Source organism: Watersipora subatra, chromosome 2 (genome assembly GCF_963576615.1).
Source record: "Watersipora subatra chromosome 2, tzWatSuba1.1, whole genome shotgun sequence".
Lineage (NCBI taxonomy): Eukaryota > Metazoa > Bryozoa > Gymnolaemata > Cheilostomatida > Watersiporidae > Watersipora > Watersipora subatra.
In genome coordinates this window covers 504,851-647,776 of record NC_088709.1, presented here as the reverse complement: position 1 = coordinate 647,776, position 142,926 = coordinate 504,851, and the positions used below count along the sequence as shown (strand labels likewise).

At 37.5% G+C, this 142,926-nt stretch overlaps 5 protein-coding genes across 6 annotated transcripts; 2 read left to right on the top strand and 3 right to left on the bottom strand.

Annotated features, from left to right (window-relative positions):
• Positions 1–2,634: 2,634 nt before the first annotated feature.
• Positions 2,635–26,012, bottom strand: LOC137387373 (RAB6A-GEF complex partner protein 2-like). Of its 2 annotated transcripts, none has more exons than XM_068073780.1 (10): positions 25,927–26,012; positions 18,211–18,323; positions 17,789–17,948; positions 17,010–17,155; positions 14,768–14,851; positions 13,604–13,756; positions 9,448–9,606; positions 5,221–5,348; positions 3,661–3,835; positions 2,635–3,473 (listed from the first exon to the last, which is right to left on the bottom strand). In XM_068073780.1, the coding sequence occupies exons 3-10, from the start codon at positions 17,905–17,907 to the stop codon at positions 3,247–3,249; spliced, it is 1,191 nt and encodes a 396-aa protein (XP_067929881.1). In that variant the 5' UTR covers positions 17,908–17,948; positions 18,211–18,323; positions 25,927–26,012; the 3' UTR covers positions 2,635–3,246. The 2 variants fall into 2 exon arrangements, with proteins under 2 accessions (XP_067929881.1, XP_067929882.1); XM_068073781.1 differs by lacking the exon at positions 25,927–26,012 and adding an exon at positions 21,949–21,987.
• An 8,973-nt stretch (positions 26,013–34,985) lies between these two features.
• LOC137386808 (transmembrane protein 177-like) lies at positions 34,986–44,603 on the top strand. The gene is made up of 3 exons (XM_068072956.1): positions 34,986–34,991; positions 42,175–42,362; positions 43,533–44,603. The coding sequence occupies exons 2-3, from the start codon at positions 42,177–42,179 to the stop codon at positions 44,346–44,348; spliced, it is 1,002 nt and encodes a 333-aa protein (XP_067929057.1). The 5' UTR covers positions 34,986–34,991; positions 42,175–42,176; the 3' UTR covers positions 44,349–44,603.
• Positions 44,604–44,629: 26 nt separating this feature from the next.
• Positions 44,630–97,356, bottom strand: LOC137386807 (leishmanolysin-like peptidase). Its single transcript, XM_068072955.1, has 14 exons — positions 97,240–97,356; positions 80,710–80,850; positions 80,497–80,579; positions 69,546–69,672; positions 68,079–68,234; positions 65,248–65,459; positions 63,188–63,308; positions 62,071–62,178; positions 59,626–59,702; positions 58,873–58,983; positions 53,816–54,014; positions 47,907–48,107; positions 47,554–47,709; positions 44,630–45,207 (listed from the first exon to the last, which is right to left on the bottom strand). The coding sequence occupies exons 1-14, from the start codon at positions 97,342–97,344 to the stop codon at positions 45,052–45,054; spliced, it is 1,953 nt and encodes a 650-aa protein (XP_067929056.1). The 5' UTR covers positions 97,345–97,356; the 3' UTR covers positions 44,630–45,051.
• Positions 97,357–103,756: 6,400 nt separating this feature from the next.
• Positions 103,757–104,710, top strand: LOC137387131 (uncharacterized). The gene has a single exon (XM_068073445.1). It carries the CDS (start codon positions 103,757–103,759, stop codon positions 104,708–104,710), a length of 954 nt encoding a protein of 317 aa, XP_067929546.1.
• A 5,540-nt stretch (positions 104,711–110,250) lies between these two features.
• Positions 110,251–116,109, bottom strand: LOC137387130 (uncharacterized). Its single transcript, XM_068073444.1, has 2 exons — positions 113,989–116,109; positions 110,251–113,874 (listed from the first exon to the last, which is right to left on the bottom strand). The coding sequence occupies exons 1-2, from the start codon at positions 116,107–116,109 to the stop codon at positions 110,251–110,253; spliced, it is 5,745 nt and encodes a 1,914-aa protein (XP_067929545.1).
• Positions 116,110–142,926: the final 26,817 nt, after the last annotated feature.

Genomic DNA, 142,926 nt, shown 5'->3' with positions numbered 1-142,926 from the left:
CACTTGAATGGTTTATCACTTCATTTTAAACCCTCATAACTATCAGGTGATGAAACTAACAATCAAATAACAGATATGAGAACCTAACTGAATAAAACCCGAAGAGCCTTTCAAGCTGTTCCTTGCACAGAAAAGATGTTGTATTATAGCAGTGGTCTTACATAGACGATAGTTAAATGTGTATGGGATACATATAGCTAGGATGTCTACGCTCACACTTTAATACAAGTAACAAGATATCTAATTGTCAACCAAGCTAAGACTTGGCAATAACCCTACCAGAGAAGGGTTATTGTCAGTCAGTGGGAGATCTGGTGTGTTTTACAGTCATACTTACCAAGGATGATGTCACTCCTCTTACCCGGCTGTATTACACACTATTTACAACAAATAACGGCAGTGGAAAGGAAATTATTAAGCGGATGAAGTGAGCTTCCAACAAGCCCAGCTACCAGCTTACTAATAAATGCTTTCTTCAGCCTAGTTGCTGTACAGCCCTGGAACTGCGCTTGCTAGCTTTGTGGCATAATCAGCAAACTTGTGAAGGCCACTGTACCCACCCCGTGTCAAAGGCTACGTGGAAAGAAACTAGTCTACTAATCTCAAGCAACTGTTATGTCACCGAATGCAAGAAGGGCCACCTTTGTGTCTCTATATCTCATGGCACTATCAGAGTGCAGGTCACTTTGCCCGTCTTGTGATAATTTTCTTTTGTTTGCTAGGAATGAAAGCATTCTAGCAAATTGCAGACAAAGGCAAGCAGTTCGCAAAGTGGATGCAGAGCTTCTAGCAGCCATTGCCAGCTCATATCTTGGAAGGGATTCAGCGGTGAGGGAAAGAAAAGTAACAGCAATGAGGACACAGACTGCTAGTGAGATCCCACCTCGGAGACTAACTTCTCTCCCATAATAAACCGCAATGAACACTTTCCTCCTTATCAGTCTGCCCTTCCCACTGACAAGAGGTAGTTGCCTCCAGCACTTGCAGAAACAGCAGTTCTCTCGACAAGCTTCCTCATTTCTGGCGATGTCAGCGCTCTGATGCTCTACGGATATTTTACGATGCATACATATTGGCAGGCAGCGATGTCGGTGACCCCCTTTATATTGTGCTAGGAAACCATTGCTACCAGCTCCTTTTATGAATTTTATAATGACTCAAGCTTTACAAACGGGTTAACCAGGAGCAAATGGAAGATAAATTTCAAAGCAATTGTCAAAATTCATTCATATCACGGCAGACAAAATGAGTGTAATGGAAATTGCTATGACTATATGAGAATACAGCCTTTATGCTTTGCAATTAAAATAACTGCAGACAGTTGCATAATGAAGTGCATGTTTGTCTTTTGCTAGGAGAAAACTTGGTAAGGCAGTTAGTTTGTGCTCAGAACTATGAAGAAAGTTTGGCATATGCATGTATCCCACAGGTGAGTAGGTTTGCACTACATTTTTATTCCTAACTAAAAGCGACAACCACCATGGTGCATGGACAGGTTACTGTGAAAACGCCTTTACCATAAATACTCCATGAAATAAAGTCGGTATTTTGTACCGAGGCACTGAAGGAAGGACTGGCGATATCCTTAAATGTAACAGCTTTATATAATTTCTAATGACCAGATATCAACAGGCCTGCAAAGATCCTTTATTGTATGATCCATGATTTAATAGTCGTTACAATTTTTATAGACATCCTTGCAGGATCATGGTAGTGATTGTGATGCACTGCAACTTGATGCATGTGAAAAGAAGTTTATGATTGTCACTCAAAGTTGAGGGCCGAATCAGACTCATTTCAACTGTCACTTGTGCAGTTGCTGCAGAGCAGTCACAGCTCCAGCTACAGATAGCTGTATATACGTAATGTACTTAATGAGACAAGAAGCAGATGATGTTGCTTCCGTATTGTCTCTTAAGACGAATAGGCCAGTACTTGCGAGCAATGTCACATATCGGACTGACACTTAGGGGCAGGTGTTTTCTTCTGAGAGCATACTTGAAAGAATTGTCATGTGGCAAATGGATAGTCGAATCCAAAGCTCGATATTGCAGCGCTTGACCTAACTCACCATTAAGTTATATTGTGATGCGAGTTAAAACGACAGACTCGCCACCAGAATGCAATAGACTTTTCATTAATTGGTGTATAAAATAAACTCACACACTCAGGAATAAGTCTAACAAAGTGAACGTTATCTACAGTTGGTAGCTCATTCTACATGAAACCCTCTTCTTGACTAACAAAATAAACTTATGAAAGTATTCAGAGCTCTCAAAGGTGCAACGCATATCAGCTATGGACGATACACACAATCTTCAGCTATGAAAGATGCAATATTACCAGCGGGACTTGGAAACTGATGTGGCGATTCTACTCATTTTGTCCTGTTGTCGAATGCAATTGCAGGCCATATCAAAGACCGTAAGGAATGCGTAAAATCTGCTCAAAGGCAAATCAATGAATGAGACGAACAGAAGCTGACGGAGCAAACATCCAGCGAAACATTTCTGTCACCACGGTCTCTAGCGACTAGCCTCTGATCATATAATTTCAAATTGGAATTGCTCGACCGATGAACACATCAGTGGGCAGCTTACAAGGTATTTCAATGACATCATTTGTTTAAGACGCAGAGAGAATTTTATTATGTTATGGAAAACTGTCGGTAGAACAGAACATTCGGTTCCCAGCTAATATGGTAAAGACAGATAATAGCTGTGTCAATCAGAGTACAAAGATAGACTTTAACTAGAAACATTAAGTAGAAAATTGAAATAGTTGGAATTACTTGATAATATCTAGAGTCTACTATAGCAAGATTACTATAGCAAGACTGCTATAGCAAGATTACTATAGCAATATTACTATAGCAATATTACTATAGCAAGACTGCTATAGCAAGATTACTATAGCAAGATTACTATAGCAAACTTACTATAGCAAAACTACTATAGCAACACTACTATAGTAAGACTACTACCACACGACAACTAAAAACCCTATAGATCAACTCTGTAGGGCAGTTCAAGGCATTTCATGATGTATAACGAGTGCTGCCCATTGATCTGTCCTCAGTAGTACATACTGGCACATGTAAGCCACCTGTCTCAGTTAGTCACCCCATAGTTCAGCGACTCAACGCATTGATAATCTTCCTATAGCTGCCTTTGATTGCCGGGGCTGATGTATACCTAGTTATGTAACAAGAACATAATAATAGGCAAATAGACTAATGGTGAGAAGCTAGTCTAAGGTTATAGTTTCCTCACTGCGGAGGGACTGCAGAAGCCCGCACTGTAAAGGATTGTTAGATAGAACGGTGATAGGCAAGTCCCAGTGAATAGTTTCTGTTTCTAAGTTGGTAACCCCGTGCCAGTGTGTGCCCTGCGTGTCTTGAGGAGGCGGACACTGTGGCTCGATAGGAGTGGTCAGTGTAATAAACTCTATGTGTAACTTCCAAGTCAGTGACACTGCAAAAAATGTCAATGCATATCCTGAACCATTAGGCGATTAAAACGATGGACAAGGACAACTCCTGTAAGAAGCGAGAACACTTTTGAACAAACGTTTATTAATGGTGAAAAAAAGAATGACAACAGTTACCAATGAACAAGACAGACAAGATGCACGTAGGTAAAACCACAGTCTACGACTTACCGTGGTCAGACTTGAAAGAAGGTGTGATATGCAGTGGGATTGGCAGCGCTACGTTAGCCTTAGACATATGCAAACAGATCTCGAGGTGATTTGCATGGCTGATCACGATAGAGCCCTTTTCCCTTTCTGTCTGTTCATTAGCCATCTCTTCTACACTCTGCAGAGTGACTGTGACCTGCAGCCGATGAACCACAAAAGATACATAGTAAAGCTTTCTTATCAATAATTATCTGAGAACAGATAAACTTTAAATAAAGAGAAAAATTATTTGGAGCAATCGAATTGTGGCTTAAGAGAAACTAACGGTACCTGGAGACAGTGAATAGTGACCTGAGAGACACAAACAGTACTTAGAGATATTGAATAGTGACCTGAGAGAAACTAACAGCACCTGGAGATATTGAATGGTGACCTGAGAGAGACTAACAGTACCTGGAAACATTGAATAGTGACCTGAGAGAGGAACAGTACCTGGAGACAATGAATAGTGATCTGAGAGAGGAACAGTACCTGGAGACAATGAATAGTGATCTGAGAGACAAACAGTACCTGGAGATATTGAATAGTGACCTGAGAAACACAAACAGTGCCTGGAGACATTGAATAGTGACCTGAGAGACACAAACAGTGCCTGGAGACATTGAATAATGACCTGAGAGAGACTAACAGTACCTGGAGACATTGAATAGCAACCTGAGAGACAAACAGTACCTAGAGACATTGAATAATGACCTGAGAGAAACTAACAGTACCTGGATACATTGAATAGTGAGCTGAGAGAGACTAAAAATACCTGGAGACATTGAATAGCAACCTGAGAGACAAACAGTACCTGGAAACATTGAATAATGACCTGAGAGAGACTAACAGTACCTGGAGACATTGAATAGAGACCTGAGAGACAAACAGTACCTGGAGACATTGAATAGTGACCTGAGAGAAACTAACAGTACCTGGAGACATTGAATAATGACCTGAGAGAGACTAACAGTACCTGGAGACATTGAATAGTGACCTGAGAGACTAACAGTACCTGGAGACATTGAATAGTGCACTGAGAGACACAAACAGTACCTGGAGACATTGAATAATGACCTGAGAGAGACTGACAGTACCTGGAGACATTGAATAGCAACCTGAGAGACAAACAGTACCTGAAGACATTGAATAGTGACCTGAGAGAAACTAGCAGTACCAGGAGACATTGAATAGTGACCTGAGAGAAACTAACAGTACCTGAAAACATTGAATAGTGATCTGAGAGAGACTGACAGTACTTAGAGACATTGAATAGTGACCTGAAAGACACAAACAGTACCTGGAGACATTGAATAGTGAACTGAGAGACAAACAGTACCTGGAGACATTGATTAGTGACCTGAGAGAAACTAACAGTACCTGGAGACATTGAATAATGACCTGAGAGAGACTAACAGTACCTGGAGACATTGAATAGCAACCTGAGAGACAAACAGTACCTAGAGACATTGAATAATGACCTGAGAGAAACTAACAGTACCTGGAGACATTGAATAGTGAGCTGAGAGAGACTAAAAGTACCTGGAGACATTGAATAGTGGCCTCAGAAAAGTCAAATGTACAGTAGAGGTCATCTCCAATCTTGTAAGAGTTCTTATTCATGATGATCTTGGCGACCTTACCATGAAGATTAGAGATGTTGTAGCAGTCTGAAAGCAGGCAAGAGGTTTCAGATATGATTGTTTTATGTAACCACGTGTTACAAGTGCGCTCGCATGATGTCATGTTTGCCTACAGTTCCTGTATACTGGGTTTATTTAGAAAAGCTTGCGACAAGTAGTGATGGAAATGATAGTGATGGAGATCAATTTAATAGACATCAATAAAAGCTTCGCGTCTATGAATCACAACTTATATTAATAAAAGCCTTACGACTATGAATCACAACTTATATTAATAAAAGCCTTACTTTTATGAATTATAACTTATATATTCTCTGATTTCATCCATAGCTTCTTAACTTATTGTTTTTACAGCCTGCTCACAGTTGTCTGCCTGAGAGCCTGCTCACAGTTGTCTACCTGAGGCCATCTCAATGGAGCTTAGCTTTTGCTTCATGCTCTATTGTTAAAGCTCATGCTCCCTGAGCTTTCGGTCCTACATACACGGCATTGCTAGCGCAGTGGAAACGATGTACAATTAAAAATGAAAACCTCTGCATGAATTATAGGCATGGTAAACAACAATATAAAAGGTGCATAAAACAATATAGTGCACCCTCAGGATACGATTACCCTGATACTTCACCTTATGAAATGGAAAATGATGATTTTCTCATCTCACCGTACAAATCTTATTTCACCACATGAGTTGAAACTTTCCAGTCAGTGTGCTAATTATTTCTGTCAAAATAGCATAGAAATGCAATGCTGTTCGCCGAACATATTTTTACAACACCTGAAAAACACACTATGACCGATTTTTCTCTGTTCAGCCTTTTTCATGTATAAAACGGTAATATTCTTCTTTAAAACTAGTAGCAAAGTTGGAGTTGCGATTCCCTCGAACAGTGGTCAGACCATGGAGTTATCTCCCCCTAAAGTGATAACAGTGCCTTCAACAACACGAGCGTTTCCGGTGCCTACAAAGAGCGTTTACGCCATGCCCTTTTTGTGCTAGTCATTCGTAGTGATTGACTCGATCAATAACATCAGCCATGAGAATGGTTAAACAATGATCATGAATTTTCACCGTTAATATAGTAGTAATTATTGCTCATATTAAAGAAATGATGATTATAGTTTATTAATCTAATGTATGCTTATTATTTAAAGCAATTCCATACCTACATGACTTGCAAAGGCACTGAATAGATAGTGTTAAGTAAGTGTGTTAATGCAATCAGTTACTCATACATGTAGATAAGATAGATATCATACTGGGATTGTATTACATTGGTGTGATGAGAAGCTAATCGACTGCAATCAACTGAAAGTATTGACATTGTATGGTGATAGATTGATTCATTGACACCACAGTCCACAAACAGCCCTTGCATGTAATATTAGATTTCAAAACATATCAATCAAATACATAGACTAGCTTGAAGCAAAGATGTCCACTAGTTAGCGGACATCCTTGCTTGATGTAAGCAAGCAAAAGATTTGAAAGCTAGAGTGGCAAATGTTGTCATATATTAAATAAAAATAAATTATACTTAATTATACTAAATTATAATTGTATAAAAATAAAATAGACTTTTTTATTACCTTATTTATTAAATACCTTTTTATTGTAATCATAGCTAAACAGATTATATTTAGCCATTACTTGCTAATTATTTCACATTTACATTTAGACACAATTGCAGTTTCATTATTCTTCCTAATTCATTTCAACAAAAAACTTCTTTCATGATATGAAATTTAAAAGTGGTAATTGTTTGAAAAAACTTGAAAACCTTTACAGTTGTTTTTATTTTATCTCTTCTCTTCATTTACTTCAACTACACGAAATACTTCTCATAATATGTAGTTTGAAAGTTAGAGTGGCAAATGTTGTTATATGTTAAATAAATTATACTTAATTATAGTAAATTATATTCATATAAAAATAAAATAGACTTTTTTATTACCTTATTTATTAAATAATTTTTCATTGTAATCATAGCTAAAAAGATTATATTTAGCCATTACCTGCTAATTATTTTACATTTAAACACATTCACAGTTTTATTTTTCTTTCTAATTTATTTCAACAAAACACTTCTTTCATGATATGAAATTTAAAAGTTGTAGGTGTTTGAAAAAGCTTGAAAACATTTACAGCTGTTTTCTTTTTCGTCTTAATTAATTTGAACTGCTTAAAAATATTTTCTCATGACATGAAGTTTAAAAGTTAGAATGGTAAGTTTTATATAAAATATATTTTCTGTCGAAAGACTTTTTTATTACTTGGGCAACCCCGGGTAGTACAGCTCATTGTTGATGGCAGTCGATTAGCTTTCCATCACACTAATGTAATACAACACCAGTATGACTATCTTATCTATGAGTAACTGATTGCATTAACTCACTTACTTAACACTATCTATTCAGTGCCTTTGCAAGTCATGTAGGTATGGAATTGCTTTAAATAATAGGCATATATTAGATAAATAAACTATAATCAACATTTCTTTAATATGAGCATTACTATTTGTGCGAGTCAATCACTACGATTGACTAGCACAAAAAAGGGGCATGGCCTAAATGCTCCTTGTTGGCACCGGAAACGCTCGCGTTGTTATAACTCTAAGGGGAGATAACTCTATGGGTCAGACTACTTCCCTCAACTTGCTAACAAAAATTTATTTCATAACAAAACTAGCATCGTTCGAGCTTTCTTGCCAAATCAGGTGACAAAAGGTTTTAAAAGGCTCAGCTAAAAGTTATAGTGAAAGCGAAAATCGAAACTGATAAGTCATAAAGTTTTTAATGATAAAAAGTTGAAATTCAGTAGATTAGTTGAAAATACACACTAAAGCTTAGCTTTAAGTGTGTGTTTCGTAAGCTAAACTTATTTAAGGTGAATTCAAAGTTTATGTTATACCTATGTCTGTCTCGAAGGCAAGAACTCTCTGTGGTACATTATAATGTTACATTTTATTGCAGATCATAACCACTCAATACCATAACGCTACTGTAGATAACTATAGTTACTAAAACTAACATACTATTTTGTTACTAATTTTTAATATGTATCAAAATAGTATGTAAAATAGTAGTAAATTTTTATGAAATCTTGATGATTTTTACCAGGAGATGTTTGCATTATATAATTACTATGGTTTCTATAAGCCTACATGCGACTTTTTCACGATATGATGCTAACCCTGGAATGGGTCAAAATCGTATTCTGAGGGTGCACTGTAAATACACACGCACACATACATGAACACGCCCGCACATGACACACACAATGACATTAATGTCGATTTGCCCGATAAAGAGTACAAAATATAGGCGAAATTAGCATCGCTTCGCCTGTAAAAGGGTTAAATTTATTTTCCCAAAATTATAACCAGCTAGTCGAAAAATATAGCAAACAGCCTTTATTTTTACGTCACCTTTAATTAAACGCAAACATAGGAAAAGGGTTGAAAATATAGCACCATGGCGTTAAAACAGAGGTTTTACTATATTTGCATATACATAAAGCAGATGATTTTGGACCAAATTTTCTCGCGATAGCTATAATGTTGTTTTACGCTTGGCCCACATCAGACTGTGACTGATAATTTTGGTAAGATGGCACGATGTAGGGGCAATGCCTATGGAATTTTCGAGCAGATAACTCTGCGCATGCTTGCGTGCAGATTTCAATTCATTCCTCTTGTTTATAGTTGCTAGTTCTGGTTGGAATATTATGTAATATTTTTCTAATTGGACCCATAGCACACGCCCAACACTACAACAACAAAACAAAACGCCTCATTGCGTCACGCTCTTTAAGCGTGTTGGCTGAAGCGTGAGTATTTCAACCAATGGACATTAAAGATTGACGGGTATGATAAGTCTTATGTACACAATCATTACGTTGCTCTAATGGCCTAATGGTTTAGCACGCCTGTCTGCAGGCCTGTATTATCCTAATTAAAATCCTGTTGGAAGCATATTTTTCCTTTTTAATACTAATTGCTATAACAGGACACGCGAACAGATAAACAACACACACTGTATATAATTATATAGGTGTATATCTACTTATTTCAATTCTAAAGCAATATCAAAATTGTGGTACAACTCATAATACTGCTAAAGCTCTCACTGTGGCGTCTCTTCCCACTCTGCTCAGACAGCAGCTGGAGTGCCAAGTCTCTTACTGTGTGCTCGGGTTTGGTCTCCTTCCCTTTCTCACACAACTGAAATGGGTTACTCGGGGCTAACTCCTCATCCTTGTTTATGTAGGTACTCATCTCCTTAAGACCTGAATGTACAACCCTTGGGATGAACCATACTCACTCTCACTACTATATACTACGGTACACTGATATATGGTACACTATTATATGGTACACTATTATATGGTACACTGATATATGGCACACTGATATATGGTACACTATTATATGGTACACTATTATATGGTACACTATTACATGGTACACTATTATATGGTATACTATTATATGGTACACTATTATATGGTACACTATTATATGGTACACTATTATATGGTACACTATTATATGGTACACTATTATATGGTACACTATTATATGGTACACTATTATATGGTATACTACTATATGGTACACTATTATATGGTACACTATTATATGGTACACTATTATATGGTACACTATTATATGGTACACTGATATATGGTACACTATTATATGGTACACTATTATATGGTACACTATTATATGGTACACTATTATATGGTACACTATTATATGGTACACTATTATATGGTACACTATTATATGGTACACTATTATATGGTACACTATTATATGGTACACTATTATATGGTACACTATTATATGGTACACTATTATATGGTACACTATTATATGGTACACTATTATATGGTACACTATTATATGGTACACTATTATATGGTACACTATTATATGGTACACTATTATATGGTACACTATTATATGGTACACTATTATATGGTATACTATTATATGGTATACTATTATATGGTACACTATTATATGGTACACTATTATATGGTACACTATTATATGGTACACTATTATATGGTACACTATTATATGGTACACTATTATATGGTACACTATTATATGGTACACTATTATATGGTACACTATTATATGGTACACTGATATATGGCACACTGATATATGGCACACTGATATATGGTACACTATTATATGGTACACTATTATATGGTACACTATTATATGGTACACTATTATATGGTACACTGATATATGGTACACTATTATATGGTATACTATTATATGGTACACTATTATATGGTACACTATTATATGGTACACTATTATATGGTACACTATTATATGGTACACTATTATATGGTATACTATTATATGGTATACTATTATATGGTACACTATTATATGGTACACTATTATATGGTACACTGATATATGGTAAACTATTATATGGTACACTATTATATGGTATACTATTATATGGTACACTATTATATGGTACACTATTATATGGTACACTGATATATGGTACACTATTATATGGTACACTATTATATGGTACACTGATATATGGTACACTATTATATGGTACACTATTATATGGTACACTATTACATGGTACACTATTATATGGTATACTACTCTAAAGGAAACTATTAGTACTGGGCACGGGTAATAAAACTCGTTGGACTCGCGGATTTATCTTCTCTCGAGTCTCGGATAATAGAGGTTTTGAGCATTTCGATCTTGCAGGTTCAGGTTTTGGCTTGCGAGTTCGGGTTTTGTTACACAGATCCGTCGAGTAGAGTGGACAAAAGCTCGGACTATTGCGCCCTGCGCTTTAAACACTGTTTAATATAACCCGCCTGTTAACCCTTTAAACAGTGTTTGATAACCTGCCTGTTAACCCTTTAAACAGTGTTTGATAACCTGCCTGTTAACCCTGTAAACAGTGTTTGATAACCTGCCTGTTAACCCTTTAAACAGTGTTTGATAACCTGCCTGTTAACCCTTTAAACAGTGTTTGATAACCTGCCTGTTAACCCTTTAAACAGTGTTTGATAACCTGCCTGTTAACCATGTAAACAGTGTTTGATAACCTGCCTGTTGACCCTTTAAACAGTGTTTGATAACCTGCCTGTTAACCCTTTAAACAGTGTTTGATAACCTGCCTGTTAACCCTTTAAACAGTGTTTGATAACCTGCCTGTTAACCCTTTAAACAGTGTTTGATAACCTGCCTGTTAACCCTTTAAACAGTGTTTGATAACCTGCCTGTTAACCCTTTAAACAGTGTTTGATAACCTGCCTGTTAACCCTTTAAACAGTGTTTGATAACCTGCCTGTTAACCCTGTAAACAGTGTTTGATAACCTGCCTGTTAACCCTTTAAACAGTGTTTGATAACCTGCCTGTTAACCCTTTAAACAGTGTTTGATAACCTGCCTGTTAACCCTTTAAACAGTGTTTGATAACCTGCCTGTTAACCATGTAAACAGTGTTTGATAACCTGCCTGTTGACCCTTTAAACAGTGTTTGATAACCTGCCTGTTAACCCTTTAAACAGTGTTTGATAACCTGCCTGTTAACCCTGTAAACAGTGTTTGATAACCTGCCTGTTAACCCTTTAAACAGTGTTTGATAACCTGCCTGTTAACCCTTTAAACAGTGTCTGATAACCTGCCTGTTAACCCTTTAAACAGTGTTTGATAACCTGACTGTTAACCCTTTAAACAGTGTTTGATAACCTGCCTGTTAACCCTTTAAACAGTGTTTGATAACCTGCCTGTTAACCCTTTAAACAGTGTTTGATAACCTGCCTGTTAACCCTTCAAACAGTATTTGATAACCTGCCTGTTAACCCTTTAAATAGTGTTTGATAACCTGCCTGTTAACCCTTTAAACAGTGTTTGAGAACATGCCTGTTAACCCTTTAAACAGTGTTTGAGAACCTGCCTGTTAACCCTTTAAACAGTGTTTGATAACCTGCCTGTTAACCCTTTAAACAGTGTTTGATAACCTGCCTGTTAACCCTTTAAACAGTATTTGATAACCTGCCTGTTAACCCTTTAAACAGTGTTTGATAACCTGCCTGTTAACCCTTTAAACAGTGTTTGATAACCTGCCTGTTAACCCTTTAAACAGTATTTGATAACCTGCCTGTTAACCCTTTAAACAGTGTTTGATAACCTGCCTGTTAACCCTTTAAACAGTGTTTGATAACCTGCCTGTTAACCCTTTAAACAGTGTTTGATAACCTGCCTGTTAACCCTTTAAACAGTGTTTGATAACCTGCCTGTTAACTCTTTAAACAGTGTTTGATAACCTGCCTGTTAACCCTTTAAATCCTGGCCTTTTTTGTCGATGCGTGTCATTAACTCTCGGCATTCTGTCCAACGGTCCGGAGTTTTTAAACTTTTATTATATATATTTGAACGTGCTTATAATACAATGATATTTGGTAAGACGATAGTAAAAAAGTCGGGCAGCCCACAGCAAATGTAATCAAACAGGAAAAACAGTACTTTACCGTTATTTGGGCTAAAACTATCAAAGTTTGTGCAGTTTTGAAAAACTTGCAAAACATTTACAATAGCATCATATCCATTGAGCACATGTTTTGACTCAAAATATACTAGAAACTTGTAATTAGTATTATAAAGTTCTTTATTTGCATCACAATCATTCATGACCTGCCAACAAACGAGTCGTGTCAATTTTTTACGATAACGTTCAAATAAAATTTGTTATTAAAATGAAGGAAGTAGGTAAAGATATTTGAAAACTGTTACATATGGAAGTGAAATTTCTGGTCTAATAGCTTGTGCAAAAATTAATTTGATTGGTCTACGCCGTTACTTAGAAACGGCTTTTGTAATCAAAGCCATGTGAATGCTGGAATTCCGGCCGATAGAGATTCTGACACATCCTACACAATGCCTGAAAACCGACAGTTGGGGTTCAAACTTCCAAGGATTAAGGCTTCCAAGGATTAAGGCTTCCAAGGATTAAGGCTTCCAAGGATTAAGGCTTCCAAGGATTAAGGCTGTGAGCACGAAGATTGGTCGTTACAAAACAGTAAAAAAACAACAAATAAATTGAATAAAATTATAATTGGATTGTAAAATTTAAAACATGTCTGAATGTTTAGAAATTCTAGACATAAACCGTATCAACCTACCCGGTACTCAAACAACCCGTAGGCCAAGAAGTACTCGTGCCAAGCGCCAGAAACTATCATACAAGAGAGAAATAGATGCCATCTCACCTACCATCAACTGTTAATACACGGAAAGACAGACGTATCTCAGATATGGCCGAGTCTGGTCTCTGTGTACCGATAGTCAACTTGTAGGAATACTTAACAAAAGTGCCTCTGAAGCTCGGAGGAACACCATCCATGGGTATCCTTTCTTTATAGTCATCTAGAACATAGCCTTAGTTCATCTAGAACATAGCCTTAGCTCATCTAGAACATAGCCTTAGCATAGATGGTTCAAACCACAAAATGAAATACCAAATGCAAACCATTAGTTGCATCTATACAGTAAGGAGCTGCTTGTCAAAACCTCATGTTCGAGTACGGTCAAACACTCAAAGATGGAAATTGTAGCAGTAGACCAGAGGCTAAGCACTCGTGCCTAGTTAATAATGAGCTGAACAGGCAATAACTAATAGGAACAAGGAAAGTACTAGGTAAGAAGGCAGAGTGGGTCAACAAGTGTCAAGATACTAGCAGACGTACTACCTGTTGAGAGTTAAGTACTGCTAAGAGAAAGTACTAGGTAAGAAGGCAGAGTGGGTCAACAAGTGTCAAGATACTAGCAGACGTACTACCTGTTAAGAGTTAAGCACTGCTAAGAGAAAGTACTAGGTAAGAAGGCAGAGTGGATCAACAAGTGTCAAGATACTAGCAGACGTACTACCTGTTAAGAGTTAAGTACTGCTAAGAGAAAGTACTAGGTAAGAAGGCAGAGTGGGTCAACAAGTGGTAAGATACTAGCAGACGTACTACCTGTTAAGAGTTAAGTACTGCTAAGAGAAAGTACTAGGTAAGAAGGCAGAGTGGGTCAACAAGTGTCAAGATACTAGCAGACGTACTACCTGTTAAGAGTTAAGTACTGCTAAGAGAAAGTACTAGGTAAGAAGGCCGACTGGGTCAACAAGTGTCAAGATACTAGCAGACGTACTACCTGTTAAAAGTTAAGTACTGCTAAGAGAAAGTACTAGGTAAGAAGGCAGAGTGGGTCAACAAGTGTCAAGATACTAGCAGACGTACTACCTGTTAAAAGTTAAGTACTGCTAAGAGAAAGTACTAGGTAAGAAGGTAAGAAGGCAGAGTGGGTCAACAAGTGTCAATATACTAGCAGACGTACTACCTGTTAAGAGTTAAGCATGTTGAAGCGGAAGTTAGATAAGATGATCTACACACTTACATACAGTCTTCTCTCCTGGAGCAAGTTTGATGTTACAGAAAAGAATACGAGGCTGTGATATCATGACAGTCACTCCTCTTTCACCTGCAAAGTAAACATGGCGAATGTGATAGTAATATACAGCTAGAGTGAAGAGCTGAGATGACAACCGTGTACAGGTGACAAGATCTAAAGTGACAAGTATGGATGACGGATGACATACGGATGACATAGCTGGATGGCTGCAGACATAAGCTAAGTAAAACTCAGCCAAAGTGATGCTATACTAAACATATGAAGTACACAGTCGAAAACCTTTCACAGTTCTCGAAATAATGTCTGCTATAACTTGGAATGCTTTCTGAAACCTAAAGAGTAGTCTTCCCTCAAGAAGACTTGATAGAGGAAGCAGAGTAAATACTTCTGCGGAGATATACTGACCAACTGGTGATGTGAACAGAAAAACGCGTAGCAACAGAGAGAGGGTGGTGAGAATGAGACTAGCGAACGTGATTAGCAACTGACTGATACATAGAATTATAGATGGAGTATTAGAGGACACATAGAATTATAGATGGAGTATTAGAAGATATATAGACTTATAGATGGAGTATTAGAGGACACATAGAATTATAGATGGAGTATTAGAAGACATATAGACTTATAGATGGAGTATTAGAAGACACATAGAATTATAGATGGAGTAATAGAAGACATATAGAATTATAGATGGAGTATTAGAGGACACATAGAATTATAGATGGAGTATTAGAGGACACATAGAATTATAGATGGAATATTAGAGGACACATAGAATTATAGATGGAGTATTAGAAGACATAGAATTATACATGGAGTATTAGAGGACATATAGAATTATAGATGGAGTATTAGAAGACACATATAATTATAGATAGAGTATTGGAGGGCACATAGAATTATAGATCGAGTATGAGAAGACATATAGAACTATAGATGGAGTATGAGAAGACATATAGAACTATAGATGGAGTATGAGCAGACATATAGAGCTGTAGATGGAGTATGAGAAGACAAATACATCAACACCTGATATCCAGTGTTCATGAATGCTGCTAGACCCCCGGTAGTCCAAACACAATGATATATTATTAGATGATATGTGTCATGATCACAGAAACCATGGTTAAGTCGGAATTATAAGATTTAGAGTTATCTGCATTAACAGAAGGAGAAAATTCTCACAATTATTTTGCAAAAAATTTTTTGATTCTAGCTTAATTACAACAGATTTTATGGTCAATAAACTGAATGCATGTTTACCATCAGTGCGAAAACCTAGTTCCGAGAAAACTGGTGTTAAAGTCTGAGAAACGAAAACCGATGCACAGTTTTGTTTGCATTTCAAAACGTCATAGCAACTAATATTAAGAGGTTGTGATATTTATCTAGATTTCTGTATTTGTATCAAAAAAATTATGCTGAATTTAAAAATCTAAACAGATTTTGGCTGGTTGTCATAGAAATGGCTGTATATCTATAAGAAAATGTATTACCTAATTTTGCAGATATTAAAAACGGCTTGGCAGTGCTGCGATATTGAGCACAACCGTAGTATGATCAACAAAATGTTAAAAAATAATAATAGCAGTAACATATTGCACATCATTGGTCACTTCATACTTTGATCTTGCAAATTCGAATAATTTTTCTTATAATCAAATCTTATAAAATCGAATAATTATTCTTATAATTAAATATTGTAAAAATCTTATATGAATGGTTAAGAATATATCATGGTCATTCCCTTTACTTACACTGCTTTTGGCATCAGTTGGAATACCAAAGTACTCATTATAAGTGTCCAAAATGTCAGAATTATCCCTCAAATCGGCAAAAAAGAAACGATTACGTTTTTCGGACGCCATTTATCAGTACTTCCTGTTTAGCATAGCAACGGTTTTAAGGAGTTTTTCCGAGGTTTTAAGACATTTATTATCTAAACTGACTTCAGATTCAGAAAGATCACTCTTTGATTAGTCAAGAAGCATGTGTTATCAAAATCCTTACCAAAATTATAAATTCAGTTAGTGGAACTTTAAAGTCGAATAACTCAACTTCGTGATTTGCGACTTAACCATGGTTTCTGTGACCGCGACCCATATTGTTTACTTTGAAGATTAGGCTAGGCAACACCACAGCTATCCTGCTAAAACCATTTATTCCCTAACAACTTATAGACGGTGGGTCATTTAGTATACAATATTATGAGGAAGGAGTCTACCTCTGGTTGGGTTGAAGTATGTGGAATCAGGGCTATGCTGATCTACCGTAGAGCCATCAACCCCTGGCCCACCATCAAGGTTGGGGGCACTCAAAGTACACTGACAATGTATCTGGGCAGTACACCATGCAAGAGTCTCAATGTCACTAAAACAAGCAAAGGGAATCTACTAGCCCCAGCGTGAACAGCAGCTCTGTAAACCTCAGATATCATCAATGTTTGAGGCCTCATTCAAGACATATCTATCTACGCAGAGAAAATGCTAGACTTGTGACACATATGAAAAGACTCAATGAAGGCAGAATTGCTATACATTTCTTCTCTTACTGGTCAAACATATCTATATTTTGTAACTACTGATACCTCTATAGAGTATATCTATACCTAGTAACTCATGAGACCTCTATGGGTTATATCGATACCTAGTAACAACTGGTACCTCTATGGAGTATATCTATACCTAGTAACTACTGCAACCTCTATGGAGTATATCTAGACCTAGTAACGACTGAGACCTCTATGGAGTATATCTAGACCTAGTAACTCATGAGACCTCTATGGAGTATATTAATAACTAGTAACTACTGATACCTCTATGGATCATATTAATACCTAGTAACTACTGATGCCTCTATGGAGTATATCTATACCTAGTAACTACTAATACCTCTATGAATCATATTAATACCTAGTAACTACTGATACCTCTATGAATCATATTAATACCTAGTAACTACTGACACCTCTGTGGATCATAAAGATAAGAACTTTATAACAACCTGCTTAGCCTGAGAACTCCATCAGGTTTTGGAGGATTAGAGAAGGTCAGCTGGCACTCCACCTCTTCTCCAGCAAAGTAAGCTGAGCCGTGGAGAAGACGAGCCTGCACTATAATCATGGTCTTTTCCACAGCCCTTTAGTACGCTAGAGCACACGTGCCTTTAAAAGAGTGAAACAGAAACTATCACACGCCAATGTTTACACGAAAGAGCAGCCATCAGCCCACTGACATCCATAAGGCAGTGTCATTTGGTCACTTTAGCGAGTGAAAAACATTACTGCTATGTGGGTCTATCAAACTCTACATATGTTTGAGAAACGGTGATGTCTGAGCATAAGCCTTCTACAAATCCATAACTTCTAGAAGAGAGTAGATAACTTCAGACTTGTTCACGGTATTTTAAACTTCAGTGTCTCATACCTGCTAATTTATGCTGAATCATACTTTGAAGATCAATAGAGATGCGTTGGTGTTGGCTTGTTGTCTTTACTTCTAGCTTGCTCTAAACTATTATATATTTTGTAGAATGTAATCTGCAAAAAATATGACAGGTTTGAGGCTACTACATGCCATTCATGCGTGATATTATTATTAATAAAGTATTTTAAAAAGGGCTAAAACCCTTAAAGAATGTTTGGATCAAGAACTATGACGATTATTTAAGACAGACAGTCTACTCGCTGTATGACTATAAAGTTACAGGATAGCTTCGTCAGCTGTACTATCATATACCTTCAACAATTACCTATGGTAATGACTTCTATATTGGCTGCCACTCTGGCTCGCTAATCTTGATGAACAGTACAGCCAAACCCCAACGTACGAGAAAATTGAGATTTGAATAGAATTTCAAGCAAGTTTTCCCTTGAGATACGAGTAACCTTGGAGATATAAGCATACAAGCCAGTTCTCAATGGTCAATAGATAGAGAAGTATGCGAGAGGCCGCTTCTGAAGAAAGTGTTGCTTAGTCTTTCTCCTCGAATCAGTTTAAAAAAGTTTTTAAAAGACTGGCTAAAAGTTTTAGTGACACGAGGCCAAAACAGTGTCAATTTGGAAACAGATAAAGAAAAATTAACAAGACAAAATTAAAGCAAGTTTAGTAAAAACAAAAGCTTACTAAACAAACACTAAACAGACACTAAACAGACACTAAACAGACACTTGCTCCAAGTGGGTGTTTAGTAAGCTGAACTCTTGTGAGTTCATTTCAAAGTTTCTCTTGTGTCAGTTTCTAGCGTAACAAAAGTTTAGTGCATGCTGTTTAAACGCGATGCGTCACGTCTCTCTCGGACAGCTGTTAGCCTTTACGTCTGTCTCAAACCTACAGTAGTGTACATAGTAATGTTACATTTTATTGCAGGTTATAACAATTCAATAGGTATTTGTTACCTTTTAAGCGTAGGTACTGAATTACAGCAATTAAAAACACGTTTTTTCATCGCAATACTCTGTTTCATGTGTTTTTTCATAGTCTAGTACCGGATTAATTTGTATTAAGTTATTTTATTTAAGAAACAATGCTTAGAGACACGAGTAAACCGGCATGTAAGCTTAGTCTTAGAACGAATTGAGCTAATTTGTCGAGGTATATATTGTTTGATAAGGCCGATTGTGTATAAGTTCCTTTCATTTATACAGTATTGAATCTCGGCTGAGTCTATAAAATTATTTCATCATAAACCAATACTGGTCACACTAATCAAGGTAACTAATTGATCATTGTACACAGCATATGCTCTTGTTGGTTAGAAGTGTTTTGTTTTTATATTACTGATTTATTTATATACTAGAAATTCCCGTCATACAGCCCACAACCAACGTGATATTGGAAAAAAAAGGGTACTGATGGTTGAGAAATGCAATATTAGCAGTCAAATGGCACTGCAGTGCAATAGGATAACTGCAATGGGAGCTGCAATGGTAACTGTAGTGTACTGGGTGTTATTATGTACAACAAACAGCAATAGTGAAAGAAAAGGATTATATGTTTATATCCCTCCCATGCAATAAGAGAAATGCAATATTAGAAGTAAAATGCACTGATATTATTAGAATAACCAATACCATTAATATAGTAATACAGTAATAATAGAAAACCAATGCACAATTTTGTTTACATTTCAAAATGTCATAGCTAACAATATCAAGAAGTTGTTATATTTATCTAGATTTTTAGAAAATCTATTTAACAAAATTATTTAGAAAAAATAACAGTAACATATTGCCCATCATCGATGTTGTTAGTGTGACTATAACACTTCAATAGTCATCCAAACTTATAATTAAATATTGTAATAATCTCATAAGAATCGTTAGAAAAAAATATCATCATCATTTTCTTTACTTTCACTGTTTTGGACATCAGTTGGAATACCAAAGTACTCATTATACGTATCCAAAATGTCAGTTGCTCTGAGACCGGCAAAAAAGAAACAATTACTTTTTAGTACTTCTACGTTAGTTACAGAAACCTTCGGCAATTGGACAAACCGTAGACTGGTGAAATGTGCACATTTTCCTCGTGAAATGCGCACGACTTAATGGTTCTACTTTCTGTTGCACGGCCTTATCAGTGTTTCGTTGGCCAGCCTCAATTTCGATTAAAAAAGGCTTGTCAAAGTTTCAATAGCGATTTTAGGCCAAATTAATCTGTCTATTTATGTATAATCCGATCAGATGGGTAAGGTTTAGGATATTGTCTACAAATTTCAAAGACTTAGTAACATATTTAAATACGTTTATATGTGTTTTATATAGTTATTATACTTGAATGATTCCATTGAAAATGGTTAAATTTGTTGATGCGATTTCGATACAAGGGTTTGCGACGGCCGTTGATGAATAATTTTCGTGAGTTGTGTGCACATATGTATTTATCATAAAGCTCCCAAACAATCGCTTCACTCGTGTTTGGTCGTGGGATAAACTCTATGACCATTACTCAAGTTGTTCAATTTGTGCTAATTTATATTTTAGTTATAGTTTTTGATATGTGCATATCGCTGGCAAAAGGTTCTTCAAAGTTACTGTGATATTTCGGTATAGCCAGTTACACAAACTAGTAACACATCAAGCAAGGTCTCATTGCCCACGTCAACTAGACATTAGCGCATGCAAGAGACAATCTTTAGTAGACCAGAACAGCTGTTAGATCTAAATATTAAGTATAGTCTATAACAACTTTGGCTGTGCACAATGTTATTATTATTGTGATTATTATTGTTAAAGTTTTTCTTCACAGTCGTGTGGTGGTAGGTGACTGGTTTTAGTCCGTGTTGAGTCCGGATCTTAACAAAAGGCCAAAGGATCCAACAGCTTCCTTGATTTCCCTAAGAGAGGACCTTCCTCAGAATGTGAGCTGTTCCTAATAATAATGTTATTATTATTGTTGTAAAAGTTTTTCTTCACAGCCGTGTGGTGGTAGGTGACTGGTTGTAGTCCATGTTGAGTCCGGGTCTTAACAAAAGGCCAAAGGATCCAACATCTTCCTCAACTCCACTAAGAGAGGACCTTCCTCAAATGTGAGCTGTTCCTAAGATGGCCGTCTTCTGTATAGTCTCAAAAGACATGTTCACTCCCACCTCCGCCAAGTATTATTATTATTATTATGTTTGTAAAAGTTTTTCTTCACAGTCGTGTGGTGGTAGGTGACTGGTTGTTGTCCATGTTGAGTCCGGGTCTTAACAAAAGGAAAAAAGGATCCAACATCTTCCTCAACTCCACTAAGAGAGGACCTTCCTCAAAATGTGAGCTGTTCCTAAGATGGCCGTCTTCTGTATAGTCTAAAAAAACATATTCACTCCCACCTCCGCCAAGTAGGTATGCTATATGCCTCATTGATATTGTTCCGAGTGCACCAATTACTATTGGTATCACGCCGGTCTTCACCTTCTACAGTCTGTTTATCTCGAACCCAAGCTCTTTGTATTTACCAATCTTCTCATCTTCCTTCTGTACTACCCTTGTGTCTCCAGGTATTGCTATGTCTATGACCTGACACTGTTTATGTTATTATTATGTTAATATGTATTATTATGTTATTATTAGCAATGTTATTATTAGCAACATTATTATTATTAGTAATGTTACTATTACTATTGTTATTATTCAAACCAATCTGTTAGTGTGATGGTGTAGTGCGGCATAGTTAAATTACCATCTATCTTCGAATCGAATAAGTGAACTGGCAGGTTGTAGCGAAACTTTATTGTATTATAATCTTGACTTGATAATCTGGCACTTAGTAATCTGTTAATATGTTCATCTCACGCACTTCGTAATCCCGCACACACGAGATTCTAAGAATGCAGCTCTCATTTAAATCATTTATAAAAACCATTGGAATCCCAGAATCGTATTGCTACAACAAAGATTAATTAAATACGAAAAAATTTATGTTTATGGTTGCAAGAGACAATGAGACTGAATGACTCACGAGAATGTCAAGGGCAAACCAGAACCAACATGTCAGATAACAGATTCGATGATAACCGTATGAAGAGGAAAATATTGTTGACTTCTTCAGCTGGCTCCATAAACATCATGCCACGTAATTATTGTTCCACTGTCCAAAAATATCTTTATTCCATCAATTAGATGGTGACAGTCTAACCAAATGTTTCGGACGTATCAGTGGTGTGGTGAAAACCAACCGGATCTCGTAATTGAATCTAAGTTTTGTATAAAGTAAATGAATGTCGTAAGATAGAAAATAGAGTATTAGATTGCATTTGACCTCGATCTTACATTAGAAAGGGTGTCATTTAACAATGCATATGCAAAGTTACATAAACCAAAGGTCTGTTTAGCAACAGCAATCATCCTTTAGCTGACTTGTTTCAAAGCGAACCCATATCTCATAACATTCAAAGGAATTAAATGTGATTCTGTATGAGATTACTTCAACACTATATGATAATAATGTTGCCTTCAATTTTTTGGATCAGGAAATACTTGTTGGATGGCTGTTCATATCTTATTATTTGCAATGACAATGCAGCCTTAGTGCAATGCCTTCAATAGTTTATAAATTAGAAACATTTTGACTATTTGGAAGGCTATATTTTAGGGTCCTCAAAATTTTTAGCTTGGCATCTAAACATTCAATAGTTTATATTTCTACCATTAAACGACATGCTGATATGATGCCAATTTTATTTGGGGGGGGGGAGGAGGTTTGATTATATTTTGTAAGCGCTAATCATGGCACTTCAGCATTCCGTAAGGTATCATCAGGATTAAGGTACGTATAGTGGTTTTCCACTAGGTTCAGTAGAATGCGAGTAAGATGGTTTTGATGCACTGATTTGTAATTAAGTTTATTAACCATCAAACCGTGAAATCTACAAAGTATCAAAGGAGACAATAGCTTAAAATTAAAAGGAAATACATCAAATCACAAATACACATAATAATAATACACAAATTCCCATAATGCGTAAGAAATTATTATAATAACAATGTATTAAAAAGGCAAGGAAATAATATTAATAAAAACATACCTTTTGCCATCCGCCAGCTCGCAGTAATGTTACTCTTAGAAAAATGTGATAAAATGATTGCAATTCAGAATTTAGTAATGTTGCTCGCTGTAAAAGTCAGCTGTGAATTGATGGCTATTGCTGGGTGGTGAATTGCTAAACACTAAGAAAAACACTGCTAAATACCACAGAACTGGTCAACCCAATTTGAACAGATCTCCCCATCCAATCACAAACCAGGCAATGCTGCCCAAGCAGAGACAGTGTTCATTGCCTAAACTTGCCCAAACCAAAACTTGCCTAAGCGTTGGCGACAAGCCAATTTATTATTGGAGTAAGAATTGGGTTCACTGAGTACACAAATGAAAACCATTGGGCAATAAGTCGTTGTTGAAAGTGCGCAACATGCACGTAACGTGCATGCGGATACGTGCATGTAACCTTTTACAGTACGCCAGGGTCAAGTTCTGGGGCCGCTTTTGTTCCTTATTTACATAAATGAAATGCCAGATGTAGTGCAAAACTCGAGGCTGAAGATTTTTGCTGATGACTCGTTGTCGTTTCTGTTGAGAGCCTTGAGGAGAGTGTTGCCATGCAACAAGACCTAAACAATTTAGTTCAATGGGTTGATGATTGGCAAATGCATTTCAAATGTGAAACTATGACGATTGATAGATCAAACTGCCTGAAACAATATTATAACTACCATATGCAGAGCACCCGTCAAAGTTGACTTACAAAGAAATTCACATTACAGTTATTTGATATCAAAAGATTCTCCAAGTCTTACTCTGTTGTGTTGTAGGTGCAAAATATGTGGGAATGTGATTACAAGCTCTTAAAAGCTCAAAAACGAAAAGCCGCCGTAGATTGGAATCCATTTATTTCTCTGACATAACCATGACAGTTTGGTTATTGTCGTGTCACGTGATGTTCTCACGTGAATTGAAAGGCCAATCATAAGCTCAATATAAACTTATCGTAGCACTAGTTTATGACAAACACTTTGGGCTTTACCAAAGACCCCGTATCAAATATAGATGCTCGCTACATTACAGTTTTGTTTCGGCTTGAACTAATCGTCAAGTCGTAATCTGATCATGTGACCAAATACTTCAAAAATAATTTTTGCAGAACTTTCGATTATCACAGGTGACCAACAGGCTCGTCATGATTGTCAGACAATGATATGTACTCATTCGAGCTAAGGTTAAAAAATTAAATGAATTTTCACTGCAAGTTATAAGATATCACTGCTAAAAGTGACAGCATTACAATGACGATAAAATAGACGCGTAAGAACAATAGACATGGTTTTATTGAATGTGTGAAGTATATTTGTGAAAATATTTTGACGAATAAGGTTGCATGAAAGTGTAAACAGAAACCATCTACCACAACTACGTCACATTTGAGCCGTTTTGGAAAGAGAATCCCAACTACGGCGATCTCGTGTGGCTGCGATTAACTGTTCGTTTTGAGCTTTTAAGAGCTTGTAATCACATTTTCACATATTTGGCACCTACAACACAACAGAGTAAGACATGGTGAATCTTTTGATACCAAATAACTGTAATGTGAATTTTGTTGCAAGTCAACCTATAACAATCCTCTTTTTAAAATACCTGGGTGTCCCAATCGATAATAGACTGTCATTTGATGAACATATTGAAAATGTAGCACGCACAACTAAAGGAATTTTGCATATGCTAATGGGATTATTGAAAAGATCTATGCCTTTGACTATAAAAGTGAGTTTTACTATTGGTAGGCATGTTTTGGAATACTCAATTACTGTTTGGTCCCCTTACCTCATGAAAAATATCAAAAAACTAGAAAGTATTAAAAGAAAAGCTTCTCGTTGTACGTATTATCTCTCAAAGAACTCGGAAACCACTGAAACCATGTCCTAGCGTTGCTGGCCTATTCTACAAGATTGTGTGGAGGACTGCTAATGTCAACTTTTAGGATAAAATAACTAATGGAAGGATGAAAATTGTGGACGGATCGTTAACTACAAAATTAAAAACATCACATAATACACAAATTGATGCTACAAAAGAGCATGTGACAACATATGTTCAAATCACTTTTTTATTGAATACCAAATACCATTAGGTAATTTAAACCCATGTGATCGTTGTCTATGTTTTCTTTTGTAAAGCTTTCGTAAACTTTTTTATTTCGTGCACATCACTATAATGAATTTTAGATGCATATGTGCTTATTTAGTATAGATCTAGAAACATTGTAGTCATTTCTATCAAAAAAGTATTCAGTTAATTCATTGTAATGTGATATTATCTTGAGACATAACCTGTGGTCATCCTTGTTCACAAAGTCTGTCTTCAAAATTGTAAGCAAGGCTTCTGTTCAGTTAATGATGAAAAAATTTAAGTTTAATAACGAATGCTAAACAAGTGTAAACCAAGCATACATTTGGCAAGCACACATAGCTAACTACGTTGGTGTTCCATCTATGCTTTGGTAATCGGGTGGGTAATGAGCTATATTATTAATATAGCTTATTATTTCGTCACTTGAGACGAAACTACCGAGTCTGAAAAATTACCAAGTATAATCAATTGGCAATAAATAACCTCCAAAAATTGCGTCTAACACTACACGTTCAATTTTATGATAAATGTATGTACCATTGAATCCTTTGAGAAACAAAAAATGTTTAAGACACTTCGTATACCATCAGAGTTGAAGTACGTAGACAAACAAGTAATTTTACTGGATACGCCAAAATAGTAGAATTTCGATCATTTGTCGACGGGAGTCCAATGAAACAGCTATATGGGAGCACGCGCAATATTTTTACATACCGGTAAACTGTTTCTGTTTACAGTTTACGATTATGAGAGTTTGGACAAAGACGTTATAGCTAGTTAGCCAAGCGGCGAAAATACCACACCTCCAAATAATAACATATTACTGAGACACTAACTTTTACCCTCCAAGAGCCCATTTCAAAAAGTAGCAAGGGTTACTGAACCACAACAACTCCACTTCTCTATTTTTCACTTTGTTGGTGCCTCCCTATACATATATTGAGTTTTCCTTTCCTTGATGTTTAGAAAGATAACCCTAAATTGTTTATCAAATATGTAATTGGTAAACTCCGTTTTTTGAATATTAATTATTATTTTAACTATTAATAGAATTTAGACTTTTTGCTAGTTTTGAGTGATATAAAAGTCCTCCACTCAATGTTTTAGCAATGGTTGTGAGCTTCAAAAAGTGTAAAAAGGAATTCAGCTCAATGCAAGTAAATTGTCTAAACCTATGCCGCCACCGAAAGTGAAACTGTATGCAAAAACATTGTTTACACGATTGTCTAAACTCTTCTATGTTCCACTCAGCATACACCGTTCACCAGTTGAAAGGTGGAGCAGTCTTACAATAGTTCAGAAGAGATGCTCATTCGGACACACCTTATTTGCAGGGGAAGCACAAAGACGAAGCAATTAGCATCACTGCACTAGTGGTGCATGCTTCATACCTTGGAATCGAGCTACACACTGCTTCCAAAGTTTTAATGTTGTGCATTGAATTTTACCTGATTTCCAAATTCACCTGTGTTTATTCAAATGAAAGCTGGGTTTTAGTTACAGCTGAGTATTAATTTTATGGAAAGTGCTTATTGTATATAGAATAATAGATAAAACCATGATCTTTGAAACAATATCTACCGCTACAATGTGGGTGATGCAATCATCTTTAATATTCTATGGGCTGATTCTGCAATAATGATCTGCAAACTGCACCTGTCAGCACAGTACACTGATAATAAACTTTATTGGAGGAAGTATTCAGATAAAAAATATAACAATAACACCTACACACTTGAGACAACCGCAGATTATGGTAAATTTCAGCAACATACAATGCAGAGGTGAACAATGCCTCAGAATAACTGCAGCAGGATGGAAAGAAACACTAAGATTAGAATCGAGTTAAGATGCATCATCCCGGACTATGCTCCAGTCCTACAACATACCATTGTTACAATGTTAATAAACCAGCTCAAAATTGTGGGAAAAGCAGTCTCATTCTATCAGGTAATGGGAGAGCGGTAACTTACTCAGCGAGGGGTTTCCCTTCTGCCCATTTGACGACCTTAACAGTGGAGGCATCCTTTCGAGCGGCATCCGATGTCTGGAATTCAGCCTTCAAGCTTCTCCGTACAGCTGAGGCACAAATCTGGCTGTAGCGGATATAGCTGCAAGAGTTACATGAGAGATAAGACAAAGGCAAATGAAAACAATACAGAGCGAGGACAAAACTCTGACCAGGTTTGGCAATACAAAATTTCCTTTTAATTATGCCGGCAGCTAGGAATAATGGTGACTTGTCAATAATTCACTGGAAAATCTTTTTCTGTAGGAAACTTAGGCCCTCGATAAAGATTTGCTACAGTGAGATTACAAATAACTACATTTATGAATTGATACTTTAGAATACTTAGGTTGTAACTAAAGTTGTTCGTGACAGTTATGGTTTAAAATAGAATACTTAGCCACTGAACATATTTTCTGCACCTAATTGTTAACACTGACTTTCATCTAATGATTGGACATGCATACTGTGAGCTCTGAACGCCATGTTACATGTGCAAAGACATTTCACTACAATTGACCAATTGGAAAAATACACATTGAGAGAAATTTAGTAGCTATCAGGTGTGTTGAAGAAATGCTCACACATGAACCATGGCAAATAAGCTTCGAAAAAACTGCAAAGTCACTACTAGTACGTAATGCGCTACTAGTATGTAATGCACAACTAGTATGTAATGCACTACTGGTATGTAATGCACTACTGGTATGTAATGCACAACTAAAATGTAATGCACTACTGGTATGTAATGCACTACTAGTATGTAATGTACTATACTCAGGCTATAAAGCAATAAAATTTAGCATCTGTAAATATTTTTGTGAATTGTCAAAATAAAAACATTTTTTATTAAATCAAATTTCACTTAAGACTTCCAATCAGAAAAGTTTTGGCTATTTTCAATAGTGGAGTAATTATTACTACAAGCTATTGATGCCAGACAAATCTAAAGTGATAAAAAATGACAATATTGAATGATATTTTCATTGAGCTACCTTAAGGAGGGTTGAGAGCTAAACTAAATATTTTACTCCAATCTCACTAAACTGCGTCTTAACAATAATTGAAAGTTTATATTCCATTTTCATATCCCACTGGGTGCCAAGAGATCTTCTCATTATGAAGAAGCAATTCCAAAAGATATCATAGGATATCAAGTCCCTGCTCTAATCTTACGATAACATAGCAAAGAGCTTACACAAACACTACATGCTAATTCCACCAACATCTGTAAAACTGCATACAGTTGTATCGATATTTAAAAATAGCTAAAACTTGCACAGCACTCTGCATCAATCTTAGAATAGCCATTGACATAGACATACCAATAGACATACCAATAGACATACAAACACTAAACTGTACAAACCGACAGTTAATTAATAAATAATTGATGACTAAGTTATTTTCAAATAATGACACAGTTGATATGGTTAAACATTCAAAAATCAGTCATTACGCTGATGATGCCTTGCTTCTCCATGATATTAAATCAAAACAGGACTGCATATAATTTCAGGATGCCCTTAATAGACTTAATGATTGACTTGCAACAAAATTCACATTACAGTTATTTGATATCAAAAGATTCCCCATGTCTTACTCTGTTGTGTTGTATGTGCCAAATATGAGGGAATGTGATTACAAGCTCTTGAAAGCTAAAAAACGAACAGTTAATCGCAGCCACACGAGACTGCCGTAGTTTGGATTCTCTTTCCAAAATGGCTCAAATGTGGCGTAGCTGTGTTAAATGGTTTCTGTTTACACTTTCATGCAACCTTACTCGTCGAAATATTTCACAAATATACTTCACACATTCAATAAAACCATGTCTATTGTTCCTCCGCGTCTGTTTCATCGTCATTTTAATGCTGTCACTTTTAACTGTGATATCTTATAACTTACCGTAAAAATCTGTTAAATTTTTTAGCCTTAGCTTGAAGGAGTACATATCATTGTCTGATAATCATGACGAGCCTGTTGGTCATTTGTGATAATTGAAGTGCTGCAGAAATTATTTGCGAAGTATTGGGTCACATGATCAGATTACAACTTGCCGATTAGACCAAACCGAAACAAAACTGTAAAGTAGCGAGCATCTATATTTGATACGGGGTCTTCGGTAAAACCCGAAGTGTTTGTCATAAACTAGTGCTACAATAAGTTTTATATTGAGCTTGTTATTGCCCTTTCAATTCACGGGAGAACATCATGTGACAAGACGATAACCAAATTTCATGGCTACGTCAGAGAAATAAAGAGATTCCAATCTACAGCGGCTTTTCGTTTTTGAGTTTTCAAGAGCTTGTAATCACATTTCCACATACAGTCAAACATGGATAACTCGAACTTCACGGGACCGAGCAAAAGCGTTCGAATTATCAGAGCGTTCAAGTTATCAGAGCACTGTCACAAGTCCATGTATTTACTTATTTATTTATTTGTAGATACATGTACATATACAAACTATAATATAAATCAAAAGCACAAATGGCTTGTTTCAAATTAAATGCTTCTAATGTAAAGTTTAAAACGCTTTTATTAAAAGGTATAGATTTTTTTATCACTTGAGATTGGTTTGTTGTTTGAGGTGATGTTATTGCCAGGACGTTTTTTTAGATTGGCATTGCAAAACTTGATCGTTGTTGAAATGCTCAAAAGAAAAGACATCTTTTTCTTTTGAGCGTTTTACCCACGATCAATTTTGCTGATTTTTCTTGAAGTTTATGCAAAGATTACCTTACTTTACCTGGGATTCGTTAAGAGCAACACTCCGAGGCAGTTCAATTAGAAATTTTACGAGGTTTTACGGTACATTGTACGTTCAATAAGTATCCATTCAAAGAGCGTGAGTGATAGAGTGATATACAATGAACCGTAAAACCTCGTAAAACTTCTAATTGAACTGCCTCAGAGTGTTGCTCTTAACGAATACCACTTTCCTTGCTTCCGAAGGGCGATCGCTAAGCGGATGTTTGGTATAAATCAAATTTCACCAAACCTTTAGAAAAGTCGTTGACAAAAATATTTTGCCGATGGTGGTAATAACGACGCTTATGAATTACGAAAAGTTGAGGTTTACCTCTATGGCTTGGAATAAAGTGATTTTCTAAAGCGATAACAACGGTCTCGGTAGCCGTTGGGCAAAAAACAGTTCGAGTTAATAGTGTTGAGTTCGAGTTATCTATCGCAATTTATCATTACGTGGGAACTGACCAAAGAAACCGTTCGAATTAACCATGTGTTCGAGCTATCTGTGGGCGAGTTATCCATGTTTGACTGTATGTGGCACCTACAACACAACAGAGTAAGACATGGTGAATCTTTTGCTACCAAATAACTGTAATGTGAATTTTGTTGCAAGTCAACCTTTAACACATTGGCAGATAAATGGAAGATGCAATTCAATTTTGTAAAATCACATCTTATAGTGGTTGAACAAAATATGCTTGAAAATTACAAGCTGTGCAGTCAACCTTTGAGCTATTGTATGTTGAAACTATAAAATATTTAGGTGTGAATATTAGTAGGATATTACCTAAAATGTGCATATTGAGACTTTGCGTAAAAAGCATCTAGGATTCTTGGATTGATAAAACATGTAGTATTTCCAGCTCCCCCAATGTAAGTACAGTGCACCCTCAGGATACGATTACCCTGATATACGATTTTTTTTCACCTTACGAAGTTGAACATGATGAGATTTTCAGCTCATCATACGATTTTTATTTCACCATACGAATATAAATACGAGTTCAAATTTGGCAGTCGGTGTGCTTATAATGTACATCGAAATAACAAAGACGCCAAAATGCAGTTCACCGAAAACATTTTTACGTTTAGAAGAAACACGATGACCGACTTCTCTCAGGTCAGCAATTCACATGGGAAATTTTATGAAAAGTACATATGCAAATATTCATTTTTAGCGTTATACCCATATTTACTATAAACCTTTAGTCAGCATACATATATAACTACAAGTATTTATATTTACTTTGTTAGCTTTGTAATTTGAGACTGATACAAACGTTACAAGACAAAGGAAAAATGATTTCCATGACAACAAAGTTAGAGGCCATAAAGAAATAGGAAGAAGGTGATCGTATTGTTAATATTGCCAAAGAATATAGTCGACACCAATTACCAATTGCAATTATTGTTACTAAAAACAAGAAATCTGTTAGAACAAACACGAGGAGCTTACGACTGACAACTCGAAGGAGTTGGAGGACATGCATGAAATCAGCATTCAAGAGAAGCAACCATTTAGAAGTGACGAGAAGCAACCATTTAGAAGTGACGAGAAGCAACCATTTAGAAGTGGCGAGGAAGTAGAAGGGACAGAAAAACCTACATCGGCAGAAAAATTTTAAATGTTTAGTTTACTGATACTTAAAAACAATACTGTACAATGTATGTATAATGTATATCATTAATTTATCTTCTTTGTTTGACGTGTTTTTCATGTTTTATTCATTTCATGTTTTACTTTATTTCCTGTTTTATTTCATTTTGATTTCATGTTATATTTTCTTGTTTAATCATGTCTTTGCAGGCGGGCCTGTTTTCTACTACGTAAATATAAATCATCGTATGTATGTAACTCATATATAACTAGCTACTCAAAATAGTTGACACATTCACATCACTTTCTAGAACTTGCTAAAGACCTGCCTCTAGGGTACAAATACGTAAAAACTTCTGTATGTATGGTTATATTGATTCTTGTGCACATTTCATACAAGACAAACTATTGGACAACCTTATCTGGATCCTCTTTGTAAGTGTTAGCTAGCAAGCAATTGTTTGCATTGTACTAGCATTTACACTGCACCCCAACAAGCACCATTCTCAATAAGTGATCAACTTCTACATTGCACCAAGTTACCTTGTTTTCTTAGAGCGCTCATTGCACCAATAGGAAAGCTACATGTCTTCCTGGCTATTTCTGTTTTTCATGACCAAAAGGTGTTGAGCTTTTTCTTTTAAAACCAGTTGAAAAAATTGGACAGGATTAGACAACTTCTTTTAGCCTGCTAAATAAATTCCATTTCATTACAGTATTAAACTTATTTTCAAGTGTACAGTAACATAATTAGCATTGATACATCTTTGCCGCCTCTTTGCTCTACTCTCTACATGTACCAGCTCAAGTCACGTTACTCCAAAGGTATGTACGTACTGCATAGTAAATTAAATTTATTTTTCTTTTTGATGGCCATTAAATGGTCAAGTGTGTGAGAGACCGCTTTCGATAACTGCATCGCACGGCCTTTCTTGTAGAATTAGGTTTTAACCAGACACGCTATAAATTACAGTGAAAGTGAAGACAGAAACTGATGAAGAATAAAATTTTTGAGATAAAAAGTTGAAATTCAGTAAAATAGTTAAAAAAACATACAAAAACTCAGTTTTATGTGTGAGTTTAGGAAATTAAACTTATTTGAAGTGAATTCAAAGTTAATGTTATATATACGTCCTTAAGGTAACAACTTTGTATCGTACCTACTGCATTTGATACACACATGTTGCATTTTATTGCAGATCATAACCGTTAAAATACACTGAATACAATACAGTTATTATATATAACTATAGTTACTAAAGTTAACATACTAATTTGTTACTAATTTTCAATGTGTACTCATTTTTATAAAACCTTGACGATTTTTATCAGGGGATGTTTGCACTGTATAATTATAATGGTCTCTATACCCCTACATACGAATTTTCACTATGTGATGCCAACCTTGGAACGGATCAACATAGTATCCCGAGGGTGCACTGTACGTAGCATACCCCTACATACGTACACCATTACTGTAATATGCTATGAAAGCTTGGGATCTATCCAGGGTGAATCACATAAATATGCTTGAAAGAATTCAGCCACAGGCTATCAGGTTGAGTGAAAATACAAAGGGGAGAGATTTCTCATTAACGGTTGCAAGAGAAGGGTTAAATCTAGATTTGCTAAAAACAGGAGAATTAGTGCCTGTAGAAACATGATTCTCAAAATTCTTAAACAGTATAATAAGTTCCAAATTCTAAATAATTCATATGACAAAGTTATCGAGGCCGTTACTAATATACAAACAAGATCTGGTACAAAAAGCCATTACATGTAACACTGAACATTACCTGTTCATTTTCTTACCACGCACCACGAAAAAGCTTAAAATAAATTATTACTATCCTATGAACTATTGCTTACTGTTTTTTCATGATGTTTATGTTCCTACTAGACTGAACTAAGGTGGAACATGTTTTATTGTAAAAAAAATGTTTCCCCTATTCGGAGGCAGTGAGGCACAGAAGACATTTTAGAAGAAAGGAAATTAAGGACCATCAAGGAGATCCTACCCTTTCTTATCAGAAGAAGTTTCAAGAACAAACGAAGGAGAAACCATTCACTTTCGTTATAATTAACTGCATAAAATCTAAGGAAATTATGTGGCAGGATCCAGAAGGTTACTACTGAGAGCTTTTGTCAGAGTGCCTACATTTCTCTTCGATACTGTACCTTTTTAGGTCGGGTCATCTTTTCTCAAATGAAAAAAACTATGCATGCTTAGGGAATACATTTCGACCGTATCAGACAAATATTTACAAACTGTTAACGATGCTGTGAAAGTCGCAGTGAAATTGATTGCTTATAAGCAGCTGTGTCGACCTGTTCTTGAATACGCAGCCGAGGTCTGGGACCCTCATACAGCCACGCATTCCGACATGCTGGAACGCATACAAAATAAAGCTGTGAGGTTCATTAAAAATATTAAAGGCAGAGAGGTGTCCGTCTCAGAAGAAAAATTCATGTGTGGCTTAAAACAGTCCAAAAGTCCTTAAAACACAGAAGACAGCAACAGAGATTGTCTTTGTACATTAATATTGTATCAAACAAAGATACGTTTCCATCCATCCATCCATGACACACTGAACGAAATGAACGCATCTACTCACTACATGACCACACGTTCTAACAATCTAAACGCCCTCTCCTGTGACTCTGGTCAGTTTTTGCAGGGATTCATCCTCAGGACATCTCGGGAGATCCGCACTGGGGAGATTGTAGCGGACTAACAAAAAAAAGACCTAGCGATCGGAGGCTCCCTTTCTTGCTTCTCATGAGGCTCTAGGGACTAAACATCATCCAGATCCAGAGATGCTCTCCCTCTGTCCACTGATAGGGTATGCTACTGAACTGATGAAATTGTACAGCATTACAATAAAATATCACTTCGCAACTTAGTACATTAAAATAATCTCTTACTTCACTCCAACTTGTCTCCAGAATGAACTCATGATTTATGATAAAGCTTGGATACGGTCGAAGTTATGAGTGTAAGTGAGCTTCGTATTTCACGATCGTCTTCGCCGGTGACTAGCGCACAGGCGTTACAGCAGGTTAAAACACAATGTTACCTACATATATATTTTTGTAAGTTGAACTTTATACATCTCGGACTTGCGGCTTACTTACTTAGCCTGTATTCTCAACAGTTTAATAAAATCACTGACTACAACGACTCTTAAAATAGTTCTATTTTTGTCTACTCCAATTAGTACGTTTCTTGCCGTTCTCGATTCTCCGGTACGAATTCTGTCAATGCAGCATTTTATCGTCTGTGATTTACTTACCAAAGTTGGGGCAGTTGGTCTTAATAAATTAGATCAATGAATAATCGTAATGCTATTTGTTTTGGTCTAGTTATATCGAGAGCTTATAAATCCCATATTCGGGTAAAAAGGCCATTTTTAAAATAAATATTTATACAGTTATAGTAAGCTGCGCAAATTATGCAGTTCTAGGTAAAAAGCTATGAGAGTAAGATCATGTGTTTGCACTCACTACTAACGAAGTGCCATCTGCAACCAATCTAGTCTCATGATCAAGAATGTTTTTTGCAGTTGATCAAATCTGTCAATAAAGCAAGCATGACTGTCATCCTACAAAAGCCTCAAGGTCAGGCAGCCATTTGGGTATTTTGCGTCTCAACACCAAGAGATCCATTTCTAAAAACACTTTCTCCTCATTAATGCTCTGCCTACCTTTAATCGCTGCTATGAATAAGACTTAGCCTTTCTCTGGAAACAATCCAGCCACTCTATATGGTGTACCAAATGGGGCTCCTAGACCTCACTCATGTATTTCAGTAGTAGTTTACACAGAGTGAGGTATACAACCCTGACCCCTTACCCTCATCAGAGGATTAAACCGAACGTTTGTCATCCTTCCCAATCTCTTACTAGCCTTACATGTTATTGTATCTATATGTATACCCCAACTAAAATCATCTGAAATGAAAACTTGCAAGTATTTGAAATCATTTGGCATTGTTAGTTGTTTGCCAAATAGGTGATATGTGATACTTAGACTGCCACTGATCTTTCTGGCAAGGCGGGCAAATTGGCACTTATTAGTATTTAAATTCATTTTTCAATTAGTGACTCACTGATCTAGCAGATATGTCTTGAAATTTTACAAAATTTGCAGGGGTATTGACAAGGCAAAAAAGCAAGCGTTCACCGCGAAGACCTTAATTGAGAACGGTTTGAAGTTTTCTGTAGTGTCATTATTATAAACTAAAAACAAGGAGGAACTGAGCAGTTTACAGGCTTGACACTATGGTAAATGGAATTTTCATGTAGTACGAAGTTTTTTAGTGAGTACGAAGCAAAACTTCACATAAATTCTCTACATTATCTGGAATTTTAGGAGTGTCTACTGCGTAACTACATTTCTGTGAGTTAAAAAATTTCAAGACTGGTAGAAATTTTTATTTAAAATAAAGTTTTTATACAATATACTGTTTACTACATGCTTGCCTTACACTAATAAGTAAGTTGATGTGTTTTTGAGGTATTGTCACTTGTTAATTTCTTGGTAAATAATGATACAGTGCACCCTCGAGATACGATGTTAATTCGTTCCAGAGTTGGCATCGTATGGTGAAAAATTCGTATATCGGGGTATAAAGACCATTGTAATTATACAATGCAAACACCCCCTGGTAAAATCGTCAATTTTGTTTATAAAAATGTGTACATATTGATAATTAGCAGCAAAATAGTATGTTAACTTTAGTAATTATAGTTACCTACAGTAACTGTATTGTATTTAGTGTATTTTAATGGTTATGATCTGCAATAAAACGCAAAATTATGTGTGTACCAAATGTAGTAGGCCTACGTACGGTAAGTTCTTGCCTTCAAAAGGTACACATAACATAAACTTTGAATTCACTTCAAGTAAGTTTAGCTTGCTAAGCCTACGCTTAAAACTAAGTTTTAGTATGTATTTTGAACTATTGTACTGAATTTCAACTTTTTATTACGAAATTTTATCCTCCAGCAGTTCCTATCTTCACTTTCACTATAAACTTTAGCCTATCTGGTTGAAATCTTTTTCGACCTAAATCAATAAGGCCGAGCGATGCAGTTATAGAAAGCAGCCTCTCGCACACTTGACCATTTAATGGCTACCGAAAAGAAAAATAAAATTATATTTTCTATACTGGACGTACATACCTTTGGAGTAACGTAGCTGGTACATGGAGCAGGTAAAGCAGAGAGGAGGCAAAAACGTATCAATGCTAATTATGGTGCTGTACACTTGAAAATAAATTTAAAACGTAATGAATTGGAATTTTTAGCACACTAAAAGAAGGTGTCCATTCCTGTCCAATTTTTCTACGAAAAAATTGATGGTGCAATGCAGAAAATTGCTAGCTAGCGCTTGTAAAAGGATCCAGAGAATGTGGTACAGTAGTTTGTCTTGTATGCAATGTGCACAAGAATCAATGTAACCATACATACAAAGTTTTTACGTATTTATACCCTATGGGGGGACAGGGCTTTAGCAAGTTTCAGAAAGTAATGTGGATGCGTCAACTATCTTGAGTAGCTAGTTATATGAGTTACATACATACGATGAATTGTATTCACGTAGAAAATAACAAGCCCATATACAAAGACATGGTTAAACAAGAAAATAAAACATAAAATCAAAAGGAAACAAATAAAATGAATAAAATATGAAAAACATGCCACACGAGAGATAAATAATATATATTATACATGCATTGTTTTAATGTACCAGTCCACATCAGTAAATTAAACACTTGAAACATTTCTGCGAATGTGGGATTTCTTGTATCTTCTACATCCTCGCCTTTACAAAATGGTTGCTCCTTTTGAATGCTGATCGCGTGCATGACCTAGCTCATTCAAATCTTCAGTCGTAAGCTCTTTCTTGTACTTGCTTTAATGGAGTTCTTGTTTTAATAATAATTGCAAATGCTGATTGTTTGCTATCATATTCCTTGACAATGTTAATACTACGGGTCCCTTCTTCTTATTTACGACATCCAACTTTGTTGACATAGAAATCATTTTTCCTTTGTTTTGTAACGTTTGTATCGGTCTCAGATTCCATAGATAACGAATTAAATGTAGATAGTTGTAGTTATATACGTATGCTGACTTGAAAGTTTATAGTAAAAGCTATAATAACGCTGCAAATATTTGCTCTCGCTTGTGTATTTTGCACGAAATTTTCCATGCGGACATGAGAGAAGTCGATCATCGTGTCTCTTCTAAACGTTCTAAGAACGTTTTCGGCAAACTATATTTCGGTGTCTTTTTTATTTCGACGCGTGTTATGAGCACACCGGCGGCCAAATTTTTCCTCGGGCGAAACTTTTTTCAAATTCGTATGGTGAAATAAAATTTGTTTAGCGAGGTGAAGATATCACAATATTTGACTTCGTAAGGTGAAAAAATCGTATATCAGGGTAATCGTATCTCGAGGGTGCACTGTATATATATTTGTATAGTACTGCATATAGTATTAGCGAATGTATAGTTAACAAACATTAAATAATTTAAAACACTAAATAATTTAGTTTTTAGCACTTTGAATATAAATATTATATTGTTTTTGAAATATGTATATTTTACTTTTATCATATCTAACAAGGATTTCATACTTATTTTCAATTTATGTACTACGTTATAATCATTATTTATTAAGTTGTAATTTATTATGTACAATTACGGTAAAACCTTTAATTGAATGAACCTATAATGACGGTCATTTAGAGACTTTGTTCAAATAGAGGCTGGCGATGTGCTTCTCAAGATACGATGTTGATTCGTTCCAGGGTTGGCATCGCATATTGAAAAAATCATATGTAGGGGTATAAAAACCGTTGTAATTATGCAATGTTAACTTTGCCTAGTAAAAATCGTCAAAATTTTATAAAAATGTTGTACATATTGAAAATTAGTAACAAAATAGTATGTTAACTTGAGTAACTATAGTTACCTACAGTAACTGTATTGTATTTAATGTATTTTGTGGTTACGATCTGCAATAAAATGCAAAATTATGTGTGTACCAAATGCAGTACATACGATAGGGAGTTTTTACCTTCAAGACGTACACATGTATAGCATAAACTTTGAATTCCCTTCGAATAGGTTTAGCTTACTAAAGACACACACTTAAAGCTAAGTTTTAATATGTATTTTTAATTATTTCCCTGAATTCAACTTTTTATCACTAAAATTTTATCACTTACCAGTTTTTGTTTTCGCTTTCACTATAACTTTTGGCATGTCTGGTTGAAAACCTTTTCCACCAAATTCGACAAAAGAGGCCAAACGATGCAGTTTTCGAAAGCGGCCTCTCGCACATTTGACCATTTAATGGCCATCGAAAAGAAAAAAGAAATTTTATTTACTATACAGTATGTACATACCTGGTACAGGTACGTATATACAGTTGGTACATGTAGCGAGTAGAGCAGAGAGGAGGCAAAGATGTATCAATGCTAATTATGTTTCTGTACACTTAAAAATACATTTAATACGAAATGAAATGGAATATTTTAGCAACCAAAGAGAAGTTGTCTAATCCTGTCCAAAATTAATTGCATTGCCGAATTGTCTGCATCGCCTAATGCAGACGTCTTGTCTTGTTTGTTCCTGTATGAAATGTGCACAAGAATCAATGTAACCATATATACAGTTGTTTGTACGTATTTGTACCCTAAAGGGCAGGGTTTTAGCAAGTTGTTGAAGGTAATGTGGATGCATCAACTATCTTGAGTAGCTAGTTATATATGAGTTACATACATGCAATGATTTGTATTTACATAGTGGAAAACAGGCCTGCCTGCAAAAACATGATTAAACAAGAAATAAAATGAAACATGAAATGAAATAAAATATGATTAAACATGAAATAAAGTAGAACATGAAATGAATAGAACATAAAAAACATGACACACTAGGAGGATAGATAATGATATTCATTATACATGCATTGTACACACATGCATGTATATACCGGGTATGTACCAGTCTACACCAGTAAATTAATCACTTAAAATTAAAACTTCTTTTAATTTTTTTTAATCTAATAGCACTTCTTCAGGTGCGCTTTCATCTCTAGCGTTTTGTTAGATTCACTGTTATCATCTGTGCTTTTCGACACTTCTCTTGAAAAAAATCTATCCAATGAAGTCTGTTTCTGACGACTCCTCAAAATCTCTCTAAATTAGCTAATGCACCTTTCATTAACCGTCCATAACACGGCCTGTGATAACCTTTTCTGGATGTTTATTTTTAATGAACCTAGTAAGGTTTTCATACTAACTTTTAGCTTCTTTGATTTCTGCTGATGTAGATTTTTAATAATAGTTGCAATTGTTGATTGGTTGCGACCATATTCCTTGGCAATTTTAACAATATGGGCGCCTTCTTCGAGTATTTATTTATGATCTCTAACTTTGTTGTCATATAAATCATTCCTTCTTCCTGTAACGTTTGTATCGGTCTCAGATTCCATGGCTAACAAATTAAATATAGATACTTGTATTTATATACGTAAACTGAATAAAAGTTTATAGTAAATGTGAGTGTAACGCTAAAAATGAATATTTGCTCTCGCTTACTTACTTTTTACAAAATTTCCCACATGGAATGCTGACCTAAAGAAAATCGGTCATCGTGTCTCTTACAAACGTTGTGAAAATATTTTCGGCGAACAGCGGTGTCTTTGTTATTTTGCCCACCGACTGCCAAATTTAAACTCGAGGGAAAATTTTTTTAAGATTGTATAGTAAAATAGAATTCGTACGAAATTTGTACGGTGAGGTGAAAAAATCGTCATGTTAACCTTCGTGAAGTGAAAAAGTCGTATATCCGGGTAATCGTATCCTTAGTATGCACTATATTATATAATTTATAAATTTAATGTAATAATATTAATAATAGCTATATTATTAAGTAATATAAATATTACAATACTGCTTTGAAATATCACCTCCTAGACTCAGATTACAACTGCTACTAGTAAATATTTATTGTTCATATTCTATAAAATATTTATTATTAGTGTTTCAAATGTTAGTTATCAAGTCGCAAGCAGAGTTACTAATTTTTAGATAAGAAGACAAGGTTTAAAATATCGATAGATTCATTGACTGCAACTGTTTATTAGTGCAATATTATTTGAATTAGATCTCTTTTCTTTTAATAAGGAATAAGATGTTAATTTCTATACATCAAATAGCAATAACTTTGTTTAGGAGTTGTCTCCTTTGTATCTAAGTCTTAGTGATTAGGATCAAGTATACAAAGCACCAAAACAGTCTACTATAGTGCTGCAAGTCATTAAACATACAGTGTCACATCAGGCTGTGTGTCACATCATGCTGTGTGTCACATCATGCTGTGTGTCACAACATGCTGTGTGTCACATCATGCTGTGTGTCGCATCATGCTGTGTGTCACATCATGCTGTGTGTCACATCATGCTGTGCTACCAAGTCCATTAGTGTCTTATGGCTATTATGTTGTCCTTTTGTTGCATTCGTTTGCATTCCAATGAGATGTCACAAAATTGTCAATATATCATTCGCCAATAAGCCAATTTAAAAATCTTTTAAAATCTTGGTTAACTAAAATGTTATAATATGACATGCTAAAATTTGAGAGAATTTAAAAAACTTTAAAAAGTTCACTAAATTTTTCGCAAGATTTTCGTAGTAAAAACCCAGTAGTAGACTTTAAAAACTAAATAGAAGACCTATATTACTTAGCGATTTTGCTTGCGAACATTTGATTGTAAGCTGGTACTTGCCTGGATGATAGCTTCAATATTTACACAGCAAACATAGAGTATCCTAGTTAAAAACACAAAAGCAATGGCGAGAAGCTGTCGCCTCTAATCCTCTTTGCCCATTGACCAATGTCGACAAGAGTGAAGTTCAGTTATTAATTTTTTATCTCAATTATGAAACTGGCATACTGTCAATAGTAACTGTAAACGAGATATCGATTACAAAGTAGCAGGTTTTAGCATCAGAACCAGAAACTAGGTTTGTGGGTTATTTGATACCTCGCAGAAAACATAACAAATGCGCTCTAAAACTCAAGCCCGAAACATTTAGTCTCTTTTAGATGCTCCGACTGGGCAGAACACCAATGAGAGACCTTCTGTAATCATTTTACAGCCTTATCCATGAGAGACCTGCTGCAGTATTACTAGGCAGCTATACAATAACGATTTGACCACGGCTTGCTGAATGACCTTAGTATAGCCTATCATAGACTTATCTGTAACCTTTAATGACCACAATGACATGAGGCCAACTGATGCTATAGAAGACCCATTTTAGAACATTGTTTGATATGCTCACAACTTGTAGCCTTTGGAGGTACTATTCGGGTACTTCAGTTTAATACTGTTTTTTCTCCCATTTTAGGGATGGCAGGTTCAACTCTTAACAAAGGCTGGCAAATAGCCGGAGGAGCTATTGTATGCATTTCAGGAGCTTATCAGATATTTCCAGCCCTCCTTCCACAGTTCACTCGTCGTTGGCGCCAAAAAATCAACCCTGAAACCTTTTTGCCAGAAGAAGTAGATGAACACACCCTCAGTCTGATTGAAGATGTATGTGTTATTTAGCTCTCAAAAGTGTAATAATATGGGCCAGTTGGCTAGTGCAGTTTGGTTCTGGTAGGATTGTCTCACATCGCTTTTAAGAAACAAGGTATCGGGCACTGTAATCATACACAAAGTACCTGCATTTGCATATATCAGGAAGCTAATACTATTTCAGAATAGGAATCAGCCAATTGGAGAAAAAAATTGTTGAAATACAGTAGTGAAGCTTTAGTTTTGTACGAAATGGTCTGATACAACAAACTACACATCAGATTGTCATGTGATCTCAAAATAAAGTTGTAGCTATGCAAATTGCATGTAGACCTGTTGTATTAGTATTGTATTATATATGTATCCTAATGTTATAAATAACAACAAGATATAGTGGTATATAACAACTTGATACGATTATAACAACATGGTATGAAGTTATGCATAATAATGTAATATTATGTTATATGTACCAACATGATATGATGTCATAGGACTGTCTAACAAGCTCTCCGTCTCTAATCATCAGCTATAAGTGCATCCTGATTGTTTTGCTAAAAATAATTTTAGGATTTATGTTCCTAGTGAAACCTGGTTTACTAACCTAAGTGTACACATGTTAGAAAATAATTGCTGTCAAGTACTTTCAAGGTAAATACTATCAACTAGTAGTATAAAAGGAAGTGTAGTTAGCGAGTGATGGGGAGGAAGTGATCATCAAAGATGGCGGGGTGAGCTCTTGAGAGTTTGTCAGCGTGTTGTGGAGAGTGGAATTCTGTGAACAGGCGGTGGCAAAAGGAATGGTATTACTATGTGTTGGAGAGAGAAGTATTGTTAACAACAGGTAGGGAGAGGAGTGTCGGGTTGGTAGCTGAGTATGAAGGAATTTAACTTGGTGTTATGAAATTCATGATACTACATAAGGGCGTTTAGTTGGCTAAATTCCTGTACCCCGTGGAGTAAAAGGGATTTTGTTTGACCTATCTGTAGATTACCTCCTGTTTGATTAGGCATACATGCGTGTGCCTCACTAAACCTGTACTAATGTGTTCCATGAAAATGATCTTCTTTCATCATTGTGGTTATTATCTCTTATATAACCTTTTTGTCACAGATGGCTGTTTATCTCTCCGGCTAGCTCTTGATGAGTATTTGTCTTGCACCAATGCTAGCTGCTTTTGGCAGGTGCTCACAAAGCTGAACATGCCGGCTAGCAAGGAGGAGTCACTAGACGTGTATGTCACTAGCTCTGACTCTCCGGAGTACAGCGGGGGTTTCAGTCAGAGGTCTTCCTGCCTCATGGGTCTCCCTTTCTATTTTGGCTGGCATGATGAAAGTGACTTTGAGAAGGGAAAGTCAAGACTCGCGATAAGAAACTTCCCATGGGACAGTGCGGAATCGGAAACTGTTAAATCTTCAATTTTGCTGAGTGACGACGAAAAAAGGTTTGTGATAGCGAGACAGTTGGGCTACCTTGACACTCAGCATGTCTGGACCAAGTTTGGCCTGAGAACTTTGTGTCTAGTCGGAGGTTTTCTGGTTGGGCACTACAGTAGTCATAAGCTCGGTTTTCTGGAAGGGAGCATCGGCAGAGGGCGAGCTGTTAGTGGCCCGCGTCCAGCAGTCTTTGCTAGTGTACTATACAGTTTTAGCTTACTATATGCTTTTGGTATATCTGTGTTACTAACAGATGCCTACAATGGCATTGTTGATACATCGGCAGACAGGTATGCAGCGACAATCAGTCCGGAATATTGTCATGCCGGCTGCAGCTATTACGACAAAATTCTATCCACTAACATCGCACTTAGAAATCTTCTTCCTGAGGGACCTAAACATTTCACAGCATTTGGCAATGAGATGCCTGGGGCAATACGAGTGAAAACGAAACCTCTGGTATCGCGAAGGGATCACTTAAGAACCCTCAATGATCAACAGGCTGTGGATGTCCAAGTTCATTCACTTCTTCCAAGTGCCGCAGCTCCAACTTCTAAAGTCTAAAACTGTTATTTTTAATACTTCTGAATTTCGTGTGTTTTGTATTCCAACAATGTTAATAAAACTGGCCAAATAACCCGTAGTCCATATAAAGTCAGACAGCCAATTCTCTAACACGATAGGATCCTCCAAGCATTACTATCAAATAGTTGTCACTCTGTCACCAAGAAATGCCTGATTACATGCTAAACAACTCATGTTTCTACACACCAGTTGATTTATGGAACTAATGGAGCAACTTGAGAAAATAATTTCATGTCAGGTGTGCATGCCAGGTGTGCATGTCAGGAAAGACTAAGTCAGCTGTATTGGGCTATTCAACCATAAAAAGATTAATGAATCGCGACTAAGCTGTAATGTTATGGAAGAAAAATAAAATATTTTGTCTCAGCAATAAAAATAATGAGTGCACATTTACCCTCCATGTTAAAAAATAGTACATATACACCGCTTATCAAAAGGACGTGAGTATGAAAGTTGGGCTTTCCATCATAATAGGTTGAATTAGAATATTAAAATCATGGCAATGGAAGCTATTAGCATAGTTAAGATTCCTTTTATCAATGCCTACAAATGCAGACACATGCAATGCTGCCATATAAAATGCTGCCATATAAAATGCTGCCATATAAAATGCTGCCATATAAAATGCTGCCATATAAACCTCTACATAAATCTATAAAAACTTTGTAAAATCTGTGATAGACTAGAAAAGAGAGAAATACATGAGAAGTGCTCCAAGCAGGGCATGCCAATACACTCCAAAATGTAGAGTTGTAGAGTGACAAGGAATATCTGGGGCTGTCATATCATTTACCATGGTTGGTGAGGGAGATTCTGGAGGACATGAAGTTATCTCCTCCTACATAAAGGTAACACAAGTCAATATGTTTCACCAGTTAAACGTGAAATGGTTCAAATGAATGTCGCACACTGCATGTGATAAGTCTGCTATTTATATAAATGTACAAATGGCATATGTATACATATGCATATTTTAATAAGATTTCACGGCACAGCATATTTTTGTAAGATTTTATGACGAAGCATATTTTTGTCATGAATAAAACATGCCATATCACAATAAAATTTTGCGATATGGCATCTAGTAAGATTTCATGACAAAGTGTGTTATCATAATATTTTGTGATATGGCATATTTAAGAAAGATTTCATGACCCAGCATATTTTCATGACTGATATGGCATATTTTAGTAAGGTTTCACGACCACACATAGTTTCATGAGATTTTGTGATATGGCATACTTTATACACAAATACTACATACACTGTACTTGTATGCATATACAAGTATGTATATATACAGATACAGGCAGCTATATATCTCAAAGTTTGTCATCTGTATGTAGTTGTGTATGTCCAGCTATAGCTCCCAGGGTTGATACTCTCCCCCAAAAGAGTATACTCTCGCCCATTAAGCTCAGCCCAAAATCACATTTTGGGGAGGGTTTTCAGATGATGGGACACTGTCAGTGAATTTGCTACTTTGGGGGGTTTCCCCAGCCACACCAGTGAAAGGGCCCTTGTTACTTATGATACATATGCCATTGGCCTAGCGGAAATTATTTTTATAACTGAATCATATTGGATGTTTAGCGGGGCGTGGAACCTGGGCACCCCCTAGGGAACTCCCAGTGATTAGAAGGTGAATTTCAAATTGACCAACCAGGTGATTGGGATACAATATCCAAATCTGGGCCTAACCAGGTGGGTGTTTCTTTCAGAATATCAACCCTGGGCTATAGCTATTGAAATCTTGGAATTAAAATTTCACATTCTGCTGGGCTTGAACTCACGAAGACTGCAGCCACAGCTTTGCAATCCGATTCTCTAACCACAAGACTACAGAAGCTCTTACGATTCATGGCTCTTACTACATACTATATACACCCTTTATCTGATTTCAGACCCAAAACGGCGTATTAATATAAACTCTATGAGCTCTTTTAACTCTATAAAACATGTTTTTTTGTGAACTTCTATTTACGGTTTTTCGTAATGATCAATTGCTAAATCGTGGTCAAGGCCAATTCTTTCCACGCAGACAATTGTATTATCGAGTAGAAATAGCCTCTACATTCTCTCTCTGTTCGGTCAGACAAAGACAGTCCGATATCTCATTTTTACATTCGTACCAGTATTGAGAGGTACCAGTATTGTCGTATTCAATTTCTGATGGATAGCTTCTGCTGGAACAGTAACCTTTTTGTGTATATACAGACATTTCTATACAAGAATTGTCATTATTAATTCAAAATATTTCGGATTTTTTTTCTCAGTTTTTATTAATTGTATCATTACCGAATCATGTTTTAATGTAATCATAGCTAAACAGATTATATTTAGCCATTACTTGCTAATTATTTCACATTTACATTTAAACCCTTTTATAGTTGTTTTATTTTTCCTCTTAATTTATTTAAACTGCACAAAAGGCTTTTCTCTTGATATGAAGTTTGAAAGTTGGAACGGTAACTGTTGTCATATGTTGAATATAAACAAATTTTCATGGCAGACTTTTATTACGGCTTCAGCTAGTATACATATACATGTATTTACATACATAGTTACATACTACATAAAGTTACTTAGCGATGAAAAGAGAACCATCCCGAGTGTTATGACCCAAGATAAGATTTGTTAATGTGGTGTGACTCGTGGACTTATATGTTCCAAGATGCCACAACTCTTCATCTGCTGGTTGCCATTCAATTTAGAGGTCAAATTATTTCCTTTACTGATGCCAGCTGCGAAAGATTTAAACTAACTTATCAGTGTGAAGCATAAAATACGAAGAGGTATTATCGTCACTTTGTCTTCACGCCAAAGGCGTTCAAATGGAGGTCTCGTCCAAGTGATTCAGAAGATGGACGGTGTGTAGGGAGTGAAGGTGCTGTTAGAGATACAGAGCTAAGCCAATTCGAACAACATAAACTTATAAATTAAAACATTCCTGTCTGTAGATAGTATTTCGTTGACAGTGTATCTTTAATTATCACTTGCAGCCTCTAAGCACTCACTAGTTACAAACATCTTGCCCCAGACTTGATGTAATCTTATCAATGAATACTCGCTAGTGAAAAACTGCATACATAACATAACATGCTATCCACAGCCGTAGCAGTTTCAAATTCACTGCTTAAAAATCACTGATGGCTTCAGACAGGAAATTAGACTAATGTATTACCTGGCATATCTCAGTGCAGCTCGGGCAGATGAGCTCACCCTTATGATAGGAGACATTAGTGGTGACCATCACGGTGAGTAGCTGACCTTCGTAATAGCACCTATATGACCTTGAAGCGACATGGATGGTTAGACCAGTGTCCTCACTGCAGGTGTACTGTAAGGCATAAACATATGAGTTAAGATCTACACATATTGCACATAGTCCAGTAAATCGTCAGTCGATGTAACTTTATGAAAGGTAATATAACCAGCTACAGTGTTCAAGGCTCGTATATTTTGGAAGAGGCAAATGAAGGTCTATTTCGGCAGGAAATCACGAGTAAAACTCTGAGATTATTAACAACAACTAACCCTGTAACAACCTGATCCATAGTTGCTGGACGTGAATGTGCTACTGCACCTTGACATGGTAAAAGGTGACTTCTGGTCAAAACACTTGCTGTCAGGTCCATAGTACTCAGCGGCAAAGTTACTGTCATCGCTGGGAGTGTTGGCTGACAGCTGGCAGTCACTCGTTCTCACAAACTCTCCTTCATTGTTCCAGTCAAACTCCTGATGAGATAAGATAATAGGCTGGCAACAACACTCAACACCCATGCAGTAAGCAGGTAGGAATTGACCTGCTATATTCTCAGCCATATCTTATAATAAGTGATAGACTCTACCTGTACTAATATCAATCTCATTCATTGACTCACTGACAGCCATATTGAACTATGGATTAGGTGCAGACCTTTACATATAATATACAAACTTTCAGGCCATTAGAAAGAAGAATTTTCTTCAAACAAGTAAACCAATGTAAACAAAGTTTGATCACAACATGCACAAAGCATTCAAGGTTGCAACCAGCTATTTCATGACATTTGCATAGCTACACACACTGCCGCCGTTTATGGCAGTTAGACAAGAAATTGGTTGTGCAGTGGTACCACCCATAAGTATAGAACCATCAGCCAGAAGTATCGAACCACCACCCAGAAGCATCGAATGACCACCCAGAAGTATCAAACGACCACCCAGGAGTATAGAACCGCCACACAGAAGTATAGAACGACCACCCAGAAATATAGGACGCCCAACCAAAAGTATAGAACGATCACCCAGAAGTATAGAACACCAAGCAGAACCAATAGCTGAACCTCTCATGATATTCTATCATCTCTTGCATCTCATTGGACAAATTCTAATAATATCACACCTTTAGTAACCTTGCTCACTTTCAAAAAGTAAAATATACTCAAGCTGTCAAGCACGTGCAGATTTCTATGCAAGGTCAAATTTCATGCATGTTGTCTACTGTTACAGTTATTAGCTTATCACTGCTTCGATACTCAACAACTATTCTAACAATAGACTGTGATCAGTTGAAGCATTTAGGAGCTCAAATTACCAGTTTGTATAAAATGCAATGCAAACATCCTCATGTTGCCTGAGATTGTGTGTCTTAAGCTGTAGCTGAACATGCATGGGCATTTCTGCCAGCTATTGACAGAGTAATGCTTCAAATAACCTGAACTTGGGAGTGTTATATATGAACCCTGTGATCTAGTTGTATAGAGTCACCGATCTTCAAACAGCGAAGCTACGGCTCATTATGTTAACAGATTGTTTCACATGAACTTTGTTGAATAGCACCTTCAGCATCACTGGGAGGTCAACTGGATGTAAAACCATAAAAATACTATTTTTACGGTTTTACATAAAAATAAAATTAATAAAATAGATTTTATGGTTTTACTATAAAAATATTATTATTTTGGTTTTACATCTTTATTTTATTTATGTATTTTTAAGTCAGCCTTAGTTTTTGATGAGCACATACACAAACATTTTATTTCTCTTACTGAGGCAAATACACACACTTACTATCTATTACTACCATCTAACAGTGTGAGCTCTTACAAAGGATCAGCTGATGTTATATATCACTATATTACTAGAGGGTGATTAGGAGCCAAGTCTCAACAAGCTGTCAATAGGGCTAGTAGTGTACACTAACAGCTCTATGAATGTACTAATCAGATATTGTATGTCCTAACTAACAGCTTTACCATTCAAGTACCTAATGCGCTGGTTGCCTCTACCACCAACTACTATTACTTATAATATTCCCATGTACTTTATTGCTGGTCATATAGGTTTGTATTGCTAGATTCCTGGTCTAATGGCTAGTTAGGAAACTTACACGTGCCAAATGCCGTAAAACCTCTATTTGAACATCAGATTTATTTGAATGCCACCTCTAATAGAACGCCACTATAGAGGAAGGGTTGAAAGAAACAATGCAACCCTTTAATTGAATGTCACCTCTATTTGACCGCCACTCTGATATTCTTTGATCTTTAAGAACCCATGATAGAAAGTGATCAGTAGAAAAGTGTCCACAAAATAGTACCCTAATAATGACTCGGTTACATCAATAACAATTAATTCTTTTGTTGTTGCAGTAGTGGTTGCCATGATTTTAGTGACGGTGCACCTGAGAAGGTTGATCCTCCAATCATCAGAACTACAATCTGATTCAAAGCTACTAAGGCCTAAATCTGGTCCATTGTTTTCAGATTCATCCACAATGTGGTTGATAATCTCACCTGAAGACTTGAAGTGTTTTGATGAAAATACTCTTCAAGAACACTGTCCAATGTAACAGCAGATATTGTTATGTCACACCGACGTCTTTTCTAACTCCAAAGCTTTATGGTGTTTTTATTTAAACTTTGAAAGCAATAATATCAAAATAATTATTAGCTACAAGTATATCCAGTTAATACTTTTTTACTCAAAGTAGTTCTTTGTTTAACGCGGTCTGATACTTGAGCGTATATAAGAGCGGTTTAGCAAAACTGCTGAGGCCTACATCATTAATGGCACTCCTCCTGAAGGAGAGTGTAAATATAGGTGACATTACCATCGCTTCGTCGGGTAAAATTTATTTTATCAAAACTGGACAAGCTAGTTGAAAAATACAGTGACCACCCTCTATTTGAACATCACCTCTGATGAGAGGCCATTAGAGAGGAAATGTTGAAAAATAGAGCAACATGGCATTCAAATAGAGTTTTTTTAGTAATTAAATGTTTGTAAATAAAACACACTTAAACAAGTTGCAAGCATGATATGGATTCCTTAAACAAGCTGCAAGCAATGATATGGACTCCTTAAACAAGCTGCAAGCAATGATATGGACCCCTTAAACAAGCTGCAAACAATGATATGGACCCCTTAAACAAGCTGCAAGCAATGATACGGACCCCTTAAACAAGCTGCAAGCAATGATATGGACCCCTTAAACAAGCTGCAAGCAATGATCTGGACCCCTTAAACAAGCTGCAAGCAATGATATGGACCCCTTACACAAGCTGCAAGCAATGATACGGACCCGTTAAACAAGCTGCAAGCAATGATATGGACCCCTTAAACAAGCTGCAAGCAATGATATGGACCCCTTAAACAAGCTGCAAGCAATGATATGGACCCCTTACACAAGCTGCAAGCAATGATACGGACCCCTTAAACAAGCTGCAAGCAATGATATGGACCCCTTACACAAGCTGCAAGCAATGATACGGACCCCTTAAACAAGCTGCAAGCAATGATATGGACCCCTTAAACAAGCTGAAAGCGATGATATGGACCCCTTAAACAAGCTGCAAGCAATGATATGGACCCCTTAAACAAGCTGCAAACAATGATATGGATCTCTTAAACAAGCTGCAAGCAATGATATGGACCCCTTAAACAAGCTGCAAGCAATGATATGGACCCCTTAAACAAGCTACAAGCAATGATATGGACCCCTTACACAAGCTGCAAGCAATGATACGGACCCCTTAAACAAGCTGCAAGCAATGATATGGACCCCTTAAACAAGCTGCAAGCAATGATATGGACCCCTTACACAAGCTGCAAGCAATGATACGGACCCCTTAAACAAGCTGCAAGCAATGATATGGACCCCTTAAACAAGCTGCAAGCAATGATATGGACCCCTTAAACAAGCTGCAAGCAATGATATGGACCCCTTACACAAGCTGCAAGCAATGATACGGACCCCTTAAACAAGCTGCAAGCAATGATATGGACCCCTTACACAAGCTGCAAGCAATGATACGGACCCCTTAAACAAGCTGCAAGCAATGATATGGACCCCTTAAACAAGCTGCAAGCAATGATATGGACCCCTTAAACAAGCTGCAAGCAATGATATGGACCCCTTACACAAGCTGCAAGCAATGATACGGACCCCTTAAACAAGCTGCAAGCAATGATATGGACCCCTTAAACAAGCTGAAAGCGATGATATGGACCCCTTACACAAGCTGCAAGCGATGATATGGACTCCTTAAACAAGCTGCAAGCAACGATATGGACCCCTTAAACAAGCTGCAAGCAATGATGGGGGTCCTCCCATGTTTTGTGACGATTCTGACGACCCGACGACAGGGATATTTAAAAAGTGACAGACGAGACGACCATTTACCAATGTAGGTGACGAGGATTGCGTAAATAGGATTACTAAAGGTACGGCTGCACGTAACGAATTTTTCGTTGGTTCGGAGTTCTGGCCGAAATCACGAAAAACGCAGAATTAATCGGTCAAAATTCACAGAATTATTTGAGCTGTGCATGCCCACCGAGTTCGTCGACGAAACGCTTTTAACAGATTAAACAAATTATTAGCGAGCACGATTCTAGCAGCTTTAGCAATTAGTATAGTCCAAGACATGTACCGTGACACACAATAAAAATACGGAAGCATTTCAACATAGAACACGATGTAACTGTCTAAGTCGCGCTATTATTAGTTAGCAAACGCGACTTTAGCAAATTTTAAGATATACGTAGTCCGAAAACATAATGCGACACACAAGAAAATTATTTAAGAAAGTTATCATAGTAAATACGATGCAACTGACTTGTTTGCGCTAGAGATGTCGACATTCTCTACCACAAAACTTTTGCTGCTAAAAAGGAAATATAATTAAAAAATAAACAAATTGTAGCTATAGCGTCCAAACAATAAATACATTCAATAACGCACTTTAAGCAATTGCATCGTGTGTACTATGTTGATTTGCACTTATACTTTTACTATTGTGTGTCATTATACGTCTCTTTGACTATACTAATTGCAAAAGCTGCTGAGATCGTGCTCGTTAGCACGATTCTAGCAGCGCAGAATAATTCTGTGTGTTTCAATCATTTCGTGATTTTGATTAGAACCAACAGAAATTTTGTTACGTGTTGCCGTACCGTTACTAACTTATTATTTGTTCATAAATCACCACGCTCAACCGAAACTTCACTAGTTTTGGTTTGAAGCATCTGGCCCAGCATTTATAGACTGCCAAATAATTAAAGCAATGAAATGCCACGACATTGACAGCAAATCCGTTTCCAAGTCTGTGACTGACAGTGATTATTAAAGGCAATCTCGGTCTATTTTCCGTACAAGAAATATAGCTCTAAAAACCTAAGACGGCTGTCACTCTTCGCGGAGTAATCAGCAACGCTCCCAAACATCACTAATATGTTTGTGAAGGTCGCTGGTTGAGCCATGCTTTTGGTTAGCAGAAGTTCAAACCTAGCGAGTTTCAGATTTTTAACGCAACCCAGTGCCACCGGTATAGATATTTGTATTAAAATAACGAATGTGAAGAAAGAGGTTGTTTTGGTTACCAATTTGAAAAAGGTGACAGTGATTTCAAAAGTGACGACAGTGATTTTAAAAGTGACGACAGTGATTTTAAAAGTGACTATTCTGACGACAGCTTTGTGTGGTAGGACCCCCAATGATATGGACCCCTTAAACAAGCTGCAAGCAATGATATGGACCCCTTAAACAAGCTGCAAGCAATGCTATGGACCCCTTAAACAAGCTGCAAGCAATGATATGGACCCCTTAAACAAGCTGCAAGCAATGGTATGGATCCCGTTACATAAACTCTCAGCTGTAGTACAGGTGAACAACAGCTGAGAGTTAAGTGTTTCACCTCGGTGCTTCCATGAACTATAAGAGAGGGGTGCTAGAATACCTACAAGGTGGCAGTACAGTAATGCAATAATATCCAAATGACAACCAAGGGAGGCATTTCTGTGGTAAAGCTTAGCAAAAATCAGAAAGCAGCTCATAGGTATATGTCCGCGCGGACTCTGCCAAAATTTAGCAGCATGGCATTGAGAAGGTTATGCACTGCAGAGGTCTTTTGTGGCTAACTATGGAGAACTATCAGAATGGCCTTAGACATATGTCTAACCTGGAGGTAGGGACAGTAGTCAGCAAGCTTGACAATGCCCCCTAACTTAGGATTCTCCCTAGAAACTTGGTATTCAGGCGCGAGTGAATCGTACTCCATAACATTGCATATGGTGACTCCAGTCCTTGAATTACTGCATTGTGTGGTCAGTTCATCTTCTTTTCGCAGGTCCAAACAGTATGGGTGGATAGGCTCCCATCTGTATATAGAGGCATATGTATATATATATATATATATATATATATAATATGGGTGGATAGGCTTCCCTCTGTATATAGAGGCACATATATATATAATATGGGTGGATAGGCTCCACTCTGTATATTGAGGCATATGTATATATATAGTATGGGTGGAAAGGCTCCCCTCTGTATATACAGGTATATGTATGTATATAGTGTGGGTGGAAAGGCTCCCCTCTGTATATACAGGTATGTGTAGGTATATAGTATGGGTGGATAGACACCCATCTGTATATAGAGATATATGTAGGTATATAGTATGGGTGGATATACTCCCTTAAGTACATAAAAGCACTAGCTGTGCTTCCCGGTGTTGCCCGGTTATTAAAAATCAGCATATAAACAATGAGAAGTAATGATAGTTGCCTGCCACTTGCTATTAGCCTGGTACGTTGACAATGAAAAATTTTAGTAAGCTTACTAATGAGAGCTATTCGTTTCACATTATACAATCACCCTGTGTAGTACGCGAAGCTGTTGGGTATTTGCTACCATATAGTGACATATAATGCGTGCCTAATGGGTACCGCGTTGAACTGGTTAACAGGAGGGTCTGAGACCACATTTTCTTCGGTACAGATTCTTTATTCCAAGATATTAATAGCTATAGCTGGAGTGCAAAGAATATTTCTCAAAGTCCACAGATGGACTTTCCACTCATGTACATACATATGCCTCTATATACAGAGGTACATAGAGGCATATGTATATACCGCAGTATGAATGGATAGACTTCCTCCTATATATAGAAGCGTATGTATATAATATGGGTGGACAGGCTTCTCTCTGCATATAGAGGCATATGTAAGTATATATTTTATTACCAATTTTTAATATGTACACCACTTATATATAAAATTTTGACCATTTTTAACAGGTCATGTTTGCATTATATAATTACTATGGTTTCTATAATCCTACATACAACTTTTTTCACCATACGATGCCAACAATAGAATGGATCAAAATCATATCATGAGGGCGCACTGTATATAGGTTAATGCACTGCATATAAAATAGTGGGTATACTCTCTGTGTATAGAGGTCCCCGGTAAACAGAAGTATATGTATATAATATGGGTGGATAAACACCCTTGGTGAACAGAGGCAGATGTATGTATATAATATGGGTGGATAAACACCCCCGGTGAACAGAGGTATATGTATGTATATAATATGGGTGGATAAACACCCCCGGTGAACAGAGGTATATGTATGTATATAATATGGGTGGATAAACACCCTCGGTGAACAGAGGCAGATGTATGTATATAATATGGGTGGATAAACACCCCGGTGAACAGAGGCAGATGTATGTATATAATATGGGTGGATAAACACCCCCGGTGAACAGAGGTATATGTATGTATATAATATGGGTGGATAAACACCCCCGGTGAACAGAGGTGTGTGTATATAATATGGGTGGATAAACACCCTTGGTGAACAGAGGCAGATGTATGTATGTAATATGGGTGGATAAACACCCCCGGTGAACAGAGGTATATGTATGTATATAATATGGGTGGATAAACACCCCCAGTGAACAGAGGTATATGTATGTATATAATATGGGTGGATAGACACCCTCGGTAAACAGAAGTATATGTACATGTATGTATATAATATGGGTGGATAAACACCCCCGGTGAACAGAGGCAGATGTATGTATATAATATGGGTGGATAAACACCCTCGGTAAACAGAAGTATATGTATGTATATAATATGGGTGGATAAACACCCCCGGTGAACAGAGGCAGATGTATGTATATAATATGGGTGGATAAACACCCCGGTGAACAGAGGCAGATGTATGTATATAATATGGGTGGATAGACACCCTCGGTAAACAGAAGTATATGTGTGTATATAATATGGGTGGATAGACACCCTCGGTAAACAGAAGTATATGTACATGTATGTATATAATATGGGTGGATAAACACCCACGGTGAACAGAGGCAGATGTATGTATATAATATGGGTGGATAAACACCCCCGGTGAACAGAGGCAGATGTATGTATATAATATGGGTGGATAGGCTTCTCCCTGTATATATATAAATCTCAGTGCTTGTCTTTTTGCAATTTATTCTTTTTATTAAACCCTGTGTCCAGTTACAGCAATTACCATCTTGCAATGAAAAATCCCCACGGCACTGGATTTGATCTCAGGACCTCCAGATCTAGAGACTTAACCAATAAGCTTCACGGAATACAATAGATTTATCGGGCAAATAGTCATTACATTGGTTAAAGGTTGACTTGCAACAAAATTCACATTACAGCGATTTGATATGAAAAGATTCACCATGTCTTACTCTGTTGTGTTGTAGGCACAAAATATGTGGAAATGTGATTACAAGCTTTTAAAAGCTCAAAAACGAACAGTTAATCGCAGCCACACGAGACCGCCGTAGTTTGGATTCTCTTTCCAAAACGGCTCAAATGTGACGTAGCTGCGTGAGATGGTTTCTGTTTACACTTTCATGCAACCTTATTCATCGAAATATTTTCACAAATAAACTTCACGCATTCAATAAAACCATGTCTATTGTTCTTACGCGTCTGTTTTATCGTCATCGTAATACTGTCACTTTTAGCTCTGATATCTTATAACTTACTGTAAAAATTCGTTTAATTTTTTAGTCTTAGCTTGAAGGAGTACATATCATTGTCCGATAATCACTATGTTTCCATGATGCGCAGTGCTTTGACGCAGCCCCTCCGAAGTCGAGGGGATTGTACGTTTACATGCTGCACAGTGGTTTTCAGCAAATTAGCCAGAGAAGAGAACTTGTATAAATCGGATCGCTGGATGGATACATGGATTCGATCATGGATACCGAATGTCAGAAACGGTCTTTTTATGCTTTTGTCATCATTATACTTTTATTTACAATACACATTCACAATGTCTTACAAACCTTAACACAATTTTTACAAATAATATATTTTAATAAATATTTATTTAAGTAATAGATTATTTAAATGTTACTTCAGGACTTGCCACCTATTTTTCGAAAAGTGTAGGTATCGATAACAAAGTCCAGGGAAGTAATCACTTCATCCTCGTAGGAGCAGACCATAATTAAATTTAAGTGAAAAAATATCGGAAGAATAGCAAAAACAAGATAAGCAGGATAACTTTTGTGCTAGTTTATGGCGCTCGAAGAATCTGTCTTCACGGCATCAGAGCTATGCGCAGCCACTGCGCAATTCCTGTTTCTTTGCTGCGAATGTATACTGGCTTCGCACTGATCAGTGCACAGTGATTTCATTGCGAAGACGCCGTTTCCATGTTTCGGAGAGAGCGCAACTCCGAAGTACTGCGCATCATGGAAACATAGTGATTCATGACGAGCCTGTTGGTCACTTGTGATAATCGAAAAGTGCTGCAGAAATTATTTGCGAAGTATTGGGTCACATGATCAGATTAGGACTTGCCGATTAGACCAAACCGAAACAAAACTGTAAAGTAGCGAGCATCTATATTTGATACAGGGTCTTCGGTAAAACCCAAAGTGCTTGTCATAAACTAGAGCTACGATAAAGTTTTATATTGAGCTTTTTATTGGCCTTTCAATTTACGTGAGAACATCACGTGACAAGACAATACATAAATTTCACGGCTACGTCAGAGAAATAAAGAGATTCCAATCTACGACGGCTTTTCGTTTTTGAGCTTTTAAGAGTTTGTAATCACATTTCCACATATTTGGCACCAACTACACAACAGAGTTAGACATGGTGAATCTTTTGATACCAAATAACTGTAATGTGAATTTTGTTGCAAGTCAACCTTTAAGATACTCGCGTTTAAAGCGCTTGCTCAGGTTAATATAACTACAATGTAGCACTGTTGACTGCTACCCTTAACTATTGTTAAGCTGGCCCAAAAGATTTTAGTAAAGATCTAGCTTTCCAGATAACTTCCTCAATTTCATTACGTAATTATTCTGTCACCTGTGCAACGCCGGGTATTCTCTAGAGAATTTATATAATATGAGTGTATGAAATATGGCCGGATAGCATAAACATCTTCTCAGTGTACTGAACAGTAGTTATGCAGGTGAAAAGTACAAGTAGACCAAACAAACCGAATACAGATTGCACAACAGTTGATGTACAGAAATGTATGCAGATGTGATGAGGCAGGTACAGGTGCGGATGAGATATATCAAAAGTGGATATACCACATATTTATATATCAAATGGACATCAAGTAGGGGTAGACATACTAGTATATAAATAGTAGGGGTAGACATACTAGTATATAAATAGTAGGGGTAGACATACTAGTATATAAATAGTAGGGGTAGACATACTAGTATATAAATAGTAGGGGTAGACATACTAGTATATAAATAGTAGGGGTAGACATACTAGTATATAAATAGTAGGGGTAGACATACTAGTATATAAATAGTAGGGGTAGACATACTAGTATATAAATAGTAGGGGTAGACATACTAGCATATAAATAGTAGGGGTAGACATACTAGTATATAAATAGTAGGGGTAGACATACTAGCATATAAATAGTAGGGGTAGACATACTAGTATATAAATAGTAGGGGTAGACATACTAGCATATAAATAGTAGGGGTAGACATACTAGTATATAAATAGTAGGGGTAGACATACTAGTATATAAATTGTAGGGGTAGATAGAAAGTACTTGCAAATAGAAAATAGAGTTGAAATAATAAAAATGTGAATATACCAGGGGTGGATCCAAAAAAGGCAGATGAATATCACATTGCATAAAATATATATAAGTAGAGGTGGATATAAAAACATTAACACCTACAGATTCTGCTTGCTAGATATCCATTCATAGCAGCTGCGGGTGGCAAAATCACATCCAAGATTTTCTCCCCATTCCAAGTGTTCGGCGAGGGAATAGTTTGCAATGTACCAGCTACCAAAAGACAATAAGCCTCGTTTAAAATGAAACCACCTGGTGAAATAAAGTTTGCAATGTACCAGCTACCAAAAGACAATAAGCCTGGTTTAAAACGAAACCACCTGGTGAAATAAAACGACAAATGTTGAAGGAAAGCAGAGCAATGGTTTAATTACAATAACGAAAAGCATGACACAAGCAATACAAGTGAGCACATGATATAAATACAGTCAGGATATGAGTACAGATATGATATAAGTACAGTGACTACAAATATGATTCAAGTAAAGATATGATATGAATACAGTGACTACAGATATGATATGATTAGATATGACATGAATACAGTGACTACAGATATGATATGAATACAATGAGTACAGGCATGTACATGTACATACAAACACTGTTGTTGTCCCAATCATAAGTAAATAGCATACAACACAAGCATGACATGGACAACCATCTAACAGCTAGGAAAGTTTCCCTAACCTCCGGTGGCTGGTACACTAGAAAAGGAAGACTTGATTGAAAAGAAACCTACCTTTTATATAACCCAGTTTCTATATAGCAACTGTAGCATATAGCCTACTACAGTTGCTATATGCTTGATCTAAGAGAACAAGCATATAGTAAATCCCACAACACATGACTCACCCTGTGTCCTCCATTAGAGCCAAGGTTATTCTAGAAACAACCGGGTTCTGTGTGTACATGCCTGTCATCATCTCATTCTAAAAATTAACAAACTGGAGTTGCTGCCCCAAAGGCTCTCACAAAAACCAAGCTTGATAAAACAAGACTGAGGTATAACATGCCACCATTTAGCTATTGGTTTGTAGGGGCAGACATGTTTAGAAAGCACTTCTGCAGTTCACTTTCACCAAACATTGATGCTGTCTGACATAAAAAATAAGGTTCACCTAGTGCCTTCAATATTATCTGTCCTAAGATAATACGAGAACGATATACTACCCTAGGACACTTAAGTATTCGCGGCATCTAACTTTCGCGTTTTCGCGGGGTCATCATCACGCGAAAAATTCATGCGCGAAACTAAACTATCATAACGAACTAGCGAAAATTCGAAATTAAATAGCTATGTTCTACACAGGCCTGTATTCACTGGTTGCAAGTTGGGGGGCTAATGTTAGACGACTAGTTATGAACGTCTGGGGTGTGGAGAAGGAGGGGGGGTGCTGTAAGCTCCCAACCTCCCAACAGGTTTCTCTTATGTAGGGCCTCAGCCGGGCCTCTCACGTGAAGTTTTAAAAAATTTTATTGGCAAGTATTAACATTTTTCTATTTTTTGAGATTTGCTTTGTTTTAGCTGATGTGACTGACAAAACATTTTAAAATTAAAACAGGCAAAACTTGTATGCAGTTAAAAAGCTCAGAAAGAAGACATCTTTTTCTTTTAAGCGTTTTAACAAAGATCATTTTTGCCGATTTTATTTCAAGTTCATTAAGTAGGATATGGGCAAGCAGATGTTTGCTAAAACTTGATATTTTGCAAACCTTTATAAAAGTCGTTAACAAGAATATTTTGCCGCTGATGAAGATAATAATGACGCCTAAGAACTACTAAAAGTTGATGTTTGTATCTATGGCTTCGAATAAAGTGATATTCTACAGCGATAAAAACCTTTCTATAGCCGTTGGACTATGAAATTCCTAAAAAGTTGGGGCGTCTTAGCCGGCCAGCTGTCCAAGGGAATACGGCCCTGTAGTTCATTGATATCCACAACAAAATCGTGATATTAGAAATGCAGATAATTTTGTGTGTGATTGAGCTCATTGGGAAATTTCTAGTAAATTCGTTAATACACCGAATGAGCAGCATGGCAAAGCAAATTAAGATAACAAGTTTTTTTGGAAAAGCCAAGACAAACGAAGAAGATGATGATATCAGTTTAGTCACCGAATTTGTAACTGATGAGGATGAAAGTCTGGTAGGTGAAGTCATACAATTAAATAATACTTATTGTAGTGATGAATTTTACTGCCAACCAAAAACGATAAAAACCCTCACCAGGTCCAACCATGTTATACAGTTCTGGTTGTGATGTTGGTTGTTATCTATTTTCTTTTTTATGAGACATGTACTGTATTTGATATTTTTAAATTTGAAATATTGTGAACTCAAAACGTGCCATGGCCATCGCTTGCTATAAATACTTGAGATATAATATCGGTACCATATCGGTCACGACGGAAAGGACCGAGACGTCATTGATAGTCCAAGAAACAAATGGCAGCAAGCGATCACGTTGAATTATCGATTTCTGCCATACATTTATACCTGCGGGTTACAAATACAAACTAGTCGCAAATATAAAAACTTTTTTTACTAGAGGACCGGACCTGAGGAATCTAATTTGTTTGTTCCACTGTATTTATTTTCACATCACTATATTTTCGCACTCATCAGAGCTGCGAAATTAAGTTGCAGCGAAATTTTAGTCTGTGTGCTACTCACGAAACTAAATACTAGCGAAATATAAGTGTCCTAGGGTACACACATATATATGTCTCTCAGCAAAACTACTCTACATAAATCAACTGCGGACCACCAGTACTACATATACATGTCTCTCAGTAGAACTAGTCTACATAAATTCACCAAAGACAACCAGCACTTTAAGCCTGGATCCCATATCGTTTGCGAGACTCCGGCCGTGACTTGCGCAGCAAAAAGTTTGCGACGCAAGGCTCGGCGGCATATGTTCACATACATGCTGCATCGCTAAACATAATTGCGTAATCAAATAAAAATTTCGCTAACCATGCCGTTTCTATAATGGTGACCTTCACCCGTACAGTGCATTTCGGGAAGGTTTTGCCTGCGACCTTTTGCAAAATTTGAACAGCGCTAAACTATTGCGATGCCGCCGGCAACTACCGGCGGTACCCGGCGGTACCCGGCGCAATGTTCCCATTTCCCCGCTAATAGCCTGCGGTGCTGTCGCCGGTGCTTTGCGACGTATATGGGAACCAGGCTTTAGATAGTGAAAACATTCAAAGAAGTCTCTGAGTGTGTAGAGGAGAATGAGAGAAAAACAGCCAAGATGAGTGACATCGCGATACTTCTTATGACTCTACCTCAAACAGCCTCTTTTCCCAGTGGGTGAGAACAGTGCCCACAGATCCCTGGTTCTCCAGTTCTGCTCCCTCCAGAGTACTGCAGTTAAAGTGTCTACGTGTCTCAGCCTACCAGAACAAGAGGAAACAAGTTACCAAGCCCTGCCTGTATTGACTACCGATGGAGTAGCAAGTAACCAACTACATACAATCTTGCACTATTTACAAGCATTTATCTCTGTAATGGTTCACATATAGCGGGGCTCTCATTGCCAGAATATACATTACGATAGGAGCATTCCCCCTATCGCATATCGTGTATCATAACAAACCGTGGGGTGTAGGGGTCGTTTGCACTGAGCGTGCGCACAGAGCATTAGCATGAGTGTAATATATTTTGTGTTACATTTAATAAAGTCATTCTTTGTTGTAAGTTGGTCTTTATTTCTTTCATTCTTCTCTACAAGGTTAATAAGGATGCAGTGCTAAAGGCCAGGGATACAGGCTAAAGGTCAGGGATACAGGCCAAAGGCCAGAGATACAGGCCAAAGGCCAGAGATACAGGCCAAAGGCCAGGGGTACAGGCCAAAGGCCAGGAAAATATATCAAAGGCCAGGAATACAGGTCAAAGGTCAGGGATACAGGCCAAAGGTCAGGGATACAGGCCAAAGATATGGGCCAAAGGCCAGGGATATAGGCCAAAGGAAAGGGGTACAGGCTAAAGGCCAGGGATATAGACCAAAGGCCAGGGACACAGGCCAAAGGCCAGAGATAGAGGCCAGAGATACAGACCAAAGGCCAGGGATATAGGCCAAAGGCCAGGGATATAGGCCAAAGGCCAGGGGTACAGGCCAAAGGCCAGGGAAATATATTAAAGGCCAGGAATACCGGTCAAATGCCAGGGATACAGGCCAAAGGTCAGGGATACAGGCCAAAGATATGGGCCTAAGGCCAAGGATATAGGCCAAAGGCCAGGGGTACAGGCTAAAGGTCAGGGATATAGGCCAAAGACCAGGGATACAGGCCAAAGGCCAGGTGTATAGGCCAAAGGCCAGGGATATAGGCCAATTGCCAGGAATACAGGTCAAAGGGCAAGAATACAAGTCAAAGAATATAATACAGGCAGTTGCAGACTTACCACAACTTTCGGAGTCACCATCACGCTAACCATCCTGCTGGTTGTGTTATAAACAGTCTTCCAGTCTCTCCGCACAGTTTGATTGACTACCTTATCACTAAACTCATAGTGGTTGGCGGGGCTGAAAGAGTACACAACTTAGGCTACTTCAGACACCTCAATATTGAGTGTTCACGGGAGAGTCTGACTAAATGATGAGACTTCACCCTTCTGGAGACAATCAAAGGATGAAACATAAAACAAACCTAGTTATTAGTCATCAACTATTGTGGTTGCAACTAAGTTTGCTCTGACTCGTATAGTTGTGATTGAGCTATTTATATCTACCCCTCATATAAAAGAGATCACATGAGAGGATGTGTCCTCCTACCTATGTTTATCGAGTCGCTAAACTCTGGTCATCCTAGCCTTACTCATGGTTCAGACGACTCCCTAGTCATTTCACATCTATATTTGAAGGCAACCTCTATGTGAACACTAGCTCTATTTGACCGCCACTATAGCAGGGTTGAAAAATAGAGACATTCATTGATTTTTACGAACCCCTAATAGAAAGTGATCAGTAGAAGCGCCTGCAAAATAGTACTAATAATGTACTAATAATTCGTTTTTTAACTCCGAAGATTACGGTTTTTTCTTAAATCGAAACGAATGCCATAAAAATAATTAATAACTGTGTCAGGCTAATATTAGTTCCTTGTTTAACGTGGTCTTGATACCTCAATGTATGTGAAAAATGCTTTAAAATTACGATGAAATCTGTACTACTATTTTCAGACTATAACTTGTATTAACTGTGCATGCCTCTAAAACTTTATCATTATTTTCGCAAGTTTTTCAAATAACAACACATAAAGGTTTTGCTCTGCTTAAAAAATTGTTTGGACGCTAATACAGGCTAGTCCAGAAGTGCAGAAGAGAAGTTGAGGTCAGAAGACACTGTGGAAGGTATTGAACAGACAGAAGATGAAATAATTACATAAGAAAGCAACAATCAGAATGCAACCTGCTGAGCAAACGATGCAAATATTTTGGTTTCACAAATTTTTCTTTCTGCTTCTGCATGTATTATAATTATAGTTTATGTCACTTGTTTTTTAATATATGTTTGTAGCATTTGATAGATTATTATTATATAACACAAAAATTTTCAGGCTTTCCATCTTTTTTTGTTGTTGACGTCATCAAGCCGTTTGCACACGCGCTCATTCACGAAAAAGCCGCCATATCTGCAGAAAACGATCGTTTTTACTTTATTTACTAGTACTTTTTGGTGTTGTTTTGATACTATAATAAAAAATCGTAAACAAAAGCATCGTTTTCAAAAGTTCATTGCAAAAGCTTCGTGTTTTTAATGATAAGATTGTCTATAAAGATGGCCGACAACGATAAAATGACGTCACGAAAAAATGAAGTATAGCGTATTATTTGATAGCATCTTCATGGTTATCTAAACTCGGCTTACAATAGATCAACGCTCATAACTCTTCTTTTATTGCACATAAAAAGCTAGTTTTGGTTGCAAACTGTAGCTAACATATTAATGAATTTTTATGAAACTTTGTTAAACGTTATCAGATGAAAATATGCTTTCAAATTTAAAATTAAATAAAAAACATAAAATCTCGAACAAATTGCAACGTAGGCTGTAAGATCATCGCAAATTAATTGCAAGCAATATATATCAACCTTTAGAGACATGTATCAGCATCCCCATGCATATTTATTTATAGATCTACGACAAGTTGGAGGTAAGCTATAGCAGACTTTATCGCACTTAACAGGGTTAACGTTGCTTCGCTTGAAGGCGAGTGAAAATTATAGGCAACATTCACTTCGCCCATAAAAGAGTTAAATTTAGCTTCCGAAAATTTTGACGAGCTATTCGAAAAATACAACGCCACTCTTTATTTGAAGTCATCTCTAACAAAACACAACGACAGGAGAAAGGTTGAAAAATAGAGCGCCATTGCATTCAAATAGAGGTTTCACGGCAACTATGGTTTACCCTGAGGCATGAGGGTTGAGTTGTTGTAATTAGGGGCCATAAAATAACTCACGTTATACTTGGCCTGTTACCGGCAGCAGTTCTGTTAGTTAGAGGCTCTCCGGCAGCATCCCGGTAAAAGCCATAAAGATTAAGTGAGAAGCCAAGGGCATGAAGTATCTCATGTTTGATGGTTGCCACAGCGAGCTCTAGTTGAGATTTGTGCGTAGAGAGGGCATGAGGGCAAATGTTGATGAAGCCTGCTATGGGTCTGTCATATTCCACCTATCGAATGACCAAAATTACATAAACTGGGCTAAGTCTGAGATATTTAAATATTGACTTGCAACAAAATTCACATTACAGTTATTTGGTATCAAAAGATTCACCATGTCTAACTCTGTTGTGTTGTCGGTGCCAAATATGTGGAAATGTGATTACAAGCTCTTAAAAGCTCAAAAACGAAAAGCCGTTGTAGATTGGAATCCGTTTATTTCTCTGACGTAGCCATGACAGTTTGGTTATTGTCTTGTCATGTGATGTTCTCACGTGAATTGAAAGGCCAATACAAAAGCTCAATATAATTTTATCGTAGCACTAGTTTATGACAAACACTTCGGGCTTTACCGAAGACCCCGTATCAAATATAGATGCTTGCTACTTTACAGTTTTGTTTCGGCTTGGACTAATTGTCAAGTCGTAATCTGATCATGTGACCCAATACTTCGAAAATAATTTTTGCAGCATTTTTCGATTATCACAGGTGACCAACAGGCTCGTCATGATTATCAGACAATGATATGTCCTCCTTTGAGGTAAGGTTAAAAAATTAAATGAATTCTTACAGTATGTTATAAGATATCAGTGCTAAAGGTGACAGCATTGCAATGACGATAAAACAGACGCGTAAGAACAATAGACATGGTTTTACTGAATGCGTGAAGTATATTTGTGAAAATATTTTGACGAATAAGGTTGCATGAAAGTGTAAACAGAAACCATCTACCACAGCTACGTCATATTTGAGCCGTTTTGGAAAGAGAATCCAAACTACGGCGGTCTCGTGTGGCTGCGATTAACTGTTCGTTTTGAGCTTTTAAGAGCTTGTAATCACATTCCCACATATTTGGCACTTACAACACAACAGAGTAAGACATGGGGAATATTTTGATACCAAATAACTGTAATGTGAATTTTGTTGCAAGTCAACCTTTAACGGTAAGATGAGAGAGCTTGTCAATGTACATCATTTTCTTACTAAATGCTTAGAGCTTTCGATGCTTCCGATGCTGCCTACATGAAAGCCATAACTGCAATGAATCTTGCGGTTGACCAATCAAGAATTATTTCATGCTTCCTTTGATAAAAGAGTCCCATTTACTGTGACAAGGATTATGCGCATTTGGAGTTGTGAGCACATTGAGTTACCGTGAGATACTGAGTGTGTATACTACTATATACTGTATTACCGTGAGATACTGAGTGTGTATACTACTATATACTGTATTACCGTGAGATACTGAGTGTGTATACTACTATATACTGTATTACCGTGAGATACTGAGTGTGTATACTACTATATACTGTATTACCGTGAGATACTGAGTGTGTATACTACTATATACTGTATTACCGTGAGATACTGAGTGTGTATACTACTATATACTGTATTACCGTGAGATACTGAGTGTGTATACTACTATATACTGTATTACCGTGAGATACTGAGTGTGTATACTACTATATACTGTATTACCGTGAGATACTGAGTGTGTATACTACTATATACTGTATTACCGTGAGATACTGAGTGTGTATACTACTATATACTGTATTACCGTGAGATACATGTTTTGAAGGACATTTGCAGAGTAACTCAGGCGCTTCGTTAAAAATGATATGTAATTCTACGCCGAAGGTCATAGCGACACATTCGAAACTGCTCAAATTGAAATAACCACAATTGAAGTGCGGAAAATGTTTGAAATGGAATAGCTTGCACAGTTTCTTTTGCACAACATTCGTGAGCATGAAATATTCGTGAGCATGAAACATTCGTGAGCATGAAACATTCGTGAGCATGAAACATTCGTGAGCGTGAAACATTCGTGAGCATGAAACATTCGTGAGCGTGAAACATTCGTGAGGATGAAACATTTGTGAGCATTAAACATTCGTGAGCATGAAACATTCGTGAGCGTGAAGCATTCGTGAGCATGAAACATTCGTGAGCGTGAAACATTCGTGAGCGTGAAACATTCGTGAGTGTGAAACATTCGTGAGCATGAAACATTCATGAGCATGAAACATTCGTGAGCATGAAACATTTGTGAGCATGAAACATTTGTGAGCGTGAAACATTCGTGAGCGTGAAACATTCGTGAGCATGAAACATTCATGAGCGTGAAACATTCGTGAGCATGAAACATTCGGTAAAAATGTGCAAGTAACAAAACTCGTTTGACTCGTGGATTTTTGCTGTTCCCATCTTGCGGAAGATGCAAACTCTTGCATTAACTGCACTAGGAAAACAGTGATTTACAATATCATGATATTTTAATATTATATAATTTAAATGGAAATTCTGAATAAAAACAACTAAGAAACACACAAAAAGATAAAGAGCCATAATAAGCGGTGACTTAGAGATATTACAACTGAATGCCGACTCCACAAAAGTAGGCTAAAATACATGAATAAAACACAAATAACATTTATATTACACGCGAATATTAAACATGCTGAGCATTCTCTCTGCATGCTTGGTTATATCTCTGTAACCTTTGCCCTATCATATAAAGTACAAGAGCCAGATGAAAACAAAAACTGCAGGAAATAAGCAAGAGTGATAAGTGTTGGTTGCCTTTCACAGTTCAACTAAGTCAGCGACAGCAATTGACTTACCTCAAGCTGGCAGTATACAGCGTAGGCTATGGTGGATGAGCAGCGGTCTGTGCTCTGCGCGCCAACATAGAGTAAGAAGTCAGCTCCATCCACGCCCGGAGATTGGTTCGGAGACGCTTCATAGGTGTTAGAGTTGATGTCATATGTTCTGCAACCCTATATTGGGTCAACAGATTGTGTCCCCAGATGTTAGAACTATTCTATCACACATAGAACAGTGCCTTCTGTATTGTATTGAAATGAGATGACAGGGTCAGAATACATAAAAGAAACTTATCTCTGAACTTATCTTGCTTACTTGATACTCTTGTATCAGTAAGCAAAATGTGTATATTAGTTGTTACTAAGACAATTCTGATCTAGAAAAGGCAAGACGCGTCACTAAAACTTCCCTCACCGCCTTAATAAAAGAAAGCCCTCAATCCGTACAAGAGAAGATACATGACCTTCTCTTGACTACATGACCTACATGACTGTCTGAAACTCTTGACCTATTACAGACAAGGGACCAAATTTTTTACCTTAAGACTCAGGACATAGCAGTACAACCCTCTCATTTACTATAACTAACTCCCTTCTCATCACCAATAAGAAGACAGTGCAACCCTTTATTAAATCACACCAATGATATACAGCCCCCCAAGGATAGCCAACGGCTCTCATATGGGCGGGGTTTAATGATGGAGCTCTGTTGGGATGAACCCGAACACGGCGCCCGAACAAACAAATATGCTGAATAAAGCCCCTTGTAAATTTACAAATATTATGAACTATAGTGGTTATTTTACTTATCTGTTGAATTCACTCTGTTGTCAAATAAATATAGTATCCCAATATTGTCACCATTACGATCAGTCAGTTGCCATTCGCAAGCATTCGTGATATTAATAGTCACAATCGTAAAATAGCTCAAATTCGGTTTTGTGTTAAGATTTTGAGCATGAAAACTACACTGCACAGCTTTGCCTGCTGTCCCAACTTATTGGCAAGGTAAAACAATGTGAGAACGATGAAAGACTTTGTCATTTTATATTTGGGGTGGCAAAATATTAATCAAAAACTAGGAAAAAAAGCCGTTGTTCGGGTAAATTATATTAAACTTTAAGCATATACTACAACCTTTACAAATTTTAAAATTACTAAAAGTATGTAAGTTGAAATGTGTTATTTTGTATGGATGTATTATTTTGGTTAGGTATCACCCCTACATTGTAGAAATTCAAGGTTTGCTATTGTGAACCGCGGAGTCTACTGACTGAATGAGCTAATGAAACGATAACAGCGAGTCGTGTTTTTCAAAGCCTAACAAGGCAACGCGATAGCCCCGCGAGAGTTGTGTTAGCTCCGAAACCCAGACTAGAATAATCCTAACAGAGCTCCATCATTAAGCCCCGCCCATATGACAGTCGTCGGCTATCCTTGGGGGGCTGTATATCATTGATTACACCTATGGACATCAAACAATACCTTCAGGTGCTCCTCTGGCACAACTGTGTCTCCACACGTAGTTTCAGCATTGCATGAGATGCTGCAGTATGGCTCTACGTCCTCAGTGGGCTGGGGAGCAAATGTTAACTGGCTTCCTGAACAGTCCCTATAAACATGTATACAAGGTGGTGTGTAGGGTGTGACAACTATAGGTAGAGGTACTATGAGGAAGAGGCTTACCTTCTAAGCCTTGTGACACAATTTGAAGGAATACTAAGTAGTAGCTAAAAGTTAGGTAGAAGTAGCAACTAGTAGTTGCAACTCAAGTAGTAGTAGCTAGTAGTAGCAGCTAGTAGTTGCAACTCAAGTAGTAGTAGCTAGTAGTAGTAGCTAGTAGTTGCAACTCAAGTAGTAGTAGCTAGTAGTAGCAGTTAGTAGTTGCAACTCAAGTAGTAGTAGCTAGAAGTAGTAGCTAGTAGTAGTAGCTAGTAGTTACAACTCAAGTAGTAGTAGCTAGTAGTAGTAGCTAGTAGTTGCAACTCAAGTAGTAGTAGCTAGTAGTAGTAGCTAGTAGTTGCAACTCAAGTAGTAGTAGCTAGTAGTAGCAGCTAGTAGTTGCAACTCAAGTAGTAGTAGCTAGAAGTAGTAGCTAGTAGTAGTAGCTAGTAGTTGCAACTCAAGTAGTAGTAGCTAGTAGTAGTAGCTAGTAGTTGCAACTCAAGTAGTAGTAGCTAGTAGTAGCAGCTAGTAGTTGCAACTCAAGTAGTAGTAGCTAGAAGTAGTAGCTAGTAGTAGTAGCTAGTAGTTGCAACTCAAGTAGTAGTAGCTAGTAGTAGCAGCTAGTAGTTGCAACTCAAGTAGTAGTAGCTAGAAGTAGTAGCTAGTAGTTGCAACTCAAGTAGTAGTAGCTAGTAGTAGTAGCTAGTAGTTGCAACTCAAGTAGTAGTAGCTAGTAGTAGTAGCTAGTAGTTGCAACTCAAGTAGTAGTAGCTAGTAGTAGCAGCTAGTAGTTGCAACTCAAGTAGTAGTAGCTAGAAGTAGTGGCTAGTAGTTGCAACTCAAGTAGTAGTAGCTAGTAGTAGTAGCTAGTAGTTGCAACTCAAGTAGTAGTAGCTAGAAGTAGTAGCTAGTAGTAGTAGCTAGTAGTTGCAACTCAAGTAGTAGTAGCTAGTAGTAGTAGCTAGTAGTTGCAACTCAAGTAGTAGTAGCTAGTAGTAGTAGCTAGTAGTTGCAACTCAAGTAGTAGTAGCTAGAAGTAGTAGCTAGTAGTAGTAGCTAGTAGTTGCAACTCAAGTAGTAGTAGCTAGTAGTAGCAGCTAGTAGTTGCAACTCAAGTAGTAGTAGCTAGAAGTAGTAGCTAGTAGTAGTAGCTAGTAGTTGCAACTCAAGTAGTAGTAGCTAGAAGTAGTAGCTAGTAGTAGTAGCTAGTAGTTGCAACTCAAGTAGTAGTAGCTAGTAGTAGTAGCTAGTAGTTGCAACTCAAGTAGTAGTAGCTAGTAGTAGCAGCTAGTAGTTGCAACTCAAGTAGTAGTAGCTAGAAGTAGTGGCTAGTAGTTGCAACTCAAGTAGTAGTAGCTAGTAGTAGTAGCTAGAAGTAGTAGCTAGTAGTAGTAGCTAGTAGTTGCAACTCAAGTAGTAGTAGCTAGTAGTAGTAGCTAGTAGTTGCAACTCAAGTAGTAGTAGCTAGTAGTAGCAGTTAGTAGTTGCAACTCAAGTAGTAGTAGCTAGAAGTAGTAGCTAGTAGTAGTAGCTAGTAGTTACAACTCAAGTAGTAGTAGCTAGTAGTAGTAGCTAGTAGTTGCAACTCAAGTAGTAGTAGCTAGTAGTAGTAGCTAGTAGTTGCAACTCAAGTAGTAGTAGCTAGTAGTAGCAGCTAGTAGTTGCAACTCAAGTAGTAGTAGCTAGAAGTAGTAGCTAGTAGTAGTAGCTAGTAGTTGCAACTCAAGTAGTAGTAGCTAGTAGTAGTAGCTAGTAGTTGCAACTCAAGTAGTAGTAGCTAGTAGTAGCAGCTAGTAGTTGCAACTCAAGTAGTAGTAGCTAGAAGTAGTAGCTAGTAGTAGCAGCTAGTAGTTGCAACTCAAGTAGTAGTAGCTAGAAGTAGTAGCTAGTAGTAGTAGCTAGTAGTTGCAACTCAAGTAGTAGTAGCTAGAAGTAGTAGCTAGTAGTAGTAGCTAGTAGTTGCAACTCAAGTAGTAGTAGCTAGTAGTAGTAGCTAGTAGTTGCAACTCAAGTAGTAGTAGCTAGTAGTAGCAGCTAGTAGTTGCAACTCAAGTAGTAGTAGCTAGTAGTAGTAGCTAGTAGTAGCAGCTAGTAGTTGCAACTCAAGTAGTAGTAGCTAGAAGTAGTAGCTAGTAGTAGTAGCTAGTAGTTGCAACTCAAATAGTAGTAGCTAGAAGTAGTAGCTAGTAGTAGTAGCTAGTAGTTGCAACTCAAGTAGTAGTAGCTAGTAGTAGTAGCTAGTAGTTGCAACTCAAGTAGTAGTAGCTAGTAGTAGTAGCTAATAGTTGCAACTCAAGTAGTAGTAGCTAGTAGTAGCAGCTAGTAGTTGCAACTCAAGTAGTACTAGCTAGTAGTAGTAGCCAGTAGTTGCAACTCAAGTAGTAGTAGCTAGTAGTAGTAGCTAGTAGTTACAACTCAAGTAGTAGTAGCTAGAAGTAGTGGCTAGTAGTTGCAACTCAAGTAGTAGTAGCTAGAAGTAGTAGCTAGTAGTTGCAACTCAAGTAGTAGTAGCTAGAAGTAGTAGCTAGTAGTTGAAACTCAAGTAGTAGTAGCTAGTAGTTGCAACTCAAGTAGTAGTAGCTAGAAGTAGTAGCTAGTAGTTGAAACTCAAGTAGTAGTAGCTAGTAGTAGTAGCTAGTAGTTACAACTCAAGTAGTAGTAGCTAGTAGTTGCAACTCAAGTAGTAGTAGCTAGAAGTAGTAGCTAGTAGTTGAAACTCAAGTAGTAGTAGCTAGTAGTAGTAGCTAGTAGTAGTAGCTAGTAGTAGTAGCTAGTAGTTGCAACTCAAGTAGTAGTAGCTAGTAGTAGTAGCTAGTAGTTGCAACTCAAGTAGTAGTAGCTAGAAGTAGTAGCTAGTAGTTGCAACTCAAGTAGTAGTAGCTAGTAGTAGTAGCTAGTAGTTGCAACTCAAGTAGTAGTAGCTAGTAGTAGTAGCTAGTAGTTGCAACTCAAGTAGTAGTAGCTAGTAGTTGCAACTCAAGTAGTAGTAGCTAGAAGTAGTAGCTAGTAGTTGAAACTCAAGTAGTAGTAGCTAGTAGTAGTAGCTAGTAGTAGTAGCTAGTAGTAGTAGCTAGTAGTTGCAACTCAAGTAGTAGTAGCTAGTAGTAGTAGCTAGTAGTTGCAACTCAAGTAGTAGTAGTAGTAGCTAGTAGTTGCAACTTAAGTAGTAGTAGCTAGTAGTAGTAGCTAGTAGTTGCAACTCAAGTAGTAGTAGCTAGTAGTAGTAGCTAGTAGTTGCAACTCAAGTAGTAGTAGCTAGTAGTAGTAGCTAGTAGTTGCAACTCAAGTAGTAGTAGCTAGTAGTAGTAGCTAGTAGTAGCTAGTAGTAGTAGCTAGTAGTTGCAACTCAAGTAGTAGTAGCTAGTAGTAGTAGCTAGTAGTTGCAACTCAAGTAGTAGTAGTAGTAGCTAGTAGTTGCAACTTAAGTAGTAGTAGCTAGTAGTAGTAGCTAGTAGTAGCTAGTAGTAGTAGCTAGTAGTTGCAACTCAAGTAGTAGTAGCTAGTAGTAGTAGCTAGTAGTTGCAACTCAAGTAGTAGTAGTAGTAGCTAGTAGTTGCAACTTAAGTAGTAGTAGCTAGTAGTAGTAGCTAGTAGTTGCAACTCAAGTAGTAGTAGCTAGTAGTAGTAGCTAGTAGTTGCAACTCAAGTAGTAGTAGCTAGTAGTAGTAGCTAGTAGTTGCAACTCAAGTAGTAGTAGCTAGTAGTAGTAGCTAGTAGTTGCAACTCAAGTAGTAGTAGTAGTAGCTAGTAGTTGCAACTCAAGTAGTAGTAGCTAGTAGTAGTAGCTAGTAGTTGCAACTCAAGTAGTAGTAGCTAGTAGTAGTAGCTAGTAGTTGCAACTCAAGTAGTAGTAGCTAGTAGTAGTAGCTAGTAGTAGCTAGTAGTAGTAGCTAGTAGTTGCAACTCAAGTAGTAGTAGCTAGTAGTAGTAGCTAGTAGTTGCAACTCAAGTAGTAGTAGTAGTAGCTAGTAGTTGCAACTTAAGTAGTAGTAGCTAGTAGTAGTAGCTAGTAGTTGCAACTCAAGTAGTAGTAGCTAGTAGTAGTAGCTAGTAGTTGCAACTCAAGTAGTAGTAGCTAGTAGTAGTAGCTAGTAGTAGTAGCTAGAAGTAGTAGCTAGTAGTAGTAGCTAGTAGTTGCAACTCAAGTAGTAGTAGTAGTAGCTAGTAGTTGCAACTTAAGTAGTAGTAGCTAGTAGTAGTAGCTAGTAGTTGCAACTCAAGTAGTAGTAGCTAGTAGTAGTAGCTAGTAGTTGCAACTCAAGTAGTAGTAGCTAGAAGTAGTAGCTAGTAGTAGTAGCTAGTAGTTGCAACTCAAGTAGTAGTAGCTAGTAGTTGCAACTCAAGTAGTAGTAGCTAGTAGTTGCAACTCTAGTAGTAGTAGCTAGTAGTAGTAGCTAGTAGTTGCAACTCAAGTAGTAGTAGCTAGTAGTAGTAGCCAGTAGTTGCAACTCAAGTAGTAGTAGCTAGAAGTAGTAGCTAGTAGTTGCAACTCAAGTAGTAGTAGCTAGTAGTTGCAACTCAAGTAATAGTAGCTAGTAGTAGTAGCTAGTAGTTGCAACTCAAGTAGTAGTAGCTAGAAGTAGTAGCTAGTAGTTGCAACTCAAGTAGTAGTAGCTAGTAGTTGCAACTCAAGTAGTAGTAGCTAGTAGTAGTAGCCAGTAGTTGCAACTCAAGTAGTAGTAGCTAGTAGTAGTAGCTAGTAGTTACAACTCAAGTAGTAGTAGCTAGAAGTAGTGGCTAGTAGTTACAACTCAAGTAGTAGTAGCTAGAAGTGGTAGCTTACAATTACTAATTCAATTACTAGTCTTAACCGAGTCTGTTCCACCAACTTGCTCTGTTTACATTGAGGCATCTTTTACTTATATTCCAGTAACTAAAAAACACTGCATATTAATCACATAAACATAAGTAGATGAAATAACATTCCTTTCTACACTAAATGGCAGTTAATGCCATATTTAAAGCTGGCTCAGAATCTCCATAGTCTGCTGGCACAAATTAAATTCATATGAATAATAATTAAAATGAGGAACAGATGAGAAACATCATGGTATGGCGGAGTTATCTCTAAAGAGTTAGTCACACCCAATTGGTTGTTAAACAACTTTGCAAAATAGAACTAAGTGCCATTCAATCCGATTCACCTGTTGATACATACATGGCATTTTCTTTAGCCGATACTAAACACGCCGTTATCTAATTGCGGTGATCGTTATCTAATTGCGGTGATTGAAGTAAACCGATGAATTAGTTTCCTCATTAGCTCCTCATTAGTTTCAGTATTTTGTTAGCCATGATATTACTTCACTTCAGCAAACTTGCAAGTAGCTGTCAATTGAAATTGTCCTTATCTATGATATAGAAAGTCTGAGGTTCCCTGGAATCTATATACATAATATACATAGTATATAACTTATAAGTTATATATATATAATATATAACTTAAAATGTTTGTTAGTTTGTTGGTCTGTCATATGTCCAGCTATAGCAAAAAATATGCACACTTGCAACGCTTGCTAGCGCTAAGAACGAAAAAACTGCTTCGCCACTTTGTCATACTATAGAATAATTGTGGACATGCTTATTACATCTGACAATCTTTAGTGGCGCAGGGGACTGCAAGTGTGCTAAAAAAGAAATATGGTACCAAAACTCCTACAAAATGCTATAAATACAGTATTTGAATACTAGCTGTGGTATCCGGCGTTGCCCGAGTATTAAAAATCAGCTTATAAGCAATGATAAGTAATGAGAGTTACCTGCCACCTGCTATTAGCCTGGCGGATTGCCAATGGAAAATTTTACTAAGCTAACTAATGACAATCACTTACTCATGTAATCACCCTGCATGGTATGCAAAGTCGTTGGGTATGTGCTCTCATATATCGACTTATATTGACAAGCTATCAACTTGAATATCCGAGGCCTATTGGGTAGGGTGTCGGACTGGTGAACAGTAGGGTCTGAGATCAAATCTTTGGTACTGATTATTTATTTTAAGATTTTAATAGCTGTAGCCAGAATGCATACATACGGACATACTTTGAGAAAAAAAAATATATATAGATAGAGCATAAACTTGATTCAACTTATTGCACAAAGAAATAAACCAACATCTTTACTTGAAAGTTAGCATGGTAAAATATATGTTTATTGAAAACAAATTTTCTTTTCAAATTTAAAAAAAAACTACCCTACAGGATGAATTCATTCGCGGAGTTATATTTCGCGAAAGTTGTCTTTTCATGCATATTCGCGGATGAATTTATTCGCGGCAGAAAATTGCCACTCTCTAGGAAAAGTTAACTCTATTGCGGCTAGTAATAGATATAGCTACGCATGCGCACACCGCGTGTTCCGGTTTATATTTAGCTTACAACTGCTAGGCGATCATGCTATTCTACGGTGAACAATTTTGCTGCGTACAGAGGTTTTCAAGAATATTTATCGCTTTGGAGGCCTTTGATAAGCCAACAACTTGTGGTAAGTAATGAGTTTTTTACATGTACTAAATTAGTTGAATTTTACTTTGGTTCTTCGGTAAAACGCAATACTAATTTTTTCCATCCATACTGCTTCATTATTTGTTTTAGTGTGAGAGAGATTTTTCATCATACACCGAAGAACAATGATTGCAAGGGTGGTAGATGTCATTCTTAGAAGATCACCAATCATTCAGGGAGGTCTGGAAATTGAGGTTGAAGTGACCGCAGCTACTTACGAGAAGAATGTATTTTTTTTAAGGAACAAAAACGCCTTTACGAGCACAAATCTTTGGCCAACCGGCAGAACTTTGCAATAGTAAGCCACGAGGAGAGTTCTGATGATAACTTCCTTACCAGTCATGTAGTAGCGAGAGAATCTCCTTCAACACCTACCCAAGACGGTGACAGCGACAAAGCTGCTATTGCCAAAATAACTAGTCAGAAAGCATCATTACACGCTAGTATTCACATATCAAGAGTACCAGTTTAATTTTATTGCTAGACAACCGCCATATGGACTGAACTGTTTATATTTATTCCATTCATCGTTTGTAAAATTTTATTTGTATTTGAAACATTTTATTTGTATACTCAAGTTTGTAATAAATTATAATACATCTATACATGAAATAAAATATATAATTTAATCATGTTTGCTACAGCGATATCAAGGAGTTGTTGTCGATGAAGGGGGTCTAGGTTGACTGGTTGCCTCTGCCAATATTCCTGCCTTGATGAATATTATTACTACTTGTCTCTAGTTTTCGTAGTCAACCTGCAGTAAACACAAAAAAGAAAAAATATTAACGAGTATTGAGGAAGTACAAAAACAATAGCTGAAGTATTTGATGAAAACGATCAGTTTTTAAACAAAAGAATTAACTAATGCAGTTGATTATGGAAAAACGTATCTGCACTGCAAATCAAGTACATACCATAATGTCCATATCAGAAACATGATCGCCCTTGACTTCGGTATTAGAGATTGATGGAGTTGATTCTAATGTAAAAAGACTAGGAGAGCTTTTTTGCTATGCTGAAGCCATGCCGAATAACTTGTAAAAACTTTGAATAATTTTGTATAAAGTTTGACGCAATGGCAATAAAGCTCGAAGCCTGGCAATGATTTTAATGAAGTTTTGGAACTCGGCTACGTTTAGTACTTCTGCCTCGCGGCTATTTTCGCGATGACGCCATTCTGCATATCTTGTGACAACCTCGAATAATTTTGTAAATCAATGTGATGCATTGCCAATGGTGTTAGCTCAAAGCTCAGACAATGATTTTAAAAATGTTTTGGAACTCAATTACGTTTAGTATTTACATTAAAAACTAGGCTAGCGACTAGTTTTCAGTTTGATGCAGTAGTTATACTCTCTTGTGATTAAAAATGGAACTAATTATTCACTGAATTTAATAATTCGCGGGATTGACTGTTCGCGAAATCGCGAATTTTTATGACCAACGAATATTTTCATCCTGTAGGGTATTTTTTTAAAAATATATAAAGTATATATAAAGTATAAATATAAAGTATATATAAAAATATATATATGTTTGTCTGCCGTATGTCCAGTTTATAGCGATTGGTTAAAATATGCACACTTGAACTACTACAAGAACTTGAACCAGCATGCTTGAACTAGTCCAAGACAAATACGAGACCAGACTTTCCAAAAGAAAAATGCTTGCAGTCCGATGCACCGTGAAAGATCTTGATGTGCAAGGATTATACGCACAACTATTCCAAACCATGGCAAGATGGCTGCATGGTTTAGTGGTACTACGCTTGGCTAAACATCTGTGCGTCTGAATATACAGGTTCAATTCCTGTGAAGAGCAAACTTTTTTTTCTTAGCGCCCAGACGGAAGGATAACATGGCTCTTATTATGGTGAAGATTTAGACTAGCTTAAGTTACTCAATTTAATTGGTTAAATAAACTTAGCCAATAGCAACTACATTACCTACCACTGTTTATAAGTTATTTTATATCTTGAACAAATCGTAGCATAAAAAGAAATGTTTTTTAAATATCTGTTTTAGTTATGCCTCGAGCTTTCGAATATTTGAATTATACATTGGCCCGTCACACAGAAATAACGAACACCGTCATTTAAAAAGTTAAAATGGTGAATGTTGTATAATAGACGCTCCAACAACGAAAATAATTCAATCCGAGAATGCTTACCCTTTAGGGACTTCATGTTATTTGAATGGTAAATGCATTCAAATTGCCTAATCCGTTTCAATATCTTCAAAAACTCACTCCTTTGGTCTTTCCAAAAGGAATTAATTTAAAGAATGAACATTAACAGCTGTAGTATTAGTAGTTTGTATCTTCACATTAACAGCTGTAGTATTAATAGTTTGTATCTTCACATTAACAGCTGTAGTATTAATAGTTTGTATCTACACATTAACAGCTGTAGTATTAATAGTTTGTATCTTCACATTAACAGCTGTAGTATTAATAGTTTGTATCTACACATTAACAGCTGTAGTATTAATAGTTTGTATCTACACATTAACAGCTGTAGTATTAATAGTTTGTATCTACACATTAACAGCTGTAGTATTAATAGTTTGTATCTACACATTAACAGCTGTAGTATTAATAGTTTGTATCTACACATTAACAGCTGTAGTATTAATAGTTTGTATCTACACATTAACAGCTGTAGTATTAATAGTTTGTATCTACACATTAACAGCTGTAGTATTAATAGTTTGTATCTACACATTAACAGCTGTAGTATTAATAGTTTGTATCTACACATTAACAGCTGTAGTATTAATAGTTTGTATCTTCACATTAACAGCTGTAGTATTAATAGTTTGTATCTACACATTAACAGCTGTAGTATTAATAGTTTGTATCTACACATTAACAGCTGTAGTATTAATAGTTTGTATCTTCACATTAACAGCTGTAGTATTAATAGTTTGTATCTACACATTAACAGCTGTAGTATTAATAGTTTGTATCTACACATTAACAGCTGTAGTATTAATAGTTTGTATCTACACATTAACAGCTGTAGTATTAATAGTTTGTATCTACACATTAACAGCTGTAGTATTAATAGTTTGTATCTACACATTAACAGCTGTAGTATTAATAGTTTGTATCTACACATTAACAGCTGTAGTATTAATAGTTTGTATCTACACATTAACAGCTGTAGTATTAATAGTTTGTATCTACACATTAACAGCTGTAGTATTAATAGTTTGTATCTACACATTAACAGCTGTAGTATTAATAGTTTGTATCTACACATTAACAGCTGTAGTATTAATAGTTTGTATCTACAAGTATTTTACTTTTCCTTATCAACTTCAATCAGTTTATGGTTCATGATAGCGGTAACTTATGGTAATTATTACAAAAGGTTAAATAAAAGGAGCGCACACCTTCAATGACTATTTACATCGGTTCCTTATATTTTTAGACAGCGTGGTCTATTTTGCAAAGATTAATTATTGAAACATATTTTACGTATCTAAAGTAAAATCAAACCATGGCTTCACTATTCATGTTAGGAGTTGTGTCTGTCTGACTGTCCATCACCAGGGTTTGATGCTAAAATAAGAAATAGCTTTCGACGACATCAAAACTTGTGACATTAAGCTTGGTATATCGACACTCAGATGCACTAATAGATGGCTTCTAAGTATTTATGAATAATTGCGTGGCTACTTATTTTCTGTGCTTTATCAACACACCTGACGATCTCTAATGACGAACTAGATTTCCAGAGTATATACTAGTATATAGAATAGTGAAAGTCCTATATGAATGTCATTTTCTTTTTTAAGTGCGGCAAGAGATATCGGTATTTTAAGGTTAACTATGAGAGTCTTGTTATTCAAATTGAATTTGAAAATTTGCACCCACTTTATACCTGTTTTATATGGAATTCTTTGCACAGAGAAAACATTTTACGTAAACTCTTTACGTTATGTTAAATTTATGTTATAGGAGGTATAGGAACAGCTACTGTATATATATGACAATCAAAAATAAATTTTCTGTACAAAAACTTTGTTATTACCCATGCAACACCGGGCATTCAGTAGTAACAATAATAGTTTGAGTTATTTGGAAACAGGGTGGCTATTAAGCCTCTAGCAATAGTACAATAATGAAACACACAGCACCTACTAACCTCAGAGATAGTCATCTAGCAGGGTGACAGCTGAAAAGGGCCAAAGTGGGGTGTAGTGAGGACCTGCTCTAAACTCTGAGATGCTAGTTTTCCTAAGGCTACTTATCACACGTACCTTCCCAATAGAATAGGCTTAGATAGTCTCCTGGTTTGAAGCGCTCTCTCCCAGTAGCCTATGGCTCGGTCAATCACAGTATCCTGGCCACAAACAGCAATATAATGAATAACAACAAGGTTATTACAATTACAACAACATTAGCAAACAAGTTCTGGGATCATATCAACCTGAATAAAAACAACCATTAATATAGGATCTAGAATGAAGCACCTTGAGTAGAGACTGTTTGTCACTGGGTAACTCATGCACACTGCTGTCATAGCTAAGAGCAATTCTAAGACTTTCATGTGTTGGTTTATCTGTCTCCCTTTTTTGTCTCTCAGACACAGACTCTATGAAGACGTGGTTGACCTGAAGAGAGAATGATCAAGCCAGTGTCAGTGGCAAACAATGCAAGAACACATCTATTTTGCTCCTAAAACAACTCATCTTGCAGTATGAATAATATTCACTCTCTTATCCCATTGGTTGACTGTCTAATGCCAGTACTATTACCAACTTAAGCACTTTCCAGAACAAACAGAACCTAGCTCGACCAAATCCCCCTTTGGTTTCTTATACTTGTTGTTCTAATGCAGCAAAAAAACTAAGTCTCAAACGGTTTCAAAAATGGCAGATCTTTAAACTTTACATTGAAAATTTCCAAATATTTTAGTAAAGTTGAACTAGAAATAAATTTCATGATTGAATGCTTGTGTAAAGCATTCAATCGTAACTTAGATAGCAAAGCTATCTAAGTTACGATTGAAGACTGGCCAATGCATACCTAATTGAAATGCTCAACAGCTCAAGGTATGGCTAAAACAGAATGTTGAAAAACATATCATACTTCTTATGCTACACATTCGTTCAAGATGTAAAACAGCTTATAAACAGTGGCAGGTAATGTAGTTACCATTGACTAAGCTTCTTTAACCAATTAAATTGAGTAACTTAAAGGTTGACTTGCAATAAAATTCACATTACAGTTATTTGGGTAAAAAATCCTCTGGCGAAACAAAATTACTATTTTGGATTCATCCTTCCTCTCACCTTAAATTTTAAACACCAGTCAACACAAATTGGCTTTCAATGCTGATTCAGTGACAACTATAAAATGGTTCTACGTGCTCAGAGCGGTAGGAGGAAGAAGTAGCATTGACCACATTTCTAAGATAACTGGCTATAAACCATAGAGTGCAACTAGACATGTTGCAGTCATCAATGTTTCCTTGCCACTGGACTCATGCACGTCCAGCCAAAATCATAGAGCCATAGTTTGTGCAACGATCTTAAAAACACTCCTCAGCTTGCAGTAAGCTAAGCAGTCATCAAATTCAACGTTCAGGGATTGTTCACACAGACTGTTGATAGTAGAAAAGCATTTAGCCTAATGAACTAGCAAAAGAAATAGGCAAGAGTTGGAAACATCATTAATGCTTGTCCGTGTGGTTGACCCTTTATCAAATTGTCGTCTATACCCCATTAGAACGTCACTCAGCAAATCATATGCATTATAAAAAAACTCGACAACTGATTCTCAGTTATTTGAGACATACTTCAAAGCTTTTTAGAGACATTTGATCTCTACCAATAGCTTACCAGATACCTGATACAGTGTACCCTCGAGATACGATTACCCTGATATACGATTTTTTCACCTTACGAAGTGGAACATCGTGAGATCTTCACTTCGCTATACGAGTTTTATTTCACCATACGGTTTTGAGAAAAGTTTCGCCCGAGTTAAAATTTGGCGGTCGGTGTGCTGATAACGCATGTCGAAATAAAAAAAGACACCGAAATATAGTTTGCCAAAAACATTTTCAGAACGCTTAGAAGAGACACGATGATCGACTTCTCACATGTCAGCATTCCGCGTGGAAAAGTTCGTGTAAAATACACAAGCGAGAGCAAATATTCATTTGTAGCGTTATAATATCTTTTACTATAAAATTTTAGTCAGCATTTGTATATAACTACAAGTATCTACATTTAATTCGTTAGCTATGGAATCTGAGGCCGATACAAGCATTACAAAATGAAGGAAAAATGATTTCTATGTCAACAAAGTTGATGTCGTAAATAAAAAGAAACCCGTATTATTAACATTGTCAAGGAATATGATCGCAGCCAATCAGCATTTGCAATTATTATTAAAACAAGAGCTCCATTAAAGCAAGCACAAGAACCAGCTTACAACTGAAGATTTGAAGGAGTTAGAAGGCCATGCACGTGATCAGCATTCAAAAGGAGCAACCATTTAGTAAAGGCAGGAAACTCCACATTGGCAGAAATATTTCAAGTGTTTAATGAACTGATGTGGAATGGGTACATTAAAACAATACATATGTATAATAAATATTATTTATTTTTTGTGTGGCATGTTTTTCATATTTTATTCATTTTATTTGTTTCTTTTTGATATTATGTTTTATTTCCTTGTTTAACCATGTCTTTGCAGATGGGCTTGTTATCTCCTATGTGAATACAATTCATCGTATGTATGTAACTCATATAACTAGCTACTCAAGAGAGTTGACGTATTCACATTACTTTCTGAAACTTGTTAAAGCCCTGTCCTCAAGGGTATAAATACGTACAAACTTTGTACGTACGGTTACATTGATTCTTGTGCACATTTCATACAATAAAAACTACTGTAGCACCTTCTCTGGATCCTTCTACAAGCATTAGCTAGCTAGCAGTTTTCTGCATTGCACCAGCATTTTTTTATTTTAAACCAGAAGAAAAATTGGACAGGACTAGACAACTTTCTTTAGCCTGCTAAAAATTCCATTTCATTAAGTATTAAATTAATCTTCAAGTGTACAACAACATAATTAGCATTGATACGTTTTTGCCGCCTCTCTGCTTTATTCGCTACATGTACCAGCTAAAGTCACGTTACTCCAAAGGTATGTACGTCCTGCATAATAGTAACTAAAATTTCTTTTTTTTTCGGTAGCCATTAAATGGTCAGGTGTGTGAGAGGCCGCTTTCAATAACTGCATCGCTCGGCTTTTCTTAGTGAATTATAGTTGAAAAAGGTTTCAACTAGAGTTGCCCCGATTTTAATATCGGAATCGGTGCCGATATGGGTGTTATGTATCTAAATCGGTATTAGACGATCTTTTAAAAAATCGGAAACTTCAGATACTTTTTACAGATCAATTATTTAGCAAAAAACATATTTTAGCCTGTTACACTAATAAAAAATCATCAGCTGCAAGTTTCCTACTTTTTCCTAATGAATTCCGGGCCTGTCACACAATCTATTTCATGTCTATAGCCTAATAAACATCCACACAGCTGAGGAATCTTTTGGCTTTAGTCAGGACGTAATCACCAAGTGCGGTATTTCCCAATTACAGCGATATGATTTATTGCAGCCAATCATGAACAAAAGCACAATGATGAGAAACAAGGATGCGGTGTAATATTTCTATGTACTAGCATTACGAAAGTAATTTGAGCAGTCGATGCATAAATTCATCTATCTCTCTTGATCCTGATGATATGACGTATAATTTGCATCGCATAAAATAACCTCAGTAGCCTATCGGTATTTAGCCTGTCCTCCATCATCTGTGGCAAGTGAGTCCTTTTTCAGTACGACTAGCTACAGCGATAGCGATGGAAGATAAAGACGCCTCGCTGAGATACACTGTAATTGTACACTGTAATTGAATCACTAACGGTAATTAAGAGAAACATTTATTGGCTCTAAACTTGTACAGGTGCAGCAGTTCGTTCAGCAGTAGAAGAGAGACTTCATTATCACAGAGAAAGCTGTACTACTAACAGTAATTACCATTATTAATAGCAGATTACAAGAAACATGGGCTGTTTTGTTACTAGATGCACGGTATGTCATAATGTCAGTATGTGACTATATATACATGTATATCTTTTTTCCATGAATACAAACAAATACATCAATATTTATATTTTTTTGCATTATATTTGCATAATAAAATTAACAAATATCTATGCAAGACAAAAGATCTGAATCGGAATCAGATTATTTTTCAATAAGAATCGGTGTATCGGATCGGTATCTGAATCGGCCGGCGAAATTAGAATCGGGGCATCTCTAGTTTCAACCAGACATGCTAAATTTTATCATGAAAGTGAAGACAGAAACTTATGAAAGATAAAATTTGGTGATAGAAAGTTGAAATTCAGTAAAATAGTTCAAAATACATACTAAAACTTAGTTTTAAGGATGAGTTTGGCAAGCTAAACTTACTTGGAGTGAATTAAAAGTTTATGTTATGCGTACCTTTTGAAGGTAAAAACTTCTTACCGTGCGATCTGCATTTGGTACACAGATTACAATTTTGCATTTTACAGTATTGCAGATTATAATCACTAGGTGCACTTAATACAATGCCGCTACTGTAGGTAACTATAGTTGCAAAAGTTAACATGCTATTTCGTTACTAATTTTCAATATGAACAGCATTTTTATAAAATTTTGGATGATTTTTACCTTTTTTTCATTGTATAATTACAATGGTTGTTATACCGGGACATACGATTTTTTTCACCATACGATGCCAGCCTTAGAACGGATCAAATCGTATCTCGAAGGTGCACTGTAGTTTGTTTTTTGTTATTTGTCACTGTTGCTATTGAGTTTACAGAATTATAAAAATAAATGTTAAATTTATAATTCAGATATATCCATAGAGTTATTTCCCCCTAGAGTGATAACTACACGAGCGTTTCCGGTGCCAACAAGGAGCGTTTAAGCCACGCCTCTTTTTTGTGCTAGTCAGTCGTAGTGATTGACTAGATCAATAACATCAGCCATGAGAAGGGTTAAACAAGGAGCATGAATTTCCAGTTAAGATAGTAATTAATGCTCAAATTGAAAAAACGATGATTATAGTTTATTACTCTAATATATGCTTATTATTTAAAGCAATTCAATTCCTACCAGGATCACTAAACATATTATGGAAATGTTTACTTTTTCATATCCATTTCCATCAATGATATACAGCCCCCCACAGCCCCGTACAGCAATGATATACAGCCAATGATATACAGCCCCCTGTATATCATTGTTTCCATAAACGTAAATATTTCCATAATTTTAGGGAAATGAATATGGAAATTTTATTTTAGAAATATGGAAATGTTATTGAAATGGAAATAATATTGAAATGGAAATAATATGGAAATGTTATTAAAATGGAAATAATATGGAAATGTTATGGAAATGGAAATAATATAGAATTGAAGTAGGGAAATGTTATAGAAATGGAAATGAATTATGGAAATGATATAGAAACCCTATGGAAAAGAAGAAGGGAAATGTTATGGAAATAGAAATAATATGGAAATGAATTATGGAAATGAATTATGGAAATGGAATTAATATGGAAATGAATAATGGAAATTTTATGAAATGGAAATTATATGGAAATAAATTATGGAAATGTTATGGAAATAATATAGAAATGAAGTAAGGAAATGCTATGGAAATAGAATTAATATGGAAATAAATTATGGAAATTTTATGAAATGGAAATAATATGGAAATAAATTATGGAAATTTTATGGAAATGGAAATAATATAAAAATTAAGTAAGGAAATGTTATGGAAATAGAATTAATATGGAAATGGAAATTGTGACATACACGTAATCCCTGATACCTGCATGACTTGCAAAGGCACTGAATAGATAGTGTTAAGTAAATGAGTTAATGCAATCAGTTACTCATAGATGAGATAGATAGTCATACTGGGGTTGTATTACATTAGTGTGATGGGAAGCTAGTCGACTGCCATCAACTATGAGCTGTACTACCCGAGTTGCCCGAGTAATAAAAATGTCTTTGGACAGAAAAATTATTTTTATATAACATTTACCATTCTAACTTTTAAACTTCATATAATGAGAAAATATTTTTAAGCAGTTCAAATGAATTAAGAGGAAGAAGAAAACAACCGTAAAGGTTTTCAAGCTTTTTCAAAAAACTACAACTTTTAAATTTCATATCATGAAAGAAGTGTTTTGTTGAAATAAATTAGGAAAAAAAACTGTTAATGTGTTTAAATGTAAAATAATTAGCAAGTAATGGCTAAATATAATCTGTTTAGCTATGATTAAAATAAAAAATATTTAATAAATAAAGTAATAAAAAAATCTAATTTATTTTTAAATAATTAAAATTTAGTATAATTAAGTATAATTTATTTTTATCTAACATATAACAACATTTGCCACTCTTTCAAGCTTTTTGCTTGCTTACATCAAGCAACGTTGTCCACTAACTAGTGGACATCTTTGCTTCAAGCTAGTCTATGTATTTGATTGATATGTATTGAAATCTAATATTACATGCAAGGGCTGTTTGTGGACTGTGGGTCAATGAATCACTCTATCACCATACAATGTCAATACTTTCAGTTGATGGCAATCCATTAGCTTCCCATGACACTAATGTAATACAACCCCAGTATGATTATCTATCTTATCTATGAGTAACCAATGATATACAGCCCCCCATGTGTGGGGACTGTATATCATTGGAGTAACTGATTGCATTAAGTCACTTACTTAACACTATCTATTCAGTGACTTTGCAAGGCATGTAGGTATTGAATTGCTTTAAATAATAAGCATATATTAGAGTAATAAACTATAATCATCATTTTTTTAATATGAGCATTAATTACTATCTTAACTGTGGAAATTCATGATCATTCCCATGGCTGATGTTATCGTTCTGTCAATTACTACGAGTGACTAGCACAAAAAAGGGGCGTGGCCTAAACGCTCCTTGTTGGCACCGGAAACGCTCTTGTTGTTGAATGCACAGTTATCACTCTAGGGGGGAGATTACTCTATGGATATATCAGCAACGAACGGCTATCACAGTTTTGTTTTAAACAATGAAGTACTGAAGTTTACCAACAAAAGCTTTTGGACGTTTTTAAAATATTGAAAAATTTGCTATCGCATTGCATTGCATCGCAAAATTGCTTCGCAATGAACAACCGTTTCATCACAAAATGGGTATAAATAGCTGTTAAGCAGCAACAGGTATGAAGATTTTATCAATGATAATAGGTTTAAGAGAATCATGCCCTTTGATTATTCAAAAGCATTACCTTGTTGCTACACCACTGTAACTTTCTTGCAATCCTTCATTAATATTTTGAGGTTTATACAATTTGAATGAGATCAAAATATTTTTGGTTTCTAGTTATATATATTTAATTTTTTTTCATTAAGTTTATTTTAAAAACAGTCACTTGGGTGGCTTAACGTGTTTACTTCCTTCCATTCATTTCATAGTGCCTTTAATATTTTGGGAACACTTCAGACACTTGTTGCATGCTAGAATACAATCAATTTTAGACACAATTATGTTTCACTTGTGAATCCTAACACTCATAATAACATAAGTATGACATTCGCACAAAACAGGCAAGTCAGTGATAAAATATACATACATATCCCACAATACAAAAACTTCCTTCCAGTTAGATTTCTTACAGTAAATTCGTTTAATCAATTTGAATTTTAAAATGCTACGTTTTCAAACAAGGTACCAGGTATAGCCGGTAAAGTAAGCAATGAGATTGAGTTGTATATACATGTATATAATGTGAACTTGTGAAGCGCAGCTAGTTTCAATTCTTACACGATATGATGGTGTTGTATGGAAATACTGCAAAAACAAGATATCAACAGGGAATGTAGCCAGACCACAGGATAAGCATATAATACCTACAAGCAGCAAGACGCCTAAAAGAAATCAAATGATTCGATAATTGGAAACGTCAAAAGGAAATTATGAACTTCAGAATTGGAAGAAATCAATCATAGAAAATGCATCAACACCAGATGGAAAACATGCCAAAGGGAAGTCGAAGCAATTAAATCTACCAACCACCATCATCAGAAAGCCACCAGAGAAACATTAAAGACGAGTCAAATGAGTCACATACAGATTTGCCACTCCTGTCAAACATGACCTAGATACCAAGAGTAAGTCACAAGCTCTGCCCTACATGCTGACATCACGTGCACCAGCTGAAGACTTATGCAAACAAGATATCTTCATACGCCTGACAGAAATCATTGAACTTTGACACTCAACCTACACCCACAGACTAACCATCTCACATGCCAGACATCTATAAAAAAAGAACAGCTCCAATGACTCAGTATCTCTATCCCCATCTCGATCTCCGGCTCTAGCTTAAGCTCTGGCTCCCACTCTCTCATCCCGAGGGCCTCTTTGGACGCTTTCCCATCTGCCTGCTGAGGAGCCTCTCTCAAGCTTCTCTACCGATGAAGCCTCCTTCTCCTTCATCAGCTGAGCCTCTTCTACACCACTATCTCAACTGCTGACACTCTCTACATATGGCCTCTCACGGCTCTCGTGTGACTGTCGAAACTCACAGCTGTACAGGACAGATCAACAAGCATAGACGACCGTTCGAGTAAGGATGTAATTTTTGTTAGCTCTTCTAATAGTTTATCATTAATATTATTGTTTTAGAATTTTGTTAGTTGTGTATTTCATTGTTTGACTTATAGAGTAAAGAAGTAAGTTTGACTGTGAAGTAAATTCTGGTCGTTGAGGATAGACAACTCCCAACTCAAGCGCGAGTTCACGCAAACTCGATGAGTTGATGAACAGACTCGTGGGCGAGCCGATAAACAGACTCGTGGGCGAGCCGATAAACAGACTCGTGGGTGAGCCGATAAACAGACTCGATGGCAAGCCGATAAACAGACTCGATGGTGAGCCGATAAACAGACTCAATGGCGAGCCGATAAACAGACTCGTGGGTGAGCCGATAAACAGACTCGGGAGTGAGCCGATAAACAGACTCGATGGCGAGCCGATAAACAGACTCGGGGGTGAGCCGATAAACAGACTCGTGGGTGAGCCGATAAACAGACTCGAGGGCGAGCCGATAAACAGACTCGATGGTGAGCCGATAAGCAGACTCGATGGGGGAGCCGATAAACAGACTCGATGGTGAGCCGATAAGCAGACTCGATGAGGGAGCCGATAAACAGACTCGGGAGTGAGCCGATAAACAGACTCGATGGTGAGCTGATAAACAGACTCGATGGTGAGCCGATAAACAGACTCGATGGCGAGCCGATAAACAGACTCGGGGGTGAGCCGATAAACAGACTCGTGGATGAGCCGATAAACAGACTCGCGGACGAGCCGATAAACAGACTCGATGGTGAGCCGATAAACAGACTCGATGGGGGAGCCGATAAACAGACTCGAGAGTGAGCCGATAAACAGACTCGATGGTGAGCCGATAAGCAGACTCGATGGGGGAGCCGATAAACAGACTCGGGAGTGAGCCGATAAACAGACTCGATGGTGAGCCGATAAACAGACTGGATGGTGAGCCGATAAACAGACTGGATGGTGAGCCGATAAACAGACTGGATGGTGAGCCGATAAACAGACTCGATGGTGAGCCGATAAACAGACTCGATGGCGGGCCGATAAACAGACTCGGGAGTGAGCCGATAAACAGACTCGATGGTGACTTTTCTCAACTGTTACACCCTAGCAAGCCAAGCGCAATAATTCTTGATGTTCGGTCAATAGCATTTATAGTGAAAGCAGCTATGATACGCTGGCTAATATCACAATGCTAAAGTCAGAAACAGTGACAAGAATTTTATACCCTATTTGCTTTTGAAAATCAAACAGAGCTTATTATAAAGAACGCAGTATCTTTATTGGTGTTATATCTCTCAGTACCAAGCAGTAACACACCAACAATCATCAAACCGGCAGGTTATATAGCAATCCCAAGAAAAATCCACAATTGATTGGCTGCACAGTAATCAGGTCAACCAATTCCACAATAACATATTTCGAATACAAAAAACGATAACATTTGTCACTAACTAATCACTGATCCTATCGGGGACGACAGTGACCCTCTCGGGCTACAGGACTCACCAGTCAAAATTGACTTCTGAGTGTCAGTAATCCCACCAACCACCTCGGCCCTTCTCAGGGCCACCATTTCCATTTCAATGGTTTTGTTCTGCGTCGACAATGGCGGAAACTTAGTGTCGTACTTATCATCCACTTTTTTTATTACACTGTCCCCTCCTAAGACAGAATTCTGTCCCAGAATTGGTTTATCTGGTGGTGAAACACGCTTCATCCTATTTAGCCAATAATCAGAGAGATGTGCAGGCTGTGACATCCCGGCCAGAACGCCGTGCGGCCAAAGTTGCTCTCTCTTCTACCGTTACTGGAGGGTTATTCTCCTCTGAGAGAGGATCCTGTTTGTCTTGCACTGATCCAGACACTGGCTCATTCAAGTCTCCTCGATAAAGCTAATTTCTGCCCTCGTGCTGAACTGTCAGTTTGCCTCTTCGCTCCATCTGGTAGGTCTGGAATGGGAGTACCTTAGTTATGGAATTTGGCCCATATTTAGGCTGTAACTTAGCTCCTCGACCCTTTCCTTTGAAGTATGACTTGAGCCAGACTCTGTCGCCAATCACAAACTTAGACTCTTTCTCACTGTCATCAGTTCTAGGGGCACGGAATTGTTGCTGTCGTAGTCTCTCATGCACTGTCTGTAGACCATTCTGCAGACGAACTGCGTACTCATTTTCAGAGCAGTCTACACCAGTCGGATAGTTGAGGAGTAGATCATGGGGCAGGCGTGTCTCTCTACCAAGCATGAGGTAGTTTGGAGTCTCACCAGTACTCGAATGGGGGGTGGCACGCACTGCACACATAATCCGGGGAACCAGTTGATCCCATTCCAAGTGTTCTGATTCGGCGAGCATAGTTCTCAGAGAGTTTCCCATTGTTCGGTTCAACCTCTCGACCACCGAGTTTCCTTGAGGGTGGTATGGAGCGGACTGCGTCTTGTTACAATTCCACAGCTTACAACATTCAGCAAGCAACTCCGATTGGAATTGTGACCCCTGGTCTGTGTGGATGATTTCTGGTATGCCAAAATAGCTAAAGATCCGCTCATCCGACACACGAGCCACTGTGCTGGCCTGTCCATCGGGAATGGGGATAGCATCATACCATCTCGTAAAGTGATCAACCAGCACCAAAATTTCTGTATTCCTTCGTGTAGTCTCCGGTAGCGGACCACACAGGTCTACTGCGATAATCTGCCAGGGTCTTCCTGCCCAGAGTTTGCTCCTGGTATTGTGGCTCTTATGAGAGGCAGGCTTGGACTTCTGACATGGTAGGCAGGCTTGGATCCACTGCCTCACTTGACTTGTCATGCCTGGCCAATACCACCTTTGACGCACTACCGCCAATGTTTTGTTGAAACCTATATGAGCTTCTGCATGAGTGGCCTGTATAACTTCAGCCCTCATGCTCATAGGGCAGACTGTCCTCCACGTCCGCGAGCTCCTCTGAGGCAGATTTACCTGTAGCACACCCTCCTCAGTCCACCTCAAATGCTCCCAAAGTCTGAGCAGCTTTTGTGCATGCCAACCAAGCTCTCTACCAGAAATGGTAGCCTGTTCCCTCACAGCCTGATAAACCTCTTTGATTTGCTCATCTATCTTCTGCGCCTGAGCAATATCAATGACATCAATCTTCCCCTGAGTAGCACACGCAGCTATGGAACAATCCAAAGGTTGGCTGTCAACTTGTAGTTGTTGCATCATCGGTTTCTGATCGGGGAACATTCTTTGGCACTGCTGGCAATCATGGCAGACCTGCCGGCTGAGTCCATCGGCATTGCAGTGCTTCAAACCTTTGCGGTGCAGCTGTTGGAAGTTATACTCCGTCAATATCTCCAGCCACCGTGCTAGCTGACCTGCAGGATTGGGCATCCGGAGAAGCCAGGGTAGTGAGGCATGGTCGGTACGAATGGTGAATTCCCTTCCAAACAAAAGAGGACGAAAATGCTTCACAGCGTTAATGATGGCCAGAAGCTCCTGACGTGTGACACAGTAGTTCCTTTGCTCTTTAGTATACATTTTAGAAAAATAGGCAATGACTCGCTCGTGGCCATCCTGGATTTGCGACAGTACTGCTCCAGTGCCCACCCCACTGGCATCTGTGTCCAGGAGAAAGGGCAGTGAATGGTTCGGGTAAGCAAGGATGGGTGCAGAGGTGAGTCTCTCCTTAAGCTCTTGGAACGCCAGCTTACATTTCTCTGTCCATTCAAACCTTGCATGCTTCGAACTGAGCTGGCTCAATGGTCGGCTTATGTCAGAGTAATTGTGGTTAAACCTCCAATAGTATCCGCAAGTGCCCAAAAAGGCCCTCACGTCCTTTTTGTGACGAGGTACTGGCCAATCCTTTACAGCAGTAACCTTGCTCTTTTCAGTCTCCACCTCGCTAGCACTTACTACATGCCCTAGGTAGTGGACTCTATCAGCAAACAATCTGCACTTTGCAGGCTTTAGCTTCAGCCCAGCTTCTTGTAGCATTACAAACACCTCTTTTAGACGCTCCAAATGGCTATCTAGATCCTTGGAGAACACAATAATGTCATCAAGGTAGATTAATAGTGTCTTCCAATGCAATCCTCTTAATACAGTCTCCATCAGCCTTTCAAAGGTAGACGGAGCTGAGGTCAAACCGAATGGGAGGACTTGCCACTCCCATAACCCTGATTGTGTGGCGAAGGCAGCCTTTTCCTTTGCATCATCTTCCATTTCGACTTGCCAGTAGCCACTAGTGAGGTCCAGGGTGCTGAAAAGACGGCTGCCCTCCAAAGCATCAAGGGTGTCATCTATTCGGGGTACCGGGTAGGCATCCCTGTGAGTGACCTCATTAAGCTTACGGTAGTCAACGCAAAATCGCCAGCTACTGTCCTTTTTTTGCACTAACACCACTGGGGAGCTCCAGGCACCATGCCCTTCCCGGATCAGGCCCTGTCCTTGCAATTCCTTGACTTGCTTTTCTATTTCAGCTTCCTGAGCCGTCCCATGTCGATAAGGTCGCTGTTTTAGGGGTTTTGCTCCTGGCACTAGCGGTATACCATGTTTAATCACATTAGTCTTGCCTAAGTCATATTGGGAGCTACTGAACGCACTCTGATGCTCTGTTATCAGCGCCTGAACTTTCTGATTCTCCTCGGGGATAAACCCTTGACAACTCTCTTCTACTAGCGTCTTGAGGTGTTCAGGCAGCTGGCCACGGCTAGCTGATTCCGTAGGGGCCAGTCTAGTTAGATTAGCAGCCATACACGTAGCCACTATTTTCCCCGCTGGAATTCGTATTTCCCGATCTGTGTAATTCATCAGTCTCAGGTGAACTTGTTGCTCATCAGGATCTTGAACAGTGGTGGCGACAAGCATCCCTGGAACCCTATCAGCTGATTCAATGCAAGCAGTCCCTTGAACCCACTTACTGCAAAGCCGTGCCATGCTAAACTTCTCTGTGCGGGGAGGCAACACTGTGTCCTGGCGGACCTGAACATTCACTTTCAATAGGTTTCCCTGGCTGTCACAGCACCTGACCGCTGAATTTCTGATCTTTAGCTGAGCATTTTGAAAATCTAAAAGGCACTGATGGTTCTCGAATAAGTCCACTCCAAGCAGAATAGCATTGTCGATCTCCGCTATGACAAACTGGTGATTTATCTTCTGAGTTCCCAACTGAAACTGTATATAGCTTAAGCCCTCCAGTTGAATCTCGGTACCATCTGCCAAAATACCTTGCCCGAGTACTGGCTGGAGTTTGGTGCAGCTCTGGGCCGAAAGTTTTTGGAACTCTTTAAGTGGGAAGGCGGACTGGGTGCACCCGCTGTCCAACAACATAACGTTCTTTCCCTGATCTATAGTGACAGGCACGTAATAAGCAGTGGTCATATGGCCTCCATGTAATTGACATTTGCCCAGGTTTAAAGGTATCTGTCCAGAGGGCTCTGGGCTTATGACCCCTGGACCTTGGAGTTTCCCTCCGTTGAAGCCTTGTTGGAGCCTTTGATAGGACAATTCCGAGCAATATGACCAATCTTCTGGCAAGTGTAGCACTTCCTATTATCAGGCTCTGAACGATTATTAGGGGGCCCACGTCGCTGCCTTTGTTGTACCAGCATTTCCAGCATCTGCTTTTGCCCTTCAGCAATTTGCTTCTGTCCCTCTGCAAGTTGCTGCACTAGGGTTTGCATGCTGGCCTGTGTGCCCTGCATCATGGCCATCATTTTGTCAGAAAGGTTCGACGATGACTCAGTCGCATCCAGTTGATTTATCTTTCGCTCAACGCTTGGATTAGCTTCATGAATCCTACGGACAGCCTCTTCCAAACTATGAGGTGGTTGTGCTTTAAACAGCCAAGCTGCTTGAGAGCTTGGAGGTAGCATAGCAATTAACTCCCTCATGGCATGTCGGTCCACCGACTCACGTTCCATTTCAGGGAATGCCTTACTTACGAGTTTACAAAGTTTGTCTGAGAAAGAGAATACATTATCCCTCAGCCTCAGCGTTTTAAGCACAGCCATTGCGTTTTCCATGCTAATAGAGTGGATGGTCACTAGTTTGTCCCTCAACTCTAGGTAGTTACTACCATGTAAATTTATACCGGCTGAGCCCATCACTGACAAACGGAGACGAATAGCCATTTCCCCAACAGACCAGCCATTATGCATGGCTATGTTCTCAAATAGCTCCAAAAAATCTTCCACATCAGTAGAGCCATCAAAAACAGGTGGAGCAATTGCCAGGGCGTGCCTGGTACGCACTAATTCAGTCATGCCTCTGACTTCATTCATCATATGTCTCATGTCATCATTTTGAGGGCGCATGGTTGGGCGCCGCATGGCTACATCCTCCTGAGCAGCCATCCCTGCATCTGCATCATTTAAGTTTGCCGCATATGGTGCTACAGGTGTGTTATCCTCCATGTTCGTTCTGATTTTGGACCAAAATATCCCACTGCTGCCACCAGTGAAGTAAATTCTGGTCGCTGAGAATAGACAACTCCCAACTCAAGCGAAAGTTCACAAGATGAGTTGACATGACTCGATGAGTTGATGAAGACTCGTGGGCGAGCCGATAAACAGACTCATGGGTGAGCCGATAAACAGACTCGATGGTGAGCCGATAAACAGACTCGTGGGTGAGCCGATAAGCAGACTCATGGGTGAGCCGATAAACAGACTCGATGGTGAGCCGATAAACAGACTCGGGAGTGAGCCGATAAACAGACTCGATGGTGAGCCGATAAACAGACTCGATGGTGACTTTTCTCAACTGTTACACCCTAGCAAGCCAAGCGCAATAATTCTTGATGTTCGGTCAATAGCATTTATAGTGAAAGCAGCTATGATACGCTGGCTAATATCACAATGCTAAAGTCAGAAACAGTGACAAGAATTTTATACCCTATTTGCTTTTGAAAATCAAACAGAGCTTATTATAAAGAACGCAGTATCTTTATTGGTGTTATATCTCTCAGTACCAAGCAGTAACACACCAACAATCATCAAACCGGCAGGTTATATAGCAATCCCAAGAAAAATCCACAATTGATTGGCTGCACAGTAATCAGGTCAACCAATTGCACAATAACATATTTCGAATACAAAAAATGATAACATTTGTCACTAACTAATCACGCAATACGAGTATTAATAATTTTTTTAGTGTTTGTATAGTAACATGCAAATCTTAGAACAATATGGTAATAAATGGTTAACATTAAAAAAAATGGCTAGTATCACACATACATACACTCTACATTGGGCAAGTGTTAAGCGTGCGCCTTATAAATGACTATTCAAATTTGTCTGAATTGCGATGAACGTAATATAGATCCGTTGAGTTAGCAATTTGAAGCTGCCGGATTATAGGCTTAGAAAAGACGTCATCAACTCTTACGCATTCTGACGTCTACAAATACGGGTACACACTGATTGACAGCTCATTCGCTTTTACAAGCATGAAGTGGGGTCCAAGACCATTCGCCCATCGGTAGATCCTATCGGGGACGACAGTGACCCTCTCGGGCTACTGGACTCACCAGTCAAAATTGACTTCTGAGTGTCAGTAATCCCACCAACCACCTCAGCCCTTCTCAAGGCCATCATTTCCATTTCAAGGGTTTTGTTCTGCGTCGACAATGGCGGAAACTTAGTGTCGTATTTATCATCCACTTTTTTTATTACAACTGGTAGATATTAGTATTGCTTACAATAGCTTAACACCTTCACTATACATGAGCCAGTAATAATTAAATTAGTTCCCACAAGCTAAGCAAAAGTGCACAAACTAAACATAGTAAAAATAAAATAATATGACAACGCAAATTCAAAACTGATGTTGTGTGTGAATTCGGACTAGTTATGCATAACATAATTTCTTCACAACCACACCTAACAATGGCATCTCTATGCTTCTTTTTGTACTGCAAATGAATGAACTAGCTGCTGCTTCATTTTCTACAACTCATAGCTTTCCTGGTGGTTAACAGAACACCATGTAAAACAAAAATAAAATAGCAATAGTATACAAAGGTTATAGCCAGTTAAACAAACATCACTTGGTGTCAGTATGACTCTCTTCTTGGTATTCGCGATGCTCTTTAGTTGTCGTAGTTTCACCAGTACTGATGAGCATAATAAATAAAAACTGCTAGTACTAAAAGAATTATCATGTTTCATGTCTATGTCGTACAGTTGTGTACATATAAGTGTTGTTTGCATTGAACTGTGGATTCATTTTACCTTTTTGTGACAGTAAAACTCTCGACAAATTTTGAGTCCACCATCGTGCTAACAATACACCGAGTTTATTCAAAACAACTTACTTCACTCGGTGAAGGAGATACGTGCCCACAGCCGTTTACTGCAAAAACAAAATACGAATTGAAAATTTTAGCCAGCAATAAAACTAAAATTTGCTGTAAAATCATAACCCAGCAGCTAAAACGCGAGACTTACAAAAGTGTGCGCATTGAAGCCGTACTTGTTCGCCAGAACATAACTCCATCGTACTTTTCGCCGATGGACAGTAGTACTATACGGTATAACACAAGTCGCCTGTACATCTTGGCATCGTATCATCTGTCAATACCACAGCATTTCAGATTAGCGGTCTGAATTCTGATTGCGCTCAGCGGATGTTACGACGTCTAAACACGACTGTGCAGTCTGCCAGCTTGGGATATTCGTCGCAGTATCGAGACTAAACTTCCAAGCCACTCGGGTCTAGAGAGTATGGTCGTGTCGTATTTGTTCGCGGACGTCTCGTATTTGTTCGTTTGTTGTGAACTTCTACGCAATACCGGTGTGATGAATTAGGACAGGCGATTTCCAACAAAATATCCCTCAAAATACATGTAAATTGTAATGGTTGCTTATATTATTGCCATAATGTAAATGAAACATTACTTGTTAGGTACAGTCATGTGCAAAAGTATGGAGCCGCCCTGTAAATTTGCATGAACTCAAAGTTGAATTCCAAATAGAATAAAGAGAGTTATTTCAAATACATTGTATAACAAAGCAAGGTATCATTTGAATCCTCACAGACTGTTCTTTAGGATGGTGCCATTTGAAACATAATTACAAATTTTACTCCACTTGTGTTATATCTCAAAGGACATGACAGTCTCACTCAAATAAGTTTTGTATTCCATTATAATAGGAAATGAGTACAAGTAATTATCATAATTCCATATCTTGAAGCCATTGTTTCAGAATCTTTGAAGTTTTGCAATTTGGTCTACATCAGGATACAAAAATATGAATTTTTAAAACTCTGCATTTTTTGCACAATATTTTATCAGTAACATTCTCACTATAATACCGCAGAACATCGAGCAACTATTATTTTCCTTCATAAAGAAGAAATTTCTATGCGAGAAATTGCCAAAAGAGTTGGTTGTTCAAGAAAAGGACTGTCTGGTGTCATTTCGAGATTCAACAAGACTAGCAGTACTGAAGATAAACCACGCTCTGGTCGTCCAAAAAGAGTACTTGTAGAGAAGACAGAACTCTGGTGCGGCTTTCCTTGACAGACCGTAAAAAGTCTAGCAGTGAACTAATCAGAGACTGGCAAGACACAAGCAATATTAAAATGCATCCATCTACCGTTAGAAGATGCCCAATTGCTGCCAGGTTGAAGGGATGCAAAGCAAAAAGAAGCCACTGGTGACAGAAACAACGGCACAATCGATTAAAGTGGGCACACCAGCACAAGACATGGAGTGTGGACCAGTGGAAGAGAGCGCTTTTCTCCGATAAATCTACCATTTGTTTTACTAACCACTCTGGTTTGCAGTATGTTAGAAGAAGACCAAGGGAAGCTTTCAAGCTATGGTGTGATACTCCCACAGTACAGCATTTTGCATCAGTGATGATTTAGGGCTGTATGACGGCATTAGGGGTTGGACGGCTCGATTTTGTACTTGACATGATGAACGGTGAAAAATATATCAAACCCGTGCAAAGGAAGATGTCACCAAGTGCTAGGGCATTATTGGGTAAAGGAACCACCAGTCAGTTGAACCACCAGACAGTTCAACTGACTGGTGGTGCCAGTATTACAATACCCCTGCCACCGTGCCAAGAAAGTCGAAGAGTGAGTGCTGCAAGATAGAGTCAGCACTTTGCCTTGGTTAGCTCAGAGCCCAGATTTGAATCCCATTGGAAATTTGTGGCAGCGCATAACAGCTATTATACTAAACAAGAATAAGCCCAAGACTGAAAAAGTGCTGATGAAAAGTCTTGATAGGGCTTGGCACAGAGTAATTGAATGAAAAGAACCTGAAAAGGTGGTTGCATCAACGCCCAACCGCTGTCGTCTTGTCATAGAGAAAAAAAGTAGTACTGAGACTACCAAGCTTAGGAGATCACTTCAAGTTTTTTATAAAGAACACTTATACAGTCAACAGCTTTTTTCAGAGCCACCAACTTGTTCAAAGAACTGTTCACCTTTGAAATATATTTAGTAGATTGTATAAATGCATGCAATAAACAATAGAGAACAGCATATTGTTTTAATTATTATTTTAGCAAGTTCATAGACAAAATAATCAGATAGAAGACACTCTCAGCATTAAAATGATACTAATATATTTGCTGTAGCTATATTCTAAGCTGAATAACAACAGCTTGAAGTTTGAAATTGTAAATACATTGGAGACGGATCCATACTTATGCACATGACTGTATATTCCACAATGATGAATGGGTTTAAAGCAAACATGGTAGATCCTCTTCCTTGGGTGGCCTTAATTATCATCTCTCAGAAATAAAAGGGTGCAACTCTGGACTTAACAAGTTAACAGATATATATATATATATATATATATTATATATATATAATATAAAGATAATATATATAATATATATACATAAGTAAAAGCGTAAGATCCGAGCAGAGTGCTCAATAATAAAATCAGAGCAAGTTAACATCAATAAAACAGACTATAACTTTAGATAAAACACTTTATTACTGTTAGTTTTATGCTTGGTAAGAGCAATCTACAGATAAAGTGATAGCACCAGTTTTGGTTACTTATATACAGCTGGACCTATTACAATTACTAAAACTTCATAGCTGGAAGATTATGGATTCATAGAAGCACTAGGTTTTAAAATTGGACAGTAGAAACTTGCCAGAATTTCTGCAGGCGCTGACGAGTTCTGTACGTTTGATCAATGAACCAAGGTGTGGCCTGTATATAATATAAAGTTCTTCTTGTAGACACCAGGTACAGTTTTTAGAGCCATTGGCAAGCGGTATGGGCTGTACCTCGTGTCTACAAGAAAAATTGAGCACTATGTTGAACACTCTGATTTTAGTTCTAAGTATGATACATTTCAATATATATTGAAATGTATATATATATATATATATATATATATATATATACATATATATATATATATGTTAACTAAAAGCAAGTGCAAAAGCATATAAAAAGAAAACTCTACACTAAAAACCTAAAAGATTATTAGTGGAGTATGAAATATTTGAAAAATTATTGCGAAAAAAGTAAACTTTTAGTATTTGTGTTACAAATCTGTTTCGTGCGAAGCACTCCTCAGACGCAATTGTACTAAAAAAAAATAAAAAAAAAAAAAAAACCTAGCACCTCACCAGGAGCTTCCCACCAGTGTTGTGGTTTATTAAGGCCATATTCATCACATAGACTTCTATACACAATACCTGCGACATGATTATGCCGCTCAGTGTATGCGTTCCCTGCTAGCTGCCTGCATCCACCGATGATGTGTTGGATGGTCTCAGGCGCATCTTTGCACAGTCTGCATCTAGGATCGTCTCTAGTGTGATAGATTTTCGTTTGGAGTTGCCTTGTTGGGAGCACTTGCTCCTGGGCTGCCATGATTAGCGACTCTGTATTGGCCGTTAGGTTTCCTTTGTTCAGCCACATATATGTCTGATGAAGATCGCCAACTTTAGATATTTGTTGGTAGTAAGCACCATGAAGAGGTTTCGTGTGCCAGTCAATTTCCTCATCATCAGGGCGTAGGTCCGTTGTAAGAGCAGCCGATTGAAATTCAGCTAGCAACTTATCTGAGATGGCCATGGAGGCTGCATATGCTTTGATGCTTTGCTCCTCCTCTTTCACTGTCTGCTGTACACTTTTGAGTCCCCTACCGCCATCTTTCCTATCAAGATACAATCTAGTAGTATCAGATTTTGGGTGGAGTGCTCCATGCATGGTCAGCAGTTTACGAGTTGCAATATCTGTTTCTTTGATGGCTTCCTCAGTCCACTTTATTATGCCTGCTGGATATCTTATTACTGGCAGTGCATAGGTATTTATTGCCATGATTTGGTTCTTGGCATTGAGCTGGCTCCGTAAGACCTGCCGAAGGCGTTTCTTGTATTCGGTAATGGCTTTGTGACGTACCTCGGCTTCGTGGTTGATGTTGCTTTGCATAATCCCCAAGTACTTGTACCCTTCTTCTATATCTTTGATGGTACCATTTGGCATTCTTAGGCCATCTGTGAGCATAGAATGACCTCTCTTAAGAATTAGCCTTCCACATTTCTCAATAACGAAGGTCATTCCGATGTCCTTGCTGTATACCTGAGTGGGGTGTATTAGCGAATCAATGTCCCTTTCTTTGTTAGCGTACAGCTTGATGTCATCCATGTAGAAGAGGTGGTATATATATATATATATATATATATATATATATATATATATATACAGTAATACTTCAACTTACGAGTGCTCCAACGTACGAGAAACTTGAGATACGAGCCAGCTTTCAAGCAAGTTTTAGCACTAACATACGAGCCATGTTTGAGATACGAGCACTTGAGTCAGTTGCCAAGTATGCCAGAGGTGTTTTATGAGAACAGCATCACTCTGTATTTTTCAACTGCTCAGGTTATACTGTTGTACCATGTTTTTTTGTGCACGATTTTCTGAGCAGAATTATGTGAATTAAAAGTACTGTGCGTAGACCGAAAGTTTGCCAGTAAAATGAAAGATATTACAAAGAAAAAGCAAATGATAACAGTCGATAATAAACGGAAAAATATTGAAAAATAGGCGAAATGTGTATGCGTGATTCAGCTAGCTCGGCAATATGACAGAAATGCATTCATAATTATCAAACAGAAGGATTACATTCAGGGCATTTAGTTCGCAAAAGGACTAACCATAGTTTATAAATGGTGCAGCGATCTTTACGACCGCTGATGGCATTGGACAAACAATTGGTCGGCGACAGCGTAACTGCAACTATGCTATGTAAAAAGGCCGGCGCTATCTATCCCAGAGCCGTATAGTTTCAAAAACTATAAACTTTGTGAAACTATACGACACTGATCTATCCAAACTGTTTAATAGACATTCGGACAAGTTGGCTAGTGGTCGTGCGTTAACCATTTGTGGCGACACCTGTGTTCGTCCTAATCGCAACATGTTGCAAGGGCGACAAAGGCAAACGTCCTTAGATAGGTTTATCTTAAAACGGCCGGCTAGTCGTGAAAGCGGAAAAAAGGAAAAATTTCTCGATAACCAGCGAGAAATTTGAACCAACTATGAACGCCGAAGAAATTTTTATTACGTTTAGTTGAAAATGAAAGTTTGCTTTTTGGTTTGCTTGTAAGTTTGTCTTTCAACACTTTGATAAAATCCAAATTTACCAAAGTCACCTGTTGTAACGAAGAATAACTTATATCTCTCTCCCTGGCAAATGCGAGTGTTAACTGCTATTGTATGTATTTAATTTTACATTTAATTAATGACATTTCCTTGCATTATTTTTTATTTGTTGCTTTTTGAAAGCATGTAGTACGTAAGGACAATAACCAACATGTTCATTCTGTTACAATATCTTGTTTTGAGTGTTTTATTTGCTTCTTTTAGAGTATAGAAACCAATCAATATATATTTAATTGTTCTATATATAAATGAATTGCACCAACATACGAGTAAATTGACATACGAGCTCAGTCTCGGAACGCATTAAGCTAGTAAGTTGAAGTATGACTGTATAAGAAGGGGAATTTATCTGTGGTGTCACAGATATATGACCCACTTAGTCTACTTGCTCTTTTTCTTTTACAAGGAAAAATGATCATGCAGCGAGCCTGCAAGGAGAGTGAGAAATGGGATGACGATGTTCCTGAAGACATCGCTAATGATTGGAACAAGTGGAAAAGTCAACTAGATGAACTTCAAGATATATCCATACCAAGATGTCTTACACCAGGACTCGCTTCCAACTTCAAGAATGAGAAGTACACCGAGCTGCATCACTTCTGTGATGCATCATTAGAAGGATATAGCGCTTGCTCCTACCTTCGCCTTGTCGATCGTAACGACCAATTACACACGGCTCTTATCATGGCAAAATCAAGGGTGGCTCCACTCAAATCCATGACTATACCTAGGCTAGAAACAGGCCGCCGTTGAAGCTGCGAGATTAAAATGTCAGTTGGAAAGTGAGCTAGACTTGGCAGTTGACACCCAATACTTTTGGACAGACTCTACGGCAACATTAGGATTTATCAACAGTGTGGGGGTTAAGAAACCCAAACAAGTTATTTTCACGCAGTCGGCAACTAATGACACTTTAGATGAAATCATCAAGAAGTTTAGCTCATGGACCAGACTGGTCAGAGCTATTACAAATGCTAAGGCTATGTTACAAAACAAAAGCTTCAAAAGACCTGCGCCAACCGCGGAAGATCTCTGCCATGCAGAAAGCCACATCATCAAACTAGATCAAAAGCAGGCATTTGATAAAGAGATCAGTCAGCTGGAGAAGAAAGAGACATTACAGAAAAACAGTAAAATTCGCAAACTAGTTCCTTAGCTAGATGAGAATAACATGCTGCATATGTCCAGCAGAACAACTTCACCGCTGAGCTACAGAGAAAGAAACCCAATAATACTATCCAAATCTCAACTAACTAAGCTTTTGGTAACTCACTATCATCAGATAACACATCATCAAGGGCACAACTCAGCAATCACCGCCTTGCGCCAAGCAGGATATTGGATAACTGGGGTGTCCACACTCGCCAAGGGCATTGTTCACCGCTGCGTGAGATGCAGAATTAACCGTGCTAAACCTGAAGGACAACAGATGGGTCTTCTGCCTAAGGAGAGAACTGAGCCTAGCCCACCATTTACGCACGTAGGAATTGATACATTTGGGCACTTTTTTGTCAAGGACAGAAGAACAGAGCTAAAGAGATGGGGTGTGATCTTCACATGCCTCTACACTCGAGCCATTCATATTGAACTCATCGACAACCTGTCTACGGACAGCTTCCTACAGGCCTTAAGACGATTTCAAGCAGTCCGAAGACCGGTCACTACTGTCTTCAGTGATGCAGGCACCAACTTTGTTGGAGGACAAAACCAGATGGAGCAGGACTTACTCAACATGAGAAGCAAGGAGCTAAAAGATTACTTGATGACCAAGAAAATAAAGTTTGAAACAAATACTCCCACAGCTAGCCACCAAGGCGGGGTCTCGGAAAAACAGATAAGAACCATAAAATCGATTTTGCAAGGAATGTCAACTAAATACAGCAAGCGCATGACAACAGAGAGCCTGAGAACAGCCTTTTATGAAATCATGGCAACTGTCAACAGCAGACCCATCTCCACAGATTCATTGAGCGACACGGATGCCATCATTACAGCTAACCATTTGCTAACCATGAAATCTCAACACTTTCCACTTCCCCCTGGAGAATTTAGCAGTGCGGAGATTTATGGCAGACTAATGAACAGGAAATCTCAGCAACTAGCTGAAGAATTTTGGACCATGTAGAAGGCTCAATACCTTACCAAAATTGAAGGTCGGTCAAAGTAGGAAAATCCCAAACAGAACATAAAGGTGGGAGACACTGTCATTATTGTGGACAACAATGAACCGCCAAACCAATGGAAAACAGGAAATGTAATCGCTACACATCAAGGACCAGATGGACTAGTCAGGAAAACCACAGTAATGCTCGGAACGAAAAACCTGAACAACGCTGGAAAACCAAATCGGCCGAGGATAACACTAGATAGACCAGTACAGAAACTTATTAAACTAATGAGCGCTGAGAACCAACATGATTAATGCTTATAGCCTTTTGTAATTGAGCTAGCTTGCTTGTAGTGCATGTGCAAATATATCATTTAGCTTCCATTTAGTCAAATAACTTCATATGTGTTTTGTCTTCTTTTAATCTTCTGCAAATTTATCCTAAATTTAGATGGGAGTGTAAGAATTGTACTCGTTGTGTAAGAATTGTACTCGCAATGAACTATGGTTAGCACACTTGTTATCGTACGCCTTATAATAGCCATTATCTACAGTAAAATAATTGATTTGACAGAAGCAGCGGCTAATTGTCTTTAGATATTAGGAATAGCTGTTTTTGCTGCGTTCGCAGGCTTTCTTGCTGGCAGTTGTTGTGCTGTTTAGGTGTGATTGAACACCGAAGTAGTGTCATCACCTGTTGACAAATAGAGTTCGTGTCCAGCTTTGACCTTTTGGCCGGTCCTGCGTGTTCTGTCCGCCCTAGTTAGTAGGTTTTTTAGAGCCCATAATGGAAGGCTACAATTTATCTGTTTATTTCCACTTTTAGTCAATAATATTACCTACTACATATGTTACTACATTTTATCCAAAGAAGAAGCAAAGGCAAATTACATAATATTATATACAATGGTTGTTTAATTCTGCTATCACATATTTGCTGTTTATTGCGCTATTTTTTCTGTACTTGCTGAATTATTTCTTGTGTCTTTACTCATGCATTATATTATGGCACACTATACCATATTGTATCATTGCGCATTATTATCACTGTATATGTATGCATTTTAGATTTCACGGTGTTTAGCATCATGCAAATAAACAGCAGTGGACTTATAACTTCAAGTCTCTTTGGAAAATTATAACTTAACATACCAATGGCATAAAGAAATTTGCTACATATATTTTTTTTGGTGATCTTATGCTCAGGCTCAAATGAAGCTGCAATAATGAGAAGATAGTCCATTAGATTGTGTAAGATAGCATGAGTTGTGGAGGAGAGAGAGAGAGAGAGAGAGGGAGAGAGGGAGAGAGAGAGAGGGAGAGAGGGAGAGAGAGGGAGAGAAAGGGAGAGAGAGGGAGAGAGAAGGAGAGAGAGGGAGAGAGAGGGAGAGAGAGGGAGGGAGAGGGAGGGAGAGGGAGGGAGAGGGAGGGAGAGAGAGGGGGAGAGAGGGGGAGAGAGGGGGAGAGAGAGAGGGAGAGAGACGGAGAGAGACGGAAAGAGAGAGGGAGAGAGAGAGAGGGAGAGAGAGAGGGAAAGAGAGGGAGAGAGAGGGAGAGAGAGGGAGAGAGAGGGAGGGAGAGGGAGGAAGAGAGAGGGAGGGAGAGGGAGGGAGAGGGAGGGAGAGAGAGGGGGAGAGGGGGAGAGAGGGAGAGAGGGGGAGAGAGGGGGAGAGAGACGGAGAGAGACGGAAAGAGAGACGGAAAGAGAGAGGGAGAGAGAGGGAGAGAGAGGGAGAGAGAGGGAGAGAGGGAGAAAGAGAGAGAGAGAGAGGGAGAGAGGGAGAGAGAGGGAGAGAGGGGGAGAGAGGGGGAGAGAGATGAAGATAGAGAAATAGAGAAAATATATATACACAGATAGATAGTTAAGGAGTGAGAGATGCTGCAGTGATTTCTTCAACAGCTAAAACTGGTACATTCCAATGAGAACTCAGACGTCTCTGTAGGTTGCTCAAGTGCTAGTGTCTTAGCATTGTATCAAGCTAAGGATGCGTCAAGGTGTGTTTTACGTATGCTGTTAGGGTATTTAATCTGTTAAAACGGTGCAAGATATGCAATTCTAACTGGCACTGAAAAGCTAGCTTTGTTGACACAAAGTTTGGCTATCAAGTGTGTAAACAACCAATAGCCTGAGTGCAATGTCTAATCAATAGTCTGAGATCTATAAGCTGAGGTGGCTGGCCTTTACAACATCTAGGTATATGAAAATGCATGCATCTTTACATCATCTATTTTAATCTGAATTATGTGCAAATCATCTAGCTCTGTAGTGTGTATCATTCGCAGTGAAGCATAAAACCGCCTCAAAAGAATTAATTATCACACACTGGCCGGCTACAAATGATATGTACTTTTCTTCTACTTTTCTTTCTATTCATCCTATAGTTTAGTGCTCCTGACAATAACACAAGTATTGGTGTTATCATTGGAAATATGAAATAAAATGCTGTGGTTGTAATGCTGCCTTGCATTGACTAATAATTATCAAAATCTAGTTTGCTATCGAGATAGTTTTAAGGCTGAGAATTGTTGGATTAAAGAACCTATTGAAGAGGATAGCATTAGTTTAAAATGTTTCATATTAAACCAGGAATAGTATTCATATGAACAGAACTAGACTTGCCAAACAGTAAACGAAGTTATTAATATGTCGTTTCTAATAAATTGAGTTTACAGAGCAGTTGAAGTAGAAAGCTGACACAGAATGCATAGTTTTATAGTTATCATGCGAAGCTGTTACCTAAGGCACCTAGTAAGCTAGTGTTTAACATTTTAAGAATATAGATGTGTGAAGGGTAGTCAGGTCCAGAGGAGCTGCCCCTCTCAAAGCCTGAGTTCTACTCCATTACTTTCTGCTTCCCAACTCTCACAACAAACTGTATTCATAGCAAAAGCTATGAATGCAACAAGGTTGATCATGTATTTATTACATGTAGATGTCATGACACCATCACACCATTATTGTCACCTGCTATTTAGCTCCTTCATAGCTCTGACTGAAGAGGAGTCATCGCTCTTCCCTCTAGTGTACATCATGTATTGAAGAGTTACAACTTGAAAAATAAATTTCTGTTTTTATGTAAAGGTAGCCGAAGAGGTACAAAGATTCAATTCAAGGGATGTAACAAGTAAGATATTGGTGTGGATTACATCTGCTTTATTGCCACCAAAGTAAGGTATTTGTGACAATATGCAACAGGTTCCATCACCTGTTTGTTACAATTCAGTACACTTATACTGCAACAGGGGCCCAAGCATCAGATGTTCATGCACATTCATAAAGGGGCAGGTGGCTTGCCAAGCCATTTCTCTGGGCTCCCAACCAGCTCCCAACTGGCCAGGGTCTTCTGCTAGTCAATTCTACCTGCATAGGCATCGTGTGTACATAAGTTGTATAAATACTTATTAGACAATAGGTAGCTGTTTTTGTTGTTGCCTTTTGCAAGGGCTGATACATGTAGTAATATGCACACCATGTGCTCTCATAGATGCTCTCTCCTATTACACTGAGCATTTTTCATGTTATATTTTACATTTTGAGATTATTCTGGTTGTGCCAAGCAGCAAAGGTTGTTTGGCTTTGAACTAACCAACTGAGTATTACTGGTGGCTCACTGTGTTAGACAGCCTTTGATCCTAATTTGTGGCCGGCTCCTTGGGGGTGGAGTGAGTTAGCATCTCGCACTGCTTGTTGATTACAGGTTATGTTTATGGTGGTTGATGCCATGTTGCACCTTATAGTTGTGTTTAGTTAAAGCAGGCTGATCTAGCAAACTCGTAGCCTTTGTTTCCTCACACTATATATAGGAAATAAGTACAGAGCTGGTGTCAATAACGAGAGTGACAAACAGGAAAGGCGACTATTGAAATCATTTTGGGGAAGCCTGGGCAGGCCTTGTTTTTCTCAGCATTTTAACTCTGAACACGTTTTGTTTAATTTAATCTTAAAAAATCCTGGCAGTCAGATCATCTAAAACAATAAACAAAATCACAAATGATAGAAAATGTTTATACTTCCTGATAAAATCTACTACAACTTAATGTAATCATATCCTTAAGGAGCGATACTTGAAAGCAACTTACAGTGATTAGCTTCATTGTTTATCTTAATACTAAACCTCTTTGACGTTTGTAACCCCTTGGCATCCATTGGCAGACGCCCTGAAATTGATTGTTGTATCATACACCATTTGAAAGAGGATGAAATTCTCTACAAGAAGCTACTAACAGTTTTTTAATTGAAGAAAATATAACTCTTTCAAGGCTCAAATTAAAACACGTCTTACCTAAACTGGCATATAGCTCAAGTTCTGATATGTTTTGTATCTGCAACCAGTTTCTGGTTTGGGTTTCTAGAGGAATTACATCTTAATGTTTGTGTAAAAACCATAGATGTCGCTGCTAAACAGATAAGACATAGTGACTGGCAGCAATACTCATTTGAAAACCATTTGTGGATACCTCTCCGTCTCACAAGCACGCCAAGGCACTATTAGCTGAAGATCTATTAAGCAAAACATATATGCAAAACATAATTATTGTATACAGTGTAAGAGCCGGAGCTCTCAGACTGACTGGCTAACCACTATTGTGTCGAGAGAAAAGTGCACTGATCACTGTAGATTACTGCTGACTTTATTTCTTTATTAAATGCTGACAGTACAACTGGTAGTAATCTAGCTTGACCGTGAAACCTGTCAAAAGGTTACACAAATGTACTGATATGTGGATAGATAATACTCACTAATAAAGCATGATAAACAAACATAACATATGATGCGCAATACATGTAGGAAATATTAATTGAGAGTGAGTGCATTGACACATTGCATAGCATGACTGAACAATAAAATTACAGAAACTGGAATTGATATAAAACCACAATACAGTAGCATATTACATACGACAGAATTAACAAAAAGAAAATGTTACAATTATATTAAAATTTACCTTGTGATTCCAGAAACAACAGTGATTAGGTTTTGGAGTTGACACTCCCTGACTGATGACAAATACTTGCTTGACTATATAATGGATAGCACAAGCCTTTTAAAATTCTGCTAAAAAAAACTTTGATATATAGTGAGATGCCTGACTGCAAGTAAACATTTCGGTGCTGCTGTATTGGCATCCAAAGGCAAACTGAGTCATTTTAAAATGGAAGTTGGGTACAGGATAGAATATAACTGTTATTTTCATATTTTTAATGACAAAAACTGACAAGTAAACAGGTGTTGCTAACCGGATCCTCAATCACAAAGGTAGGCAGACTGCCTCCACCGGAGCAGCCAGCCACAGCCCGACCACAACACATAGCTGACCTGACACTGGGTCACATAGCAAATAAAAACTCAACACTCCCACCTAAATTCTTATGAAATTTATTAACGTAACAATGTGTTCAGCATATATGACAAGTGTGCAACGTAAGATAAAAGGAATACATGTACATATAACGTGTGCATAGCTTATAAAATGAACATAGCGATAAATTGCATGAAGTTAGTATGTGCGTATATATGTGTACTACACTACTACACTACTAAAAACTAACTAACTACTTATACTTGGCCTTTTAATAACAGTACGATTTTCTGTATAGGGCGCTTGAGGATAGAGGGTGGAGCCAGTGGCTTTCCCTTGTTGTCCAGGTGACGATTCGCCATCCTTAAAGTCACATTTCTTACTTTGTCATCATCACCCTTGTGCACATCTTGAATGATAGCTAGCTCCCAGGCATTACGAGGCATGTTGCTGTCCTTGAGAACTACTACATCACCAACTGCGATGTTCTGATTTTCAGTGTGCCACTTTGTCCGTTGAGTGATCTGACTTAAATATTCAGATTTCCAGGCTTTGAAGAATTCATCGGCAATTTGTTGTGCCTTCTTCCATCTGGCTTTTCCATACACTTCACTGTCTGTAAACTCTCCTGGTGGAGGGGCTGAAGTCTGCCCTCTCTTCATGGTGAGAAGTCTATTTGGCGTTATAATCTCTTCGTCTGGGTTTCCAATATTGGTAGCTGTCAGTGGCTTATGATTCAGTATGCTTGCCACTTCATAGAATGCAGTTCTGAGTGTCTGTGAATCGATTCGTTCTTTGTAGTTGATGGCCATGCCATTGAGGACAGCCCTGGCCGAGCGTATGAGTCTCTCCCAGGCACCTCCCTGGTGACTTGCTTCAGGTGTGTTGTTTTTAAAGATTATCCTGTGGTCCAGAAGGTATTTCTGCATTTTGGAATCAGAGACCCTCTCTAATTCTTTGTCAAACAAGTTTTTTGCTCCAACAAAGTTGGTTGCATTATCACTGTAAAGTGTGGTTACATGTCCTCTAATTGCTGTGAGACATCGCAATGCATTGATGAAGCTATCGGTTGACAGGTCGTCAAGCATTTCAATGTGTACAGCTCTACTGTACAGACACGTAAATATAAGTCCATAACGTTTTAGTGTGGATCGTCTCTCTCTAACATGGTAGGGTCCGAAGACATCCATACCCACATGTGAAAAGGGTGGTGTTCGTTGCACTCTTTCTGCTGGCAGGTCTCCCATTAACTGTTCCTGCAAAGGTTTGCGTAGTTTCGAGCATGCAATGCAGTCACTAATCGTAGACTTAACTGTTGAGGCGCCGCTGATTATCCAGTAACCAGCTTCTCGAGTTGCGGCTAGAGTGCTCCTGCGACCGAGGTGGTGTATTCTATGATGGTGGTGCCTTACTAATAGTTTTGCCAAATGACTGTGCTTGGGTACGATCATGGGACACTTCTCATCGGTGGTGATGTCTGCTCTATGGAGTCTCCCACCTACGCGGAGAATACTCTGTTTATCTAGGTAAGGGTTCAGTTTGGCAATGGTGCTGTTTTTTCTGACAGATTTATTTTCTTTTAGAGTCTGAATTTCTTCTTGAAAACTCATTTCTTGTGTACGCTTAATAGCAAGTACTTCAGCCTCTTGCATGTCTTCGGCAGTCGCTGAAACATATTTCCATGTCTTTTTCCTCGCAGCTTTTCGCAAGATAGCCAGGCTCTTCACCAGTCCATTGAAGGTGCTGTACTTGAGGAATTTGTGTGCAATGTTAGGAGCGGAAGCACTTGTTTTCAAAACTTTTACTGGTTTGACTTCAGGGTCATGCTCCTCTACTTTCCTAATGACATAATTTGCCTCCATGTAAGCTTTTACATCATGTTCTTTCAGGAAATCTGGTCCACTAAACCAGCTTGAGTTTATTAGCTCATCAACTGATGCTCCTCTTGACGCCGTATCAGCTGGATTGTCCTTGGATTTGACGTAATGCCATTGACTTGGGGAGGAGTTCTGGTGGATTTCATGTATCCTATTAGCCACGTACATGTGGAATCTTTTAGATTCGTTAGCTATGTATCCTAGAACAATCTGTGAGTCACACCAGAAATACATTTCATCAAAGCTTAACTTTAACTCTCTACTCACTAGTTTACTTATTCTTACGGCAATCACCGCAGCTTGGAGTTCTAATCTAGGGATAGTCACAGGCTTGAGTGGCGCCACTCGTGACTTTCCAAACAGTAGCGTTGTATGCACTGTACCATTTTTGCCTACTTGACGTAGGTAGCAGCAGGCTCCATATCCCTTCAGACTAGCATCGCTAAAGACATGAATCTGTGTGGTTTGTACGTCCACACCCGCTTTTTTCATGCATCTTTCTATGCTGATTTTATCTATCTTTTTGAGGTCTTCCAACCATCTTTCCCATTTTAGTTTCTCTTCTGTTGGGATTGGTGCATCCCAATCAAGTTCTGCTGCAGTGACTTTTTGTTGAATATGCTTGCCTGTCAAAATAAATGGTCCGACAAAGCCTAAGGGATCGTAGACCTGAGCCACTGTCGACAGTATTCCTCTTTTGGTAGCCGGTTTGGAGTCGATATTCAATTTGAACTGGAAACTGTCCATCTCCACATTCCACTGAATGCCCAGTGTCCTTTCATTAGGGAGTTCATCACAGCTGAGGTCAATTTTTTGAGTCGACTCACTTCTCTCTGAGGGGTGTATAGAGCTCATCACATCTCTATCGTTTGAGATGAATTTGTGCAGCCTCACATTACCACGAGAACACATTTCAGCTGTGTCTTTTAGCAACTGGATGGCACCCTCGGCTGTGCTCACACTCGTGATGCCATCATCAACGTAAAAATCTTCACATAGAAACTCAGCTGCTTTTTCTGAAAGTTTCTTGTTGTCTGCTGCTAGTCGTCTCAATGCGAAAGTTGCCACTGCCGGAGAGGATGTTGCCCCAAATAGGTGCACAGTCATTCTGTATTGTCTCACTTGCCGTGAATCAGGATCTAACCAGAGAAACCGCAGGTAGTCCCTCTGCGGCTCTGGCACATAAAAATTGTAGAACATTGATTCGATGTCACAGCAGATGGCCACCTTTTCTTTTCTAAATCTGAGTAGAATTCCCACTAAGCTGTTCATAAGATCTGAGCCTTGCAAGAGCACATCGTTAAGTGAAATTCCCTCATATTTGGTGCTAGCATCGAACACGACTCTTATCTTCTTCTTCTTAGGGTGCATAACACCGAAGTGTGGAATATACCACACTGTACCAGGTTTTGAGCAATCATTCGCTGGAACTTCTTCTGCGTGTCCACTTGCTAGCAGTTTGTTCATGAACTTGTTGTACTCTTGCTGGTAATTCTTGTCAGTCTTCAGTCTCTTGAGTAGTTGAGCCAGCCTTCTCTCAGCTTGAGGTCTGTTTAGAGGGAGCTCTATTTCTTGTTTTTTGAAGGGCAGTGGTAGCACATAGTTCCCATTTTTGTTCTGAAAGGTTCCTTTCTGGAGAGTTGCGAGGAACTTGAGGTCCTCTTGTGACATTCGCTCTTCCTCGCAATCTTTGAAGTCTCTTTCTATGAGCTGTATTATCTCTTGATCTTTCTTGGTTCGTGTCACTAAACTATGGAGGTTACTTTGGCTGTTTGTTCCCCCACAAACTGTCCAACCAAGGATAGTTTTTATGGCGAATGGTTCTCCTTTGGCACCATTAATGTGGTCTATTGGAGCCAGGGCCTCGGCGCAATTAGTTCCGAGTAGAAGTCCAACTGGGATGTCCAGTGGTGGAGGAAGCTCCTTTCTAATTTTTTCCAGGTATGTTAGATGACTTGTGTTGTCTCTTGTAGGAATTTGATATCTCTCGCATGGGATATTGTCCTGCTCATAAGCTGATATAGTGGTTCCATCTTGACTGTAATAGTTTCTTATCCGTATACCTTGGTAGTGTCTTAGAACTTTATCTTTGGATCAAATCATTGTCGAAACAGATACCTTGTCAGTATGAAAAGATGGCTTCACCTTTGATGCGACCTCCTGCGATATAAAACACGTGTCAGACTGACTATCCAGAAGTGCGTAAGTTAGTGTCTCTTCCTGACTGTTTTCAGCTGAAACAAAGACTGGCATCACCATGCTCAGAGTTCTGGCTTTACTTTTTGTGTTCTTTACATCAACCTGTGTAGCTTCTCCTTTGCTGTTTGGTTTATCTTCTCGGACAGCGTTCTTGATGGTTGAGGGCTTTTCTGTATTGCTAGATTGCGTTTCCTTTTGCTTAGTTTCTTGCTTTGTGGCATCCCAATCCTCCTTTGTCTTGTGTAAGATTGTCGGGTGAGGCTTCTTGCACTTTTTGCAGGAAGCTTTGTTTTTACAGTCTGACATCCTGTGGCCCTCTAAGACACAACTGTAGCACAGCCTTTTCGATTTAATCCATTCTAATGAGTTGTTATATGACATTTTTACCAAGTCATTGCAGTGTGCCGTTTGATGGTTTTCCAAGCCACAGTAAAGGCATGCAGTTTTCTTTGTTTTCTCTGGGTGACTGTTAGTCTTAAGGCTTCTTACCGACTTTGGTTTTGTTCCTTGGAAATTTTTCTTCTCTGTCGTTTGCTTTTCAATTTGTCTTTGACCATGCAGGACATTTGCCGCTTTTGCTTCCTTGGCAACGAATGTTGCAAATGTATGAAAATCAGGAAATTCATCATCTGTGTCCTCGTATTCCGATATCTTGTACTTCCACTTAATCTGGAGCCAATCAGGCAGTTTTTCCATTAACGTCATATTTTGGTCGGCATCGTCTAAGCTTCTCAGCTGTGGTACTGTTTTCATCGCACTTTTACAATGTGCTAAGAAATCTGCGAAATCCCGCAAGCCTTGACTGTCTTTGGCTCGTATATTTGGCCATTCTGAAAGTTTCTTTTTGAATTGACGTGATAGATTTATTTTCTTGCCGTATCTTTGCTTTAGGTAGCTTCTGGCATCATCATAGCCATCTATACTCTGACTCATCAGGAAACCGCTGACACACTTCTTTGCCTCTCCATCTAAGTACTTCTTTAGCAGACGAAGTTTTCTGATACCGGTTACACCTTCAGCATCAAGGAAGTCATCAAAATCTATTTCCCAGTCTGCAAAGGCAAGGACATCTCCGGAAAATATTGAGGGTTCAATTACAGAACGTTTTGTCTCCCTTATTGAGGCTGTTATAGAGTTGGCTAACTGAGCTACCATTCCTGCCTCTTGTTCTCTGTTAGACTGGTATAAATCTTGAGGTGGTGGGGAAAGCTTTGGCGCTGCGTTGTCTTTACTTACTGACTGTCTGTCACTCACTGCTGCTGCACTGGTACCTGCTAACTGTCTGTCATTCACTGCTGCTGCGCTGGTAGGTGCTGACTGCCTCTCGCTTACTGCCGCTGTGCCAGTTCCTGTTGACTGTCTCTCATCTACTGCTACTGTACTGGTAGCTGTTGGCTGATGAGGCGGATAGTGGGGAATGATTTCCCTTTGCTCAAACAGACTTCTTGCCTCCATTTGTCTTCTTTTTCTCACTTGAAGCTCTTCCATTTGACGTTCAAGCTCTCTCTTAGCTTCTGCTTGAGCCTCATCTTCTACTCGGTACAACTCATCAAGTCGTAGCTCAAATAGCTGCACGTTACTATCAAGCTCTTGTTTGAAATCAGTATACATGATTTTGATTTGTTCATCAACTTCATTCTCTGACAATGCATTCAGCTCGTTATACATAACTAACATTTCATTACCATCTGCTTCAAAAGTATCAAGGTGGGCTTCCAAAACATCAATATCATTCATATCATTGTCACAAAGTGATTGCTCATATAAGCCAAGCTTCCTATTGACTAATCTGCAAATTTTTGTGGTGAGTTCATTGACTCTGTTTTGTTTGCTCTTCTCACTGCGCTCTCTATGCTTGCGATTTTTAACTACAGCAGTAGTGCTACTCATGCGCGCGTAATCTTGCTCAGAGGTTTTTGACACACCACTATTTTCTACATCTAGATCATCATTGACGGGTTCATGTAAAACAGTGTCATCGATATCAGATTGCTCGGTGAGTGATACAGGCTCCGCGGAACCGCTCTCAGCTTCTGCCATCACCACCGGTGTAACTGAGTCGCCGTTGCAACACTTGTACTCAAATCGAGAAAAACAAGGTCGAAAAATGCTACTGGCTGACTAAGATATGACATGCACGCCTAATTGGTGCAGTGTGTGACCTATATATATAGAAGGGACCCAACAACCTTTTAAAATGACTCAGCTTACTTACATTGAATTGAAGAAAACTGGTGAAGTAAAATTAAAAAGCAAGGCAAAAATTTAAAAAAATCTAAAACCTTTGATCAATAAATTTTCAAACAAAATATCGCTATAAAATAGGAGTTAGCTTGACTAGGCTCAACCTAAATTGCTGTAAATTGGCACTATCTATGTATATCAAAAGTTGTAGCAGTTTGTTCATGGGTTGTGGCTCTGTAAGGTTGATGAATTGTCACTATTTATAAATTGAAAGGCTGTAAGAATTCACTTACGCTTGTAAGCTGTCCACTACACTTCTTGTAAGCAGGCTAGACTATACGCTGTCAATGTTACTTAGCTGCAGTTCCCTGGACTTGTTTGTAATTGCTGTTGGGCTCTACTTTACAACTGTAGCAGTTCAATCTGTTGTTGATTGGGTTTCCACTTTCTGACTGTTGGCGACTGACTTCTGACTGTTGATAATTAGAACTAACTTCTGACTGCTTGTAATTGTAACTGACTTCTGACTGGTTTAGTGACGTCTCTCCGTGGAGTTATCACCGAAGGTTTCACTGTAAGAGCCGGAGCTCTCAGACTGACTGGCTAACCACTATTGTGTCGAGAGAAAAGTGCACTGATCACTGTAGATTACTGCTGACTTTATTTCTTTATTAAATGCTGACAGTACAACTGGTAGTAATCTAGCTTGACCGTGAAACCTGTCAAAAGGTTACACAAATGTACTGATATGTGGATAGATAATAATCACTAATAAAGCATGATAAACAAACATAACATATGATGCGCAGTACATGTAGGAAATATTAATTGAGAGTGAGTGCATTGACACATTGCATAGCATGACTGAACAATAAAATTACAGAAACTGGAATTGATATAAAACCACAATACAGTAGCATATTACATACGACAGAATTAACAAAAAGAAAATGTTACAATTATATTAAAATTTACCTTGTGATTCCAGAAACAACAGTGATTAGGTTTTGGAGTTGACACTCCCTGACTGATGACAAATACTTGCTTGACTATATAATGGATAGCACAAGCCTTTTAAAATTCTGCTAAAAAAAACTTTGATATATAGTGAGATGCCTGACTGCAAGTAAACATTTCGGTGCTGCTGTATTGGCATCCAAAGGCAAACTGAGTCATTTTAAAATGGAAGTTGGGTACAGGATAGAATATAACTGTTATTTTCATATTTTTAATGACAAAAACTGACAAGTAAACAGGTGTTGCTAACCGGATCCTCAATCACAAAGGTAGGCAGACTGCCTCCACCGGAGCAGCCAGCCACAGCCCGACCACAACACATAGCTGACCTGACACTGGGTCACATAGCAAATAAAAACTCAACATACAGTATCACAATACAAATGCAAAACTAGGCTCAGGTAAGTAGTTACAGAGATTAAGATCATCTACACATATAATTTATGTAGCAGTAACAAACAACAAAAACAAAACAATAGTGCAGAGAAATTTGGAATTCTGTTAAAAAGGTTAACGCTGCATTCGCAACAATGGTTTCAGGTGAGCAGTTGGATACTACTAACATTTTGACAACATATTAAGATAAAAAATTAAGCACAAGAAAATATAAACATAGATCAAGTAATGTAAAAAAATAGGAAGAAAGAAGGCTTAGAAGGCGCTATTTGGCTCTGCTCCTCAACAGATGCTTTAGGCTAAGAGTTAACTGATGACGCTAAATCTTTGCACAACATCTTGTATCGCCATTAAAGCACTCCCAAAGCTAATATACGAATCATTCTTCCAGGCTTCAATTTCTCATGCATTTCAGGGTGCAGTAAGGTAGAACATATACTAGGGATGGTAGCAGAAATCTATTACTGAAACAGATGAATCACGTGCAATACTAGCCATAATGTCATATGCCAATATTTACCACACGCACAGCAGTTACATACTTGTAGTGTATCAGGGTCATAAGTATGCCACCTGAATCATACTGTCAACAATTGCAATAATGTGGCAATACGTTTGTTTCTTTGTGCCGTTGTCTTTGCACCTGAAATTGTCACTATGGTGAATCATTGATGACTTGCATACACATATATATTGCTTGTAATGTAAAAATAAAACAGTCTTGAATTAGCCAGCCACCAGAAGTCTTGATACACTAAATTGACGATGAGGATGCCGGATAATAAAGCCATGGCTAATTTGCCAGAATTTGACAACTCTACGAATGTTGAGTCATATTTGGAACATCTGGAGATATACTTTGCTGTGAACAAAGTTACGGGAGACTCTCGTCAGCACTTACTGCTCATGGGCTTGAAAAGGACAGCTCGCCAATGTGAGTTTGCAAGTAGTCTCGACGTCAACCTGGCGGAACAATTTCCCCGTGGAATGCGGGACACTATGCTGAGATCTAAGCTGATCGCACTTGAGGAGTCAAAGCTAACTGATATTAGTGTGTTGTTGCAAGAAGCAAAGGCCAAGGTTGCAATAGAGCAGATTACGCTTCCAGATGTAAAACCTGAAATGAATGCAGTCAAAAGGAATGGTTTCAGCAATGGACAAGCAATCTGTGGTGATTGTGGTTTAGAGCAACGGATTAACCACAAGTGCCCAGCAAAAGGGCGCAAATGTTTTAAATTTTGGGGCAACGGTCATCTAGCAAAAGCCCCTGCCTGCCCAAAGAATAACATCGAAGCTGTTGAGAAGGCACAGAAATTATTTGACTACGAGGACGACGATTCCCTGTTTTAAGTCAGTCAGCTTAGCCAGTAAATCTACTAGTCAGTTAGCCAGTCAGCACTGTTTGCTCAATTTTGAAAGGTGACGTTATTCAGCCATTCACTGTGTGTGATGTCTCTCTGCTATCTACTGTGTGTAGTGCTTCTAGTTTAGTCCAGCCAGAATTTGAGTTAGTATTGTGTGAACTTCTCAACAGATCTTGCATTTGTTTCATGTGAATATTTCTGTTTTTGGAAGAAAAGGAAGGAATATGTTTATTGAATTGTCAAAGATTGTCATACCTTCCTTTGTAGCCTATGTACCTGTATTACGTAAGCTTTCAATTTTGTAAAATTGGTAAGGGATGTAGTGTATCAGGGTCATAAGTATGCCACCTGAATCATACTGTCAACAATTGCAATAATGTGGCAATATGTTTGTTTCTTTGTGTTGTTGTCTTTGCACCTGAAATTGTCACTATGGTGAATCATTGATGACTTGCATACACATATATATTGTTTGTAATGTAAAAATAAAACAGTCTTGAATTAGCCAGCCACCAGAAGTCTTGATACACTAAAATACTCAAAATACGTACCAGTGTGCTGAATTGGTTGCATGTGAAAAAATAGAGCATGGCAATAAATTGTAGTCAATATGAGGAAATCTTTATTACAGGTTAAATTGTAACATGAAATTTGATTGAAAGTCAAACAAGTCTCACCAAACTGTCCGACACTGCCCGACTCATGGAAATCAAGGCAGCTAGTTGTGGGTGAAGCAGCTGCATGAGACGCATGGCTGCTATTGTTCTGGTGTCGGTCTTCTATGGCCTTGTGCCTCTTGGCTCTCTCTGTCTGAGGGTGTGGTGTCTTGTGTGTAAATACAGTAGTGATAGCCCAAGTTTTCAAACGTCTCTTTTTGGTCTTAGTCAGGGTAAACCAATGCTCCTCAAAGTTTTTCTGTTAAATGTTTATCAAAAATATATATCATACATACTATATCATATAATTGTCGGTACACATAAAATCAGGCCAGTAAGTTCATGTATAAGCCGTTTAAGTGCAGGCCTAAGGCTGCTGCTTGATTTTCTTCTTAAAACATATATTGATATGATCCATGTCATGGTCACAGTGGTGGTAAAGACTTCTTGTTTTTAATCTGCAATTCACCCAAATCAATGATAATTAACTTATTTCTTTTTGTAATTTTCCTCTAGCCTAAACCAACAACTAGCTAAATGTCATCACTGTTCAAGAAAAATGCACCAGAAAAAAGCAGAATTGTTATTATTACGAAAAAGGAACCCTCCTCACTGAGTACAACTGCGCTGCCTGGCTCTAGTTTAAGGGCTCTTGGGTCACTGCTTGCGTCCAACCTACTGACATTTTGAACTTATATCTTTTCCAAAGAACTGTCTTGAGAAAATCGAAAAACTGGAACCCGGCTTCAGATCGGTTTGTGCACTCAGCTGCCCAGCAATTAACATTTTAATAACCAAACTGCAATCGCATTCATGAGGCAAGTGATCGAACGAGCATTGGAATTTATTTTGGCGCCTGTTCTTGATTAGACAGGTATTAATCAGATTAAAATTGGTCGGAAACCACACTTCTTGTACGAGTTGGTGTTGTAAAAAATATAGTGTTATAGAAAACCGTAGTAATTATCTAATGCAAACATCACATGGTAAAAATCATCTAAATTTTATATACGTACAGTACATATTAAAAATTGGTAAAGACAACAATATGTTAACCTTATTAACTATAGTTATTTACAATAACTTTAGTGTATTTGGCTGTTTTGATCTGCAAGAAATTGTAACATTACATGTACTACACACAGTATGTACCATGGGGAGTACTTACCATCGAGATAAACATCTAACATAAATGTTGAAATTAACTTTATATTAATAACTTTAGCTTACTAAACACATTCTGAAAGCTAAGTTTTAGTATGTATTTGACTAAACTAAACTTCAACTTTTTATTAGGCTAAGATTTTATCACATACCTGTTTTCGAATTTGTTTTACTATAATTTATAGCGGATAACACTGAACTAAGGTAGCGAACAACATATATTTCTTTCAGACATTGTGGCAGCAGTTTATGCAAATAGCTCATCAACATTTTTGTTATTTTTTTGTAATCAGTACATTAACTGCCAAACTTTAATTTCTTTAGAACTTTTTGTTGTATGGCAGAATAAAGGTCGTATATGGTTAAAAAGTAAAATTTTTGCTTAGTTAATTGGTGTTGTATAGGTCTAAGTCAACAATCTCTTTCTTTGAAAAAAAGTGAGTTATTGAGAGTGAGGTATGAATATTCCATTGGTGGTCGATTGGATATGTCGATCGGGTTTGTTTGAAAACAAGCGCTTTTGTTTCCGGTTTTGGTCGCGGGACTCTGTTAAGCTTTACGGTTGTGGTCCTTTCACTCTTATAGCCTCATCATAGTTTGGCAAACATGAGAGTGATAACAGTTCAACTTTGTTTGTTTATTCCTCAGTAATCTCACTTACAAGAAAACCCCTTGAGACTGAAGTGAGCTGGGACAAGCTAAACACTGTCTCACTATCATGCTGCCAGTATCAATGTCAAATTAATGAGACATTTTAAATACTAAGAACAATGAAATGCCAGTGATTAAACTATGTGTACCTGTGTTGTTTATTGCAGTGGTACTATTCACACTTTACAGTGTACTTATGCACACCTTCAGCAACAGGTGTGTCATTAAGGCTTTCACTGCAATCAGTAGCAAAGATGCTGCCAGCAAGTTACCTAGATTCAATAAAGCTGTCGACAATTGATGATCATCTGCAGGCTTCATTTTAGAACTAGGCAACTACTATGAAAATGGTGGACATTAGTCTATGAAAATGGTGGACATCAGGCTATGGAAATTGCGAAAACCAGGCTGCACATAGATAAACATCAGGCTATGAAAATGGAGAACACCATGATATGAAAATGGTAGACATCAGGCTATGAAAATGGTGGACATCAGGCTATGGAAATAGCAAACACCAGGCTAATTAAAGCTTCTGGATCTCGATTGTCCCAACTTTTACTTTTTCAGTTTGGCACTATAGCCACTATTCTCTACTTCTAGAGAACCCAACCACTCCTTCTTAATTGCCATTTCATAGAGTTACCTTGTGGAATTAATGGTAGGCTGGGCTCACTACTTGACCACCAGTCCTGTTATTGAAATAGTTAACAACCTTCTGAAAAGTCTCTTGACATAGTTCCTCTAATAAGAATATTAGGCACTACTAACATTCACTAGTCTGAGTAAATTATGATATTTCTAAAAATCTACGGATGTTATCCATTCTCAGAGATGTATTTCTGAGCAAAGTGGTTATTGAAGGGAATCTTATGTGATATATGACAAAGTCACATGCAGTGAAAGATCTAATAATGTATGTATTGATGAGTGTAGCTAGGGTTATACTGAACAAATACAACTGAAGTCACATGGTCAATCAAGGACTTACTATATGTAGATGTCAAGACCCCATCACAGTATTATTGCCACCTGCTGTTTAGCCCCTTCATAGCTCTGACTGAAGAGGAATCGTCGCTCTTCTCTGTCCTGTATATCATGAATTTAAGAGTTGCAACTCAAACAATAAATTTATTTTTTATATAAAGCTAGTTGAAGGAGGTTCTCTAATTCAAGATTTACAACAGATAAGAACATATCGGTACTGCCCATGACACGCTTAGAATCTGGATATAAGTAGTTTGTATATACTGTATGTGTAAATATGAAAAATTATGAGATGGTTTATAACCAGGCAAAGGTTGCATTGCTTACTAGTTGTGAAGTCTGGCCTTTTCTTTGTAATAACTGTCCAGGTTACATCTCTTGCAGGTGAGAAATACTAAATTCTAATTAACAGCTACAAGATAGACAGCAAATATGCATGTAATGACTAACCAGGTGCCTTGAAGGAGGCGAATGTCAGCTCAGGTTACATAAAGTACCTTGACATTCCTCTTTGTTAGCAATCTGCCTCATATTGATATTATTAGTAACTAGCCCATGGCTGATCTACCACTGTTAGTAACAATCTAACTTCTAAGCTTCCAGACTTGTGCATGGCTAGGAATACTCATATTGAGGGTTATTTTGGTCATTGGCAAACAATAGATTAATGGAGTCTAAGTCAGAACAGGCTGTACCTTGTCTCTGTGTAGTTCCTAAACTACAGGTAATGTTTACTACTAGAGATCAAGTAATGAACAGAGATGATCAGTTGACTTGTATTGAGCAAGTTATAGTTGAATAAGCCTTAATAGAGACAGTAAGTATATCAATACATATCATACATACATATCAATATACTGTACATGTACATATATATTATAATTAGAGATGCTAGTTTGTAATTTCTAAAAATTCTAGCTTAGTACCTCACCCTGTGTCTAGTCACAGCTTGACATCTTTGAAAGTAGCCACTCTCATAGTACAACCTCCAGTCAGCTGGCCCCTGACTAGCTTTTAGATGACTATCAGCTGACTCCTGGCTGATTCACGTTTGACCCCCAACTGACTCCCATTTGACTTTTAGCTGCTCCCAGCTGACTCTTAGTTGACTTCCAGCTGACCCTTAGCTGACTCTTGGCTAACTCCTAGTAGACTGCTAAATCTCAGATGACTCCTAGATAACTCCCAGCTGAATCCCTGCAGACAAATAGATGTCTCCCACTTGACTCTTAGATGAATCCCAGCTCACTCCATGTTGACACCTAGCTGACTCCTAGCTGACTCCTAGCTGACTCCTAGCTGACTCTTAGCTGACTCCTAGCTGACTCCTAGCTGACTCTTAGCTGACTCCTAGCTGACTTCTAGCTGACTCATCAGTGTCCTTTGTAAATATTTACCAACTTATCTCGTAAGCGTTTTATCAAGTGTTCAACTTAATCAACCTTTTTGTTCTGATGAAAAGATGCTTCATTTACTGAACACAACAAAAAACCAGCAGTGGAATTGTGTTGAATAATTCCTTCAAACAGTTGTGATGGTTATTTTGTAACCTTCAATTAGAACAGCCAACAGTAAGAGCAAGTTACAGAAGAAGCCAGTAGGAATTAAGACAAATATCTTATCTACAACAATAAACATATCTGAATAATAAAGTAATCTAAATAATAAAGTGATCTTATTAATAAAGATATCTTAATAATAAAGGTATCTGAATAATAAAGGTATCTGAATAATATAGATATCTGAATAGTAAAGATATCTGAAAAGTAAATGTTTTTTAAAAATCAAACTAGCAGGATTAAAAGAGTGCTTCATCAACTGTTTCAGTTAAACAAGATGTCAAAGGTCAACTTGAGTCAGTGTTTTGTCAGCATAGAATATAGTTCAACAAGGTCATCAACAAAGATAATGAACTATCTGGATAGTGCCACTCTGACTCTGTGCTGATGTATTTACTTTTGTAATAATTTCTTTTTTCTAATATAAGTAAATTTTATCTCAAATGACGCTCTGCACTTGTATGAATACTTCTCACCTTTCTTGAAGTTTCTGAGATCAGGCAGGATAACTCCTTAGTAACTTGATCCAATTCTCCAATTAAATGATGAGATGAATAAGGTGCTGCTAGGAGGTGTGGACTACAAAACCTTTTAAAAGGGTTTATAAAAATCATTTTTTATAAAACATCAGAACGGATATTATCTCGATAATCTAGTGTGCACTCTAAAGATGGTATCCTTTTCTTGCCTCTGTAAATTCAAAGCATTGTGCATTATAAGTTAACACAAAGGAATAAAACCTGCTCAAGCCCTTAGTTGAAATATATGACTTGCATTTTATAATCTGAACTTAATAGACTTACTTATTGGACTTGTATCTGTTCTGAATATCACTCAATGCAATACTACAAAACACTATTTTTTGTAGTCTTAACATCATTAAAACTAAAATAATGAAACAAGCCGACTGTCCATGCCAAGCGGTTTGTTTAGTTCTAGAGAGTTTTAGAGAGTTCAAGGAGTTTTAGAGAGTTCTAGAAAATACTAGAGACAGTGAAAGGAAGTAAAATATAAAGTTGTTTTACTGTGAGACTGTTATACAGCACCACCTTTACACAGAGCTACCCTTATATAGACCCACCTTTATACAGCACCACCCTTATACAGACCCACCCTTACATGAACTCTTGTTGGTCTCAAAAGCGTCAGAAAAGATTCGCATGATCAACAAGTTAATCCGATGTGGACATCTCTTTTGTCTACAGTCACATAACTTTAAATTTCTAGTGAGCTTCTTTTAAGCCCCCCTTCTTTGATTGTAAGTTCAAGAAAACTAAAATGTACATAGAAATATGAGCTGCCTTGTTTTCAGCTGAAATTTCGTACTATTAGTCTTTCAGCTATTGAAAAAGATCATGTATTGTTAGAATGCATGTTAAATGTAGGTTGATTATTCAGCAAAATATTTCCCTTAGTAGGAAACAGCGAAGTCTTGAAGCCGTTAAATATATTTACATGCCATACTCTGAGTTGTTATCAGCATCTCTGATAGTACTAGATAACACAGCTTTATGATTGTTCATGAGAAACTACCTTTAGAAAGTTTATCAGCAGTCATTACTAACTACAGCTGTCCCTCTCTCTACATTCACTCACTTGTCACTCAAGTGTCAGCTTTCACTATGATACTTTCAGCAGTGTTTACTTCAAGCTGGTAAGTCTATGTTACATCAGGAAGGTTTTATAATCTTAATATGTTACATGCTCATTACACTACTGTGATAGTTTTCCAGACCAAATACTTGGTGTTAATATCATTCTGGTTTTAAGTTAACTATACAGTTGATCATATATTATAGAAGTAAGAGAGTATTTAATAACATACCTGGTCACAGACCTACTTATACAGTTAATCATATATCATAGAAGTAAGGGAGTACCTAATAACATACATGGTCACATACCTACATATACAGTTGATCATATATTATAGAAGTAAGAGAGTATTTAATAACATACCTGGTCACAGACCTACTTATACAGTTGATAATATATCAAAGAAGTAAGGGAGTACCTAATAACATACATGGTCACAGACCTACTTATACAGTTGATTATATGTCATAGAAGTAGGGGAGTATCTAATAACATACCTGGTCACAGACCTACATATACAGCTGATCATATATCATAGAAGTAAGAGAGTACCTGATAACATACATGGTCACAGACCTACCTATACAGTTTATCATATATCAAAGAAGTAAGGGAGTACCTACTAATAACAGTACATGTTTTTAAGGAAGGATAAGTACATGTCTCCATAGTAGTACGACTACTTGTTTGCGACAATTTTAAAAATGTTTAGATTTATAGCTAAATGTTAGATTTGAGTAACCAACACAAATAGTCATTATTAGTGTTGTTACTTACATGTATGTTAAATACATGTAAGTGTTAAAAATTGTTAAATACATGTATGTTTTACATTTAAAAAACAATCAAGTTGAAATTGTTTCCTAGACTTATTCATTCATACATGATCAATTACAAAATTCTAAGATTATGTGATTATTTGATTAAAAGCTTTTTTGTAATGAGGATAAAATATTTTTTCCTTTATTCACTTACAAAGCTTGATAGCCTAACATCAACCAATTATTAGTCACTTCATTTATGTAAATATTAATTCTGTGCTGCTTCAGATATTTGAAGGTAACTTTACAATAACTTTAGATAACAATATAATAACTTTCTCTAATCACAGAGCCAAGCATTCACCATCTCACATCTTGTTTAAAGGGTGAATACTTAGTGATACAGGAATTATGGGTACAAAATGTCAGGATTAGTTCAAGAGACAAACCTTCTGTGGTTTAATTATCAAAACTCGCTCAAGGAGAGTGAGGTATTGATATAGAATTACAAGTCTTAAACCCCCCCCCCCCCCCCCCCCCCCCCCCCCCCCGATGCAACAACTTAAGATATGGCAACACTAAATCCTGAAAATAAAGTAAGTGGAGATGTTCATGGAGATCATAAAGCTGGAATTGTCTGCTCAATGTTGGCATAGATATGTAATTATAATGCCAATTATAATGTTTCAATACTTGTTATATGCTCACAGATGCTATTTATATATTAGAAGATCATATAACATTTATTATACTCCTCAGCTGCTGATGCAATCTGTAACATGATTTTTATTATCAAACGCTGTCACAGTATTTTTGTTATAATAGAGTTATGCTACAGAGTCATCAGGTTTTTCAGACAATAGACAGTTTTTTATTTTTTTAAATTCCAGTTTTCAATAATGTACTTTTGTATTCTTTCATATGATCTTCAAACAGCGAACTATATGATTTTGCTCTCATACCTAGAAACCCTTAATGACTTACCACCTTGCTTATTTTTGGGGAGACCTATTAACTTTCTTTTAATACTTTGATGAACGCATTTTTCTTGGTAATATCTTATAACATATTTTAAATATTCCAAGTCTACTCCAATAAAACAACCATTGTTGTCCTTAATCTCACCGAGTGACTCACTCAGATTAGGGAGTAAAAGGTTTCTTAGAATTATCCACCCCTACATACTGTTCATGTCTACACACATCATATAGCTGCTTGGCTGAGTAGCTGAGTAGAGTCAGGGCCTTTCAGACAGGAATTATTACGCTGTAGAGTGTTTTACAAATATGCAAGTAGATTTCTCCTCATCCACTGTCTAACTCCAAATATTTGTGCTCAATGAGTAGCTCTAGTTTGATATTAAGGCAAGCTAGCTTAGAAGAGGGGATGTCATGGCATAACTGTCCAGCTATCGCTTTTACATCTTCTGGTAACATTTCAGCCTCTCATTCATCAACAAGCATCTCTAATCAACCCATAACTATTTCTAAGTTTGCTATCACAATTGATAGTTTTGTTTAAGGCCACTATGTGTTTTGAAAGTGCAAAGTAAAATTAGCACAGCTAGTAAACTATATATCTTTACATTGTTGCAGGGATTTTTTTAGTATTTTCATTCCTTATCGTAAATTGAATTGTGTCTAGTTGGTTTGTGATTATCTGATGAAGCCATGTGTTGGGTGAGTGTGTCTAGAGTGGAGCCTTTGTGTGTCTGTTGACCTCTTTAAACTCTGTATCACTTACTGTCTCACTATTCATGCTCATTATTACAAGTTAAGCCTTGATTATTTGGGGTTCAGTATGAAATGGATAAGGTAAATATGTGGCAGTAACAAAATATAGCTACACTTGATAGACTGCAAGCAAATATTTTACCAATGAGTTTTGATAAATAGTCTGCTATTGCTTAATATGGTAAAATTGATACTGCATCATCAATGTATCTAAAGTGTAATATGCAGCAGATGACAGTTACATCAATGCAAAGATTAAAAGCTCATCTGTTATGTTGTTTATCACTATATGATATGTGTTTTCTTCAGGTGCACATGTCTTCCCATTGCTCTCTTACTCAACGTATCTCTATACACAGTCTATGGGCAGACTCTCAGACCACACATCTTGTGTAGTGACAACACAGTAAAAGTAGCAGCAGGTGCTTCAGGGACTATCAAGCATGTAAATTCAAGCGATGAAAGATCATGCACTCTAAGGTTGAGAGGATTTGTTAGTGGGAGTTATCTTAGCTTGCCTGAGCTGAACCAAATCAACTATAACTGTAAAGTCAATGTTACAGCTAACAGTGTTACATACTGTGCAAAAAAATTTCAGTCCAACAACCTGACAATTATCCAGCTTAAAGAAGGAGAACTGAATGTTACTTTTCCATCAGCAAGAGAAGACAACTTTGAGTTACACTACTACAGTAATGGTAGAATTGAGATTATACTTTATTCCTTGTAATATATACCTTTTTATTTGTATTTTTATATATTGTATTATATTATACTGACATCATATTGTTAATTTTGTTTGTAGTAGCAATATGTGGGAAAACCTTTACTATAACAGAAGGTGCTGAGGCTAGTCAGTTATCAGGAGTTATCAGCTCTTCATATAATCTATCAAGTCAGACATCACTACAAGACTGTAGAGTTAGAATAGAGCTACCCAGTCCTAATATCACTGTGAGGTTTGAGCTCCTCCTCCTCACAAGTAATTTAGTCATACATGTTGGAGACAAGCAGTTCTTTTCTGGTGCCAGAGACTCAATCATGGTGAAGACTGGGAGTGAGAGATCTCTCAGTTTCTCCTGCAGCACTGATGGTAGTGGTAATCTCTTTGGCAGTTTTTTAGTCAGAGTCACTGGTGAGTTGCTTAGAGAAAATATTTGGCAACTTCAATTTACTTCATGTATTGTATGAGAGTGAGCTCCTGTTGAATAGAATAGCAGTATATTAGCAGTGCAGTTGAATTGGTGAACCTTCTAAATGTTCCATATGTTATCTTTTCTGTAATTGTGAACTGTCCACTCAGAGGTGGTCGCACGTATCATAAGTTTCCTTTTCTATATATGAACCTTCATCTACCGTATAGTCTATCTGTGATAGCTCATATGGCCTATCATATGATCTATCATATGGCCTATCATATGATCTATCATATGATAGACTATATGCTCTACCACATGCTCTATTGTATAGTCTACAATATATGTGCTTACAAATCAACAAATTTTTGGCATACACTGTAAAGCTAATATGTGTTAATTCCTGGTTAAGAAACCAAGCAGTGCTCATGTATGAACAGAATTTTTAATGGTATCGCGATAGATTGTACACGTGAATTTGCAAATAAATAGCAATAAAAATATAATAGAAAATAGAAGTTTCTCTTTTCTATGTATTTCTATTAGGAAAAATTTTCTATTAATTTATATTAGGAACCATTTTTTATTAATTTACAAAAAGAAATATAAATTCATGCTTAATATGCATGGAAATGCATATATGGAAGGCATACATGCTTATATAAAAAACCTGTCATATTTCCAAAATATTCTAATCTAAGAAACTTTTGGGAGCATATAAATAGGTAAACTATATGCCATAATTGAATATTTATAGTCATATGAAAATATGGTATAAAGCTTCATATCCTTTACAAACCTCTGGTCTACAAAGTGCGTATGAACAATATACTATATAAATGGCAACAAATCTGTCTGTATATTTGTGTGCGTGTGTGTTAGTCCACAAATTGTAGTTCATACAATGTGTGTACAAACTACAATTTTATAAACTTGGTTACTGTTTAAATATTGAATTTATGTGACTAATTGGGAGCATTGTTGATTTTAAACGAAAGTTTCCCCCTGAGACACAGGAGATAAACAAAGGTTTTTGATTGGTCTGTTTGAGTGGTTCACTGGTTGGTCTGTCTGAGTGGTTCATTAGTTGGTCTGTTTGAGTGGTTCATTGGTTGGTCTGTTTGAGTGGTTAATTGGTTGGTCTGTTTGAGCGGTTCATTGGTTGGTCTGTTTGAGTGGTTCATTGGTTGGTCTGTTTGAGTGGTTCATTGGTTGGTCTGTTTGAGTGGTTCATTGGTTGGTCTGTTTGAGTTGTTCATTGTTTGGTCTGTTTGAGTGGTTCATTGGTTGGTCTGTTTGAGTGGTTCATTAGTTGGTCTGTTTGATTGGTTAATTGGTTGGTCAGTTTGAGTGGTTCATTAGTTGGTCTGTTTGAGTTGTTCATTGGTTGGTCTGTTTGAGTGGTTCATTGGTTGGTCTGTTTGAGTGGTTCATTGGTTGGTCTGTTTGAGGGGTTCATTGGTTGGTCTGTTTGAGTTGTTCATTGGTTGGTCTGTTTGAGTGGTTCATTGGTTGGTCTGTTTGAGTTGTTCATTGGTTGGTCTGTTTGAGTGGTTCATTGGTTGGTCTGTTTGAGTGGTTCATTGGTTGGTCTGTTTGAGGGGTTCATTGGTTGGTCTGTTTGAGTTGTTCATTGGTTGGTCTGTTTGAGTGGTTCATTGGTTGGTCTGTTTGAGTGGTTCATTGGTTGGTCTGTTTGAGTTGTTCATTGGTTGGTCTGTTTGAATGGTGCATTAGTTGGTCTGTTTGAGTGGTTCATTAGTTGGTCTGTTTGAGTGGTTCATTGGTTGGTCTGTTTGAGTGGTTCATTAGTTGGTCTGTCTGAGTGGTTCATTGGTTGGTCTGTTTGAGTTGTTCAGTGGGACTATAAACACTGCTATAATAGAAATAGCTACACTGTTACAAACTGTCCAGTCATTGAGTAGTTTAGTAAAATAAGAAAGATTGGAAGCCATTGAACCTTTGCCTATTGGAAGCCTTAGTTCCATAGGAATGATGACAGTAGCAAAATCTAAAAGTTCCATAAAAATTGTTAGAAAGGGTGAAGCTTCATTTTAATTAAACGTAGTTCCCTGATGAAAAAAATTATAATCACACATCATGCTTATGGATGTAACGAAGATTAAACGAACAGTTAAATTTATTGGTACTATAGCTATTTAATTTAATAGTAATTTATAGCTATACAGTAGATCCTCGCCATTTGATTTTAAATTGTTCCAGTGTTGGCATCGTAAGGTGAAAATGTCGTTTAGAGAGATATAGAAACCCATAAAAATTATCTAATGCTTATCTAATGATAACTCCTGGTTAAAAATGCTCAAATTTTTTATACCTAGTAAAATTGGTAACAAAATAGTATATCAACTTTAGTAACTATAGTTACTTACAGAAACTAAAGTGTATTTAGAGGTTATAATCAAGATTATAACCACTAAATGATGATGTTATGATTCTTACTTTTTTCTTTAGCATCGTTATCAAACTTAAGACCAATGACTAACAAATTAAACTTATATATGTAGCTATATGTATATAATGGCATAAAGCTTATAGTAAATAATATATTAAATGCTAAAGTGCACAAAAATCTTTCACTTTTATTTTTCACTCATTTTCGTTTCAACAAACCCAATACGAAGCATTAACAAAACGCGACGAACGCCGAACTGAGGATGAGCATCATGTTTCTTTTAGTTGTTGTTGAAGGAATCTCGGGAAATAGCAAACGGCATCTTCATTATTCCGACGTATGCTGAACACAAACCCCCAAATTTGAATTTCCAGTAAAGTTTCTGTTGATGTCATATGGTGAAGAAACCGTAATGAGGAAACAAATAAACACTGTGTTCAACATTGTAAAGCTGAAAAACAGGGAAATCATAAACTGATGGTGCACTACTGTATAGCCAACCACCTAGCCACTACTGTATAGCCAACCACCTAGCCACTGCTATATAGCCAACCACCTAGCCACTACTGTATAGCCAACCACCTACTCAAATAAATGAAGCTTTATTCCACAAAGTTTTGTAAGATTTTCTTTCGGTTTTGTTGAACTCATATTCGTCACACAAAAAAATTCTTATTGTAAATATGTATATATAAAACATGTATATATAAATATGTATACATATTTAATTCATCACCCTATAGAGGCTTGTATGTATTCTATCATGGATAGCAGTAGGAAACTCTATTCAGCAGCATATCAACTCAATGTTGTATAAAGTCAGATCAGGGGAAATAAATGTAAAAATAGCTTTGACATACTTGTCATCAGAGTATGAAGAGGTTATTACAGTATAAAGTGTGAATAGTTTTCATGTTACACTCTCCTTTAAACAGACAGGGAGTTGATAGATGTAATACTAGGGATATGGCATAAGAAATAAATTAGATATTGTCAGCTCAGTAAACTGTTCAAATCCCATTTTGTAGTTGGGTTCTATATAGAGTGTCCCTCTGAGATACACAGAGCTTAGTCTAAGTCTACCTCTCCCTCTAGATTGATATCTGACTGACAATGTGACAAGTAGGAGACAATTCCAACTTGTAGCGATTGCATTATCTATTAATTACAGCGTCAGCCACCAATGCATAGTACTACTAGGCATACCTGGTATAGAATTTGTTCCTCCCATTGCTGCAAGGAAAGAATAACTCCTATGAAAGCTGTCAATGTGAGTAGGTAGTCTGCACAGCTGCGTCGCTAAGAATTGGTCTGACCTTAAACAGTGTGAGCCGGTGGTCTGTGGTTAATTCTGGCAGCTGGCCAGATCTTGACTCAGCATTTGACTAATATTAGCTCTAGTAGGTATGCAATGACTGACTAAAAAGTATCTTTACACAGTTTTCTTGTTGCCAGCCTTTCTTGTTTAGCGGTGAATAGTTGAAACGCGTCAGTGAATACCGGGCTCAGTGATCCCTATAGCATAGGATCCTTTTAAGTATTCAGTTAGCTTGCAATTTTGCATGTATTCAACGACTCTACATTTAACTAATTAAGTTGGCGCTCAAAGGAAAGCTTCTCAACCTTTCATACCTCCAATTTAAATTTCTCTGTACTTTCTAGCCAGGAAGCATTCATATATTTGTGTCTATTTGTTTGATTGACAGCTTCCTACCTAGTATTATAATAAACTGTGAGCGTTAATATATTCTCATATTTAACAGTTTGAACAATAACTCTTCATAACATCCTAAGAATATCTTAGAAAGTCAGTCAAGACATTAAGACACGCCAGATATAAATTTTTTTAATTACATTGTACATATTAGTACAGACAGTATGCTCGTAGTTATTAACCAGTACATATTAGTGCAGACAGTGGGCTCATAGTTATTCACCAGTACATATTAGTGGAGACAGTATGTTCATAGTTATTCACCAGTTCATATTAGTACAGACAGCATGCTCGTAGTTATTCACCAGTACATATTAGTGCAGACAGTATGCACATAGTTATTCACCAGTACATATTAGTGTAGACAGTATGCTCATAGTTATTCACCAGTACATATTAGTGCAGACAGTATGCTCGTAGTTATTCACCAGTACATATTAGTGCAGACAGTATGCACATAGTTATTCACCAGTACATATTAGTGTAGACAGTATGTTCATAGTTATTCACCAGTACATATTAGCACAGACAGTATGGTCGTAGTTATTCACCAGTACATATTAGTACAGACAGCATGCTCGTAGTTATTCACCAGTACATATTAGTACAGACAGCATGCTCGTAGTTATTCACCAGTACATATTAGTGTAGACAGTATGCTCGTAGTTATTCACCAGTACATATTAGTGGAGACAGTATGTTCGTAGTTATTCACCAGTACATATTAGTGTAGACAGTATGTTCATAGTTATTCACCAGTACATATTAGTGTAGACAGTATGCTCATAGTTATTCACCAGTACATATTAGTGCAGACGGTATGCTCATAGCTATTCACCAGTACATATTAGTGTAGACAGTATGCTCATAGCTATTCACCAGTACATATTAGTGTAGACAGCATGCTCGTAGTTATTCACCAGTACATATTAGTGTAGACAGTATGCTCCTAGTTATTCACCAGTACATATTAGTGGAGACAGTATGTTCGTAGTTATTCACCAGTACATATTAGTGCAGACAGTATGCTAGTAGCTATTCACCAGTACATTATAGTGCTGACAGATTGCTTGTAGATATTCACCGGTACATATTAGTGTAGACAGTATGCTGGTAGTTATTCACTAGTACATACTGTATTAGTACAGACAGTATGTTCGTAGCTATTCACTGATTTTTCTAACGATTCTGAATATCTGGAGTAAAACCTTTCAGCTGGAAGAGACACCCTTAGACGTATTTCAAGATAATCCCTTGCGATCTCACAGTATTGTTACCTCAGTATTCTTCATTATGTGAAGATATCATGTTGCTCACACCGAATGAGTCAAACAGATCGTAGAGGTATCCTACATGTATATAGCACAGTACTAATCATAGAGGTATCTTATAGAGTACACTAATAATCATAGAGGTATCTTTTGGAGTACACTATTAATGTTACAATAGCATACAAGTACTTATTGTACAAGCTACTAGGCAATGTGAAATGTTGTCAGAGGCCACAAACCTTGAACTGAGTTGCTTCAGCATACGACTAGCTATGATCATTATACATTGTATAACAAAACAACTGTATAGACTCCTGTTGATGGATGTTGATAGAGGTAATATGTCTGATATATGTCTACAAATACTCACTATTTACATTATATTGTAGTACTACACTGTGGAGATGTACCAGATATAGCTCACAGTGTCATCTCTACCCCTCCTACACCCTGGTTACCTGGTTCAAATGTCACATATAGATGTGTGAAAGGATGGATGTTGAACCAGACTAGTAGAAACTCTATAGACTGCCTAGTAGATGGTAACTCTCAGACAGCTCAATGGACAAGCCATTCCAACATACTCTGTGTACCAAGTTAGTTTACTCTGCTAACAGCAAGCAAGAGCTCATATGATATACATACCAGTAAACATAGGTAGGGTGTCGTGTTATAGCTTTAATGATATACATACTGTAGTAGTAACCGTAAGGAATTCAGGTCTATCTGCCTGTAACTGATTGGTTTGCCTGCCCATAATGAGAAGCCTAACCTTGGGCTACAACCCTCTACAGATAGCTGCAGTAAGCAGTTTTCACCAGTGAAGTATAATTTTAATCTTTACATTTGATAGAGTAACCATGAATGCTTTAGTGTAGACTGATTGAAGTCCTACCACTTTAGCAAGTCTAAATCATAAACATCATGGAGAGATGTTCAGGCTTGTATCATAGCAATCACTATTAATAGAGGTTATACTACAACGAGTAATTAGGTATTTATACAGCCTGCTAGCTACAGAATGACAACCAGGCTATGTTAGTAAACTTGTGTTGTTAGACTATAGATTATTCTGAACACAAACTAATAGCAAAGGTTGCCAACCTTACCTATCAGCTCAGGTTTAGCAGTTGATGGCCAAGTATTAAACTTAACTCTGAAGCCAATAATAATGTTTAGGCTGATATTCTATAGTGACAGCAGAGTGACTTGTTTATATTGCACAAGCTACAAGAATAAGGAGGGGATAAAGGGAAGTAATTCAAGTACTTATCACATAATACAGTGTAAGCCATTACTTGAAGGCTAAGCACTGATATTATCTTAAAACCGACCGCAAAAATTTGTTTGATTTCTTAACCTTAGCTCGAAGGAGTGCATATCATCCACTGATAAACATAACGAGCCTGTTGGTCACCTGTGATAGATGAAAATACTGCAGAAATCATTTGTGCTGTTTGGCAGGAAGTATAGGTCACAGGATCAGAATGCGACTAGACGATTTGACTAAGCCGAAACAAAACTGTAAAGTAGCGAGCATCTATATTTGATACGGCCTTTTCGATAAAACCTCAACGCGTTTGTCATAAACTAGTGCTACAAAACGTTTTATATTGAGCATTTTATTGCCCTTTCAATTCCTGTAATAACATTTGGGGTCAAAACAATAACCAAATCTTTGAATTTGTCAGAGAAATAAATTTATCTAACCTACGGCGTTTTTGTGATGGCGGGGATTAACTGTTTGTTTTTGAGCTTTTAAGAGCTTGCAATCAAATTTCCACATATTTTGCACCTACAACACAACAGAGTAAAACAGGGTGAACCTTTTAATACCAAATAACTGTGATGTCAATTTTGTTGCAAGTAAACCTTTAAATAGATGCGTACACGAGTATTTAACAGAGTTTTTAGACAGTTTTCCACAAACATTCCATCGAGTGAGACCAATCCCTAATAAGTTTTCATCTGAATTAAGCAACGAATAGATTGTCACTTTTTAAAAATTGTAAAACTAAATTGCAACTAATTATTTAATATAGCTCAATAAAATGTATAATTTGACAGTAACCTATCTTGGAAGTTCAAAAACTTCATCAGATTTTATTGAGGTAACTTTAATAAAGTTTATTGAGTATTTCCTTGATCTCTAACAGCAATGTTTTACATTGATGATACTTGAGCATAATCTGTGGTACCAAGTCTACCAAAAAATCACTTGTGACTCTGGTATATGGTAATCTCGATTCTGATGTGTTTATTGTGCCTGTAATGTTACACCCCTAACCCTTTGTGATGGAACTCATTCTAGACAAGACATAGCATATAGCATTGTGTATGACCTATATATTCCTCATGGCATTCTCTTACAGAGCCTTGGTGTCAGACTCCACCTACCCAGATTCCTAACTCAGAGTACAAGCTAGGAGAAGATAACCTCACAGCTACATATGAATGTATAAAAGGTCACACAACCAACAGTTCTGTGTTAGATAGAAAGGTATTCTGTAGCACACCTGATAGACTAACTACTCCCTGGAAGTGGAGCTCAAGCACCTTCCAGTGTCTACCAGGTAAGAGATGAGCTGTGACATGTAGTATGACTGCTTTGTTGGTGGATATTAGGTGCAAGTTATTGCTGTATCACTACTGATAATGGTGTATAGACAGGAGTTTGTAGTGCCTGATAAAATATTGATAAATTATTAATAACTTGACAATCACCTGTTGATTGAAAAAACATTCCCCAGTAACTTAAGATAATGTGTTGATTAAACAAAAAGACAAGAGGGTATAATTAAGTAGAATAGTCATACAAGTTTAGGAAGTGGACACAATGAGTGTGTAACTCAAACTTAGCTCAATTCTAGCCATACAATCTGATGGCAACTTGCCAAAAGTTTAGTGACTCCTTCTAAGTGGCTGGATGAGCTGCTAGTCAGAACAATTCTTGGTGTTCAATTATTATGGTTAGAAGCATTTTAAGGTGTCAGATTTCTAAGTTGTTAGATTAGGTTGTTATTTTCACAGAGTCAACACCCATTTAGAGTGTTATCAAAACTGTATCCAAATAACCTTTTATAGTAAACCAAATCATTTATAAATTTATTTGATTAAAATCAAATCAACTGCTCAGTTGAATGATAGCCAACAAATCAAGTCACTCACCAGGTGCGCACAATTCAAATCCCAACCCACTCAATGATGATTTGCGAATCGTTGACATTGAGTTCAAAGACATTTAAGAAACAAAACAGCAGTTCAACAAGACGGAGTAGATTATCAATAAGCTTCTTCTCATCAGTTGATAGTAAAATTATATTATATATTCTACTGCATACTAGTAATAGTAATAAGTAAATGAAGTATGTATTTTTTTTACCCATAAATATGTTGGGTATATCTTATGTATTTTGACATGAAGAAAAAAGGAAGCAGAACATAAAATATTAAAAATAAACAAAATTATTGATACTAAAATAGTTTAGTTGCCTTACATTCCTGAACCAATAATTTGAAAAAAACATGATAGTGATAGAAAACTTTGCTTTGGAGCCATTATGCTTTAGTTTTTTTTTATTGGAGGCAGAAAATACGCATAGAGCAAGCATAAATAGCATTTCTCCTATTTTTCCTGTTTAAATTACTACTAATTTGGATACAGCTCTGGTTGTTATCTTCACAGTGTCAGAATTTGTCTAGCATTGGTTTAGGGTTCTAGATTCACAGGGTCAGCACTTATTTAAGATGTCATATTAGTGAAATTAAAAAATGTGAAAGCCTTTTAAATCTGTTAATTCACTTTACAACCTGACTGCTTGATAAAGCCAAGGTGGAGTTCAAATAGAAACTCTGAAATCAACTTGATGGAGCTTTTGTATCAATGAATAATACCTACTAGCTTGGCTTTTTGCTTGTGTCAGTATTCAAAGTTGAATATAATGTCAAATATTTTCTATAATGAAGCTTTTATACACAAGTTGCAGTATTTCTGAGTTTGTATCACAAGTCATCATTGTGCTGTTGATGACCTTTAGAACTTCAGCCTTGTTCAAACATAACTTATCAGCCTAGCATGGAGTATGCTAACCCTGTATTACACCAATTGGTGTTCTGTATCGACTAGATACTAAAACAATACGATACCAGATAATCACTTGTGACTCTGGTATACATGTAATTATGGTAATCTCGATTCTGATGTGCTTATTGAGCCTGTAATGTTACACCCTTAACCCATTGTGATGGAACTCATTCTAGACAAGACATAGCATATAGCATTGTGTATGACCTATGTATTCCTCAAGGCAATCTCTTACAGAGCCTTGGTGTCAGACTCCACCTACCCAGATTCTTAACACCGAGTACAAGCTAGGAGAAGATAACCTCACAGCTACATATGAATGTAAAAAAGGTTACACAACCAACAGTTCTGTGTCAGAGAGAAAGGTATTCTGTAGCACACCTGATAGACTAACTACTCCCTGGAAGTGGAACTCTACTAGCTTCCAGTGTATGCCAGGTAAGAGCTGAGCTGTGACATGTAGTATGACTGCTTTGTTGGTGGATATTAGGTGCAAGTTATTGCTGTATCACCACTGATAATAGTGTATAGACAGGAGTTTGTAGTGCCTGATAAAATATTGATAAATTATTAATAACTTGATAATCCCCTGTGAAACTGAAAAAGCATTCCCTAGTAACTTAAGATAATGTGTTGACTAAACAAGAAGACAGGAGAGCATAATTAAATGGACTAGTCATACAAGTTTAGAAAGTGGACACAATGAGTGTGTAACTCAAACTTAGCTCAACTCTAGCCATACATTCTGATGGCAACGTGCCAAAGGTTTAGTGGCTCATTCTGAGAGGCTGGATGAGCTGCTAGTCAGAACAATTCTTGGTGTTCAATTCTTATGGTTAGAAACATTTTAAGGTGTCAGATTTCTAGGTTGTTAGATTAGGATGTTATCTTCACAGAATCAAAACCCATTTAGTGTGTTATTAAAACTGTATCCAAATAACCTTTTATAGTAAACCAAATCATTTATAAAATTATTTGATTAAAATCAAATCAACTGTTTAGTTGAATGATAGCCAAAAAATAGTCACTCACCAGGTGCCCACAATTCAAATCCCAACCCACTCAATAATGATTTGCAAACCGTTGAATAATCATTGAGTTTATAGACATTTAAGAAACAAAGCAGTAGTTCAACAAGACCGAATAGACTATCAATAAGCTTCCTCTTCTCATCAGTTGATAGTAAAATTATATTATATATTCTACTGCATACTAGTAGTAGTAATAGGTAAATAGTTAATGAAGTATGCATTCTTTTTTACCCATAAATATGTTGGGTATATCTCATGTATTTTAGCATGAAGACAAAAGAAAGCAGAACATAAAATATTAAAAATAAACAGAATTATTGATACTAAAATAGTTTAGTTGCCTTACATTTCCGAACCAATAATTTGAAAAAAACATGATAGTGATAGAAAACTTTGCTTTGGAGGCATTATGCACTAAATAAATTTTTTTATTGGAGGCAGACAATACTCATAGAGCAAGCTTAGATAGCATTTCTCCTATTTTTCCCGCTTACCACTAATTTGGATACAGGTCTGGTTGTTATCTTCACAGAGTCAGGATTTGTCTAGCATTGGTTTAGGGTGCTAGATTCACAGGGTCAGCACTTATTTAAGATGTCATATTAGCTAAATTAAAAAATGTATAAAGCTTTTAAATCTGTTAATTCACTTTACAACCTAACTGCTTGATAAAGCCAAGGTGGAGTTCAAATAGAAACTATGAAATCAACTTGATGGAACTTTTGTATCAATGACTAATACCTACTAACTTGGCTTTGTGCTTGTGTCAGTATTCAAAATTGAATATGTCTAATATTCTCTATAATGAAGCTCTTATACACAAGCTGCAGTATTTTTGAGTTTGTATCACAAGTCATCATTGTGCTGTTGATGACATTTAGAACTTCAGCCTTGTTTACGCATAACTTATCAGCCTAGCATGAAGTATGCTAACCCTGCATTACACCAATTGGTGTTCTGTATCGATTAGATACTAAAACAATCAAATATATAGTGTACAATCATAATTGTAATGTGATTTATTACGCAATTGTAATGCACAAGTAATGCACACATGCGCTCTTTATTATGCAAATTTAAGGAAAAAAACAATTTCTGAAACTTTGTGACTTGTTCATGCAAATTTTGTAGCATCTCCGGTCTCACATTATTGCTCCCAGGTTTAGAGATGCTGAACATTTTGTGATGACAAGTGGCGCTTCTTTGTTTTATGATCACAACGCCTGCATGATTAGCCAGTGTTCCAAAGATTTTGTTCAGAGCTTCAGGATCTTTTGTGTCTGGCTGTAAACTGTCTACAAACCAGGCTTGCCTCTCTGAGTCTGAACTGCTAATCTGGTGAACAGTGTGTTTTAAATAGTTCCAGCTAGGATGTTACATAGTATAGTGATAACTATGTTGCTGCTGAGAGCTATAGAAGTCACCCAATAGCAGACAGCTGGTGTTGTATTTAATACCATGTATAGTAGACTTCTTCACTCAGGGCAGCCTGAGAGTAACATTAAACATAATAGCACCTGCTAATACAAAAACTTTACCATATTCCACCAGCCTTCAGTCTTCAGTCATGTATTGTTCCATGGTGTCCTTGAACTGACATCATTTCTCACAACCCTCTACAACTTGACTCACTATTTTCAAGCCCAACCTCTTGTGACAGTTACTTCTTCTAAGTTCTTTTAAGGTTTCTCTTCTAACACAGTCTGAATCTTGACTGTGATAAGCACTCTGTATAACTCTGTGCATTCATGTCTTCTCTTCTTTACTGAAGACCTACATGTCTCTTCTTTATTGAAGACCTACAAACAAGGTTTCATACCTTCAATTATACTGTGTAGAACTGAGTAGTAAGTTACTAAAGGATACATTTAATCAACTGTGTAATCTGAGTCACAGTCAGCAACAAATACGTATATTATAAATACCCATGTTGACAGTAGTCTGATAAGTGCTCCATATCTAAGGTGTTCATAGCTGAACATGCTAGAGACAGCAAGAGTCTGGTAGGGTTTAACTACTGCCTTCAGTTCTGTTGCCACATGTGCAACACTTATAGATTGACTAGCTGCATTACCCATGTTCGGGAACAGATTTACGTAAAGCAATAGTTTTATTGAGAGTTGTCTTTCATACTGTAAAACAACTCCAAATGTGCAATCTACTGAAATTTTTGTGCTGATCTGACTGCATACACATATGCAGCGGTACATGTCAATAATGTTGGAGAGACCAATGGAAATATGCAATGTGTTTTACAGCTAGTCTACAATGCATCAGTCTCGAACCACTCAAATCAGAACTGTCCTAATTGTGTACACGGAACTGATAATGAAATTGACATTGCTAGGCAAACTGAAGTTCTTCAAACTGGCAGTATTGAAAAGTTTTACATATTTTAAGAAATTCTAGAAAATATTTTGCTGTTGCACTGCTTAGCTATCGCCAGCTTTTATTGAATTGAGACTTCTGCATGCTTAAAACACTAATCATGACTCACCAGTTCTTCGTCTATAGCCTGTGTTTTGACATGGTATATACAAACTGTGCAGCAGTAATGCGGTTGTTGATAAAATTTGTTATCAATAAAATCTACTATATAAACTACATATATGGCCTCTCGCCTTTCCAACGTAAGGCATTACATCTGGAGCATTTTTGGACATTCGTCCCATAGAAAAATTTGGCCCTAGACTGTGTTGCAGGACTGTAGTGAAGTGCGAAGTTTTCTGTCAGTACACGGCACCTGGTAGCAGCTGCTGTAGTTAGTGCATTTCGCTGTTGTCGCCGTTTCATCTGCTCTGAAAAATCAGCTCACCGAGCAGCTGTTGTGGCTAGTGCATCATGTTCTTGTCGCCGCTGCATCTGCTCAGAGGTTTCTGCACGTCTGGCCGATGTAGCGGCTGCTATGAGCCGTTTGAGTCGCTGCTGGGTTGGTTCAGTAGCCTCTGCACTTCTAGCGACTGCAGCATCTATTCTGGCCTGCTCTTGATGTACCTGTGTTTGTTCAGCGGTTTCTGCTCTTCTAGCAGCTGCTATTCTGTTTTGTTGTAGGCGTAGCTGTGTTTGCTCTGCAGTTTCTGCTCGTCTAGCTGCTGCTTTGCGAATCTGATCTCTTTCTCTACGGGAATCAATCTGTTCTT

Excerpts from the sequence above, each read along its gene's own strand:
- LOC137387373 (XM_068073780.1), bottom strand. The coding sequence starts at position 17,907 with ATGATTATAGTGCAGGCTCGTCTTCTCCACGGCTCAGCTTACTTTGCT. Across the intron at positions 9,607-13,603 it reads CCGTGTATTAACAGTTGATG|GTCTTAAGGAGATGAGTACC; the intron begins GTAGGTGAGATG and ends TTGTACATTCAG. Across the intron at positions 3,836-5,220 it reads CCACTATTCAATGTCTCCAG|GTCACAGTCACTCTGCAGAG; the intron begins GTACTTTTAGTC and ends CATCGGCTGCAG.
- LOC137386808 (XM_068072956.1), top strand. The coding sequence starts at position 42,177 with ATGGCAGGTTCAACTCTTAACAAAGGCTGGCAAATAGCCGGAGGAGCT. Across the intron at positions 42,363-43,532 it reads CCCTCAGTCTGATTGAAGAT|GTGCTCACAAAGCTGAACAT; the intron begins GTATGTGTTATT and ends TGCTTTTGGCAG.
- LOC137386807 (XM_068072955.1), bottom strand. The coding sequence starts at position 97,344 with ATGATTTTACAGCAAATTTTAGTTTTATTGCTGGCTAAAATTTTCAAT. Across the intron at positions 58,984-59,625 it reads GCTCTAATGGAGGACACAGG|CTGGTACATTGCAAACTATT; the intron begins GTGAGTCATGTG and ends GTCTTTTGGTAG. Across the intron at positions 47,710-47,906 it reads ATGGATCAGGTTGTTACAGG|TACACCTGCAGTGAGGACAC; the intron begins GTTAGTTGTTGT and ends TATGCCTTACAG.
- LOC137387131 (XM_068073445.1), top strand. The coding sequence starts at position 103,757 with ATGCTGCATATGTCCAGCAGAACAACTTCACCGCTGAGCTACAGAGAA.
- LOC137387130 (XM_068073444.1), bottom strand. The coding sequence starts at position 116,109 with ATGGCAGAAGCTGAGAGCGGTTCCGCGGAGCCTGTATCACTCACCGAG. Across the intron at positions 113,875-113,988 it reads CATCTTTTCATACTGACAAG|GACAATATCCCATGCGAGAG; the intron begins GTATCTGTTTCG and ends GCTTATGAGCAG.